Consider the following 102,630-nt stretch of genomic DNA (forward strand, 5'->3'; position numbering starts at 1 on the left):
TGAAAGACTGGGAACAAGAACTGGATAGCTAGTTTGGCTAGGAAAGACATTTCCAAGAATTTACATAATATTGTAACACGAGGCAATTTAAATCACAACAAATAAAATGCTAAATCTGAATACTTTTATGAGATTATGATAAAGATTCTTTTGGAAACTTAAAAAAGGTGCATCAAAGTTGAAATTTTTCAATAACAAAATTGTTTAATTTAGAAAAAAATACTAATTTCAGATGAGCTTTCTGAGCAATGCATATTATTCAATTGTTTGTAAACAACCCATCAACTGAATTGTAGCTATATTCTACATAGGTTCCATTAAGTCATATTCATAAACAAATCAGGAGTTTCAGAAGATTTAGTGATGGCAATAGTGCAATAGTAAATATGTAATTCTTCTACAAGCAACCTTTAAGGATGTTCACGTCACCCCCCAGAATTCCTCGGCCATCTTATAGTTACTGAGATTGCGAAAGACTGCTTTATAGGAACATATTTCCCATTATTTATCAAGGAATTTTATTTGTTTTTATTTATTTGCCCAAAGTCACCCAGCTGGTTTGCATGCTCAAACCAGAACTAGAGCACTTGGGCTTCTATTTTCTAGCGTGGTGCCTTAACCATTAGATCAAATTGGTCAAAAATCCTAAGCCTTTTGCTTAAGGCTAGTATTCTTGGGCTGACTATTCCATGGTTCATCGGAGACTACAAAGGAACCAAGTAGTTCTGTCACTTCCATGCAATTGCATCTTCCAAGCTGTTAGTACAGGTAGTATGAGTGAGGACTCCCTTCTTACTGTTCTACTGCAGCATTGTCTGTTTAATCACCTACAGCAGTGATGGTTAACCTTTTCGGCACTGAGTGCTGAAACGAGCGCGTCGGAGTCCCAGGACCCGAAAGAGAACAGCTGGCCGGTGCACATGTGTGCAGCGGCAAGGTGCTCTTCCTGGTTCCATCATGCGCACTGGCCAGTTCCTCTCTTCTAGGTTTGCATGAAGACCAGCTGGCTGATGCATATGTGCGTGCCATAACCTGGAAGGGAGCAATGGGCCAGCGCACATGCGCCTGACAGAACCTGAAGAGCAGCTGGCAACAGCGTGCATGCCTACAGATAGGGCTCTTGTGCCATCTCTGGCATGCATGCCATAGGTTCGCCATCACGGGCCCATCGTTCCTTCAGGCATAGCTATCCTAGGATATACCTATCTCTATACTACCTGCTTTTATAAACACCCAGGGACTAAAAGTGCTTTTGAATTTCAAAGCAAAGTTTAAAACACATCAATAATTTACCAGGTGAGACTCAAATTGTAAGAAAAGAGGAGTGATCTTCTATATTAAAGATAAAATTCCAGGGAAACTAATCTATGCAGATGAAGAGGGAAGAATCTTGATGGTGGAAATTATGGATAATATTTTAAAAAGACCCATTAGAGACAGCATTCAAATTGTTAGAAAGAATAGAGGAGTACAGAAAAGTAGCAGGCCTGAAAATAAACAAAGATAAAACAAAGATTTTGACAAAGAACATACCGTTAATTTATTTATTTATTTATTTATATTTGATGCTTCTAGACCGCCCCCTCTCCCAAAAGGGACTCGGGGCGGTGTACAGTCCATACAGAATATAACAAAATACAATAAAAAAGTTAAATATGTACAGTTGGCATGGAGGAGGTTAAAATGCAATTAAAAGAACTGTACAAAGCTAATATAAATATAAGTTTTAAACCCCTAAAATAGACACAATAAATTAAAAAAAAACCTAAAATAACCAGATGATAATACATTTGCCAGGAGGGACAGTTGTAATTATGCCAGGCCTGCTAATCGGAACAGGTGGGTCTTCAATTTTTGCCGGAAGGAGCGGAGGTCAGAAGTGGTTCTAATGTCGGGGGGGAGGTCATTCCAGAGGGTTGGGCCCATCACAGAGAAGGCCCTACTCCTTGGTGTCGCCCGTTGGCATTGCCTAGTGGACGGCACCAGGAGAAGTCCCTCCCTGTGTGAGCGAATTGGCCGCAGGGATGTATGTGGGAGGATGCGATCCCGCAAGTAACTAGGTCCCGTGCCATGGAGCGCTTTAAAGATGGTAATCAGCACCTTGAAACGCACCCGAAAAACCACAGGTAGCCAGTGCAGCTCGCGCAGGAGAGGTGTTACGTGGGAGTACCTCGTACTCCCCATCACAGCCCGCGCGGCTGCGTTCTGAACTAACTGCAGTCTCCGGGCGCGTCCCAAGGGCAGCCCCATGTAGAGAGCGTTGCAGTAATCCAGGCGGGATGTCACCAGCGCATGAGTGACCGTGCGTAGGGCATCCCGGTCCAGTAGGGGGCGCAATTGGCGCACCAGGCGAACCCGGTGGAACGCCCCCCTTGCCACGGCTGCCACATGGTCATCCATTGACAGCCGGGCATCAAGGAGGACGCCCAAATTGCGCGCCCGTTCCACAGGGGGCAATTGTTCGCCCCCTATGGCCAGCGATGGGATCAGCTGGCTGAACCGAGGTGCCGGTAGCCACAGCCACTCAGTCTTGGAGGGGTTGAGTTTAAGTCTGTTGTCCCCCATCCAGACCCCGACGGCATCCAAACACCGGGACATCACTTCGACAGCCTCGTTGGGGTGGTTTGGGGTTGAAATATACAGCTGAGTATCATCAGCGTAGAGGTGATACTCAACCCCAAAACCACGGATGATCTCACCCAGCGGCTTCACATATGTGTTGAACAGGAGAGGCAAGAGGACCGACCCCTGTGGCACTCTACAAGTGAGTGGCCTCGGGGTCGACCTCTGTCCCCCTGTCAACACACATTGCCTCCGGTCGGAGAGGTAGGAGCCGAAACACCGCAAAACGGTACCTCCGACTCCTATCCCCTCCAACCGGCGCAATAGGATACCATGGTCGATGGTATCAAAAGCCGCCGAGAGGTCTAATAGGACCAGGATAGAGGAACAACCTCTATCTCTGGCCCTCCAGAGATCATCAACCAACGCGACCAAGGCTGTTTCTGTGCTGTGCCCGGGTCGGAAGCCGGACTGGCGTGAGTCTAGATACTCGGATTCGTCAAGGTGTCGTGGAAACTGCTGCGCCACCACATTCTCAACAACCTTCGCTAGAAACGGAAGGTTGGAGACTGGACAATAATTAGCTAGCTCCATTGGGTCGAGTGAAGGCCTCTTAAGTAAGGGCCTCACCACCGCCTCCTTCAAGGCGGTTGGTAAGGATCCCTCACCCAATGAGGCATTCACCAGGCCCAGAAGCCAGCCTCGGGTCACCTCCCAAGATGCCAGTACCAACCAGGAGGGACACGGGTCCATTAAACATGTGGTGGGTTGCAGCCGTCCACGCAACCTATCCAAATCCTCGGGGGCAACAGAATCAAACTCCTCCCAGGATGGTCTCACAAGACTCGCTGTTGGCGGCCCGTCCGGTCCACTGAGGGGGGCCCATCCACTCCGGATCTGAGCGACTTTATCCTGCAGATATTCCCCAAACTCCTCTGCTCTGCCCTGCAAGGGTGCCCCCTGCGTCCTCTGTGACAAGAGGGAGTGGGTCACCCTAAACAGGGCGGCAGGGCGGTTATCCGCGGACGCAATAAGAGCAGCGCAATATCTACGTTTGGCCGCCCCTAATGCCACAAGGTAGGTCCGTAAGTAGGCTCTTACCTGTGTTCGATCAGATTCGGAGCGTGAGGACCTCCACCTGCTCTCTAGACGTCTCCTATGGCGTTTCATCACCCTCAGCTCCTCGGTATACCAAGGAGCCCGGGTGGGTCGCTGCCGCAGGAGAGGTCGCAAAGGCGCAACCCGGTCCAAGGCCCCAGCCGCCGCCCTATTCCAGGCGGCTGCTAGGTCCTCTGACCGAGCGCGGGTCAGGGCTACAGGTAATGGCCCAAGCTCCGTCTGGAACCTATCCGGCTCCATCAGGTGCTTGGGGCGGTACCAGCTTGGACCATCTGGTCCTGCCTCCTCGCGGTGGGGGGTAGCGCCAGGGAAGTCCAGCCGGAGACATGAGTGATCTGACCATGACAGGGGTGTAACAACTAAGTCCCCTATACCCAGATCACTCGTCCACTGCTCAGATACAAAAACAAGGTCCAGTGTGTGGCCACCTTCGTGTGTGGGGCCCTGAATTAACTGGGTCAGGCCCATGGCTGTCATGGAAGCCATGAACTCCCGAGCCACCTCAGACGCTGCTCCCGTCGACGGCAGGTTGAAATCCCCCATAACCACAAGCCTGGGGATCTCAACCGCCGTCTCTGAGATCAGCTCGAGGAGCTCGGGCAGGGCCGCTGATGTATAGCGAGGAGCCAAGTATACAATCAGCAAACCCAACTGCTTCCCTGGGCCCCATTTCACACCAAGGGACTCACACCCGGATATCTGAGGAACAGTGAACTCCCTCGGCTCTAGACCTTCCCGTATAACTACTGCCACCCCACCACCCTTACCCAGGGCCCGAGGCTGATGGAATGCACGGAAACCTGGTGGGCACATTTCCACGAGGGGTAAACCACCCTCGTGGCCCAACCAGGTCTCCGTTATCCCTGCAACGTCCAGCTCCCCCTCAGAGATCAGCTCATTAATGAGGGGGGCCTTGTTGGTTACGGACCTTGCATTGCAAAGCATCAGCCGTAGGCCCGGGCTCTGTAGTTCCTGGCCACCTAGGTTGCGGGGGTTGGTACAAACGACCGGGCGTAGCCAACAGCCACGGTCTCCCAACCGACCTTGTGATCTTCTCTTGTCCTCGCATCCCCCCCTCCCCGCGACCGTTGTAATCAAACAACCCTCTGTTGGAATAACTTGTTCCCTCTCCCCCCCCACTCCGCTCACTTCCTTCCCGGACTCACCTGTCCGTCTGGCACTGGCACTGGCTCCTCTCCCGGCCTGGTTATCACACACCCCCTCCCTGGAACCCCTTAATAGCAATAAAAAACATCTAGATAAAAAGCCCCTCAGCCTCCGTTTCTTCCACCTCTCGGGGTTCGCAAACCCGTCATCAAGGCAGGCCCTTGAGAGAGCCAAGGGCCATACCTGCGAGAGAGGGGCCTCCCGCAGGCAGAGCAGGTCTGACCTCGAATAAATAGTTCGTTAAAAGTCCAATGGGATCAGGATGCTAATAAAGGTTGATAGAAAGTTGATAAAAGTTGATAAAAGTTGATAAAAGTTGATGGCTGATGAGTCATGATCATCATCATTAAGACAAAAGGAAAAGTTGGTGGAAGTTTTGCAGATTCAAGTCACAAACAAGGTTAAATACTTGGGGATATACCTATCTCAGCTAGATGCAGCACTCTTAAGGAGGACAATTATATTAGACTGAAGCAGCAAATTGCGACTGATTTGATGAAATGGGAAAACCTACAACTATCAATGATAGGAAGAATCTCTACAATTAAAATGAACATTTTACCCAGAATCTTATACCTGTTCCAGACAATCCCAATCAGATTGGGCAAGGACTTTTTTGAAGATCTAAACAAAATAGTTTTGAAGTTTATCTGGCAAGGGATAAAAGCAAGAATAAGACTCAAATTGCTACAAGATGCTAGAACAAGAGGAGGATTGGCCTTACCTGACTGGGAGTTATATTACCAAGCAACAAATCTGATGTGGTTAAGGAGTGGATAACACTAAAAAACTCTAGATTATTGAATGTAGAGGGTCATGATTTACTGTTGGGATGGCATGCTTTTTTATGGTATAAGGGAAATAAAGCACATGGTTATTTTAGAAGACATTATATAAGGGAGGCTTTGTTATTAAATTGAGAAAAGATTAAAACATTACATTACTTAAAAACTCCAGTCTGGATATCAACCATTGAAGCATTTTCATATCCAATAATATATAAAAAGGAACAAACAGTTAGATATGTTGAAATATTGAATGCAGAGGGTGAACTCAAATCTATACAAGAGTTGAAACAAGACGGAATAGAAATGAATTGGTATTCATATGTGCAGATACACTCTAGATATAATGAAGATAGAAAATCAAAAGGTCTTTACAACAAAATGACTGAGCTAGACAAAATTTTAACAGGTATTGATGAAAAAGTAATTAAAAAGTATTTATTAGAGGTTAAACTACAAGAGGAACAAGTTAAAGAAACTATGATAGCTGGGGGGGGCGGAATTTGGACATGGGATTGAGTAAGAGAAATGGCAGAAATTGTGGTCTCAAAATTATAAAATGACAATGTCAACTGCATATAAAGAAAATTTGTATAAGATATTTTACAGGTGGAATCTACCCCCAATGAGAATTGCAAAAATGTCCAAAAATAAATCGGAAAAGTGTTGGAAATGTCATCAGACACCGGGCTCATATTACCACATGTGGTGGACTTGCACTGAAGCCAAAAGATACTGGACTAAAATTCACATGTGGATAGAGAAAATGATACACAAACACATAGACCTTAAACCAGAGATTTTTTTTATTGGGAATCATACCAGAAACTTACAATAAAGGCTTGAAATATCTGATTGTAAACGTTTTAACAGCAGCTAGAATTGTATTTGCAAAAAACTGGAAAAATGAAACAATACCAAAACAGGAGGAAGTTATTCGAAAAATAATGGAGTGTGCTGAAGTGAGTAAATTGACATTTGAAATTAGAGAACAAGATGAAAAATTCTATAAGATATGGGATTTGTTTAATCAGTGGCTTGATAAAAAAAAAACCTAGAAATGAAAAATGTTTTATTTATGTTTCAATTGAAGGAGATAAGTGATAATACAATCATGTTTAATAACGATACAATGAAAGACTGACATATATGAATTGAATAATTTAGAATATTTTGTTTTAAAATGAAGGATAAGGATAACAATGAATCTATGTATATTGATAGATGATTGTTGATATTATGCATAACTCTTAAGTAGTGAGGTATATAATAAAGATATCTTGTTGATAAATAGTTTAATAAGGAAGTAATGTAAGATTGGTACATGTATGAAGTGAGTATTTAGAATACTCTGTTTAAAAATGAAGGAATAACATTTGTGCTTGAATGTATGATGTACAAGAACAACAATGAACATAAGCATACTTGGTGGATGATTGGCGGGACTATGCATAATCAAAAGTAGTGATGTACAAACATAAACAGTTGGAAAATTCTTTTTTACTGTAAAAATAATCAGAATGAGATACGTGATTACATAAAGGTAGATTGTTATTAAATAAACAATCAAGGATGCAAGGGAATTAGGTTTGCTGAAAAGAAAGAAATTGTTAGATTGGGTAATAGATAGGCACACACAGGCTTAACGGTAACAACAGCTCTTTATTAAGTACAACAAGTGAGAACAATCCAGCGAAAGTTGAGTCTGACAGCAGCCCTTTTATAAGGAGCTGTCAGACCTTCGACCAATAGGAATAAACCTCTGTTCCCACCGGAACAAAGGACCTTGGTGGAAACCACTGTAGTTAGAACAAGTATCTAACAGAAATATTAACTGTAATTGAATATATGATGTACAATGAAAGTGAGGTACTTAGTCATATTTGATGGAAATTTTGTGATTGTATACATAATTGAAAATATGGATGCACAAACACTTGTAACCAAACGACATGCTGTATGTAATGGATGAGAGTTATAAGTTGTCTTTTATGTTTAAAAATAAATAAATAAATTTTTAAAAATAATTTACCAGGTGAATGAGAGGGAACCCAGATATTTGGTTCAGCTGGAAACATCTAACACCGTGATGGCGAACCTATGGCACGCGTGCCACAAGTGGCACGCGGAGCCATTTGTCAGGGCACGCGAGGCGCTGCCCTGTCAGCTGGCCAGCGCGCATGTGCGCGCTGGCCAGCTGAGTTCACCATTTTTAAAAGCTATTTTTTGCCTTCCCCAGGCTCCAGAGGCTTTATAGGAGCCTGGGGAGGGCGAAAAGAGCCTCCCCCGCCCCCCCCGGAGGCTTCAGGGACCGTCCCTGAAGCCTTCGGAATGCTTAAAACCACCCTCCGAGCAAACCGGAAGTCACTTCCGGGTTGCTCGGCGGGTCGTTTTAAGCGTTCCGAAGGCTTCAGGGACCGTCCGAGGCTTCCCTGACGCCTTCGGAGCGCTTAAAACCACGCTCCGAGCAACCCGGAAGTCACTTCCGGTTTGCTCGGAGCGTGGTTTTAAGCGCTCAGAGGGAGAGAGAGAGAGAGAGAGAAGAAAACAAGAAAGAAAAAGCGCCGCAAAGAAAGACAAAAAGATGAGGGGTGGAAATGCCGAGGCCGCTACGAAGGGCAAAAAAAACATGTAAAAAGGGGGGGGTCGCGCGTTGTGCGCGCATGCGCACTGGGGGGGTCACACATTGCATTATGGGTGCGGCACTCGACCCCCCTGCGCTCCCCCCACTTATGGCACGGGAGCAAAAAAAGGTTCGCCATCACTGATCTAACACCTCTGTGCATGTGAAGGACAGTTCTGGTCATATTTTGGTGCTTTTTAAAACACTTATCAGCTTAAGCCAATAAGCTGGACGCCTGCCTTCTCACCTAGCAGACAGTATTGCACTGAGCGTGTAGTCTTGCTGGGAAGAAGTGAAATCATTTCAAAGGAATAGCAGAAAGAATCTCTGCTACTGGAATACCAAGTCACAGAGATTTTTTAAAATGTTTCAAGAGCCTTAATTTCTGACTAGAGAATTTTTAATTCCTTAGAAGAAGCTGTATTTAGGGCAAAAATGCAAATTGTCTATAAATGGGAAACGGAGAAAACTTAATGAGTGGAGGCCATATGTTACATTTGGGAAAGGGAGACAACTGATTTTGTCATTGTTTCCAATTTACTATTTCATCATAAATTCCAAGCCTTTTCTGTCTCTATTGAAGGCCAGTCTATTTGAATGATTTTTTTTCCAGCATAGAACATTCTTGCACTGAGCTTGCCATTAAAACAGAACAAGGAGATTTCCTGCACTATCAGCCCATGCAAATCCAAACAACTTATTTTTGGTGAGGGGGATACAAAAATCTCTGATGTTTACAGCACAGCCTGGGGCGTTTAAAGTGTCTTTTGTATTTTTTTTTCTAACTTCTGATAAGTCAGCTTGAAACGGTTGTGGTGAAGTCCCAAAGGTGCTTTTTCAGGAGGCAACTGGACGTTCTTTTTTGTTTTGAAAACACTTCATTTATCATCCAAGAAACTTCTTCAGCTTTGACAGGATAGGGGGAATGGAAGGGTTTATCTTGCTTGCAGACACCTGGTCATTTGCATCCTTTTAGGATCGTTGAAGTCCTCCTTGGAGGCTTTTCTGTGTCCTCAGGGTCACCTGAGTGGTGCTTCAGGTTCCTGTAGCCAGCGATTTTTCCTCTTGAAATCCATTCCTACTCCCACGCCATTCAAAGGGTGTTCAGATATACCCAAATTGTACAGCTAAAAGTCTGTACAGTTTCTCAATCATCCAGTAGATGGCTTTCTCAAAGGTACTTTTTCAGGAGGCAATTGTGGGTTTTTTTCCTTTGAAGACGTTTCCCTTCTCATCCAGGATGCAAATGACCAGCTGTCTCCAAGGAATATAAATCCTTGCATGCCCCACTATCCTGTCAGAGCTGAAGAAGCTTCTTGGATGAGAAGCGAAACGTCTTCGAAACAAAAAAGAAAGTCCAGTTGCCTCCTGAAAAAAAAAGCACCCTTGGAACAACCATGACCTGGATGACTGAGAATCTCTATGGTTGTGGTGAAGCTCCCATATACGACTCCTCTCTTCTATTCGTAGTTCTACTCATTGGGTTGCGAGGCGTGTATATTCTTCCATCCGCCCCTTTGTTTCTTTCTACCAATAGGCGCTTCAGGAACGCTGTACGTCATCTCTTGTTGCCTTGAGGTCGGTGGAGCCACGTGCCTGCCCGCACAGGAGTTATTCAAATATATCCGGCGTCTGGGCGGCCTCCGGCGGCTGATTTTACGAGGTGCGGGCGAGGGTGGTGGAAGTTTTCCTTTGCGTAGCCGTCGGTGGGGTTTGTAGTCTGCCTTGTGAGGGGTTAACTTTCTCAGAGGCGTCATGAAACTGGAAGGGAAATTGGAAGAGGCACATAAAAAAGCATCCTAGCTGGCATGTTGGCCGGTGAAATGTATTAAAATAAAAATGACGTAAAATTCTTTCTTTCTTTCTTTCTTTCTTTCTTTCTTTCTTTCTTTCTTTCTTTCTTTCTTTCTTTCTTTCTTTCTTTCTTTCTTTCTTTCTTTCTTTCTTTCTTCTTTCTTTCTTCTTTCTTTCTTTCTTTCTCTCTTTCTCTCTTTCTCTCTTTCTCTCTCTCTCTCTCCCTCCCTCCCTCCCCTTCCTTTCCTTTCCTTTCCTTTTTTTTTAAAAAAGCCTGTTTGTCGGGTCCTTGGTGCTTTCGGGGTTTGCTTATTTTTTTGCCGACGATTCACTACCAACTAGATATCTGATTGAAACGTCGGCAAGAAAAAAAAACAAGCTCCGAGAGCACCAAGGACCCCAAAAGTTCTACTCTAATCTACAAATAAATCTCTTTTATTGGTAAAGCCTGTTTGACAGCCTGCAAAAGGCAGAGCTGAATTACTGAGGCAAACGGATGGAGCATCAGTGACAAGGTCGGTCAGATGTTGCATATCTCATAATGGTCTTTTTCCATGGTAATTTATTTTCTAATAAATTATTCCCAGGAAAATACACATACCATCAACACGCTTCCTGAGAACAAGAATAACACTTTCTTTTTATGTATGCAGGCATGATAATTGTGCTGTTAAACACATTTAATGTTTGGAAAGTGCAGAGAATCAGAATATTTGAACTAGTGTTATTAGATAAATGTAAACTGCCCAGCATGGCGTTACAGACATAAGAGAAGTATTTCATAGAATCCTAGAGTTGGAAGGAGCCATTTGAGAACAAATGTCATACTCAGTGATGAATCCAGAGTGAAGCTGTTTGGCTTCTGCTTGGGTCCTGTGTCAGTGGTTGTGCTCATTAGTTCCACTGTCATTTTTACTGCTTCAGCAATATGAAGTAAAATATGCAGAAAGAAAAGAGGCAACTTTTTACAGGCCATTACTGTATTTTGATCATCTAATATTTCTTCACTGCAGTACTATAGAGAATGGTACTGCTTCTAAACATAATCCACTGTTGGTCAGAACTTGTGCTCCAATGTCTTTTTCACTTCTCTGTACTATAGAAGCTGTGTTAGGTGACATGGCAACCTTTTGGAGAGTCTACCAGAGATTGATGGTCCAGCACCCCTGGAAGATGCAAATCATCACAGCTGGTAAGAGGAGCTAAGGCACATTAGCCCGGGGAAAGGAATAGGACGCTTCCCTACTTCTCTGGCTGCTTGTTGTCTTCCTTTGTTCCTCTGGTTGTTCATTATGCTGGTTGATTACAGCCACTTCCTTTTGTGGTAGTTCTCATAGCAAGAATCTAACATACATAAATGTGCCTCCAATGTATCAACTGAAAAGTTTGTATACTTCTGTCTTCTAGAGAGTGGCAGCAGCATAAACAACATTTTTGTTAGTTTCTACATTTATATTCCATTTCGGAATGTCTTCCTTACTAAATAAGTTACATAAGACACATAATGTCTGTGGAGATTTTCAGTCATTCAGGTCATGGTTGTCCCATGTCTATCCAAGAAGCGAAACGTCTTCAAGGAAAAAAACGAAGTCCAGTTGCCTTTTGAAAAAAGCACCTTTAGGATGAGTCACATAAATGATTTAACATTTGCTAAAATGAAAATCAGCCAATCATAATACAATAAAACAGCAACTGGTATGTATTTAACCATTACATCAATAAATGGATCACAAATATAATAGATACATAAAATCCTTATAATTGTAAAAAATAAAATGAACACTTTTCAAAATTCATCTAATAACACTACTGCAAAATATAGAAGAGACTCGCAAATTATGAAGAGCCAGGAAAAAGACATTGCTATTGCAAAAATCTAAATGGTTTTTCCTCAGCCTTTTCTAAGGATGGGATCTCACTTCAGTGCTTATTCAGAGTTTAAAGACTGACAGGGTATGAAACTTGGAAATTAGGATCTTGAATTTGAGGATTTTCTAATTATTACATTGATTTTCTGCCACTCCTCTGAGGGTTCATTCTGTTACTACTACTTCAGCCATTTGCTAAAGTAAAAGTATAATTTTTAAGTTTATTCTACAATTTTGAAACTAAGTTAATCCAAGAGGAATTGACTGTGGCTTCCGAAAGACTGATGTTAAGATTTTGCTGATTGTATCTGAGAACGTACTTAATCTGGTCATTTACTGTAAATGCTAGCAGCTTTTTGTAAACAGCATGGAAGGCTTGGTTAGTTTTAACACTCTTTTTTTTCTTCTTTCGTATGCTGTGCTTTATAGGCTCATCATTCCTTAGTTTATGGTTGCGTGTATTGTATGGACACAGAAAATGAAAATTGCTGAATCATTAGGATTTGTCTCCTGAAGGAGTTTCTGATGCCTTTTGTTCAGGCCACATTTTATAGTACATTGCATAAATTGCTTTGACCTATGTCAAGGATAATGTTCTTCATATTCCTCTTGCAAAATCCCTCACTACTAGCACAAAAATGGAACTGAGAGAAATATCTCCATTATGGATAATTTTTCAGAAACTTTCATAATTCAGCATCTAAAGACTAAGTTTAAAGTTCACAAGGGACACAGTGGCTAAGACGCTGAGCTTGTCAATCAGAAAGGTGGGCAGTTCGGCGGTTCGAATCCCTAATGCCGCATAACAGAGTGAGCTCCCATTATTTGTCCCAGCTTCTGCCAACCTAGCAGTTTGAAAGCATTTAAAAATGTAAGTAGAAGAATAGGAACCACCTTTGGTGGGAAGGTAACAGTATTCCATGCGCCTTCGGCATTTAGTCATGCTGGCCACATGACCATGGAGACAGCGCTGGCTCATTGGCTTTGAAACGGTGATGAGCACTGCCCCCTAGAGTCAGGAACGACTAACACTTACGTGCAAGGGGAACCTTTACCTTTAAGCTTCTTGGATGAGAAGTGAAATGTTTTCAAAGAAAAAAAAAGAAAGTCCAGTTGCCCTTTGAAGAAAAGCACCTTTGGGACAGATATGGAGTTCCTTACGAAGCAGGGTCAGTTCTCAATACTAGTTTATTGCACTTGTTGGGTCCTCAGTGGCTACATACATGCAAACCTGATTAATGAATTAATCCATTTTCTGAGTTGTATAATTCACTAAACTAACCAGTGAACTGATTTCACACAGTATGCTAAGCAAAAACAACCAAGATTAATATTAACTAAAAAATAGCATTTTATAAAGCTATGTACTTGGTCTTTTCCTGATCTGATTAGTTTTGAATTTGCACTTTTAATTTACTACATTTAATTTCATTAAATTAGGTCTTTTCCTGATCTGATTAGCTTTGAATTTGCACATTTAATTTATTACATTTAATTTCATTAAATGTGAACATAGGCAGCCGTTGTAGATTTGCTTTTACTAAACAAGTTCTGGAACCATTGTGCTAATGCTTGTGTACTTGTTCCTGCATCTTTCCCCTCCCTAATTTTTCTTGCTGACAACTCCGTCCCAGGGCCATCCATCAGGTGTAATGGAATCTGCCTGTTTGTTGTAGGGGTGACTAGCGAGCAAAGTTGGCAGCCCCCCAAAGTTCCATGTAGGTGAAGTCATCGCCCAGAGAGTCGTCAATCTCTGCGATGTAGCTGGCATTGAGAGGGACTCATCCCATTACACTCAGCAGGCTTGCCAACTGCATCATTCAGGTGCCACCCCCACCTTGTATAGAGGAATGAATGAATGGATCAGGCATTTGCTTCCAGTAGCTGTGTATTTATCAATGAGTGAGTTAGAAACTGAGCCAGCGCTATGACGTTTCTGATACTTCAGCCAAAGAAAGTGGTTCCTATCTTTTTGGGAGGAATATCTCAACCAAGGAAATTTGTGCATCTGACCAAGAGAACCTTAAATACCAAGAGTTAGTCCTTCATGTGATCAGTATTTGAAAGACTGATCGTTAGTTTCCTAGGTAAAGATAAAAGTAAAGGTAAAGATTCCCCTTGCACATATGTGCCAGTCGTTCCTGACTCTAGGGGGCAGTGCTCATCTCTGTTTCAAAGCTGAAGAGCCAGTGCTGTCCGAAGACGTTCTTCGTGGTCATGTGGCTGGCATGACTAAACGCCAAAGGCGCACGGAATGCTGTTACCTTCCCACCAAAATGGTCTCTATTTTTCTACTTGCATTTTTAATGCTTTCAAACTGCTAGGTTGGCAGAAGCTGGGACAAGTAATGGGAGCTCACTCCGTTACGCGGCGCTAGGGATTCGAACTGCTGAACTGCCCACCTTTCTGATCGACAAGTTCAGCATCTTAGTCACTGAGCTATTGTGGTGTTGCTGGTTTCCTAGCAACAATCAAATTACTTTGCCTTCATTTTTTTTTTCACTCAACAATATATGGCTTCTTCCTGAACTTAACTCCACTTCCTCGTATGTTTCTACTGTGCAGGAGGAAACTTGCCCTGATTGTCTCGAATGGTTTCATAGACATATGCATGGTGTTACTTCCCTATGTGGTATAAATTGTGTGTGGTGTTACATCCTCTGGACAAGGCTTTTCTGAAGTATTACCCCTGTCAGGGAAAAAAAAATGCCCTGGGGAAATCTGAGATCAATGGACCGTGGCTGATTCCCTTCCGCATATCTTTTGAGATATTGAGAAAAGTAAAAGTCTTTAAGAATTCTAATTAATAAACAAACTTTTAATAATAAAATAATAAAAGTAAATGAAACAGAAAATAACTAATGGTTACATTTTGATAATGAAAGCTCCGTCAGCCAAAGTTGGCTGCCGAACAAAGAAGAGAAGAATTTGGAATGTGTAACGCGTGCGCAATAAATCACTTTCAGATAAGAACCTTTTTTGTTTTATGACCTGCGCAATAAAGCTTTCTTAGTTTAACTCTTGAGTGTCAGTTTAGGCAGTTCAGGCCTAGCAAACTTTTTAACATCGTGACAACCCCAGCACCTAACAATTTTTAACTGGGTTTGTTTTTCTGCAATGTGATGGCTCTCATTTAATGGAGTAACTGAAACAGATACATTCATCTGGAAAGCCAAGAAATCACTTTGTATTTTTGGCAGATTCCTGAAAGTCTGGAAAGTCATAGAGGAAACTGAGACAGCTTCTGTACAAGCGGTACTTACTCTAGCTGGATCTCCTCCTTTGCCCTTGACTCTTAGCACTTGCTGCACCTTTTCAGTCAGTTCCGAGGGATGGAGAGACAGCTCTTCCAGGCATTGTGGCTTATTTCTCTGCCAGCTGGCTGAGTCTTACCTAAGGAGGGAGGCTTGACGTCAAGAGTTGTTGGCAGAGACTTTTGGAAGTCAGTGGACCAAATGCTCTGCCCCCTTCCCCAGACTAGACTTCAGTTAAAAAAAAAAAAGACGTGATTTGGACTCATGCTGTCTGTTGTCTCAATTTCTGCAGTGGGTAGCTTCCCATATTCAGTCCTGGGTGTTAGCACGAGCCTTTTAATGTCTCTTAGGAAAATCAAAAGGAGAGTTGCTTTAATCAGATACTCTGGCACATTTTTTTGTGATAGGATCTCAAAACTCCGCCTGTCTACCACTCTCCAACTGTACAAACTGACCGTCAAAGAGGAATTGCTTGAGCTACTCATTCCCATTTCCTATTTAGGCACAAGAACTCGTATGTGTGTAGAAGACCTCAGTGCCTGGGACTTAGAAACATGGAGAGTAAAACATAGTTAGGAACTCACAAGAGTACTCTTAGGAATCTTCTGTTAGGATTCAGGTTAGAAAGTTGAAAGGTACTGGCAAATTCTGGTTTCCCCAAACAAGAAGCAACTAACTGAATTAGAGAACATGAAATGAGAAGACAGCAGAGATAATATAGATAAAGGAAAGGTCAGAGCCAATTTGGTGCAATGACCCAGTTTGGTGTAGAGAAGGCTCCAGGGCCAGTTGGGTGACTCTGGTCCAGTCACTTCTCGGCCCTAGGAAGGAGGCAATGATAAAACTATGTCCAAAATCTTGCCAAGAAAAATGCAGGAACTTGGCCAGGCGATGGCCAGGAGTCAACACTGATTCAAAGCATACACGCATGCGCACGCGCACAAACAAACATTAAAAATGAAATCAGATATTGGCTTAAGCTTTAAGGTTCTCTGGCATTCAGAAAAATTGATTGGATCAATATTGAATTAATGCTGTATTATAGGGACTCTCATGGGTGCTGGAGATGTGATTTCACAGCAGATGATTGAAAGAAGAGGGCTGTCTGGGCACAATGGCTGGCGAACCCTAAAAATGATGAGCATTGGTGTTTGCTTTGTGGTAAGTGAAAATTATGAGTGCTGAGAGGGAGGGGCACTCATTAGAGCTCAGTTGGAAAGATCTGCTCCAGCTGTTTTGATATATGTGCGATGACCAGATCTATTCCTTGAACCAATAAAGTTGATTCTTTTGAGACATATGCGAAACAGAAATCTCAGGATGGGAGCAGAAGCTGCCTCAATATTGTCTCTGACGGCTATCCATCAAACCTTTGTAGGGCCCAGTCGTTGGGAAATGGTACCAGGTCCTGGATCGTCTGGTGCTAGGCAACACCAGAGTGGCTGCACTCCAGAAGATGCTGCTCGATCAGGTTAGGGAAACCTTCATGAATTCAAGTGGTGGGAGGGGCGCACACAAGCATCCCTCCCAAAAATGGCTGCCTAACTGCTTGTCAATTCTTTTTCTGTAGGTTTTGAGAATCAAAAGAGCAAACCATGACTGAATTGCAATCTCTGCATTTTTGCAACTTACCTTTTGCAGAATTTCCCATCTTGCTTGATACGTCCATACATAGCTCCATCCCCCTACATTAGATTGTTGTTTACTAAATGCTGCACATCAAATATTTAAGCTGCAGGTTCTCAGCTATCATCATCATTTTGGGTCTGGTTTTGTTGTATTTGGTGGGGAAGACCAAGATCTACTGGAGCCCCGTGGTATCTATATCTTCTACCTTGAGATATCTTTTCCCTATTTCTTTTCTGTTTCATAGGACAAGTATACTTCACTTATCTCCTGAATCTCTCTTGTATTCCTATCTATATTTCACACAGGTTGGATTCGCACCCTGCTTCCTGGCCTGTTTTCTGACTCTGGTGGGAACACTCAACGGTCTATCCTTGAAACAGAACTGGATCAAGCTCAAGGAGGTAAGTTCCAAATTTAGCATCAGGATAGATGTGGCTACAGAGATTTCAAAGAAGCAGAAGAAGCATTGCTTACTGGGTTTAAAACCTTTGCCATTTCTTCAGCCAATTTTCCTTAAAGAAACAGCGCAATAACATGCATGTTTATCCATCACACTGTTCCACTGCAAATAGACAGCATTATACAAAGTGCAGGAAAAGAGTAAGAAGAAGTATGCAAAAGAAACTAAAGGCTGAAGGTAAGAGGAAAGAAAAGAAAATATACTATAATTAAATCTAACCTTATACAAGCATTCCTTATGCATTTATCTGTATCTATAAATACATTCCAGCCAAAGGGTTATCACACATCTTTATCTTATGCTAAATGTATTTAGTGAATAGTTTTACTTATTTATTTATTCATACATACATATTTATTTATCAAAGTTATTTGCCGCCCATCTCAAGTTCAAGGCATACATGCATACTTTGGCAAGACCTGACTCCAGGCCAACTCTGGCAGACTCACAATATAAGACACAACAAATGCTAACACAACAAAATAACTAGCAAAACAATATGGTAAAGGAATAAACAGAATGGCATAGCCAGACAACTTATTTATTTTTGTGCATGGTTTACTCACATCATATACTAGTCTTATGTATTTAGCAACCAACCATCTATGTTTTTGTGCAAAACATTCTCTAATTCAAGCCTATTTATTTTCTCTAACTCAACAAACCTACAGTAGGCATCTTTGTCACATTCATACATTTTTCAGTGACTCTGAAAAGCAAAAATGTGTTTTTCATAGTGTCCCTGTTGCAGAGCTAGTTTGCAATTCCACAATGTTGTCTCATTGTCACTTTTGATCAGGCTTCTGCCAAACAGTTTCCCAAGAACATGCAACAAACTCATCCTCCCTGTAGTTGTGTATTCACTTGACTGAATGAATTAATTGGCCATCCATGCAAATGATTCTTTGAAAGTCACACAAAGTCAAAGTAAAGAAAGCTGCTGCTCCTAAACTTGCTACAAGAGCAGGTAATCATTCTTGATCTGGAATATAGAAGAAATTCTCTAGGACAGCGTTGTTTCAAACATTGCAACTTTAAGCTGTGTGGATTTCGACTTCCAGAATTTCTCAGCTAGAAGTTGTCAAGTGTTTTTTTTTAAACTGCTCTGGGTCAATCTCCTTTTCAAAGACAGCACCCCCCAATGTTTTGCAGAGTAGTCGCAAACAGAAATGTAGCAAGAAGAGGAAACCTGGGCCATCAGATAGGCTTTTTTGCTCTCTCTCTCATAATATATGTAGTATTTTATTATCCCATGTCATTGAAGGGGGGAGATTTCAAATAGACAAAAGAAGCTACTAATGAACATAGAACATGATTAAATTGTGGAATTCAATTCATAGAAGAGCAAGCAATTTAATTTTCCTCTACAGCCATCAAATTGCTTTCTCTTTTATAAATTTCCAAATCGTTATTCGTCAATAGTGACATATTCATCTCTTCATGATCTTTATCCTCTCATTCTTAAAAGTTGTTCCATTATTATGCAGAAGCAGAAAGTTAGACAAATACTTTGGTTTTTATCAATGCTATGTTGAAAAGCTGCCTCAGATACAAGATTCTGTCTTTTGAACTATGCCAACTTCTGTCATACTCTTGAATGGCTTTTTTAATGTCTATTTTTGTTCTTTGGTTAGTGGTCCGCCGTATTCTGCAATGTGAGATGCCTGCCTGCCCCTCTGAGTCACACAGTGCAGGTTTGGTTAAGGGGCCACGCATCTCCAGCATGTTATGACGATGCCTTAGCAAGATGCTCTCTGTTTGCTCTTCCTTGTTCAGCAAAGAATTCTCATGTCTTATGTTTGCATGTACTATAATACTTTGTTTGCTAAGCAATGATGAGTCATAAGAATACATTGCCAAGAAGTTTGATGGAACCCATTCTTAGAGGGAAAGGACTGATTGAGAAAGACCATCTATAGAAATATTGACTCAAGGCAGGATCTAAAAGGAGAAATTACATTACCTCTCTTCTACTTTCCTGAATTCGCTCCCAATCACACAGGAATCTGTCTGAGATATTTTGGATGATGGTGGAAAAGTGATAGATAGAAATTCCAGCCATTGAAGATTGTGGACATGTGGGTGGGGTTTTGTTGTTGTTCTTGTGAACACATTTGCATGGATTAGTGATTATTTCTTCTAGACATTTACAGACCATTTCATTTTGTAAAATAATAGTTTTATACATAATCTGACAATGAAAAAAAAACCAGGAAAAAAAACCAATGTAATTTAAGCCACCAAACATCCCATGAAGGGGCATTACCTATTCTGGCCCAAAGACTGCGGTAGAATCAAGTTTTAAAGGCTTGTTTAAGTAAGGTTAAGGATGGAAACCATGTGAATATCAGGGTAAATGTTTTTCTTTTCCAGAGAGCAGGGACCAGGACAAGAGAAGGCATTTCTGGGTGCCATCAGATGACACAGTTTAATTGATGGGACCCAAAGTATGCTTTGTCAATATGTTGTATGAGTAAGGCCAGTAAATCCTTAAATCACGGGTAAAACAAACCCCAACTTAACGCAGTGTGTGAATGCAGTGTGTGAATTCAGGCAGTGAGAAACTGTTCAGAGAGGGCGATTTAGAGTTGACTTTAGGAAGAGCTATCGTCTGGCCTTAGAGCAGGGGTGTCCAAACTTGGGAACTTTAAGACTTGTGGACTTCAACTTCCAGAATTCCCCAGCCAGCTCTGCTGGCTGGGGAATTCTGGGAGTTGAAGTCCACAAGTCTTAAAGTTGCCAAGTTTGGACACCCCTGCCTTAGAGCCTCCAAAAACTCCTCCCCGTGATTTTTTCCCCCTCTTTTAGGACTGTCAGTTTAAGTCCCTCAAAGTTGGACACATACAACAACCCTACCTACTTTTCTCACCTCTGCTTTCTTGCAGGACTACCCTGACACTCTGATCACCAACTACTATGTGAGTGGCCTTCAGATACTATTGCTGGGACCTGTCAGCCTTCCTTTGAATATCCTTGCAGAGAGATTGTCTAGGCCTAGGCGGATTGGTGGAAGAAAGAACTTCCTCCATGTTTTCCAGACACCCTGTAGACTTGCTTGGCCATTCAGTTGTTCCAGCCCTGTTATGGTTGCTTCAGACGTCAGCTTCTCTTTTCCTATTGGGTGGGTGGGATAAAGCAGATTTGGTGGCTGCTTTTCATCAGACGCTTTTCCAATGGTGCTGTCTCTGTCTTTCAGATATGGCCAGCAGTTCAGCTTGCCAACTTCTACTTCACCCCCTTGAACTACAGGTATAAACTGCCTTTCTTGCCTATATTCCTTCTGACACTGCCTACATGCATATGCACCAACAGTCAAATCCATAATTGGCAATGTTGTTGTCCTTGACTTTTTTCTTCTTTTTCCATCTCCAGACTTCCTGTGGTCCAATGTGTTGCCCTTATCTGGAACAGTTATCTTTCCTGGAAAGCCAATAAACTATAACCTGGCATGGGAAGACAAGAGAACTATGCTTAATCCTATTAGAACACCTGCAGATTTTCTTTACTCTCTATTCTTCATGCAATGCAAACAGATGAATAACCCAGGATGCATACCATATGCCAACCACAAAGATACCCAATCAACCAGCGTGTGCAACTGCACAAAGACATGTTTGTGAAAAAGCCCGAAGTATTCCCTAAAAAGGAGAATTGAGCAAAATAAACCTCTGCTCTGCAAACTCTGCTATTAGCAGTTAAAGAATCAGACCAGCTATCACAGCTGCCTGGCAGAACTGAAGATACACTGTGTAGTAGTGGAACTCAGGAAATGCTGCAATCATCTCGGACTAGGAACTTGACTGTAGAGTGTTTGGTAGGGCCTTGTAGGAAAACTACTAATTTCTCTTGAGCTGTGTTTACTATTCTTTAGGAACATAAGAAGCTCTTTTATACCTGCAGGCCAGGATACACTTCTCATTTAACGACTGTCTTATACAGTAACCATTAGCAGTTATAACCATGATGAAAAAGCAACTTTGCAATCAGTCCTTGCATTTATGAACTTTGCAGGTCTATAAAGCAAAGGAAAGCTGAAGTAAGATTGTAACTACAATTGCAGTTTCACGGCCAACTGCTTTGCTTAATGATCATATCGCCAGTCCCGAGTGTGGGACCAAATGAGAACTATCTGTATTGAGCTTTTGGGTAGGTTCTTGTGTCATGTAACCCAATCTTCAATTAGTTTAGAAGTTAATGCATTATTTTAAGTTGATGAGAATTCAGTAACCAGACCAACATCCTGTGTAACTAAGCCATGGAATAAGACATTTGTTCCACTTTGCCTATTACTATAAATAATTACTGTAATGGCTTTTTAGTGTTTTAAGGCTACTTTTATACTCTTGCTTTGGCACATCAAGAACTACCGTATTTTTCAGAGTATAAGATGCACCTTTCTCCCTCAAAAAAAGAGGCTGAAAATCTGGGTGTGTCTTACACACTGAATACAGCATTTTTTGCCTCCCGAAACCCTGCCCCTTCACCAAAATGGCCTTAGGATTGCATTGCCTTAGGAGAGTGCAGAAACATTTTTTTTATTTGCCTCTTCAAAATCTTGGTGGGTCTTATACTCTGAAAAATACTGTAGGTCTGAGGACACCTGAATGCAAAGCATGGAATCTATTGCTGAACTCACTTTTGAAATATTGGGATGCTGGGGGTCCAACTGATACACAGCTAAGTTAATTTTTGGAAATAATTTGGAAAATTAATGGAGAGATCTATCATTTGCCATGATAACTAGAGGGTATCTCCATATATTGAACCAATCTCTTAGGAAGCTTCCAGTGTTGATTTATTTGTAGTAGATGTGTATGGCATCTACAGAGATCATGCAATCATCAATATACAAAATTAAAGTGTCAGCATGTGGTTTTTTTGTAATTTAACAGTTCTTTTAAGAACTCACTGACAAAATATTTTGAACACCAGATCCATATTTTGCAACTAAACGTAGAAGGCTTAAGTAGAAATAAATGTGAGTACCTAAGCCAGGGGTGTCCAAACTTGGGAACTTTAAGACTTGTGGACTTCAACTCCCAGAATTCCCCAGCCAGCCATGAAGTCCACAGGTCTTAAAGTTCCCAAGTTTGGACACCCCTGACCTAAGCAGACTGGCCATAGATAATAGGATAAATGTTATAACACTACAAGAGACTCGTTTACCTGACAAGGAACAGATTAAAGCTCAAGGGAAAAAATCCAGGGCCCGCAGTTGTAGCCAATATAATGTCCATTCTTGATGAGTATCATGTAAGAATGATTGATTCTAAGGAATCAAAGTGACTACTATGAAAAATAGGATGCTTAGTCCAAGCCAACTAGAATTAGTTTTTACACAGTAGGAATTCATATAGAATACATATATAGTGCAGTAGTTAAGGTTTTGGACTAGGATCAAGGAGACCCAATTCTAGTCTGCCATCAGCCATGGAAGCTCATGAAGTGATGTATAAATCAGTTACAAGCCAATTTACTGATCAGGTTTGTGGTTATGAGAGAAAAATAGGAGGGAATACTATATGCTATCATGAGCTTCTGTACAAAAAGTGATATATAAATCATATGAATAAAGAAATGTTTTCACTTTTGAACTTCAGTGAAGTCACATCTAATAAGCCCTGGGTATTGTTCCTCAAGAAGCAAAGAATGTTTGCAAGTTCCGGAGAGCCGAGTTACAAGGTCAAATTGGTGGATCTGCACTGATAGCATAATGACAATTGCACCCCTAATTATCCAGTGCGACAGATTCAAAACTAGTTCAGAATAAATTAATTTAATGTACTAATTGGTGTGGAAGTCACTATGCTGCTGACAACAGGCTTTTAAAGAGAATGTGACAAATGCATGGAGAAAACTATCTGGCGAAAGGCCATTCACTTTTCATTCTGATAGATTGGTATTTCTCAACCTCAGCAATTTCAAGATGGGTAGACATGAAGGCAGGGGATTCTGGGAGTTGAAGCCCACAGATTTTGAAGTGGCTGCAAATGAGAAACACTGATGGCTGTACAGGTAGTCCTCAACGACCACAATTGAGCCCAAAGTTTGTTAAGTGAGAAATTTGTTCACGACTGTTTTGCCACATTTGTTACGTGAATCCCTGCAGTTGTTCAATTAATAACATGGTTGCTAAGTGAATCTGGTTTCCCCCTTGACATCGCTTGCCAGAAGGTCGTCAAAAGGGATCCCATGACTCCTGGACACTGCAAGTATCATGAATATGAATCAGTTTTCAAGCACCCGGATGTAAATCACGTGACTATGGGGTTGCAAGAGTGAAAAAGGGTCATAAGTCACTTGTCCGTGATATAACTTTGAACAGTCACTAAATGAACTATCGTAGGTCGGGGACCACCTGTATTTGGGGGTAATGCCCACCTTGCCCTTTTACAAACTACTACATGCTGCTTGAACAGGCCAAAATTCCAGAGGGCCTGGAAATTACCCAACCCAGCACTGAGGAGACTTTGAAGCTCTGCTTTGCCTGGCCATGTTCTTGAATTTTAGTGAATGGCTCCCCCTCTGCTCCCATTACAACTCCTGGATGGAATAACCGGGCTCTTCTGCTTTAGCGTCCAGAAGAAAATAGCGCGCTTCTCACTTTTTTTATTTATTTATTTTGCGGCGGGGGGGGGGGTGTAAGTGACTGCCAGGCTACGCCGCCTTTCCAGAGCCGCTTTTACCCTCCGAGGATGAAGAGAAAGGCTGCTCAGCAGAGCCCCGTCTCTCCTCACAGAGCTGGAGTTTTAAGTCACGAGCGCGCTCTTTCTCCTCATGCCCGCTATTTACGCAGGCCCAGGGCACCGGACGCTCTCGGGAAAAGGGCTCGCTCGCTCGCTCGCTCGCTCGCTCTCCCGCGGTCGAGCCTCTCTGCAGGGTCGCCCCCGCCAGCCAATCATCGCAGCTTCCTCGCTTCGCGGCGGCGGACCTGGCCGGTGTTTGCCCAGAGGCTGGCATTCGCTAGCGGATGTTTGCCTTCCTATTGGGGCCAAGTAGCACGAGGAGATGAATGGGAAGCGGGGAGGGGAAAGTTAGAGAGAAGCCAATTCAGCTCGGATCGTCGGGGACCAAATCAGCCGTGTGTGTGCCCCAGCCAGTGGAAGAGAGCCCGAAATAATAACGGGGGGGGGAGGGGGGGTTGAAAAGAAAATGTACAGGAACCTGCCAGTTTCTATAGCAGGGCGGAGGCAATGGGTGCCTACTGTTGCAAGGCGGTCACATCCGAGAATTGGGTCGCTTATCATATTTAATACGAAGTGCTAAAGCTCAAGCCTAACAAAATATAATTGTTGTACATGCATAACCAATATCCAAACAAATGAACCATATTGTGGCTCAATTGTCTTAAGGCATAATGAACAGATTCCCACAATATGTCCAACCACAATTTTGTGCCCTTAAGGTGGTGTCAGCTCTTAGTGAGGTCAATAGGTTTTCTCTATGATATTCTGTCTCTAAGCTGATCCTTCAGCATTTCCAAAGGTACCCCCATCACTGAGTTCACCCACCTTGCTGTTTTTCATCCTCTTCTCTTTCCTCCCACCCTAATCCTCCCGCATTAGAGCCTTCTCAGAGAAGAAAACTAGATCTTCACATAAAACTAGATCTTCACATAAAACTAGATCTTCACATAAAGTCTCCACAGAAGGATAATTTGAGCTTCTGGACCTGCATCTAGATGGGGTCCTTGGTGCTCTCTGAGCTTGGTTGTTTTCTTGAAGACATTTCATTACCAAACCAAGTAATGTCATCAGTAGTAATAGACAGTGGGATTTACTCACATTTTATATACTAGGAGGTTGCCCTGTCAATGCTGGTGGAAGTTTGGTGATTCCTTGATTGGACTGTTGTTTACTGTTAGCTTGTTTGGATAAATTGTCCAACTCACCGGACAATTGTTCTTGCAATTCCAAATCCTGATCAAGAAATGTATGGTAGTTATAACCAGGAGGGCTTTTGTCTTTGATCTTCAATTGATGTGTCAAATGATATGTCAATTGTATCTGCCCCTAGATCAGGTGTCTCTGCTACTGATCATTTAGATCTTAGCACCTTCTGGTTAAATTACTGCAATGCATTTAAATGGGGCTGCCTTAGAAGAATATCCAGAAACAAAGTGGTTCAGAATGCAGTGGGTCAGATGTATGCACCACAATATGGCCATTTAACATGACTATTTTGTGCACTGCGTTATCTCTTAATAAGCTTCAAGATGCAATTCAAGGTCATGGTCAGAGGTTAATTAAGCAAGTTCCAACCAGTTCTGGAGAACCTGTAGCAGAAATTTTGAGTAGTTCGGAGAACTGGTAAATACCACCACTGACTGGCCCCGCCCCTATTTATTCTCTGCCTCCTGAGTCCCAGCTGATTGGGAGGAAATGGGGATTTTGCAGTAACCTTCCCCTGGAGTGGGGAGGGAATGGAGATTTTACAGTATCCTTCCTCTGCCACACCCACCAAGCCACGGCCACAGAACTGGTAGTAAAAAAAAATGAATCCCACCATTGGTCATGGTTGTGCATTTTCCATAGTAGTTCTTTCCTTCTGAAATAATCTTCCCTCCACTCCTTATTACCTTCCATAAGGTATTAAAAACGTTTTTTTCCTCTATAAAATTTGGGGTGAGATGTCAGATGTGCCTGTTTTGAAGAAACATTGTTTGACAGCTGAATTGTATGTCTTTTTAAAAAAATTAGCTATCCAGAGTTACACTGGCAAGCAGATAGCCATATACATTTATTAAATAATACATGTATTAAATAATTAAAATTCCAGACATAGTTTGGTGTCTTTTTTGTGTTTGTCCTCTTTCGCCTCTTGTCCTCTCCTACTTTACTGCCCCTCAAGAGAGTTCAACTGGCTGGCCAAGTCTGCCCAATTCTTCAGATCTGCTTACTAGTCACAACACCTTCTCTCCTGTATGGGCTGTGGTTGGTCTATTAAGATGCTGTTATTCAAAGATGCTAGAGAGATTGCCAGCTAAAACTGACATGTTCACTTACATTCCTATCCATTGCTTCCTGATCCTTTCCTATGGAATTTTATCAGACTAATCAGATTTACTTGTCTGTCAATCAGTTTTAAAGTTCATCACAGCTTTGGCTTATATTAATTCATTTAAGTGAGAGACGGAGCATCTTCTAACTCATCCAACTCAAGGTTGAGATTTATGCAGGTTTGAAGATAGAGGCTTTGTATCAAGACTGATTATATGAAGAGAAAAAAACATGAAAATATCAAAAAGCTGGTCTATCCGATAGAGCTCACACATGGAAGGGGGTATGGAGTCACAAACACTTTCCGGGGGGCTCAGCTGGTCTCCCTGGCATTAGTGCTTTGAGAATGACTCCAGCATTCTTAGGACCAAAGTCTTAGAACCTGGGAAGCAGGTGAGAAAAACTAGGTCTGTAAAGAATGAATTTACTCTGAGACGACTTGCAGGAGAGCTGAAATAATCCGGAGTGGGGGTGGGAAGAGCAGGCACCCTTTAAGCACAAGGACACCTTCTCCCACCCAGACTCAGGTCCCAAGAGGGTCTACCGGGGGGACACCGCCCGCACCATCAGCAATCAGTCCATGTTCCTCACTGACGTCAATGGATCTCCCGGCTCGCTCTCTATATAAAGAACCCGCCAGCGACTCCGAGCACCCTTTTCCCGGCTCCGCAAGGACACATCGCGGTAAGTTGCTTCCCTTCCACCTGAGGCTGAGAGGGGGTGGGGGAGAAGCGTAGGCTAAGACGATCTTCCAGGCAACCCCGTCAGCCCTCGGGTACTGCGACTACTAGCTCAGTGTCACCCCCTACTGGCACTGGATGGCCAAGAGAGGGATGGAGATGTCCTCGGGATGTTGTCCTCCATCCAGTTGCTTGCTTACCAGAACACCTCTCCAGTAGACCTTAGCAGGTTCCCCAGATTCTCCTCAACTTTTAGGGAGAAGGTGGGTGGCTTTGCTCCCTGTCCTGGGTCACCCTGGCAGCGCCAGCTGTCCGGGTCTCGCTCTCTCCAAGACCTCCCTCTCTCCTTTACCAGGTCCGGACCGCCTCAGCATGAGGCGGGCGCAGCTGCCCAGCCTCCTGGCCTCGCTGCTCCTCCTGCTCTTGCAAGTGTCCCTCGGAGCCAGACCAGCGCTCGACCTCGAGGGCAGCGCGGAAAGCGACCTGACCCTGCTGCTGCAGTTCCCCGAGGAAAACCGCGCCGGATCCCGCCAGCCCCTGCGATCTGCTCCCGAGCCTGACGTGGCGAGCCTGTTGCTGCGATCCCTGCACCGGCTCTCTCCGGAGGGAGAGCTGCGCCGACGCCTCGCCGAGCTGAGCGACCGGCTCAAACGCCACGAGCCGCCGCTCTCCATCGACCTCACCTTCCACCTCCTCCGCCACATGATGGAGATCTCCCGGGCGCAGAGCCAGCAAGCCCAGGCGGAGTTGAACCGGCAACTCTTGGACTCGGTAGGCAAGTGAAGCAAACAAGCGAGGGCGCGCAAGGGACGCCTAAAGCCAGCAACGGAATCGCCCCGCACTTCCTTCGGCATCGCTTGATCCCAACTCCGGCGCCTTCACAGAAGACATTTGTTTTTATGAAATAAAACTTCTTGGGCGTCAAACGGTTTCCGAGTGCGGGCTGTTGATTTAGGTTGGAGGAGGGGTGAGGTTGCGTCCTGGGCTGCCCTGGTGGTCCTACCTGAGCTGTGAGGTGTCAGGGTTTGTTGTCTTGATATATAACTGTTGGATTCACTAGAGCAGGGGTGTCCAAACTTGGGAACTTTAAGACTTGTGGACTTCAACTCCCAGAATTTCCCAGCCATGCTGGCTGGGGAATTCTGGGAGTTGAAGTCCACAAGTCTTAAAGTTCCTAAGTTTGGACACCCTTGCACTAAGGGATCCCAAAAGTGCTTTTCTAAAAAGCAACTAGACTTTCTTGGTTCTTTTTCTTGAAAACGTTTCGCTTCTCATCCGAGAAGCTTCTTCAGTTCAGTAGAGAGGTTTGCATCATATTCCATCACACTGATTTACAGAATTAACAGTTTCTGCCGTCGCACATTACATAACCGGTGTTAACGAATTGTCTGGGTTTGAAATATGGCAAACCCAGCAATCAAACCAAAATTAAATGAACCATGCTATGCGTGTATTATCAAGTTGAATTGATCTCCCGGTACTATAGGTCAACTCTACTAAAAGTTAATCAACTTTGGAGAAGTAAAGGCATGCTGATGGAGGAAAGTAAAATGCTAGTCTTGGTAATGAAACTACAAATTCAGATGTGTCTCTATTTCAATCTGCTTTACAGGCATGCAGGCAGAACTTGGGTCTTGAGGCCAAAGGAAGCCTGAATCAGATTGTTGATTCTCCAGGTCAACTTTGGTCAGACCCTATGCAAAGCTAAACTCAAGTAAAATCCATATGCTTTCAGAACCAGAGTACTCTTTCCATCTAAGGGAAACTGTATCACACCCCAAAATATAGACTAGAATTGAGCATTGTCATGTCAACTACACTGGGAGATGGAAGAACCATATATACTATAGGGGGTGTCTCAATTCCCCATTGATCCTCTCTCTCCACAAATTTCCTTGACTCCTTTGCCGTGGAGCACTCGCTGTAGAGTACTCGAACTTCAAGAGCAGCACCATGGACAGCGGCACTGCCTAGACCCGCTAAAAAGCGTAAGTGCCTTCCAAATCAATCTTTTCACTGGTGCTGACACTAACTATGAGCAACGTTTTGCCTTTTCCCTAGATGGAGGACACTCTGATCAGTTGAAAACAGCAGGTCAGGAAGGCAGATTAGTCTCCCTTCCTAGTTTGTTTTAATGTAAATAATGTAAACGGCCACTCATCTCACTAAATTGTATCTACAAAAGACTGAGTTCCACTTTTGATGTTCTCTTGCTCTAACATACCTCCCATCCATGGAAGAACTGGACTTTTCCACCAATTCCTTCTGTCTAAAGCCAGGTAGAAGATATTTCAGGGACAGCAGGATTTCTCTAGCAAAATGAGGTCTTTTTTCCCTTTGGCAGATTGCCAGATCCTTCTTCCTATGTTTTTTTTAATACTGCATCAGTGTTTTGTTAGTCAGTTCCAACCCAGTTAGACAAGGAATTCTGTTCCTCTACTGGTGTCCGAATTCTCTGTTTCTAGTTCTGTCCTCCCACTTCCAGTACACGCAGCCTAGTCAGTGCTCAAAATGTAGAGATGCCACTTTTCCTCACTCAGTGTAAATTTGCAGCTGGTCAAAGTAATGGTTACATTCATCCAAGTCCAAAAGATAGGACAAGTTCCCTCTTCCTTAATCCCGGAGTAGGATGGGGGGGGGGGGTGAGAGTGAAGTGTTTCTAAACCAGGCTAAAACCATGCCTATGGCTGACCCTCTTTTTCCCAACACAAGAAAACATTTTAGCCAGCCCTTGATGAGTTGGGGAAAAGCTGCTCTTTGTGGTTTAACACCCCATCCCACTTCACAGGGAGTGAAGAACTAGCGCAGGTAGCCTCTGTGAATGATAAATGCAGACATTTATGAACGAGCACCCTATGGAAAATTTCACCAACCATGCCTATTAATTTCATTTTTTCCGCCAAAGAAAAGGGTCCAACAGAATCTCTCTTATCCAATGAACCTTGCCAGAATTGCTGTTAGCAAATAACTCACAACTTTATTATCTCCATAAAATGAAACGCCAAATGCAATAGGGAGAAGAGGAGCATAGAAGGAAGCAAGGAAAAGATGCATGGAGAAAGAAAATTTAGTGGAAGCAAAAAAAAGGCTGCTGGAGAGGAGGAAGAAGCATAGGATGGGGCTGACCGGAACATTCTTCAGCTACTTCTGTCTTCAAGTGAGTTTTCAGTGTTGGCCTGATGGAAAAAATGAGAAACACATCCATTGGGAAATAAAATGTACCAGAGTGCTCCCCAGCTGATCCAGGTCTTGTGAATGTCCCAGTCAAAGAAAGAAAGCTCACTAATGGGTACACTATTCTTTCCTGGTAACAAATCCTCTTCTTTTAATTCCTTTATACACTCAGAAAGCTAAGAATTGGGGGAAGGAAAATGAGGGTAAACGCTGGGAGAAACTGTCAGAGAAAACCCAAAGGCTGAGGAGCAGGAAAGAAGATCCAAAATAGCCAAAGATCAATAGTCATAAAAATAAAGGTAACAGTTCCTCTTGTACATATGTGCTAGTTGTTCCCGACTCTAGGGGGCGGTGCTCAACTCCGTTTCAAAGCCAAAGAGCCAGTGCTGTCCGAAGTCGTCTCCGTGGTCATGTGGCCAACATGACCAAATGCCGAAGGTGCATGGAACGCTGTTACTTTCCCACCAAAGGTGGTTCCTATTTTTCTACTTGGATTTTTATGTGCTTTTGAAATGCTAGGTTGGCAGAAGCTGGGACAAGTAACAGGAGCTCATTCCATTACACGGCACTAGGGATTCGAACCGCCAAACTGTCAACCTTTCTGATCAACAAGCTCAGCATCAGCCATTGAGCCACCGCGTCCCCTTAAACAGTCATAAGTTACTAGAATTCTGCCCACTTTTTCTGGATTAGGAAGCAAAATTATTTCCTGCTCCTTTGGAAAAAGTAGAACCTGCTCTATTCCCTTCCTCCAATTCTGGCTGACGGATGTATTTCTTTTCACTGTGTTTCCACCTCACCCTTTTTCATGTCATTGAAAAAGACTATGATTAAAAGAAGCTAGGCTATTGTCTTCTCTATAGCACAGTGCCAGGTAAAGTACACAAAGGAATCAACCACATAGTGGAAAATTCCATTCAGATCATCCCTAGAAACTTTCTATGTAAGCATCCCATCAAGAGAACATCTGGTTGTTGAGGCTCATTCCTGAAGATTCCTTTTCATATTCCTCCTGGCACTCTCATTCTCTGCCAATTAAAGAAACTGTCCAGGGGAAGGGGGACTTACCCCGAGGTTGTATATTAGGTGGCTTTGGTCTGAATCGAGACAGGTTCTCTCCATCTAGATAGAGAGAGAAAAAAATGCATGACATTAGGATTCTATATTTCACAGCCAAGGCTGAGGTTAGCTCAAGAGGAAAGGACAGAAGGACTCAGAACCGGGATTATAAAATCACAGGCAAAAACAGCCCCACTTCCATTATATGTGACTCCATCCCTCAGGCATTATTTTAATCTATTAGCTCACCTGTGCTTAAGTAAGCTAAATATATTAAAATAATTTCTGAGGATGTTTTCTTCTGCAGGTTCTTAATATTGGGTACATTATAATGAGGACATTTCTAAGAAATCTGGGGCTCAAACAGGACAGGTGGGAAGAAAAAATCATTTGGACTTTCTGATCAAAGTCTTGTAGTAGCAAAATCTCAGTGCATCCCTAGGCAGGTCAGAGATACTCATTACAACTCTACCCAACTCTCATTTCAGCTTTTCAACTCACCTTCTGCTCCTTCAGGGCCCTCTGATCCTTCTGGATGGTCTTCCTCTCCAGCTTCACCACTTCCTTCTGGGATAATTCCTTCAGACTCAGTTTCCTCTCCAGGAATATCTGAAAGGCAAGCAGGGTAGGGGTGGGAAGCAGGCATATGTGAAAATGACAACTTTGTGTTATTCATCTATCTTGAATATCTAAAGACAGATTTTCCAATAGGCTTTCTGAACGCTACCATTATGTAGACAGACCTTTCAAAATATGCTTCAGTTCCCCACACATCAGAAGTGGGTTCCTCCTGGTCCGGTCCGGATCAGGCAAACCATTAGTAGCGGTGATGGGAGGCTCCGCCCACCCACCCAGATGCTTCTGTGCATGTGCAGAAGTGTCGTGTGCGCGCAAAAGCAAACCGGTAGTGCTGGAATTTGCAACCCGCCTCTTCCATACATGATGATTGACTACTGTATAGGTTTTGTATGATTTTCTTCCTAAGTCATATGTGTTCCAAATACATTTTTCAGAAGACAACTCTAAGCTACAAGCAAAAGGGAAAGCAAATCCTTTAATCTTTCTGAATAAAGAAAGTCCTTTAGTCTTAATGTTAATTTGTTGTCCAAATTAATATCCTATCTAGCTCAATTATATCCTTTCACGACATGCAGGAATTCACTTTTAAGAGAGACTGTGATACAAATTTACAAAAAAAAAAGTTTAAAGTAAAATAACTTTGTTTTATTTTTCCCAAATACATCAGTACTAAGGACTGCATGTATTACCTGGTTACTGGTCCGTTTTCTGGATTTGCATAATATGCTAGTTTTATATCTTGTGCAAATATAGACATTAGGGTTTTAGCTTTCTTGGGTATGTTGTCTGAATAAGTCACAAAATTCTTCATTGGGTTGATGTTGATGTTGATTTTTGCACCATGAGCCAAATATGAATTTCCTTCAAACCCCAAACTATATAAATGTTGTGGGTCTGCAGAATTACCTGATTACACATCAGTCTTGCTTTCAAATGCCTGATGTTTAACCACTGAATGGTCCAGAAAAGTACTTGTCATTTTATGCTATTTCTACTTAGGAGGCTGAGGGATTTTGTTGAGTCAAGTTCAAAATGGTTTGGGTCATTCTCTTTGAGATAATCTAAATAATTCCATCTATCCCCATCCACCAATAATACTATGGGTCCTTCTTCTCCACTCTTCAAATATCCTTTATTGCAATGCCCTCTTCTTTAGATACAGACTTTTCCACCCTACATAGTTAAGAGTTAGAGTTTCAGTTCCTTAGTGTCAAATACCTTCTTAGACAGGGAATGTGTAAGTTAGTGAAAAACTCAAAGAGAATGGCACCCAAATGGAGGAACAGCAGGGGATGCATCCTCTCCCCTCACTCCTGCAAGATGTTTCAATCCAGCCACTCTCACCTGTTTGAAATTCAATAGTTCTCAGCATTTCAGCAACGTGATCTACATTGAGAGAGAAATGGTCCATGTTTTCATAGCCAGACTCAGGCCGGCTACTCATGGATACCTTGGACATGTCTGTGATCCTGCAGAAAATAAGAGTCATGGTGAAATCTATCTGATGCATGTCTCTTTTCACCAAAAAATAAATAGAGATGGGAACCAGCAGTGGGCAAGAAAAGTTTCCTTTCTCTCCAAAATGGACAACAGTGTGAATGTGTTTAGCTATTTTTGTCCATTTGGCTTCCAGAAAATAATGAATTGAAGACATCAGCTGAAATGGCTTCCAAAACTGTCTCCATCAAGATCCTGTAAAGTATGCATCCCAGCTGTGCATAGCATTTTGGGGGAATTGAGGAAAAGGCCAGGTATCATTGCTTATTGCTGCCAATTGTGACTTCTATCAAAATGTTCTATAAATGCAAGTAAAGTTAAACTGAGGTAGGGAAGAAGCATAAGCAAGAGCTCCCTATTATTTCAAAACATATAAAGTATTTGTTGATGTGTTTGTGTAGGATGCAAATATTTGAAAGCAATAAGAAAATATGTTCTCTGCTGTTGTTTTTATTGCTCTGTCCTATAGAGAGATTGTGTGGTTTAATCTAAATACTAACTTACAGCAGCATCTTACTGAAAGCAAACAGAAGCTGTTTCTTCAGTCTTGGGCTTAATATTTAGCTGACAAAAATCTATGGTAAGAAAGACTCCAGTGTGACTCAGAAACTGGCTTCCACAATTCTAAGCATGGATATGATTCAGAATAACATTAACATATCAACCTGAAAAATCTACAGCACTGACTGTAATCCTGAATCCAGAAGGAATCCCACTGCTGTGGTTGTTTAAGGAGAGGAAGATTCAGTGAGCCTAAAATAACAAATCACAAATTTGTGCGTTTTGGAGAGAGAGACACCAGCCTAACTGGATCAAAGAATCAAGTAGGGATAAATCAGAAGTGAATCTTTGTTTAACTTTGCTGTTGATTAACCTGTTAACTATTTTTTCTCTATGTATATAATGTGTGACACATCAGATTGGGTTGCAAATAGATGCGGAAGGGTATAAATCCTGGACCTGTTTCGCAAGAGGGAAAACTATTTCTGTCGCAATATACTTGTCAGTGTACAACTAGGTGGGTTTTTTTTCTGTCCATTTAACTACATTTTTTTAAATGCTTTTGTCTAGTTTTGTTTTGCCTTTGTTAATTTTTCTTTGCATTTTGTATTTTAATCTTCTGAATAACATAAAAAATATGCAAGAAAAAGTGGATCTCTGATATCTCGTGTAGTGCTGTTGAGTGTCAGTTGGACCACTGAAAGCTGATATTAAGGCTCAAGGCCTGGACTTTTGCTCCTGTTGCTTCTACTCACTTTTTGATCAGCTCCTTTGACTGCTGCAGGAAAGAAAGAGAGAATCTTCAACATCAATGAAGCAGAAAACAATGATATCCCCCAAGTTTTAAAACACTGAATCTTCCAAATTGCAAGCAGGGTCCTGCTTCTCTCCTCCCTTACCTGTCCATCCTTAAGAAAGCTGACAGCATATCCCACTTCTTGCTGATTGATTTAAACTGGCTCCAGGCTTACCCTGCTCCCCCACCCTGTCCTGTCACACCTGTATGCACCTGCAGATAGAGGGCCATCTGGGGTTCCTCCATGGATTGGATGGCTGATTCAACCAGCTTAGAGGAGACCTCAAGGTGGTCTCCATATTGCCGGATGAGCCCGCGCACCCTTTGGACTTTTTCCTCCTGCTCTCGTCCGATTTCTTGCAACAGCTCTTTTTTGCGTTCCTCCAGGGTGCTATACAAAGAGTCAAAGCGCAGACAAAGATATTGCTTCTGTCGCCGAGCATTATCCTGCCAGGGAGGGAACAGGTGAGCTATTATTTTAAAAGTACTATTTCCACCACAGGTTAAAGTTAACTAAATGGCATCATGAGGTCAATAAGTACTGCAAGTGTATGTTTCTCTACTTTGCCTCTTAATTGCTCCCAGAAGGCTCCAACTTTTATCCAACTTTCATATGGGAGAAAGAAGGAAGCTTACAGGTAGCCCTCAACATATGACCACAGTTGAGTCCAACATTTTCATTGCTAAGCAAGGTAGTTGCTAAATAAGTTGCATTCCTTTTTTCAACCTTTTTGGCCAAGTTGTTAAGCAAATCACTGCAGCTGTTAAGTGAATAAATAATATCAGGTTGCCAAGCACCTGAATTTTGATCATGTGGCCATGGAGATGCTGCAAGAGTAGTAAGTGTGACAATCAGTCATAAGTCAGATTTTCAGTGCCATGGTAACTTTGAACAGTCACTAAGTGAATAATTGTAAATCGAGGATTACCTGTATTGGCAAACCCTGAAGAAATTAACATCGCTTGAGAGCATCCCCAAAAATAATGCTCACCTCAATAGTTTTACAGATCTCTTCCATCTGGGTGATGATGGCTTGGATACGGTCATTCCCTGCCACTAACATGGCAATGCCATCACTTAGCTCCCCCTGCAGAAATTGGAAGTGACACTTAATGGCTGAGCTCAAACTACTTACCGGTAAGTCAATGCAATGATTGAAATCTGACATAAAGCCTGTCATGCCTTAGCAAATATACAAGCTTACTGTAATAGACATATTGTAATGCTTAGATCAATACAATAATACAATACAATACAATACAATAGTAGAGTTGGAAGGGACCTTGGAGGTCTTCTAGTCCAACCCCCTGCCTAGGCAGGAAACCCTATACCGTTTCAGACAAATAGCTATCCAACATCTTCTTAAAGACTTCCAGTGTTAGGGCATTCACAACTTCTGGAGGCAAGCTGTTCCACTGATTAATTGTTCTAACTGTCAGGAAATTTCTCCTCAGTTCTAAGTTGCTTCTCTAATATGCAATCACATTGCATACTAAGGCAATACTCTAAACCACAAACTATTCAAATTCATTTGAGACTTGAAATGTCTCACTGGAAGATACAGAGGCTAGACTCTGAGGCTAAGACTTGATGAGCTATAGACTCATAGGCTGCATGAACTTATCTTGGGGCTCATCAGGGCTTAGTCTCAAAATCCATTTCCTCCAAAGTCTAGCCTCTATGTAGGTCTTCAAGAAGAGAGGAAGGCGACAGTGCAGGGCCCGTGGACATGTTTCTCCTTCTATTGCATGATTGTGCAGCCAACATAATGACTAACCGGTCAGATGGAGTAATTTTAGGGAATCTTTTCCCTCTTGAGATCAAGGAAGAGGATAATGCAAGCCGTAAGGCGACTGAAAGCCCCACCCTGGATGGGCTCTTCTCCAAGAAAACAAGGAAGTAGTAGAGAAGGGAAGCAGCAGAGAAGTAGAAAAGCCCCAATCAACACTACCTGGTGCTCATGATCCAGGCGTTTTCCTCCACACCCATAAACACACCTGATGCATGAATAGGTCATTTGTGGTGCTGGCAATTCCTCTGTGGGCCAGCTAACTTGGAAACCAACATTCTAAGCCATAACATCAGGCCAGGATCACAATAATGTTAATTGCTAAATTGGGCACCAGCATCTAACGTGTGTAACATGTTTTTCCCCCATAAAACTCAAACTGCCCAACTCAGGGTTTTGCTCTAGTTGTCCAAAACAGAAACTAAGAGTAGAAAGAAGTCAGGACCTTCTCCTTTCATTTCCCCTCTTTCTCTCCCCACCATCACTCCTTGTACCTTTTGGCGCTTATAAACGTTGGTTAGAGGAGCCACTTCACAGTCTTTGTGGGCGCCAAAGACTTTGCACATAGAGCAGGTTGGAACCTCACAGGTCAAGCAGTATATGTTGATCTTTTCCTCTTCATGTTCTTCACACATCAGCTGCTGCTCTGCCTTGGCATGGAGAGGCCTGGCCACAGCATAAACAGAGATTGAGAGAGATGTTGAATCCCCGGAAAATGACCACTCCTGGCTCAAAACCTTTCTAGTTTTCTTAAGGTCATCATGTCAAATGAGAACAGATGTGCTCCTTTTTGAAATATGGTGCAGCATGCCAAGAGGTCCAATTTTTATTTCCAAAGGAAAATACTTTAGTTCTTAGGGTTCCAAACAGAAGTTTGGGTAAAAGTGGGCAGCAAGGAAGTCTTAGGATGTGAGATGGAGATGGATTTCAGCTTGGTCCCACAAAGGACATACAGTGATCAAGAGACAACCAAGCCATTGGTTCTACCATCAACACCTAGCTACCATGATTCTTCCTTTGGCTAGTGGTAGCAATACAGTTAATAGCTTTTAAGTGATTCAAATTATTGATGAGATTAGCTGTTTTCTTGGTACTGTGTCAGCGGTGGGATTCATTTACCTTCCCTACTGGTTCGCAAATGTGAGCGTGTGCATGCGTGCACTTCACTCACATGTGCCACATCTGCGCATGCACACTGCCTTCTGTGCATACGCAGTGCTCGCTCATTACATCAGGGTGGGTGGGCGGAGCCTCCCGCAGCTGCCCCTACTGGTTCGCCCGGAGAGAACTGGCTGAATACACCTCTGCGCTGTGTTTAGATTAGGTTAGGCATTTAGAGAATTATATTCTTTGTAAGTGCATAAAAAAGAACCAAATCCAAAGGCAATTTTGAAAATCACAATGTCAGGGGAACAGAGTCTTTTGAAGGAGCACCCAGATGGGCTCTTCTCTCACCTCCTTGCCCAGCACTTTGTGTAAGTCTTGTGGCAGGCGATGAGTTCCACTGAGGACATAGTAAGCTAGATATATATATGAAGGATCAGAGATAATATTACAGATCAGCTGCCAGAGGTTGAATCCTGGCCAGCAAAATCTCTCTGGAAACAAAGAGATTGCCACATCAACCAATGTGGACAGCTGCTCCTCATGAGTAAACTGCAGCAACTAAGATTTCTTCAGTTAGCTCACAAGTCGGGTGGCTGGGAATTGAGGGATTTCCACAAAGCTCACAGCCACAATATAGTCTATATTTGTGATGGCGAACCTATGGCACATGTGCCACAGGTGGCACGCGGAGCCTTCTCTGCGGGCACGTGAGCTATCGCCCAACTCAGCTCCATGCGTGCCTCCCGCCAGGCAGCTGATTTTTGGGTCTCTGCCATGCATGTGGGTTGGACACCGCCCCGAGTCCCTTTTGGGAGAGGGGGCGGTCTAGAAGCATCAAATATAAATAAATAAATAAATAAATCCCTGGGGGTAGAGGGGTCACATGCACATGCATGGGGGGGAGGACCGCAGGGGGGACATTCGCCCATACCCGGATTTTGGTCCAAGGAGGCTTCAGGAAGTCCTGGTAGGCTCAAAACGGGCCGTGGGGGGAGGGTGCGGTACCCCGCCCACGACCCGTTTTTGGTCCCAGGAGGCTTCAGGGAGGCCTGCTAGGCCCAAAATTAGACACAGGGGGAGGGTGTTGTGTGTGTATGTGCGGGGGTAGTAGGGGGGTGTCGCACGTTGATGCGTAGTGGTGCGGGATGCATAGGGTGTATGTCATACATGCATTGCATTGTGGGTGTGCGCATTCAGCACACAAGGACAAAAAGGTTAGCCATCACCGGTCTATATTATGGACACAATGTTCTGCCAAGGCTCATTTCTTAAACACTTATGGAAATTGCCTTTTTTACTGCTTTTCAACTATTAAGAACCTTCTGATCGACAGTTCTTATAACATGCACTGGGGGAGTTCCCTTTAATCCTCAACAAAATAAGTTTCAAAGATAAGCTTAAGAACAAAAGAATTGTGGGGGGAGGGAGGGAGGGATAATCAGCAGAACAGCAATTAGAACGTTATACAGTGAATGGACTAAAGGTCAAGATGGATTTGAAATCAGATTTTGAAATTTGTTATAAGAATCCTTCCCATGAGAAAATTCTGTGTTTTTAAATTCTTAAAAGAAAATACGATAAGATGGGAGCTTGAGGGGACTCTAGAGGAAACCAAAGGCAACTAAAGATTACAATTAAAGGAGAAGAATACTTCACTTTGACTTACTCACACAGAATAGCAATAGCACTTAGACTTATATACTGCTTTACAGTGTTTTACAGCTCTCCTTAAGCGGTTTACAGAGTCAGCACATTGCCCCCAACAAAGTGGGTCCTCATTTTACCAACCTTGGAAGGATGGAAGGCTGAGTCAACCTTGAGCCTGGTGAGATTTGAACTGTTAAATTGAAGGCAGCCGGCAGGCAGCAGAAGTAGCTTGCAGTACTGCCCTCTAACCACTGTGCCACTGCGATTCAGAATGGTGTAAAATACAAAATAACATTAAACATATCAAAGGATATTTTTGAACAATGGATGCAGAAGTTAATTTTAGGAGTGTCTGCCGCTATAGATAGACTGTGTTCAGATATTATGGAAGAGGAACAAGAGGAACTGGACAAGATTGATATCGATCTGAAAGTGGATTTTAAAATAATTTTAAAATAATTCAAGAAAGATATAAAAAATATTACATTAGATATACAAATTAATTCAGTTTTTCAATAATTAAAAGGGATGTATAAATGGCAAATAAAAAACAACTTGGATAAATTTCTTATATTGGAATTACAAAACAGACCTGAAGGATTTTATGAGAAGCAACAAAGAAAAAAAAACAAGCCATAGGACATTGATGGGATCAGTGGCGTAGCGTGGGTTGTCAGCACCCGGGGCAAGGCAAGTAATTTGCGCCCCCTAAAGCGAGGGCGGCCCGACTGCAGCTGCCCCTGGGTTGGCATCAGTCAAGTGAGGCTCTCCATGCTGGCCTCCTGCCTTCCTCCCGAGGAGGAGCTCGAAGGGCAGCGGGAAAAGGCTCGACTGAATGGAAGCAGGTGCCGCGGGGGTGGGAGACGCACCGGGGGCTTCGGGAAGGCGCCGGCTTCCCGGGGTGCTCCAGGCGGAGCGGGAGGACACGGTGGCGTTGCAGCGGCGGGCAGACGGAGCGCAGCGCAGCGCCGCTCTCCTTCGGCTCCGCCTGGAGCGCCCCGGGAAGCCGGCGCCTTCCCGAAGCCCCCGGTGCGCCTCCCACCCCCGCGGCACCTGCTTCCCTTCAGTCGAGCCTTTTCCCGCTGCCCTTCGAGCTCCTCCTCGGGAGGAAAGAGACGGCCACAGTCTGGCAAAGGGCAGCGCAGGGCGAGTCAGGGCGCCCCCCCAGATGTTGCGCCCGGTGCGGCCGGCCCCCCCTGCACCCCCCACGCTACGCCACTGGATGGGATTATAGATAGTTAAAAGTAAAAGGAATGGAATAGAGCATTTCTTTGATCAAAGTTAAAATAGATTTGTTTTTTGTAATCTTTAATGGACTTCTGCTGACTAGGACTGACTGCCAAGGTTTAAGGATATATTTATAGATAAAATGGATTTCTCTGATCAAGGTTAAAAGAGATAAATTGTCATTTCTGGTAATCCTTAGTGGACTTTTGCTAACCAAGACTGAATGATGAGGCCAAAGGATTTGTTATAAATTGTTTGTTTTGTTTTAAGAGGTGATAAATTATTAAAATTGTTTATACTGATTATGACAAGACGGGAAGGGACTTTTTTATATTTTTCTTTTTTCTTTGCTATATTCTTATTTTTTTTCTTTTTCTGCATTTTCTATTTTTTCACTCTTTTAAGTTCTGGTAGTCAGTTTTTATAAAAATTGTAATGCTTAATGAAATTATTTAAAAAAGAAAATCTTGTAATACGTCATTAACATAACAAAGGGGGGGCAGAAGTGTGCTTTCATTTTTTTCAAAAATATCACATATTATGCTGTATCATTATTATTACTGCTTTCTCCATTTTTGGGAATAATAATAATAATAATTTATTAAATTTCTAGACCGCCCCCTCTCCCCGGAGGAACTCGGGGTGGTGTACAGGAATAAATTTAAAACATACAAACAATCATATACATAGGTAAAAATCAAATTAAACAACCCCTGTACAATTTATAAAAATTAAAAAACAGACCTTAAAACCAATCTTAAAAATTTAGAAATAGAACTGAGGTGGGATAGGTGGAATTAGGCCAAGCCGGCTAGCTAGAATAGTATATGAAAGAGAAAATATGTTTGTAAAAGTGAGAGGAACATTTTGCTTGCCAGGAATGTGAAAGAAGCCTAACCTTTAAACTGGTCTTGCCACTAGAGATTATGAATACAGTAATCCAGTAATATTGAAATACTATGCAAATAAAGAACTGAGAAATGATATCAGTATTAGCATACCTTTCAGAAAAACAAGTTCTAGCTTTGGAGAGATGGCTCTATCTAACTTTCGCAGACTTTGAACTCTGCTCTAGAAAGAGCAGGGGTGGACTGCTACGGGTTTGCTCGGGTTCGCGGGAACCTGTAGCTAATGTTATGGCCGGTTCGGAGAACCTCCAAACCCCACCACTGGTCGGCCCTGCCCACCATGCTCTGCCCCCGTCACCCTCCACACACACCCCAAGAGTCTCCACGCGGCCCATTTTGGATGCGAGGTCAGTGCAGAGCCCGCCTGGAGACTCGGGGACGGGGGAAATGGGCCTCCCGCTGTGGTGCAGGAGGTTCAACATGGTCATGCCCACCCAGCAACTAAGCAGAGAATCCATTGCTGACATATTTGAAGCCCACCCCTGAGAAAGAGCTAACAGTGTGTTAGATGTACTGGTTGATACACATCCGGATGTATTAAGTAGAAAAATGCTTATGAAAGCAAGAAAAGCATTTAAGAAGAAAGATGAGGAGGAATTAGGAAGGATAAAACCTGAGAGCTCCAGCCAAGGATTCAATCTCTGACAGGCCTTGAGGGAGGAAAGAGAGTTGAAGTAATCAGAAGGAAAATTCTGGTTCTGCTTCTTCATTTGGAACACAAAGATTTTGGAGCAACAGAAATGTTTGAGCACACACACACGTCTTAGGTGCAGACCAGGGGTGGGTTCCTGCCAGTTCTAACCTCTTCTATAGAAGAGGTTCCACAAATCTACAGTGCCGTTTAGAACCGGTCCCAGCTCCCTCCCCCCACCCATCCGCACATCATCAAGATGAAGAGTGACAGGAGGAATTCTGGGAGTTGAAGTCCACAAGTCTTAAAGCTGTCAAGTTTGAACACCCCTGGGGTTTTTTTCTAAAGTGTTAGGGGTGCAAGGGTCTTGTAACTTGACAGTTTTAAGACTTGCGTGCTTCAAATGCCAGAGTTCCTGAGCTAACATGACTGGAGGAGGAATTCTGGGAGTTGAAGTCCACAAGTCTTAAAGCTGTCAAGTTTGAACACCCCTGGGATTTTTTCTCTAAAGGGTTAGGGGTACAAGGGTCTTGTAACTTGACAGCTTTAAGACTTGCATGCTTCAAATGCCAGAGTTTCTGAGCCAACATTTTGGTTGTTAAGCAAGAGCGTTGTTAAGTGAGTTTCACCACATTTTACAAGTTGGCCATGCCCACCCAGTCACATGACTACCAAGCCACCCCCACCCGGTCACATGGCCGGCAAGCCACTCCCACCCAGTCACATGGCCGGCAAGCCACTCCCACCAAGCAGGCCACACCTACAGAACAGGTTCTAAAAAAATTTGAAACCCACCACTGGTGCAGGATGACTACCCCCAAGTGTTGAAACAGAAATTATGAGATTCTACATGTAACTCACCGAGAGGATTCTTGCTTGTAGATATCAATTATGTTTTCCACCAAAAGGTTGCGTTGCAGCCCATAAACTCCATGCCGGTCCAGCACCACTTCATGCCTACAGGATGGGCACCGGAATCTGCCTCCTGAGGACACTGAAGTAGATCCACGCGATTGCCACAGGGGGTTGGAGGCCTGGCAAGGAGGCGATGGGAAAGTTGAGATTTTTTTCTGAGGTTCAGTACTACTTACCCATTTGTTAGAAATGTGGCTCTTCTAGGAAGCAGTCATAGAAACCCAGGAAGGCATTTGAACACCAATGACATTCCTCTGTCCCAGGACAGGTCATGCAAACAGGTCCTCTACCAGCTACTATTACAAGAGTTGGCAATTGCACTGCTATAGGCAAAGGATTATTCCCAGCCATCCCATGTCCAACTTGCCGGAGTAACTCACCATAGGAGCATAGTAACTCCTTCTCCAACTCACATGTGAGTTCTAGGTTATATTCAGACAGCTGAATGATGATCTAGTGACTAAGAAGTGCAACGGTTAAATGGGACAACCTCACTTCTTCAATAGGGGTCTTAAAAGTTTGGATAAAATGAGGGCGTTTGAAGAGAGAGGTTCTCTAAATAATAAATAAACGTCTAAATTAGATAACATCCCATCTCCCCCCTGAGGGAAAATTACTCCCTTCTTTGGTCTCCATCTTGGTCACTTTAATTTTAGCTGAATTTGAATTTTAAGATATCTATCTATTTATTTATTTCAATGTTTTATATGGCATTTTTATTCAATGTTGGTAAGCTGCCTAAAATCATTTTTGTTGAGATGGGCAGCACATAAGATAGATAGGATAGGATAGGATAGGATAGGATAGGATAGGATAGGATAGGATAGGATAGGATAGATAGATAGATAGATAGATAGATAGATAGATAGATAGATAGATAGATAGATAGATAGATAGATGATAGATGATAGATAGATAGATAGATAGATAGATAGATAGATAGATAGATAGATAGATAGATAGATAGATAGATAGATAAACTATAAAAACAAGTAAACAAATAGGAACATCCTTAGAAACATTTTAATGCAAATTTTATTTTTGTTTTTTTCTATTTTAGCTTTTGAAGTAATTTAATAAAATGCATTTTAAAATAAAATAAAATCCTAGTCTGAAAATCACAACTGTTGTTGTTTACACTGAAAACTCTTGGATGTCACACGGGGCCTTCGGGGGTCAGTTGGCTTCTATAGACTCTCCTGCTCCAATATTAGAGCAAAGGGCATTGAAGTGAAACTTGAGCCAGGAAACAGATTTCTTCGGAACAAAAGCATTGATTTGTCAATTTGAGTTCTGTAAGTAATTTTTTTAGGTAAAATACATAGGACTCCATTTAATTCAAAGGAACAAATGAATACATTTTTCTTCTGAGGGAAAGACATTGAAAGGGTGCTGTGGGGCTTTCTCCAGTGCAAGACGCCGTTCAATCTTTCTTTTATAAATTAATATGTTGAGGGCCTATTTAAATGCATGAAAACTTTGTGTAGAGTTTCCTTATTTGTGAATGCTATACCAGGGACTGCCCTTTGGGGGTGGGGGGGAAGCAGCTAGTCAATTCATTGTATTTTAACACAATGTAGTTAAAAGTATTTCCTGCCTAAGCAGGGGGTTGGACTAGAAGACCTCCAAGGCCCTTTCCAACTCTGCTATTCTATTCTATTTTATTCTATGTGAATTAAATGCAATGAGTATAAGAATGTCCCATATATTCAATTTGCCCTAGTTGCATTAAAAAAAGCAACATTCAGAAGGTCTTTAACCTAGAGATTGAGCAAGAAACTGTCATCAAAGTGGACCTTCACACAGATGAGAAGAACAGATGATACTAGAGAAGACAGAATTATGATTCAAGGAGTTATTGCATAGACAAGGAATTAAGGTCCCAACCAACAGAGTAAAATTCACCAGATCTTTAAAGTACTGCGTAAAGGAATAAAGTCATAAGCAAACGGGGATTTGGTTTGGTAAAAGCGCCAAGGATGAGTAGTAAAGTCACACATCTGCTTTAAAAGATTATTGTGTGTCCAGTTCACAGACCAGTTCTATTTTGTTGCTTGGGGTGCATTTCAAGCAGAAGGCAGCATATTTGAAGAGGCTAAAAAACAGAGACTAGAATACAAAAGTCAACTTTGAAAGAATTGGGCATATTTATATAAGGAAGCAGATAAAAAAAAGCTAGCACTGCTTCCTGCAACACACTGAATTTGGTTTATTAGTAGAGGGAACCAAACAAAAGTTCAAAATCTTACACAATATATTTTATTTATGGCCTCTGGGTGGCACTGGTTATGCACAGATTATTCTTCCTCTGCAAAGAAGTAATCTTACTCTCCTTCTAATTAACATTACTTTTTTCCTTATTTTTGTAAAAGTGCAAAACATGCACTTTTGTTAGTTTTGTTAGAACTGTTTTGCTTAGTGAATTTAAAGACTATATCTTGGTGCCTGGCCTTTAGAGGTATCCTAGATCAGGGGTCTCCAATGTTGGCCACATTAAGACGTGTGGACTTCAACTCCCAGAACTCTGGCAGTTAAAGTCCACAAGTCTTAAAGCGGCCATGGTTGGAGACCCCTGCCCTAGATTGCTTAGTTTTCTCAGAAAAAGATTTACCTTTTTGGCCTTAAAGGGATCCCACAACTCAGATGGTGTTGATGGGCATGTACACAACAGGTTTTAAAGAATCAAGATGTAGATTTTCTAGAATTTGTCCAGAGAGATACAGAATCCTAGCAAGGATGTTAAGCATGGCTTTTCCTTACTAGAATCCATCAATAAACAATGCCAGCTAACCACTTTTTCTTTTGTGTCCCCGTAATATGGCTTTCATCTCACACACCACCCATACTCAAGGCAGATTTAAATTGTTGTTTGCTGTAGAGCGTTCCCTTTTAAGTCAGGAAGAAAAGCCCTGGCTGTTTTATTGTGTGTACAATTGACTTGCAACCACAATTGGGACCTTGATTGTTAAGTGAGTACACCCAACATTATGACCTTGTTTACCATGGTTAGTAAGCAAATCACTGAATTGCATGGCCATTAAGCAAATTCTGCATCCCTCATTGACTTTGCTTGTTGGAAGTCAACTGGGAAGGTGAGAAATGGCAATCACATGACCCTGGGATGCTGCAACCATCACAAATAAAATGTCCAGTTTGATCACGTGACCATAGAGATTTTGTGGTGGCATAAGTGCAAGGACTGGTCGTATGTCACTTTTTTCAGTGATTTGTAACTCTGAACAGTTTCTAAACAAGTGTTTGCAAGCGGAGGGATATCTGTATTGCACAAAATGTCCTAAATCTGATTTATCTTTAGAGGTAAGATGCCTTTAATCTTTTGTGTCAGGCATCCCCAAACTTGGCAACTTTAAGACTTGTGGACTTCAACTCCCAGAATTCTCCAGCCACTATGCTGGCTAGAAAATTCTGGAAGTTGAAGTCCATAAATCTTAAAATTGCCAAGTTTGGGGAGCTCAGCTATAAGTAGCATCTGAACCTGTTTAGATGGCCCTCGGTCTCTCCCAGTGAGCTACAGAAAGCTGTATTAATTTTAAAAATGGTACAGAACTCTCTTGGGATAGCAAATGCAAAGCACTAACCTACTAAGCCACCACTCCATCAATACAGTATTACTTCCTAAAGGCAGACACACCAGGAACCATCCTCCACCAACAATAGTAATTTTTTGCAGGAAAGCAGTGGGCAAGCTTGTGCCATTTGCCAGGCTTGGCTCAAATAAAAGAATCATCACCCAAGCATATTTCTTCTTGATGAAAGTGATCACTTCCAGGAGCTATACAACTAAGTACATACTGGATTCAGGATTGACATCAATTGTCAGTGTCAAGGCTCAGTTCTAAAACAAAATAAAGACTCTCTGAGTTAGTGGAAAATACCTTTCAGCATTAAGTACCATATTTTTTGGATTATAAGACGCACCAAGATTTTGAATAGGCAAATTTATAAAAAATGTAGGTAGGTAGATAGAGGGATAGAGAGGGAGAGAAAGAGCGAGAAATACAGTAGATAGGTAGGGAGAGAGAGAGAGAGTAGGTAGGTTGGTAGGTAGAGGGATAGAGAGAGAGAGAGAGAGAGAGAGAGAGAGAGAGAGAGAGAGAGAGAGATACAGTAGATAGGTAGGGAGAGAGAGAGGGTAGGTAGGTAGGTAGATGGAGGGAGGGAGGGAGGGAGGGGGGGGAGAGAGAGAAATACAGTAGGTAGGTAGGGAGAGACAGAGAGAAGGTAGATAGGTAGATGTTTCCAGGTGTATTTATCCATGTGCTGGAGAAGGAAATCACTAACAATGTGCAGCACCTAAAACTTTGTTTCTGCTGGCATAGCACTTGATCAATGTTAAAATACAATACAATATAGTAGCAGAGTTGGAAGGGACCTTGGAGGTCTTCTAGTCCAACCCCCTGCCTAGGAAGGAAACCCTATACCGTTCCAGACAAATGGCTATCCAACATCTTCTTAAAGACTTCCAGTGTTGGGGCATTCACAACTTCTGGAGGCAAGCTGTTCCACTGATCAATTGTTCTAACTGTCAGGAAATTTCTCCTCAGTTCTAAGTTGTTTCTCTCCTTGATTAGTTTCCACCCATTGCTTCTTGTTCTACACTCAGGTGCCTTGGAGAATAGTTTGACTCCCTCTTCTTTGTGGCAACCCCTGAGATATTGGAAGACTGCTATCATGTCTCCCCTAGTCCTTCTTTTCATTAAACTAGACATACCCAGTTCCTGCAACCGTTCTTCATATGTTTTAGTCTCCAGTCCCCTAATCATCTTTGTTGCTCTTCTCTGAACTCTTTCTTAGAGTCTCCACATCTTTTCTACATCGTGGTGATCAAAACTGAATGCAGTATTCCAAGTGTGGCCTTACCAAGGCATTATAAAGTGGTATTAACACTTCACGTGATCTTGATTCTATCCCCCTGTTTATGCAGCCTAGAACTGTGTTGGCTTTTTTGGCAGCTGCTGCACACTGCTGGCTCATATTTAAATGGTTGTCCACTAGGACTCAAAGATCCCTCTCACAGTTACTACTATTGAGCAAGGTGCCACATATACTGTACCTATGCATTTCGTTTTTGTTGCCTAAATGTAGAACCTCACTCTTTTCACCATTGAATTTCATTTTATTAGATAGTGCCCACTGTTCAAGTTTGTCAAGATCCTTCTGTATCTTTAGCCTATCTTCTGGAGTGTTGGCTATTCCTGCCAGCTTGGTGTCATCTGCAAATTTGATGAGTTCCCCATTTATTCCCTCATCCAAACCATTGATGAAGATGTTGAAAAGTACTGGGCCCAAAACAGAGCCTTGGGGTACTCCACTGCATACTTCCCTCCATGAAGATGCAATTCCATTGAAGACTACACGTTGAGTGCGGTTGGTCAGCCAATTACGAATCCATCTGGTGGTGATGCTGTCTAACCCACATTCTTCTACTTTATCTAGTAGTAGATTATGGTCTACCTTATCAAATGCCTTACTGAAGTCCAAGTAAACTATATCGATGGCATTCCTCTGGTCCACTAATTTTGTCACATTATCAAAGAATGCAATAAGATTAGTCTGGCATGATCTGTTTCTGACAAACCCATGTTGGCTTTTGGCTATTACTTTGCTTCTAGGTGTTCACTAATTCGTTGCTTATCTTTTCCAGAATCTTTCCTGGTATTGAGGTCAGGCTGATAGGTCTGTAGTTTACTGGATCTGTTTTTTTCCCTTTTTTGAAGATGGGAACCACATCAGCTCTTTTCCAGTCCTCTGGTAGTTCCCGGTACTCCAGGATCTCTGAAAGATATAGTTCAGTGGTTCTGAGATCTCATCTGCCAGTTCCTTCAGAACCCTGGGGTGTAATCCATCTGGTCCTGGTGATTTGAACTCGTCTAGGGTAGACAGGTGCTCACTTACCATTTTCTTCCCTATTTCAACTTGTGTTCCTAATCTGATTTTTGTAGTGCTGCTTTTGATAAGTTGGACTGTTTCATCCCTTTGTGTAAAGACAGATGCAAAACATGAGTTAAATAGTTCTGCTTTCTCCCTGTTGCTTGTCACCTTCTTGCCATTTTCTCCCAGCAATGGACCAATTGTTTCCTTAACTTTTTTTTAGCATGTTGGAAGAACCTTTTTTTGTTATTTTTTACTTTGGTGGCAAGCCTTTCTTCATTGTGAGTCTTAGCTTTCCTCACTTCATCTTTACATGCTTGGGCTATTTGCTGATATTCTGCCTTAGTTATGTTCCCCCCCCACTTTTCCACTTGTTATGCTTATCTTTTTTGCCTTTCAATTTGTCAGAGAGTTCTTTATGCAGCCATGCTGGTTTCTTTTGGGAGCTGTTATTTTTCTTCTTCATTGGTATTGTGCTAGACTGGGCTTTTGTAATCTCATTTTTCAAAATTTCCTAAGCTTCTTGAGTTGTTTTCCCCTTGAGGATTCTCATCCATGGAATTTTTCCTCTTTTATTTGGTCTATTTCTTTTAAATAATTTAAATCCTTCTAGCTGTATGTTTCATCCCACCAAGTTTCCGTAATGGCAACAATATCATATCTGCCCTCATTTACTTGAATTTCTAATTCACCCTGTTTATTCCTCATACTCTGTGCATTGGTGTATAGACATTTGAATCCATTTTGATTGACCCTGTGTTTACTGTCTACATAACCTGTGTTATGCCTGACTGCCCCTATTTTCTTGCCACTTGTATGATTCATGCACATGGTATGACACTCGCTATTAAATGCTTGGTTTTGCTTGACAGCAGGAGTGATAATCTTACCTGCACAAACATCTATGTTACGTGCACTGATAACCCTATGAGTTTTAGATTGCTGGGGACAGAAATGTTCTGTATCAATTAATTCTCTGTCCCCGCTGTTCAGTTTAAATATTTATCCAGAAAACCTCTGAATTTAATGCCAAGTAACTCGGTCCCTTTCTTGGATGGGTGCAAACCATCTCTTTTGTACAGTTTTTCATTGGACCAGCTGCAGTCATCATGACAAAGCCTTCCCTTTTACACCACTCCTTTGGCCACACATTAAACTCTGCTACACGCTGGCCCTTCCCTTTTTGTTCCTTATATACTGGTAAAACCTCTGAAAAGATAAGCCTACAACCTACACTACTAAGTTCATACCCCAAGCTCTGGAAATCATTCTTCACAGAAAGTACATCTTTTTGGGACAGATCATTTGTGCCAAGATGTATAATAACATCAACATCACAGTCCTTACTTGCATTCTTGATTATCTTAAGAATACACCTCTTGTCTCTGCTGGCAGTAGCACCTGGCAGACCCCGGACCTCTTTTAAAAACTCCATATCCTTTCCTAAATTTACATCCTTTATGATTGAATCACCAACCAGAAGGTGACTTCTCTTTTTGCATACCTTGCTCTTCTTGTGTGACTGATGTGTGATACCTGGTTCCCCATTTTGCCTTTCCGAAGTAAGTTCTTCATTTTGGATCACAATACAGTACAATAGCAGAGTTGGAAGGGACCTTGGAGGTCTTCTAGTCCAACCCCCTGCCACGATCCCCTGCTTATTTGAGTAATCATTATCACAACTACCTTGACCTGTCTCCTTAGTGTCCCCATTGGGGTCAGCAAGGGCGCTATATCTGTTATGCTGGGTCACAGCAAAAGCTTTGTGTTTATGGTTCACAGCTCTCACCATGCCAGATCCCACTGCTCTTCTCCTGCAGGATCTTTGCGGTAGGGGGGGCTGATAGAGTGGCATCTCCATAGAGTGGAATGGCCGAATTGGACACCTAATTTCTGCTTGGAGAGTACAGATTAGAGATTCTAGATAGATAATCTGTCTATGTAGACTAGCAATTTGTTTACAAAGGGGACAGTATCCAAATTTGAAGAGTACTGTGAAAGACAGGTGCAAGACAGCTATTACATTGAACTAAATTGATCATTTTGAAATAAAATAAAATCACAATTTCAAGCGCATTAATCCAGAATGTATTATTACTATTTTGGTTTATGGATATATGATTCGTGCTCCGGGGCAACTACCTACTCCTCTTTGTCTCTCTGCTTCCCCCCTTCCAGTCAGCAGCTCCAATCACCAGCCATAGGAAAGTTCAAATGAAATGGAGTTGAAAGGATGTAATTCTCATCAATCAGTTAAAGAACTTTCCAAAAGGAAAAAAAAAGTATTTGCACTCTGCAAACCTCCCCAAAACGGTCCGTTTTTCATGAAAATGGGCCCGTTTTTTGTCAAAAAAAATTGCATGCATAGTCTTATAGAGACCTATAGAGTGCTGCTGGGGACTGGGGGAGTGAAAAATAGCCCATTTTTTCTCTCATTTCTGCCCTTCCCAGCCCCCAGGAGCTCTCTGAAAGCTTCTATAAGGGTATGCACGATCATTTTGGTGAAGGGGCGGGGCTTCGGGAGGCTGTATTCAGTGTATAAGATGCACCCAGATTTTCAGCCTCTTTTTTGAGGAAAAAAGGTGCATCTTATACTCCGAAAAATACGGGTAACTAGTGTCTTTCCCTCTCAGAGATTTAGAACTGTTGTCTTAGAAATCACTAAGTCTTGGATAGCTTTCCATTAGGAAGCTGTCTGGTTTAGATCAATTATGGCATCCCTAACAAAGAAAGCCTACCGCAGGGGTGTCAAACTCGCGGTCCATGGGCTGGATGCATCACGCGGTGGCCACGCCTACCCCAGTTTAGCGAAGGGGGAAAAAGTTGTCCCGTGATGACAACATGACGCCATGAGTTTGACACCCCTGGCCTATCGCAATGAAATAACTCTCACTAGAACATTTCTCCTCAGGTTGAGTTAAAAGATCTATGACACCATAACAACCAGCTTCAAAAGTTCTGCTCCATTTTGTATGATAAATCATTACATACTATATTTGCGGACATTATAAATCTCCCCATAGCCTTTTTTTCCCTCCAAGCTACTTAGCTCTTTCCATCATTTTTGTAGAACACAGTTTCCCCATTTGTTAAACCACCCTTTCTTTTCATCTGGAAGGGCTACAGTTGGTCATGGTGTTATTTTCCGTTCTGTTGCCCCCTGGTAAAAATGACTGCATTTGCATAATATCAGTGGTGTATTAACTATGAAGCACTTGCTTAGGGCACCAGGCAAAAGGGGGCACCACCAAGTTGATAAAGAAAAAAAAGCAATAAAGATTTGTACAGTATGTACGAAGGGGGTGGGGTGGGGGCACCAAGATTTGTCAGTGCTTAGGGCACCAATGAACCTTAATCTGCCACTGCATAATATAGGCTAATTTTAAAGGTTAGTTTCTTGTGGGTTAGCAGGATACACAGACTTTATCCATCTGAGTGCAGTATTGTGTGAATTCAGAAAAGGAATTATAAATTTTTATCCTATATTATTTTTACTAATAACTCAAGACAGCAAACATATCCAACACACTTTCCTTCTTCTATTTTCCCCACAACAACTCTGGGAGGTGGGTTGGGTTGAGAAATAATGACTGGCCCAAAGTCACCTAACTGGGTTTCATGGCTAAGGCGTGATTTGAACTCAAGATGTCCTGCTTTTGAGCCTGGTGCCTTAACCACTAGACCAAACTATCTCTAAGTTCAGCATAGTTGTATAAATGTAGTCAATGTGTAACTAAATGAGACTGAAGACACTTCCTTTGGTTAAAACTTTCATTGCTCACCTCCTGTTACACTTTCTTTAGATCCTAGCCAAACTGTGTAATAAAACAAGTGATAACGGCAGCGGTCTCCTACTTAGACAACTCACAAAAATGATCACACACAAATCCTACTTAAATCAGTAGGATATCCCCCCCCCTCCCATATATGTTCCATTTCATCATCCAGCTCTCGTTCCATTTCTGGTTCTTTTTCGTATTAGCCATGTGGGTATAGGGTAAATGGGGATATCTCATTGTTAATGGCTCCAGAAGGTTGGAATGTATAGAAAATGTACTGTAGGAAGAGGCATTTCATTGCATCAATTTTATTCCCTGCACTGATGATACATTTAAAGGCAACAGACCCTCTCCTCCTTCAGGCCTGCTTGTAATGGCCTCTCCAGGCCGATACAAGATGTCGCCATTCTATCCTGAATTTCACAACCAGTCTTGTACTCCTCCCATTTTAGGGCGCCTGATCAACACAACACATGTCCTTCCTATCCCCTGCTTTCCAAACCCTCCCTTAAACAACAAAAACGCTGGCCTTAATACTCCAGTCCTTTTCCACAAAACAAGATTGCAATTATTCATACTTCCAAATTCTCTATTGCTCCTCCATCCCCCCCCCTCCCCATTGGCATTTTTAAGTTTTGGGAGGCAGATATTTCCCTTTATTTATGTTACTCAAGAAGCACCATGAATATCAATGGGTATGTATAAGGAGATAATACACCATAACATGTATTACATAGCTATCATAAAACTCCTTCACTCAGAGATGGCTCAGATTTTAGAAAGGAATCACCCAGATCCACCTGAATCCCTTTCATCTTATGCTTATCCAGAGCACTGATTCCTGCTCACCTGAAAGATGTCGTTGGCACACTTACGACAGAGGTTGTGTTGGCAGGGCAGGATGACCACTGGTTTGGTGAACATCTCCAAACAGATGGGGCAGATAAGCTGCTTCTCCAGGTTATCCATGCTCTGTGAAGTCCCCAGCATCGGCTTGAAGCCCACGGCAAAGTTCATCCCCGCAACACCGATTCTTGCCCACAGCACACTCCAATGGGCTGGATGGATGACCCCCTCAGCTTTCCCTGAGTCTCTATGCCTGTCTTGCCAATCTTTTCTCCCTCTGCCTTGCTCTGCCTGCCTATTCCAGCTCTCCTCCTTTGGTAGTGCTGGCCTCTCTCTTTCCTGGCTTTTACACGTTGGCCTCTTCCTATTTTATTTCCACTTGGGGAATTTCTCTCCGTCCACCAAGCTTGCTTCTCTTTTTCTAGTTTGCCTGTCCAGATCTTGACTTCTTTCTGACATCACTCCCTCTCCTGAGCCTACAAGGTTATTTTTAGTAGGTCACATGACCCTAATGGAATCCCAGCTGCCATTTTTGTCTCAGTAAAGGGTGCTGGGGGGGCAAAGCAACAGCTGTCAACGGGATCAGGTGACACTTAGTCACTACTCCACAACAAGCGATGACACCTTCAGAAGATGGCTGGCAGACTGGGGGGAAGCAGCCAGTGGCATACTCCTGTGCTATATCCAAAACTGTAAGATTCAAGTATTGTTGGGGAAAAGAATTAAATCTTTTCGCATATTGGATAAGAATAAAGACCTTCCACTAAAGTATAACCGGATGTTAGGTAACTGACTGGAACCAGATAACAATTCAACATGCAAGTGTCTACTAAGGAATAAAATGAAGTCTCTGAAGTGAGGCGTGGTAAGAGTCACACGGGTATTATCACAGCCCTTTTGCCCTGGAGGCTGAGGTAAATCTTGAGGCCTTTGCCCTGGAGGCTGAGGTAAATCTTGAGGCCTTCGGCCCAGAAAGAGTCTTTTTCCTGACTCTCCCTCACTTCGAAGACAAAGGTTTTTTTTCTACAGGAATTTCTTTCTACAGGAATTATTTTCTACAGGAATTTTTCCACATGAATTTTTACAGTTTTTACCTGCTTTGACGCTTCACCCCTCCTCGCTGTGCTCAGTGACGCTAGCCAAGCTGCGCTGCTGGCTAGCGTGAACCCAGGCAACCGGACATTCACGTAATTGGGTAGGAAGCCCCGCACCGCGTGGGTGCACTTCAGAGGGCTCTATGCACCCAGGAAGCCATCAGAGGACTGGGAACTCAGCAGATTCGTCCCCCAGTGCTCCCGAGCTCCAGTCGCAAATCGGCGGCCACCATCTTGGTCCTCCACCATCTTAGGAGCACGTGAGTGAGCGCATGACCGGTGTGCCTTCTATGGACGCCGAAAGTGCTCAGAAGAGTCACTGCTGAAGCCGGAAGAGGCTTTGAAGGCCCCAACTCCGCCGGTCATCTGGGGAGGGCCCTGTTCAGGCGGTGCGCCGCCAGTTGGGCTGCAGATGGGTGTCAGGGATCGCAGGAGTGCGGAGCCTACGCAAGGAACGTGCAAGGCAAGCGAGGCCGGCAAGAAGAGAGGAGGCGGTGAACAGCGTAACCATGAGTATGCTGGCGGAGGCGGCAAGGAATGGAGGTGCCAGGCCCAGACCACCTAGGGATTCGGATCTGGACGAGGGGACCTCTAGGGGGGTTCCCTCAGCCACCAGAGGGAGGTCCCCTGCCAAAAACGGCACCCCCAGGCCCCATAGGAAGGGAACCTCTGGCCAGGAGGTTCGGATTACCAGGGCCTCCTCAAGAAGGTTCAGGGCCACCATCAGTCCCTCTCCTTCCAGATCTTGCTCCCCCCGCAGGCTTCCTGCTCTGGAGGAGGCCAGGGTGGCTTCCCCTGGTTCCCCAAGGGGCTCAGGCAGAGGGCACAGCTCCCTATCGCCCCCCCCATTGCCTGCCCATCCATTGGAGGCTAGGGCAGACCCCTTTGGGTGCAGGGTCCCCAGCCCTCCCAGACACCAGCTGGCACCACAATCCCCCGAGCCAAGGGAGTCTCTGCAACCCCCAGATCTGCATCCCTCCCTCCCAGAGCTTCCTGATAGCTTCCAGGAGGTGTTAGCCAGGGCCATTGCCCAAGGGATTGCTTTGGGCATGAAGCACCAGTCCCAGGGTTCTAGGAGTAGAGCTTCCCGGGACCAGTCTAGGCGTCACCAGGATCTCCCCAGGTCATCTGCCACCAGAGGACCCAGGTCATCCTCCCCATCCACTGCCAATGAGGCTTCGGATCTAGAGGAAGGGGAGCTGAAGGAGGTTGATTTTTCTGAGGATGAGGACGCCCAGGCTCCTGAGGCCCCCAACATCACCGGGCTTTTTCCCTCCTCCTTGTTTAGTTCCTTACTGCGTAAGGCCAGGGCCACAGCAGACCTGGATACACCCTCAGAGCCCAACGCTACATCTGCCACCCCCAGCACTAGCGGGGGGAACAAGAAGGGGCCCTTCCACAAGCCCCAAGTGGAGAAGGAGTAGATCCCCACTCCAGAGATGTTCCTAGAGGTGCTTAAGTCCCAGTGGATTAAGCCAGGGTCTTTTCCCAATCCGGGGGCAATGAACGCAGATTTTATAATCTCAACTCTACCTTTGCCCAAGCTCTGCAGGTACCTTCAGTGGACACTCCGGTTGCTTGGCTTCAGCGTCTGCGGTGGTGACAGGAGACATAGCCTACTGCCTCAAAGCAAAAGACAAGAAGGTGGAGATGGTTATGCGTAAGTCCTTTCAGGCCATTACTTGGGCTATCAGGGCGGCCACAACCGCTTCCGTTTTTAACAGGTCAACAGTGCTATGACTGGAACAGCTAAGAGACAGGACCCCGGCCACCGAAGTACATCTACTACAGGACATCTCCAAGGTGCTGGCAGCCACCCAGTTTTCGGCAGATGCCACGCTGGATGCAGCTAAGTATGCCTCGCGAGCCTTGTCGTCCTCTGTAGCGTCCAGGCGCCTGTTATGGCTGCGTCACTGGCAGGCGGAGTCTCGAGCTAAGTGGCACCTGGCAGGAGCTGACTACACTGGGGACAAGCTATTCGGTTCTTCGGTGGATCCAATCCTGGTGGAGGCCAAGAATAAGCGGAAGGTCTTTCCGGCACACGACCAAAAGGTCAGATCACCGACCGGCCCCGTACCCCAGGAGAGCATCTTACCACCCACCAGACATGGACCCCCAGAATCAAAGGTACCCGGTTCCCAGGTTTCACAGGCAGGGGGACAGGCAGTTCCCAAGGGACAGATTCAGAGGCCAACAGCAGAGCAAGCGGCCCTTTCGAGGATGGAGCTGCCGTCCTTTCCCCAGTTTCAAGTGATCCGACCGTAGATCACCCCATAGGCGGTCGCCTCTCCTTATTTGCGGATGCCTGGGATCGCGTCACATTGGACGAGTGGGTCCTCCAGACGGTTAAGCTCGGGCTCCAGCTGGAGTTCCGCTCGCAGCCCCCGAATAGATTCTGCACCTTCACCTCCTCCAGAGATCCGGCCAAATGGGCCTGTAAGCCAAGGCCATCAAGCACCTGTTAGACATCAGGGCTATAGAGAGGGTACCAGAGGGGGAGAAAGGTTCTGGATTCTATTTGAACCTGTTCCTTGTCCCCAAGAGTTCAGGGGGGTGGAGGTGGAGGACCATTTTGGACCTTAAACTCCTCAATTCCAGAGTGGTCTACCATAGGTTCAAGATGGCCTTGCTGAAATCCATCCTAGAAGGCATCAGACAGGGCGATTACCTGGCTTCCATCGACCTCACGGAAGCCTATCTGCATATCAGAATCGCTCCAGAACATCGTAGATTCCTCAGATTCTCCCACAATGGCAGCCACTTCCAGTATAGAGGCCTCCCCTTTGGGCTGGCCACAGCTCCCAGGACCTTCACTAAGGTGCTGGCCACGGCTGCAGGCCACCTTCGTTCCTTTCTGGTCAGACTCCATTGCTACCTGGATGACATCCTAGTCCTAGCCAGGTACCCAGACACTGCTAAGCAGGACCTGGGTCTCACCATCGACATGCTAAGGTCCCTGGGGTTCTTGATCAATCTTGAGAAGAGCCATCTAGCCCCTTCTACCAGGCTCCAACACCTAGGGTCCATCATAGATTCGGTGTCTGGAGAGGTTTTCCTTTCCCGGGAACGTAGGGACAGCATCGTTCAGCTGGTTCAGGAGATACGCAAGTCACGCTCTGTCCCTGTAGTTCTTCTTTCCAGGCTCCTGGGGAAATTTATTTCTTGCATAGGGATCGTGCCTTGGGCTCGTCTCCATGCCAGGGAGCTCCAGTGGTTTCTGCTCCCACACCAGAGAGCCGGGCCGAGCGACGCCAGCTTCAAGCTCCGAGCGTCACCCCAGGTCCTCCTATCGCTTTGTTGGTGGTTGACCCCAGCCCTAGACAAGGGGTGACTCTTCAAAGAACCAGCAAGGAAGGTGCTCATGACAGACGTGAGCCTGTTCGGCTGGGGAGCACACCTGGAGGCCCAGATAGCCCAGGGCCGCTGGACTCCAACAGACCTGCACAACAACATCAACTGGTTGGAGTTTATTTATTTATTTATTTTATTTATTTATTCAACTTATAAGCCGCTCCCTCTCCTCGAAGGGACTCGGGGCGGCGTACAATTAAATACACAACATATTGCACGGAGGAGGTATATAAATAAACAATTATTACAATTTATAAATAACAATAACAATAAAGTTAAAAAGACAATAACAATAAAGTTAAAAAGACATTAAAATACCCTAAAATTTAAAATTGCCAGGGGGATTAGAAGATAGAGTTCTAGTTAAGCCAGGCCGGCTAGTTGGAACAGGGCCATCCATCTGGCTCTACGCCACTTCAAGACTATGGTGACCGACCATCATGTCCTGGCCCTGACGGACAACATGGCAGCCAAGGCCCATGTGAACAGGCAGGGAGGCACCCACTCCAAGGCCCTGCGCGACAAGGCCCTCCGGTTGGGGAACTGGGCAAAGAGGAACCTCCGGTCCATCAGAGCGGAACACATCTCCGGGATAGAGAACCAGCAGGTGGACTGGCTCAGCAGGGAGACGGTTGACAACGGAGAGTGGCAACTCCATCCCACCGTCTTCCAACAGATCTGCAGGAGGTTCGGCCGTCCAACAGTGGACCTCTTCGCAACTCCAGCAAACGCCCAGCTACCAAGCTTCATATCGAGATTCCCATTCAGAGGCGCCATGGACATGGACGTGCTTCGCTGCAGTTGGCGCCTGGTCTCTACGCTTCCCCCCCTTCCCCTCATTCCCGGGGTCATGAGGAAGTTAGTGACAGAGAGAGCAGAGATGGTCCTAGTGGCCCCCTTCTGGCCACGCTGCCCCTGGCTAGCAGACCTGGTGAATCTGTCCTCAGTCCCCCATTGGAGGATTACGCAAGGGGAGGTGACCCTGCTCCAGGGGTCTCTGGAGCATCCAGACCCGGAGTGGCTCCATCTGACCGTCTGGCGATTGAGCGGGAGCAATTAAGAGGGGCCCAATTCTCCATGAAGGTCATTAAGACCATCGAGGCGTACAGGAGACAGTTTACTACTCGCTGTCAGGCCTGTAATTATATTCTTTTTTAGGATCTTTGGCCTGCCACACTTTCTTATAATTTTCTATGCTGTTTCAATAGTGTAGTAGTTGGGAGGGGGGAATAGAAAGGAGTAGGATTGTAGAATGGATTGTTGACATTCTTTTGTAGAAGCCAAGGTCATCTTTTGTCTTCGCATCTCGACACCTGGCCGGAAGAAGATGGGTGTACATGCCAGCGTGGAAGATGATGATTGGAACATGTGATGGATTTGTGGGTGTGGGGAGAGATCATGAACTTTAACTGGGTGAACCCAGAGGATGTAATTTAGAGTTGAAAATTCCATAGCTGTACTAACATGCCTGTGGAATAAATTGCACCATTAAGGATGTTTTGCCTTGGACAATGATTTATTTCTGCATGGTATTTAGAACCCTAACACTCGCATCTACAATGCCTCCTGGGTCGCCTTCGCGGATTGGTGCCGCGAGGGACATCGCCCCAGGTGCGGCATCCGTGCCGCTGGTGCTGGACTTTCTGCAGGAAGGTCTAGAGAAAGGTCTGGCCCTTAGCACTCTGAGGAGGCAGGTCTCTGCCCTTTCCACAATCCTGGAGGGGTGGACGCCCCGCCTTTATCCCAGCACCCTGTCCTAAAGCGCTTCCTCAAAGGGGCGGCGAATCTGAAGCCCCCTCTGGTCCATCAATTCCCGACCTGGGACCTACCCACGGTCCTCCAGGCTCTGACCGAGGCGCCCTTCGAATCCTTGAAGGAGGTTTCCCTCCACTTCCTGACCTTCAAGGTAGTCTTCCTAGTCGCCATCACGTCAGCCAGGAGGGTATCAGAGCTTAATGCTCTCTCCAGCAGAAGGGACCTCTGCTCATTCCTAGACAACCGGGTCGTCCTCAGACTGGACCCCGCGTTCATGCCCAAAGTCAACTCTCCCTTCCACAGAGGCCTAGAGATAGTTCTGCCGGACTTCTGTCCACAGCCTTCCAGGGATGGAGAGAGATCTTGGCATCACCTAGATGTCAGAAGAGCCTTGCGCATCTACCTGAAGCGCACGGCACCCTTCAGGCGCTCTGAGGTCCTCTTCGTCTCCTTTCAGACGTCCACCCGGGGAGCCAAGGTCTCCCCAGTCTCCATCAGCAGGTGGATCAGATCGGCCATCTCCAAGGCCTACGAGGCACGAGGACTCCAGGTTCCTGAGGGCATCACCGCGCACTCCACCACAAGTGCTGCCATCTCAGCGGCCTAGGCCACCCAGGCTCCTATCGAAGAGATCTGCCGGGCTGCCACCTGATCTTCCCCCTCGCCATTCATCAGGCACTACCAGCTAGACGCTTACGCCTCCGCGGAGGCAGCCTTCGGGAGGAGGATCCTTCAGGGAGTCCTAGACTCTCATGGGGCTCAGGCCCAGTGATCCATCCCATGGACATCTATCTTTGGTATGTCCCATGTGTGACTCCTCCCACGCCTCACTTCGGAGACTGTCAGTTGGTCTTACCTGAACTGCGTGTCTCGAAGATGGCGTGGGAGTAGTCACTTCCCCCCCCACACACACGTTAGGGCACCCCACGCCAGGGGCCTGAGTTAGTTCAGCGGTCAGTCAGGGACCAGGCAGGAAGGATGTTTTTTTTTATCTGTCCCTTTCTTTCCAGGTTCTTTGCTACGACCATTGGTTAATCTGGGAGGTCAGAGGAGGTACGGGGGTGTGGCCTCAAGATTTACCTCAGCCTCCAGGGCAAAAGCGCTGTGATAATACCCATGTGTGACTACTCCCACGCCATCTTCGAGACATGCAGTTCAGGTAAGACCAACTGACATTCTCTTATTTGCATTTCTTCAGACACGTTCCATGAAATATTGCAAACAGAGTTTGCAATTATGAAGTCAAGGAATGCTGTGAATATGTAAGTGGCTGCTCAGTCTCTTTTTTTGCAAGTGCAGTTAAGCTGTTGGCTCTTGGTTTGATTGTACTTGACACATTAAGCAGCATACTCTTCTCAACATTCAAAACGAATCATCAAAATATTAAGGGGAAACATGTAAGATTATAATAGACTTAAAGGTAACTCTCGTAAATACTTTGCAAAATAAACAAGTCTTACAACTTTGACATTCAAAGCAATTTATAGCCATTAGCCAAGGATACTTAAAAAGCCATTGCTTTGAATCACACCAACCAGTCTTAACAACATAAATATCTAAACCAGCCTTGCAGATCCTAGAGCCTTCCAAACAGGATTTCCGGCAGTCGCAATCCAAATCTGGATGGTTTCCAACTGGGGTTGGAGCAAGGCGGCTGCTTAAAAATAATTGGGATCGTTAGGATAAAGAAACAGAAATCGATAGTGTGTACTCTTACTCATTAAAATCAACACTGTGTAGTTTGGGAGGAGAGTATTATTTTTCTAATTACACAATCATTTTAAGCCTCTTTATCTGAATAAACGTTTTATTGGAAAACTATGTAGAAATTCAGGCTATATATTACTAATTATATTTCCCAAAGTTTTTATTACTAACTGGCTTAAATGTAAGCTGACTTCAATTGTAAAGCTTGATGGATGGATGGAATAAACATTTGAGTAATTAGGTTCAGTATATAGGACAATTTTATTTTTGTATAGGTTCTTTCTTCTTTCCGCATATAATTTAAAAAAAAACATTAATACCTATACAAACATTTGTTAATTGCCTCAGGCTGAAACACATCATTTCCATCCGTTCTTGCCTCTTCAGATGGATCATACTTCTCCAGGATTTCGGTTTTCCAGCCCTGCTACTTATTATCCTTTTAAATGAAATGCCAAAAGTTGAATTTGGTAGCTTCTGCAGGAAAAGCACTCACCCATTGACTGAATCCATCCCACTGAAATGCTATATATGGGATTAGAATACTTGGAAAGGCTTCTTAGAAAAGATGTGGGTGGACTTTCAGCTTACAACAAAAACAGAAGATTTTATCACTGATGTCCAAAATAGCAGAAAACAAATCACCAATAATCACTATTAAACACCGCAGGATATTGGTGCATTGGACAGAGCCTGGGGTACGCTTGGGATATGCAAGAAAAAGCTAGAAATGTTTGCATTAAAATACATACACCGATTAAGATAATCTTAAAAAGATTAATGTACGGTTGAAACCAGAGGTTTTTTTTTCTTTTGGGACTGATGGAGAAAGGGTTGGAAAAGAAATTGATTTTTTTATATGCAGCAAGATTATTGTATGCATAAAGATGGAAGGATTCGGCGTTATCCCCAAAGGAAGAATGGTTGGTAAAAATGATATAACTGACTAAAGTTCACTTATTTAGTTAGGGAAAAGAAATATCTACAATTATTGCTAATGGGAAATCCCTTACAGACCTTTTTGCATGAAATAGAAAAAATGGACATTATTTATGGTTTTGATGATTAAACAGAATAGATATAGAAAGAAGAGAGGTATGTTGTAACCATAGAGGTAAAGATATAGCAATAGCCATAGCACTTATATACTGCTACACAGTGCTTTAGAGCCCTCTCTAAGCATTTGCTTTATATTTTTTCTACATGTTTCTTTCTTGCACTTCTCTTGGATTCCTTTTTCTTTCTTTCTATTAGCTTATGTTAGTTTTTTATTCTTTAAAAGATCTTTAATAAAACAATATATTAAATGAAACATTTTTGGACCTAGATCTGATTCTCAAAGCAAAAATATGTATGATTATGTCTTCCTGACCCATTTATTATTTTCCCAACTGTAGAGAATAGTCACTTCCTAATACTTATTTTTCTGCTAAAGCAGGGAGGAGATGTAGTCAAATTGGTACCAAAGTTACCATTCTTAAGCCATATAATACCATTAAGACTGAAGAGACTATGCAGTTTTTAGGCAAGGCTGGGTCAAGCATGTTAAGTTGTAGAATAGGGCACATTTGTAATTAAATTATAAAAACACAATTTCAAAATTTCAAGTTCCTGTTGATATTATACAGATACCTATTTATTATACTCCTCTTGACAATTATTCAGCCCCTGCTTCTATTCTATTGTCTAAAAATCCATATGATTAAAATACATTCTTTGGAGCAGGATTTCTCAACTTGGCTATTTTTAAAAGTGTGGAATTCTAGGAGTTGAAGTTCATACATCTTAAAAGTAGTTGCCAAAGTTGAGAAACACTGCTCTGAGGCAATGGAACAAATTAGCTTTATTTCCTATGTGACAGTCTTTTAAAAAGATCTTGAAGCATTTAAAGAATAAAAGATGACTGCAGCAAAACAGGTCAGACATGGAAGTGTAGAAGTCAAACCTCTCCTCAGACGCCTGGATCTTTACATATGGTGGTTGCCGCTGACATTATTTATCTGTTGTCGGCACCTTATTCCACCCCAATGTGTGCGAGAGAGAAAGGGCTCTCACAACCTGTGCTGTCTAATGACAAAAGATTTTAAAAAGCAGATTTCTATAGTATCACTTGCTTATCTTATAGCTTATGACTATTCCCATTCAGCTATATACATTTTGATCTATATCTGTATATCTTGTAAATTTGATTTAGCGCTCTTGATCATTTAAATATCAATATTTAAATTGGGTTTAAATATTGATTCTGATTTCCAAGGTAATGTTTCTTCCTCTCTAGGACCTATTTCTTTATAAAAACGTTGAATAGGATAGATGTAACTCAGAACTCAACATACTTCACACATTCCCACCCAGGTTAATGTGCAAATTAAATACTAATTGTTGGTACAGTTGCAAGGCCAGCTATTGATCCTTAAATAGCATAATCCAGCCCACAAATATATTAAAAGTAGTAATTTGTTACTTGCCTTGTTCTACTAAAAATTTCAGCATATGGAGAAAACTAGGATGTCCTTAAAAGGCCAAGCAGAGATTGCACGCAAAGTACGTAAGACCTACCCCAATATTCCCAGGAATGTATGAATGAATACATCCTAAGGAAACATGAACAAAATAAAACAGCTCTTTCCTTCAGAAATATTTAATTGTGCTGATAAAATCCTAACAATTTCTTTTTTAATCACAGTGTGAAAAATGCCCTTGCCCAGTACTGCCCCACAGAAAAGGATTCGGGGCAGCTTAAGAGGCAGGATGCTACACAGCAACTAACGCTCCCTGGAGTAGCAGTTCATCGTGGGAGATGATGGGCAACACCAACTTACCAGGCAGGCACTCCAAATCCCACCATACTTCACACTACACCCTGAAATGCAGCTTGGCACCAATGCATAGGTCAGAAAGGGCAGTCCCAGTTGCCAAGGGACAGCCCTGGCAGGGCAGTTTGCCTCCCTGGCACTGGGAGGCAGGGAGCCCAATATCCCCTCCTCCATCATGAGTTAGGCTTTGACAAGGGCACAATATGGCTGGCTTAAAAAACACAAAATACCAAGATTGGAAGGAGAAAGAATGACTGGGGATAAACACTGCTGGGCTGGCAACATTCATCCATTTTCTTTTCCTTCACTGCTGGGGGAATAATACAGACTAAACAAAGAACCGTTCTGCTGCTGGAGAAGGGGAAGCTGTTCCTTGGGCCCAAAGAGGCGGAGCTAAAGTGTCTCTCTTTCTTTCAAGCCAGCCCCTTTGCAAGGTCTGAGTATGCCTGTGGCCATGTTCCCTGAGAAGATTTATGACTCTGAAGCAGGCATTCAGGCACCCTCACCAAAGTCACTGCACAGCATCACAACTGGAGAGGGAGCTCTTCGTCCAGAGTCCAAATGATTGGTAATTCAGGATTGGGCAGAATGTCTCTGGAATGGTTGCTGGAATAGGAACTGTGCTGTGACTGGAAACCGAGCTCTGATGGAGGGAAGAGAAAGTGAGGTTAGAAAAGGAGGAGCAAGATAGAAAGCTCGAAAGCGAGTTTGCCTACTAGAATGGACAGATGTTTGACCTGGGCTTAAGAAATGTCTGCTGTTGGTCTGTGCACAGCATTCATGATCTGGAGAAAAGGATGACTCTTCTTCTTCTGAATAATCTCTCCCAGCGCTAACCAGTGGATCAGTCACCAAAATAGAAGAGACTGAGAGAGTCAAAGCAACTATCGACACATAAAATAAAACAATTGTTCAGGGTAGCCTTAGCCTTAGATGTCAGGCCTGGAAGCCATCTTTTACATTGGGCCTTCAGGCCTGCCACATTTTCTGCTGGGAAATTGGGATGGGGGAATTATATGGAGTATGGGAGATATATAGTCTAAATAACATTCCTTTGCCCTGCACCTGGAGTGGCATGACTGGGAGGCATCTCCAATTGGGACGATGCCTGATTGGACCATGTGATGGACATGTGGGTGCTGGGCAGGGACTTGAACTTTCTTTTGGGTGGGAAAAACCTGGAAGCTTTTAGATTCAGGTTTTCCTAAATGTGCCAATATGACATCTCTAATAAAATGGAACTTTGAGGAAACTCAAGCCTCGGAGTCTTCTTTCGTTAGGGGTGTTAGTTGGAACTCTGACATAGACACTTTTCCATCTAAGCGAATATCAATATTGCTACTAACGTGGAATGACTGCATCGGCTGCAGTTATTCTTGGCCATGGCTCCCTCATCTTCTACTTTGCCCATCTCTACGTGAAGTCAGCTGCATCAATCATCCAGATAAATTTCAGGCATGTAACTATTCCTTTGTGAGCTAGGCAACAACTAGCCAACTCGAGACATGGTGAGACATCCAAGTCAGCTCAGGAGTTCATGGCTTCCATGACGGCTATGGACCTAACTCAGTTAATTCAAGACCCCACTCATAACAGGGGACACACACTCGACCTGATTTTCGTCTCTGGATAGAGGATGAATGATCTAGATTTAGGGGATATTTCTATCCAATCCTTGTCATGCTCGGATCATTTCCTCCTTAGGCTTGACTTCTATACTGCCACCCCTCGCTGCAGGGAGGCGGAACCGATTTGATGGTTCCGCCCCAGGCAATTGATGGATCCTGAAAGGTTCCTGATGGAGCTTGGGACTTTTCCTGAATCCCTTGCTCACAGTTCGACCGAAGCCCTAGTGGAAGCCTGGGATAGGGCGGCCACTGGGGCCTTGGACTGCGTTGTGCCTTTGTGGCTCTGACACAGTGCTGATGCCGGGTAGCTCCCTGGTTTACCGAGGAGCTCCGGAAGATGAAACACTTGAAAAGACACCTAGAGAGTGATTGGAGGGCCAGCCGGTCCGAATCCGACCGAACACTAGTAAGAATTCATATTAAATCCTACTTAGTGGTGATAAAAACGGCAAAACGGCAACATTTTTCCGCTCTTATCGCGTCCGCAGATAACTGCCCAGATACCCTATTTAGGGTGACCCGCACCTTACTTAATCAAGGAACTGGGGAAGACCCCTTGCAGAATAGGGCTGAGGAATTTGTTCAGTATCTGCAGGATAAAATCGCTCAAATTCGGGCAGGCTTGGACTCTGACTGGGTAGATTCAGGCGAGTCGACGGGGATGAATCTTGTGGAAACTACCTGGGATGAGTTTGACCCTGTGACTCCCGAGTGCATGGACAAGATTATGGGGAGACTCAGTGCTGCCACTTGTGTGCTGGATCCGTGTCCCTCTTGGCTAATTTCAGCTTCCTGGGAGGTGACACGAGGCTGGCCCCAGGCAATTACCAACGCTTCATTGAGAGAAGGGTTGTTTCCCACCGCCTTGAAGGAGGCGGTGCTGAGGCCCTTCCTTAAGAAGCCTTCCCTGGACCCAGCCTCTTTAGCCAACTATCATCTGGTCTCCAACCTTCGCTTTGTAGCTAAGGTTTTTGAGAGCGTGGTAGAACGTCAGCTTCCCCAGTATCTGGATAAAGCTGCCTATCTGGATCCGTTTCAGTTGGGTTTCAGGTCCGGGTACAGCACGGAGACAGCATTGGTCGCGTTGGTTGATGATCTCTGCCGGGCCCAGGACAGGGGTTGTTTCTCTGTCCTGGTACTATTAGACCTCTCAGCGACTTTCGATACCATCGATCATGGTATCCTACTGTGACGACTCAGGGGGTTGGGAGTGGGGGGCACCGTTTTGCGGTGGTTTTCCTCCTACCTGTCGGATCGATCGCAGTTTGTGTTGACTGGAGGGCAGAGATCGACCCCGAGGCGCCTCACTTGTGGGGTGCCCCAGAGGTCGGTTCTCTCACCCCTCCTGTTCAACATGTACATGAAACCGCTGGGCAAGATCATCCGTGGTTTTGGGGTACGGTATCATCAATACGCTGATGATACCCAACTTTTCATCTCTACCCCAAACCACCCAAACAATGCCCTCGACGTGATGTTCCGATGCCTGGAGGCTACGCACTTAGTTTAGAAGAACACCTGACGGCCGTGACCAGGGGGGGCTTTTACCAGGTTTGCCTGGTATGCCAGTTGCACCCCTTCCTGGATCGGGATGCCCTGTGCAGAGTCACTCACACCCTCATTCTTTCTCGCCTGGACTACTGTAATGCTCTCTACATGGGGCTGCCCTTGAAGAGCACCCGGAGGCTTCAGCTGGTCCAGAATGCGCGGGTTGTCATGGGGGTACCTAGGTGCTCCCATGTTGCACCCCTTTTAGGCGGCTTGCACTGATTGCCGGTTGTTTTCCGGGTGCGATTCAAGGTGTTAATTATGATCTTTAACGTGCTCCATGGCTTAGGCCCAGGGTACCTGCGAGACCACCTACTGCCACCAGTATCCTCCCACCGTCCAGTATGATCCCACAGACTTGGTCTCCTCAGGGTGCCGTCGGCCAGGCAGTGTCGGGTGGTGACCCCCAGGGGGAGAGCCTTCTCTGTGGGAGCGCCTTCCCTTTGGAATGAGCTGCCCCCAGAGCTTCAAATAATTCCCGACCTCCGGTCCTTCCGGCGCACCCTAAAAAGTTGGCTTTTCCAAGAAGCCAGCCTGGTCTGAATAAAATAAATTATTAATTTTAATTGTCAATTTTAATTTAATTTCTAAATCTCATTGTAAATGTCTATTGTTTTTTTTGGATATTCTATTTAATCTTTCTTTTAACTTTTGTAATATGTGTTTTTAAGTTGTACGCCGTCCTGAGTCCTTCGGGAGAAGGGCGGCATATAAGTCCCATAAACCTAAACATAAACTCAATCTATCCACATGGCCTTTAATTGGCAAGGGATTTGTTCTCTGAAAGTTCAACAAGCCCAGTCATTACAATAGTAAGTTTCTGAGTGTGTATCCTCATTTATAGTACAGGGAGTCCTTGACATACAATAGTTCATTTAGCAACCATTCAAAGTTCAAACAGCACTGAAAAAAGTGACTTACGATCACTTTTCATACTTACAACTATTGCAGCATCCCCATGGTTAACATGATCAAAATTCAGATTCTTGGAACCTGACTCACATTTATGACCCTTGCAGTGTCCTGGGGTCATGTGATTTTGCAACCTTCTGACAAGCGAAGTCAGTGCGGAAACCAGCTTCACTTAACAACTGTGTTACTAACTTAACTGCAATGATTCACCTAACAACTGGGGCAAGAAAGGTCATAAAATCGGGCAAATCTCACTTAGCAAATGTCTCATTGAGCAACAGAAATATTGGGTTCAGTTGTGGCCCTAAGTTGAGAACTACCTCTATTACAGGTGAAACTCGAAAAATTAGAATATCGTGCAAAAGTTCATTTCAGGAATGCAACTTAAAAGGTGAAACTAATATATGAGATAAGACTCATGACATGCAAAGCAAGATAGTTCAAGCTGTGATTTGTCATAATTGTGATGATTATGGCTTACAGCTCATGAAAACCCCAAATCCACAATCTCAGAAAATTAGAATATTACATGCAATCAATAAAACAAGGATTGTACATAGAACAATATCGGACCTCTGAAAAGTATAAGCATGCATATGTACTTAGTACTTGGTTTGGGCTCCTTTTGCAGCAATTACTACCTTAATGTGGCGTGGCAAGGAAGCTATCAGCCTGTGGCACTGCTGAGGTGCTATGGAAGACTAGGATGCTTCAATAGCGGCCTTCAGCTCTTCTGCATTGTTCTGTCTCGTGTCATCATAGAATCATAGATTCTCTATGGGGTTCAGGTCAGGCGAGTTTGCTGGCCAATCAAGGACAGTAATCCCACGGTCATTGAACCAGGTTTTGGTGCTTTTGGCAGTGTGGGCAGGTGCCAAGTCCTGCTGGAAATTGAAGTCAGCATCCCCATAAAGCTCATCTGAGGAAGGAAGCATGAAGTGCTCCAAAATCTCCTGGTAGACAGCTGCATTGACCCTGGACTTAATGAAGCACAGTGGACCAACACCAGCAGATGACATGGCTCCCCAAATCAATACACACTGTGGAAACTTCACACTGGACTTCAAGCATCTTGCAGTATATGCCTCTCCATTCTTCTTCCACACTCTGGGTCCTTGGTTTCCAAATGAGATGCAAAAGTTGCTCTCATCAGAAAAGAGAACTTTGGACCACTGAGCAACAGACCAGGTCTTTTTCTTTATCCCAGGTAAAACGCTTCTGACGTTGTTTGCTGTTCAGAAGTGGCTTGACAAGAGGAATACGACATTTGAAGCCCATGTCCAGGATCAGTCTGTGTGTGGTGGCTCTTGATGCACTGACTCCAGCCTCAGTCCACTCCTTGTAAAAGTCCCCAACACTTTTGAATGGCCTTTTCCTGACAATCCTCTCCAGGCTGCGGTCATCCCTGCTGCTTGTGCACCTTTTTCTTCCACACTTTTCCCTTCCACATAACTTTCTATTAATGTGCTTTGATACAGCAGTTTGGGAACATCCAACTTCTTTTGCAATTACCTTTTGAGGCTTTCCCTCCTTATGGAGGGTGTCAATGATGGTTTTCTGCACAACTGTCAGGTCAGCAGTCTTTCCCATGATTGTGATTCCTACTGAACCAGACTGAGAGCTCATTTTAAAGGCTCAGGAACCCTTTGCAGGTGTTACGGTTTAATTAGCTGATTAGAGTAGGACACTTTGAGCCTAGAATATTGCACCTTTTCACAATATTCTAATTTTCTGAGGTTGCGGATTTGGGGTTTTCATGAGCTGTAAGCCATAATCATCACAATTATGACAAATCACAGCTTGAACTATCTTGCTTTGCATGTAATGAGTCTATCTCATATATTAGTTTTACCTTTTAAGTTGCATTACTGAAATAAATGAACTTTTGCACGATATTCTAATTTTTCGAGTTTCACCTGTAGTACAGAAAGCAGAAGAATTCCATTCCACAGCAGATTTTAACCCACAAGCTCTTCCACAAAATAGACCAGCCATATTCTGGAAAAAGCTCATCCCTGATGCAGAAAGATCCTAGATGTAGCCAAGGGTGTAATACATTTCAGAAAACAAAGGGGGGTCCATTGAAGGGGCTGCTATGCCGTAACATATGGTGGTGAAGAAAAGGCCCATAAACTCCAGTAGCATAAAGCTTCTTTTAGACCAGGGCTGTCAAACTACCAGCACGTGGGCTGGATGCATCACACCCTGGCCACACCCACGCCCAGTTTAGGGAATGGGGGAAAAGTCCCAATACGTCACATGATGCCTCCATGATGATGTGAGTTTGACACCCCTGTTTTAAACCCTTCTGAATCTAAACACCACCAGCTGCCAAAAGTCTCCCAATGACCTTCCCACCATACACCAATGATCGTGCCCTGCTTACAAGGTCATGGCTTGCGGGGCTGATTCTCATCTGTAGTGTGCAATGTTGTATTTGCTGTTGGCTGCATTCGGATAGCATCGCCACCTAGGGAAGATACACAGTATGTCATGCCCATTAGCAGCAGCTTCATGAGTTTGAAGCAGAGGAACAGGAGGAAAAGACAACTTTCAACATTCCATTAACAGTAATTATTATGTCCTAGACCTGAGACTGGCTACCTTACAGGGGGAGGGGAGAGAGTCTAAACTTAATAGGATGGGGGGGGGGGCTTTCAGGTTATTATTTATTGTATGGAACATCCACATTACATTTTGATACAAAAAACCCACGAGATAAGAATATGAAACATAAAATCAGATAGAATTTTTTGCTTCATTTGTTGGCAGCCAGAAAGTCAGCAAAGTCTCCATTATAGGGTTTATTTTGGCACTCTGTCACTATGTTGGATAGACTGTTTTTCGGTGTAGCAATCATAATTTGGTGATGGTATTTTGCCCCACTTATAGAGGGCATCAGCACATCTAGTATACCCAGAGAGAATTTGGTTCAGTGTTGTCCATATTGCACCATTTCAAGTTGATTAAAGCAATGGATACAATAAAATCACACATAAGAAACCCTGGGATTTTATTATAGTTTTTGTGATGATCCTCAGGCTTTTGCTTTTTTAAAAAAACAGTTTTAGGCTTGTCTTTAAGGTTAGTGTGTACAACTTCCATTGGCTCAAGGACTATGCTGAAACTTTGCATAGCATGGTATTACCAGCTACAGGTAAAGCCATAACCCTAAATTCTTTGCATTTCTTAAAGGGTGAAATGCTACACATTTCTCCTTTTTAGCTCTCTTACATTCTTCAAATTTCAAAAATCATTGAATCACATTGTTGAGGATTTGAAAGAGACACATAGGTCATCTAGTCCAACCCTGTGCCATGTGTAGGAAAACCAATTAAACTATATTTGAGAGATGACTATCCAGCTTCTTAAAAATCTTCAGGGATGGCAAACCCACAATGTCAATAGCCAGATTTTTGTACTGGTGAACAGATTTTAAACCCACCCCCGTGCTCCAGGAAACCCCCAGATTTCTTTTAAGTAAAAAAAAATTATCAACACATTCTGAGATGTGAAAAGTATGAGCAAACCACAAGAGGGTTTACACTGCATTTGTTATACCTGTGTCTTAATGCAGATACTTTTTGTGTGTTTCCTGTTCAAATAACTGAAAAATAGTACTGACCAAGTTTGGGTCAGCATTGTATGCCATTTTCAGTCATTCAAAGCATAGTCTGTATGGAATATTTCCCATTTTCCTATTAAATCAGGAAACCAGCAGAAAAACAACAGAAAAAGATTATTGATTTCTTCCTGTCATTAATTGCAGAAGTTAAATATTTTCTGCCTAGCTAATTACTTGATCTCCTGGAGATCGGAAGCTAGCAAGAAGTCAGGGCTTGCAGGAGGTCCCTGGAAAACAGGAAATGAGGGGACAAAGGAGCAGAGTTCATGTGAACATGTGAAGAGACATACCGGCTGCATCTGACATACCCTAGAACAGTGGTTCTCAACCTGTGGGTCGGGACCCCTTTGGGGGTTGAACGACCCTTTCGACACATATTTTCGATGGTCTTAGGAACCAAGACACCAATTTTATGGTTGGGGGTCACCACCACATGAGGAACTGTATTAAAGGGTTGCGGCATTGGAAAGGTTGAGAACCACTGCCCTAGAAAGAGATGCATATGCCAAAAACTCCACTAACATTTCCTGTGGATCTGGGAATCAGCTAGTGCATGAAACTGAACTCCAGCCTCATCTCAGTGTTTGCCCTAACAATCTCACCATTGTCTTCTGCACGGATCTGGGCCTCCAGGTCTTCAGGATTGACATACTTGTAGGACTCATCATCTTCAGGTGGGCGACATTTCCCACAACAGAAACAGCAGCAACAGCAGCAGCAGCAACATGTAATGAGGCCACAGCACCCTACTATTGTCTGGAGAAGGGATGCAAATGACAAAATTAGAGTAGTCAGTTACAGTGCTCTCATTGTCAGAGCAATAGCTGGCAGAAAGAAAAATAGCTGGAGAAAGGGGGGGGGGTTGTCTGTTCCTCTTCTATGAGCCACCTACCTTGAACCAACACTTGGACATGAGGAAGTAATACTTTACACTTTCTTCCCCAAACTGCTCAGACACGTAGAGTCCCATGGAGCCATATTCATCATAGAGACTCCGTTTGTTCTCATCACTGAGAATTACGTTGGCATTATTGATCTCCTTGAACTTATCTGCTGCTTCTGGATTATCAGGATTCTTATCTGGGTGATATTTCAAAGCCAGTTTCCTGGGGAGAAAGGTGTGGGAATATATATTTAAGCTACATCAGCAAACGTCCTCCACAGTGTTAATAGATTATGAGCCATCAAAGCTCAGGAAAGTCAACAACTCCTTCTATAATAAGAGCTATTGACTGGGCTCATAGTCTCTCCTTCTGTTCTCCTAGTAAGATCAGTGACAAGTCACAGAAAGAGGCTCTAGAACCAAATGGCTTAGAAAAAAGTGTTGTGGACAACAGCAAGAGTCCTTCAATATCATAAGTAGACAGGGTGATTTAGCTTTAGCAACTTGATCTTCTTTCTGGATCACTGCAATGTTCTCAACATGGGGCTGCTCTTGAAGAACATTTGGAAGCTTCAAATGGTGCAGAATACAGCACTACAAGTTATTTGGTGCATTCAACAACTATTTTCTGAGAGCTGCACTGGTTGCCAGCAGTGTGGCTTTTGATGCAATTCCAGGCGCTGGTTGTCACTCTTTGGAATTAGGTTACTTGAGGGACCATTGCCCCCCCCAATGGTTTCTAGCGAACCAATCCTGTTAGGCAGGATGGGCATATTTAAGGTCCTTTTGGTTTCTTGCAGAATTTAATGATGATGTTATGTGATTTATTTTTGGTTGCTATGTATTTTAATTTTTGTAATATATGCAATTTCTTTTTGATGCCTAGGGTCAGTTGGTAAGATGGGCAGCTATCCAAATTGAATAAATACAATGAAGTAAAAAGATACATTTAAATGGACTTCCAGATGTATAGTCTTCAATCCTAGAATTCTCAACAATGGCTGTGTTGGCTAGGGAATTCTGAGAGTTGAACATAGATGCCCTAGTTGAGAAAGATTGATCTACCAGTTTAGTAGATCAATATGATTACTAAGAGGACTCGGAGGCCTTTTATGGCTATGATGTGTATGACTTAGAGGATGATTTTTAATTTTTTAAAAAATTTACAAATAATCCTCAGCTTATGACAGCAATTGGGACCAGAATCTCAGCTGCAAAGCAAAACGGTTTTAAGATAGACAACACTGTCCACATGACTGCTTTGGTCAATGACCAAAATTCCTACATTCCTGTTTTTTTCATTTAAAAACTGCATGGTTCATTAAGGGGACTCCCAGGTAAGGAGTGCAGGGTGTTCAGGGGAGCGAGAAGGCCCTGGAAAGATCCACTTGGGAGCTGAATAACTTTTCTTCCAAAAGCCAAGTAAGATTTTCAGTCCTTGAACAAAGAGACACTTACGTACAGCCCGCACAGGTCTCTGCCACCCAGCTGAGGCACTTTGCACTCCTTACCTTCCCACACTCCTCCATTCTCTGCATGGGTTTCGGCTGCTTGTGTCTCTGGGGGGCCTGCCAAACGAGTTGAGCTCGCCTCCATGCATGGAAGGAAACTGAAAGAATGGGGCTGAAAACTAGTTGTTTCTGCACACAGCTTGCAGGGTAAAGGTGCCATTCTATGGGCTAGTGCTGCTGCATTTTGCATCATCACACAGCTGATACCCCAGGACTACTAGATGAAAGTCTACCCTGCAGAAGTCCTGCCTGTAGAATAATGTGACGTGTCCTAAAGTGTAAACCTTAATGAGTAATGCACTCCAGAAACATAATTTCTATGTAACCCGTTAACTAAGAGTATGCGAGTCAATTCTGTAAATATACCCACAGAATTTAGCAGTGCTAGCCTGCTAAGGGTTTATCAGAGACTTCTGGTGTTGGATGATGAAAGTTCCCCTGCTTGGCTTCTTTCTTGGGCACAGAAGAATGCAAAGCACTCTGTATCTCTGTTTGTGACAATCTGTTCATTGTTTTATAGGCAGTTTTTGGTTGCCTCCAACTATCAAAAGGATCAAAGCAAGGGGACTACTGTGAAGTCAAACATCTTGGACTAAGGAAGTCTAACTTAAAAGGGAAGCGGTGGTTCAGTGGCTAAAACACTGAGCTTGTCGATCAGAAAAGTCAGCAATTCGGTGATTCGAATTCCTAGCACCGCGTAACGGAGTGAGCTCCCGTTACTTGTCCCAGCTTCTGCCAACCTAGCAGTTTGAAAGCATGTGAAAAATGCAAGTAGAAAAATAGGGACCACCTTTGGTGGGAAGGTAGCAGTGTTCTGTGCGCCTTCGGCATTTAGTCATAACCACGAGACGTCTTTGGACAGCGCTGGCTCTTCGGCTTTGAATCGGAGATGAGCACCGCCCCCTAGAGTCAGGAACGACTAGCACATATGTGCGAGGGGAACCTTTACTTTTAATTTAAAACCCAATCCGAGAAAGACAGAATAGGTACCCGACCTGTATGCTTTCTTGATGTCTTCTGGGGAAGCACCCTTTTCCAAGCCCAGGATGTGATATAAGCTCTCTCCAGCCCGTGACATCTTCCTCTGTGGCCGTCCTCCTTCCGCCATCTTGTTCTAAATTAAACAGCAGCACAAAAAGGGTGTCATTGTAAAAGACAGTAAATGCCTATGGATCAGAATGTCTGTTGCCACACAGAGGTGCAGATAACCCCTGCTCTAGACCCCACTGTCAAGGAAGCAAGAATCTGGGAATATTCAGGGAAGGCATCTTGTGCTGTGGAGAACTCTTGCTCATGTCCTTTGCTTGAGGATTATATCTTAGTCTGCTAAAAGGATGAGAAAAGAAAGCTTATTGCAATAGAACCTAATTCTGTGGCCCTTAGTAAGCTGCCTTGGTATGAAGAGAAAAAATGGGGAAGTTGCCAAGTAAACAGATACCTTATACACCAGAAAGTGAAGAAAAATATGAAGCAATAACCATGCCAGGTTTTGCCCTGCTGTTTGTACAAAGCAATGCAGGCCAACGGGAGGGAAGATATGTTTTGCCCTCCCACTTTGGTGAATAAAGACTTAGCCTTAAGTCACTGAACCTGTGCATTTTGAATCCCATTTCATTCAGCTATAGGAACAGAAACCTTCAATCCATTGTCTAATACTCAAATAAGGCTTCAGCTCTTCTTGGTGCTTTGAGGCTGCTTATTCATGGAACCAGATGACAAAACTGGGCAAGATTCAATTTTGATTCTAGCCTTGGTCTTTCTTCCTCAGTTGAACTGGCTCAAGGGAGAAAATAATGACATGGTCCTCTGGGTCAACAGAAGCAGCTGATCTGTTTTATGGCCATTGTTATTATTTGGGGCCAAAATGGATACTGTTTATTAACCCTGCAGGGCAGTGGCTCAGCTTTTTTCCAAGTACTGTGTTGCAGCTTCACCTAGTTTAAATCAGGATTTTCCTCTAAGCCCAGCCTTCCTTGTAGTACACAGCAAGGCCCTCCTGTTGTGCTACCAGGCCAGCAAAGTTAAGACAGCCTGAGCAGGCTCTGCAAGACTGAATGTCTTAGTCAGATTAAACCCCCAAAGGCTGAGTCATTTCATTTGAAATGCCAATGGAATGAGGCTGTCCTGCACCAGGTATAGGTTGGGTGAGTTTTCTGCAATAGCCATTAGCCAGCACTGAATTCTGCTAACAGTTCCTAGCCTACAGAACAGTAAACAATGAGTGTTTGCTGAGCAGAAGTTAAGGAAAGTAAGATTATATTATTTAACTTCCTAAGCAAGAATTGCGGTATATATGTCTAACGACTTTCAAGACATTTTGCTGGTTGCCTTGTTTAATCAGTATGTGTAAAGCAGCTTTTTCCTTTAACTCATGGGCCACAAAAAATTTTTTTCACAGGCACAAATCTATTTAATTAACTGAACAGAAAGGCCCTGGGAAAAAGGTATCTTTTCTTCTTCAAACCAAAGTTGGTGCCAACGTTATAAAATGTTGGTGCTTGGTTTCAAAAGCTTGTGGAGAGATAAAATCAAGACCTGCAGGTTACAAGCTTTCCAATTGGCTTCATTTTCCAGAGCAGCTCCAGTTTCAAAACTCAAAGAAGGAAATAATACACCTTTAGGTCCATCCCGTGTGTGTTTTCAACCTCAAGAGCTTATTTTATTTTAACAACCCTATAAGAAAAGACACAGCATAACTCAAATTGCTCCCTGCCACCACAAACAAAAACACAAATAACAACGTGACAAAGCATTCCCTGTTTGGAGGCTTTAGTGTGTCCCAAACAGATACAATCAATCCTATCACTTGAGTGACCTTACTTGAGGGACAACTTCATCATCATCATACTGCATGAGATCTTCACATAAGGAAAGCTATGGGGCTTTCTTCCTTTCTCCTCCTCTTTTATTCCAGATCAGTCAATATAAAATAAATCTTACTTCCATCTACTAAAAATCCCAGAGTTTTATTTAATAAAACTATACATTACAGAAGAACACATTGGTGAGAACTTGTACAAATCCCCAAAGGAGACTTATGTAAAAAGTTGCACTCAGTATTCGAAATGTTATTTCTCTAAAGCTGCCTAAATAAATAGAGGTGTCCTCAATAACAATTCAAAAGTCTTACTTTTGCATTCCACATACCAAAAACATTTCCTGCCTCCTGTTAAACAATTCACATTTACTCCCGGAGAAGGCCGTCTATTCAGGAAATAAAATAATCTACTTTCTGTATCTAGATTAAATTGCAAACTTAAGTTTCAATCACTTAAACAAATTTGCTAGGTTGCACCTGAACAATAGCAAGTTCCCACTAAGTGGGGATTCTGCATATCACACTTTCCAAAACAGTCACATTCTCAATATTCATAGATTTTTTTAAACCCAAAACTGTCAAACAACCTCTCCAAAAGATATTTTCTTCCATTATTCCTTGTATAAGATTACAAAGAATAGAAATAAGCACATCATAAACCAATCATCAATTATCCAAACAGCGCCAAATTTACCTAATAAATATGCTGAAAGAGATTATGTTTGATAACTGAATTTCTTTTTAAAGGGACAAATTAACACAAAATAAAACACCCATCATTCAGTTATCACCCTGAGTTTGGTAAGAAAAGGGGATGCACTAAAGTAGCTGAAATCTTTATTTACTTTCTTGCTGGCACTACCCAAAGGAATCAGACATTCCCATTGTTCAGGATATCCCAAATTGATTAGTTATTATTACACAGCCTTTATAATTAAACTGTGATTAGCTTCTAAATTGTAATTATAGACTGAAAAGGTTTATACATTATACTGATAAAAATATGCATTTTTATAGTTCCCCATTCCCCTACACCAACTCCATAGAGAGGTCCCCTATTTTGGTAGCAAAATAGACAGTGGCTTGACTCATAATAGGCTGAAAATAGATGAACTATAAAACTGTTGTTCTTAAAGTAAATTATACAGCAATGGAAAGTCTCGGTGCCTGTTCCTCCTGGACAACCTGCTTCCCGGATCATTCTCCACGCCAAGAACTATTTAAATTATGCTCCAAGGCATAATTTATGGTACAGTTTTTCAAACTTACGTTCCATGGCATTCCCACTGGAGAATAAAGTAAAAAAAAAAAAAGGTTTACCGAAACAGGCAATTTTCTATCCAAGGAGCTTTGCTTCTTGATCAGGAGTTCTGGGGATTTTGTTTTTCAAAAACAGGTTCCACAGTCTTTAAAGAGAGTTGGAAACCCCCTGCTTTTACCGGCCTCTATTCTTCTGCCACCCAGGTTATGTTAAGCTTCTGTTGTTTGCAGCTTCAATAACTTTTCGCATCCGATTCCTGTTTTTAATGCTCTGGCAGGTCGCCTTCCTCCTTGCATGGCACCCTTTCATTTTCACAACATCTGACCTGTTCAATCCCTTCTTTTAGCGCCAAATGATTGCGATGGAAATCAAGTCAAAAACTTGTAAGGTCCCAGATGGTGTTCCAGGATATTATATTCTTATTACACTTTCCCTTCAAACTAAAACAGTATAAGCAGCATTTTCCACATTCGCTAGCCGTAGGGTGGGAAAACCATAATCCCCCGTCCTACTACAAACCTGGTTTTCGCCCTGGATCCGCCTCTCCTCAGTTTAAAAGTCTTAGGGTTACCTTTTACCTACAGTCCAGAAGCCGCTTCCTTCGCAGGGCGCTCGCTTAATCTCTTGGGCCTAAACACTTCCAGAAAATCCTATTATTTCCGCCCGTCAACCGCACTGATTTATATCAAGGTTTGCAACTCCCTAAACTGCACGGCGGGCGTCCCGCGGGGAACAAGGAAAAGAATAATAATAACAATAATAATAATAATAATAATAAAACAGGTCCTCCCTCCGGGAGATTCAGAGAAGGCCCGGAGCGCTGAAGCCACGTCTCCCTCCGCCACTCGCTGCTTGACCACCCCAACCCACCCCACCCCCGCCAGACAGACCGGCCCTCTCGAGCCCACCTACCGCTGGCTCGTTAGTTCCGCTCACGGAAAGCGACCGCCGGCCGACCGGCCTCCAGGGTGCTCACTGCGCAGACGCGGAAGTGTTTGGATGAAAGACGTGCCAATGGTGAGTTTGCGCGGCGGGGGGAAATTCCGCTGGAGCTCCTGCCTGGAAGACGTCCGGTAAGAAGCTCGCAGGATGCTCGTGTGTCTGATTACAGATTGATTATTTGTTTGTTTGTTTGTTTTATTATTCATTTGTTAACATATACAAGGTAACAGGTATTAGAATAGACATGGGCATTATCTCAAGAGATTGGTACAAATAGATGGATATAAATAAGTATAACATGGGCATGAACACATAAAATGAGTACATATCAATGGGGACAGTTGGACAGGGACGGTAGACACACTGGGGCGCTCATCCACTCCCCCTTAGGGACTTCTTAGGAAACGTGTGAGGTCCACGGTGGACAATTTAAGGGTTAAGTTTAAGATTAAAGATTAATAGAGTTGGAAAGAAACTCATAGTTCATCTAGTCCAACACCACCACCACCACCTCTCAGTCAGGAGACCCTAAACCATTTCTGACAAATGGCAGTCCAATCTCTTCTTGAAAGTCTCAGAGCCCCCACAACTTCCGAAGGCAACTTCTTCTGTTCCATGGGTTGATTGTTCTGTCAGAAAGTTCCTCTTTATTTCTAGGTGGAATCTCTCCTTGATCAGTTTCCATCCATTATTCCTTGTCTGGCCTTCAGGTGCTTTGGAAAATAGCTTGATCCCTTCGTCTCTGTGGCAGCCCCTCAAATATTGGAACACTGCTATCACATCTCCCTTGGTCCTTCTCTTCACTAGACTAGCCATGCCCAGTTCCTGTAACCATTCTTCATATGTTTTAGTCTCCAGTCCTCTAATCCTGGTTGCTCTCCTCTGCACTTTTTCTAGAGTCTCAACATTTTTATAGTGTGATGATCAAAACTGGATGCAGAACCCTAGGTGTGGTCTTACTAGGGCTTTATAGAGTGGTTATAGTGAGGTCTTTTTGAGATTTTTGCTGCTTCCTGAAATGGAGAGAGAGGCAGATGTGAGACTGCTTTTTGTAGCTTGGCACTTTGTTATAGGGATTTGATTTTGGCTGACCGTCGCAGTGTATTAATTCAACCAATTGTGGTTTATTCAGTCATGATTAAAACCCTGATTTAGCATATGTTGCTTTTTCAAGAGGCGATTGGATTTTCTGGATTTTCTTTTAAGACGTTTAGCTTCCATGACCTGGATGACTCCATAGACACTTAAGAGCTTTCAGATTTGACAAATTGGGATGAACTTTCAGTTTACTCCAGAGAGCAGCTTCCCTAGATTATAATTTTGTAAGCCTGTAAAACAAGGACAAATAGGCTGAAAAACTGCTTCTATCCCAGTGCAGTAACTATATTGAATTCTACAGTATACTGCAATATTGGTTTTCAATCTTAATTATATAGAAAGTGTATTTGTATTTTTATAGTTATAATGTACACTGAAAATGGCATTTAATTTTGTTGTATGATGTGCAATGACAATAAAGTAAAGTACAGTAAACTAACACTGCAGAATAGAGAAAGTCTTTGACTTACAACAGGTCATTTAGTAACAGTTCAAAGTTAGGGTGACACAGAAAGAAAGACTTATGACCGTTTTTCACACTTACAACCATTGCAGCATCGCCATGGCCACCCAGCTCCTCCCACTTATGATTGCATGACTGTAACTTCGTTGCTTGTATCCTTACAATTTATATTGATATTGTTTCCTGATTGCTTATTTGTACCCTATGACTATCATTAAGTGTTGTACTTTATGATTCTTGATGAATGTATCTTATCTTTTTATGTACACTGAGAGCATCTGCACCAAAGACAAATCACACTTGGCCAATTAAGAATTCTACTCTATTCTATTCTATTTTATTTTCCATTCCATTCTGCCACCTTTTGCAACCTTCTGACAAGCAAAGTCAATGGGAAGCCAGATTCACCTAACAACCTGGTGACTATCTTAACATTTGCAGTGATTCATTTAACAACTGTGGCAAAAGAGGTTGTAAATTGGGACAAAACTCACTTAACAATTTTTTCACTTAGCAACAGAAATGTTGGGCTCAATTATGGTGGTAAATCAAGGACTACCTGCACCAACATTTTTACTGTATGTTAGAGATCTATAAGCAAAATAAATCAGTCACAACCCAAAAGAAACAAGGAACTATAATTGTAGCTATATTGCCTGGTATCAAAGCATGTGGTTAAACCATGTTCTCTATGTTGTGGATTCAGTCTGTTAAAAGAGCACAACATTGAGAACTGCTATATGTTTATTGCAAGGATCATGGGGAAGCAGCTTTACAAGAGGAAGATTCTGAACAAAGGAATGCTTCTTGAGATTTGCTTGGCTGCCCAGTTTGGATAACTAGGTAGATCCTTATCCTGTCCCTAGGGTTAGGTCTTCTATTAGACAAAGTGGGCCTTTCAGGAGGGGAACACAGTGGGGGAAGTCCATAGGGAAGGAGATGAAATGCTGAGGTCATTAGCAGCTAAGATGGTAAGTTGGAATTTTTCTGCCTTGCAATTCCTTTGTTAAGGGTTACTCCTGGGCTGTACTGTGAGTTGGTTCTATTCTTTGGTTAGATGGGATTGCAGGGGGCCTTTATCTGGAACAAGGCGGGTCAATTGGGGTCTGATGGAATTGGGCAAAGAGAGGAATTGGGTTTGACTTTTATCATATCCATCTTATTAGTATCACGGACTTCACAAGGGCAGAAGGTGAATAATTTGTTCTAGTCACTTTATGGATCTTTTTTTTTTAAAAAAATATGCACCTTAGAATTATCCCATAAAATTTGGATAGTTCCATCACAAAGACTAGAATCTGATTATGAGGACATCAGATGCAGCTGCCCCCAAGTGGCCTCCGCTGACCCTGGAAGGTTCCATGTTTTACTGAACAGCACAGAAGTGATGCATTGAACATTGCTGGCAGAAGCTGGAATTTGATGAAACATACATATAGGTATAGGCCTATACCATAGAGGTAAGAGCAGTTGAATGCCAGTACTTCTCCATTTACTGTGCTGGTAGAATGCCATCTGATCACATTAAGATCCCCCATACCTTACTAGAAAAGAATGTGTGGTGACTGATCTCTCTTCAAGATGCTGCCACTTGCTGACAAAACCATTTGTTTTACCAGGAACAAGTGGCATAACTGGGACATCTTGTAGGGTTACTTTGGCTCCTTTAGATCTTATGGACAAGATTCTTAGTAGTAGCAGTTCTGCTACTGTGGGATGAACCTGTGCTGCTCTTGGCTTTTCAGGTAGCTGTGTGTGTTGAATTTGAGACGTGGTTAAGTACCTGTTTGAAAGCAAGCAAATTAAGGCTTCCGGTTCCGGCTCCCGAGAGCGACGGGCGTGTTCCGCTCGCCCTGTGCGCTCCTGGTGGACTCCTCCTTGATCGGTGGGGGCACTGGATGCCTTGTAGGGGCGCCCAGCCAAGGGGGCGGCTAGCTGGGGGTCCCCGGTGTCGGCGGCGGCCGCGTGGGGGCTCCTGGCATTGCCCTAGGCGCCAGGAGGCGAAAGGGGGTGCGCGGGAGCTCTCTGCTTCCGCACGCTTTTGCAACGGGGCTGCCGGACGAATCCAGCATCATGAAGGCTGCAGCTGCGAGGTGGTGAGATGGAAACCCTCCCCGACTCCCTTCTTTGATAGTTTGGTGAAGGACTGACAGCACTTTAAAAAAAAAAACTTTTTTCAATCGGCTTTTGGGAAGTGTGGCTGGAGGGGGGGGGATTTTCCCCCCCCTTGGATGGGCGGCTTTGGACTGTTCTCTGCCCCTGGAGGAGAGGGAGGAGAGTTTTAAAATGGAACCACACTCTTAGCAAGCAAGCAGGTGAATACCCTGCTGCAATTGTGAAAGAGAAGTGATGATCTGTTTCTTTTGAAAACTTCTGAAAACTTTCGGCTTGCTGCCTTTTGATCCCGTGCTGGCAAGGCAAGATGGCACACTTCCGTTGTCTTTATGTTCTTTGAGATTTGACTCCACCCACAGAAATTGCCGGCATTTTGTCTTTGTCTCCGTGATACTCAGAAATATCTCTTGAAATACTGTACCTTGGACTTGGACTGGACTGATGGATTTTATTGTCTGGATTTGAACTATAGAAAAGGTCTTTATTATTGTCTGGACTCCCTGCCTCACGTTCCCTCTCGGCTACCCTCTGCTCATTACTATCATCTTATTTTGTGGACACAAACACTGCTGAGTTTTTCTTCACTAAGATGGCACCGAAAAGACCCCCACCTGGGAGACCAGGTTTTGCTGGCTCTGCCCTAACATCTTCAACGTCCAGCCCCAGTGGACAATAGACATTAACATCTGTACTACAAAAAACCCCTGAGGAGGACCTAACCCAGCAGCTGCTTCAAAATTTTTTAAAGGGGCAGCAGGAATTGAAAAATCAACTGAAAGAAATGAATGAACAACTTAGAGAGAACCAAAACAGAACGGCTCAAAATTCACAGAGATTGGATCTTGTGGAGGAGGGGACGGCTGAGATGAGAAGGGAGGTGACGGGGGTCCAGAAAGGAAACCAAGAACTTGAGAACCACCAGATAAAAATAGAATTTGAAAGGATGTCTTTTTTCCTTAGACTTCAAAATGTAATTGAGGCTGATAATGAAGATTTGAGGGAGATTATGACAAACTTACTCGCTGAATACATCAAAAAAGACAGACAGCAGTTGGGGTGGGACATAGACCTGATCTATAGAGTCAATTCAGCTTATGCTAGAACACACAATGTTCCAAGAGAGGTTCATATTAAATTTCTTAGAAAGACTACAAGAGATGAGATTCTGAGTGCACAAAGGGGGCAAATGTTAAAATACAAGGAGAGAGAGATAGTCATCTTGAAACGAATCCCAAAGAAAGTCAGAGATAAAAGAAAAAAATATTCGCTTTTAGCGAAAAAACTATTTGAAAACGGGGTTTGGTTTCATTGGCTTTTACCAGAAGGGATGTTGATATTCTGGGAGGGTAGTAGAGTTAGAATTGACACAATCATGAAGGCGGAGGCCTTCATGGAAAAGAACAATGCTCTCCTAGATAAAGTTGTTGATACTACACAGGACACGCAGGACACGGGAGGTGCCGGAGCTTTGCTGGTGGGAGGGGGAAGAGGCAGCATCGAGAAAACTTAGATCACAAAAGTGAGCCAGAAAAACACTGCAATTGCTGATATAGGGAATTCTTTTCTGTTGGATATAAAATAGATTGAAAATATTGAAGATATAAGGTATAATATGCTGTCAAAAAAAATTGTTCAATAATATTTTACTTAATGTATCAATGTATTAACAAGTGAATATTATGAGAGTCGGGGGGGGGGGGTGCCATTCTCTGCACAATGTAGCTGCCATAATTTGTACCCTTATCCATTATCCCTTATCCTAAAAATTTTGTAAAACCAATACAATTTTTGTTCAAAAAAAAAAAAAAAGAAAGCAAATTACAAGTAGACAAATAAGTACCATTTTGGTGGGAAAGTAGCAACATTCTGGGTACCTTGTCATATAGTCATGCCAGCAGTCACATTACCTTTTTTTAAATCTTAAATATCTGAGAAGAGAATTTACTTCTATCTTGAGAACAGTGATGAATCCCTCACCCCCTTTTGAAGATACCCCCTTTTGCTTTGAAAATCTCTTTTTTTGAGGTCATAAAGATTGCATCTGTAAATAATCCTGAAGTGGATTGTTTTGGTCCTTTCCCCATTTGGATATGGAATTGAAAATATTTGTTGCTCCAATGTATTACCCATCTGTACTTGAATAGAGGGTGTTGCTTTCCTGGCACTTCATACAATGACTTCCTTCTGGACCAAGAAGGTAGGGGTTGGGGACATTGTTTTGCAATGGTTTTGTCCCTACTGAACAGATCCTGCCAATGGCAATTTAGTAACCAAGTATTTGTGTCCTTCTCAGTTTACCAAACCTTGAATATTGCCAGCAATGTTAAGATGCCATAAAGCTGAGCTCAACTCCTGGTCACTGATAACAGTACATCTCACCTAGGCACTAATTGTAATTTGTAGCTCTTCCAAGATACTCTATAATTCAGTGGTATGGCATGATTTAATTTTTATTCTGATACTATGATTCTTTTTTCTGAAATTAAATGCACTGAGCAAATAGGATGTAAATGGCATCCCCGTATTTCCCTCTCTTCACCTGGAAGACATCCAACGAAGAGATCCCAAGTACAAAGAGATAAAAACCAAATAGCACTGTAAATCTTTTTATTATGGCATTAAAAAAAAATAAGTCAGCTGTGTACAGTACTGAAAAACAGATCAGGATAAGGGAATGCAGGTTGGGGGCCTAACGTGAGGCCAATAGCCACTTTTAGTTTGGAAGGCAAATGTAGCTCTGGCTTTCACCAATAGTAGTATTGACTTTGGGTGTAGAGCACTTGCCTCTAGCATGAGGTCCCTTATAGTAACACTATGGTCCCAAATGCTTGTGCAGTCATACATTAGGGAGGACAAGTGCAATTTACACACAGCTGACGAGATCACAGGATCCTGAGTAAGTCAGCATCAAATTATTTGAGAGAGGAACCCCAGATCAACGTGCAGAAGCCTGCTTGCATTGCACATCAGCCAGTGAGGAAACACATATAAAAGGGCACAGTGTCAAATCCAATGGAGTTGCAGGGATACACTTCTTACGGCATCCTTGATAGGGGAACAAGATGCTGATGAAGCTACACGTTGAAGCTGGATGAAGGCAACCAAGTGACCCAAAGAGATCCTTTCATGGAGCCTCGTGAAGTCAAAACCAAGAGGAAGGTCCCTGAAGGAAGAATGGAGCTGGGCGCCTTGGAAGCCTCCTGCTCGCGCCCATGATGCTGCTGCCCACAATGAAGTTCACGTTTCATACGAATTCTTATATTCTTTATACTATTTTATAACAAAAGTATTGCGTTGAAAAGAAAAGATGGGAAGCAGTACTACAGTGGAGTAAATGCCCTAATAAATACCAATAAATATGAAGGTGACTGTGAATGGGAAGGTAGCAGCAGCAGCAGCCATGTTTCCATTCCAGTTGGTGTATAATAGCAGGAAGTGCTAACAAAATTGCACCACTGCTGAGCACTCTAGTAGAGCTTGTAATTATGAAAAGAAAGGACCAGGGCAATAGTATCATGCCTGTAGTCAAGCCAAGAAATAAAGTTTTGTCCAGCAGAATCAGGTCAGCAATCCATGTCGTCATTCTCATACCAGGGCATGGTGCCATCCGTGCCAAAATAACGGTCTCCAAAGTTCCCTAAAAAAAAAAAAAAAGGAATTACATGCTTGTAATAGATGCAGCTCAGGAACTTCTTTCTGGACCATGGAAATACCCACCACACTGCATCAAACAAAAACGTTAATCTTGCAGACTACAGTGTCCTCACCTAAGACAAAAATGATTGCTAAATCAGCCGAACAAAATCACTTATCAGAACACGAATGCTACAGCTAGATCAGTGATGGCAAACCCTTTTCTTATGGCGTGCACACAAGTTCCCACATCAATTTAATCCTCCCCACCCACCTGCGTATGCATGCGTGACACCCCACCCCACATGCATGCGCGCACAACCCCTCTCCAGGTCCGGAGGCTTTCTTGAAGCCCGGGGAAGGCGAAAATGGGCTCCCCTGGCCCACCAGAAGCCGTAAAAGGATCGTTTCCGAACTTCCCACTGGGGCCATTTTTCCCACTCCCCAGGCTTCAGGAAAGCCTCCAGAGGCTGGGGAGGGAGAAAAACGGCCCCAGCGAACCAACCAGAAGTTCGGGAATGCACGCCGGAGCTGACGGTTGGTGTGCCAGCAAATATGGCTCCACATGCCACTTGTGGCATGCGTGCCACAGGTAGACCATCACTGAGCTAGATAGTGCCTGATCTGTGCCACTCCGGCTCACCAAGCCAGCCAGAGCAAAACAAAGTGTCAGAAAACCGCAACTGCTTACCAATGCCAGGGATGATATGGAATTCCTCATTGACTCTCTTATCCACAGCAGTGGTGATGATATGCACACGGGGAAAAGCATAAGCCACAGAATGGACTCCCATCTCTGCCATCAGCAGGGACAGTAAGAAGATCCGATCCTCTTGTACATCATGGTCCTGTGGGATACAGTGTATGTGAGCAGTCGCTATATGATCCAGAGGCTCCATCCAGACTGCAGGTCAAATTATTCTGAATTCTCCAAACCATTTTCAATGACAACTTTAACCATCCATCCCTGTCATGCATGCAATCCCAATCCATGCTAGTTGTATTCATCAGTCTGTCTTGGCTTACAACATCAAGAACAGAAGAATTCCAACCAACCAGCCAACCACTTATCCTCATTTAACTGGGCCTCAACCTACCAGCAGCACCCGAATAGCCATCATGGCAGCAGCTCCTGTAGACACAGTGCTATCCATCAGGATGACGTAGTCTTCACTGATCTCTTTGGGCAGCCTGAGATAATGCAGCTGGCAAGAGCAGAAAAGAATTCAGGAGAATAATCTTATCCACAACTCAGCCCCATCTCAAAACTATCTAACTCTCTCCCCCAAAAGACCCCATTCCATCTTCTTCACCTCAGGTTCCCCTGTGTCATGGTTGGTTTGGATGAGAATCTTTCCCAGGCGAATATCTTTGCAGACAGCTGTAAGGGCCTGCTCCATGGTCTCACCTGCTCTCAGGATAGAGATTCCAGTGATCTATGAAAGAGGAAAACAGCTTTCTTCTAAGATCCTTGTCAATAAGCAACCACTTAAATCTAGCGCTGCAAAAACATGGCTATGTGTTTGTAACACAGAGAGAGAGGCCTTAATTGCATGAAGAAAATCCCATCTCCAGCAGTTACTAGCCAAAGTAGACTTTTATAAGCAAGATTCGCTGAAAGGCTTAATCTGTAGAAAACAGACTGATCTTCACCAGTTCAATGAAAAGAAGGACTGAGGTGACCTGATAGCGGTGTTCCAATATTTAAGGGGCTGCCACAAAGAAGAGGGGGTCAACCTGCTCGCCAAAGCACCAGAAGGCAGCAAAACAAGCAATTCTTTGAAACGAATCAAGGAGAGAACCAACCTAGAACTAAGGAGAAATTTCCTAACAAAACAATTAATGAGTGGAACAACTTGCCTCCAGAAGTTGTAGGTGCTCCAGCCCTGGAAGTTTTTAAGAAGAGATTGGACAACCATTTGTCTGAAATGGTATAGTGTATTTTTCGGAGTATAAGACGCACTAAGGTTTTGAAGAGGCAATTTTTTTTTAAAAAGGTTTTGCACTCTGCAAATCTCCCCAAAACACAGGGTTTTTTTTTTTTTCAAAAACTTGCTGGATAGCCTTTAAGAGGCTTATAATGTGGTCCTGGGGGGGGGGACACATCCCCCAAAATGAGCAACAAAACAGCCCATTTTCTGTCAGAAAAAGGGCATGGATAGCCTTTAGGAGGCTTATAGAGTGCTCCTGGGGGCTGGGGAGACAAAATTGAGCAAAAAAAAAACACCACTCCTTTTTTGCTCATTTCTGCCCTCCCCAGCCCCCAGGAGCTCTCTGAAACCCTTCTACAGGCTCTGCACGGCCATTTTGATGAAGGGGGCGGAGTTTTGGGAGGCAAAAAATGCTGTATTCAGTGTATAAGACGCACCCAGATTTTAGCCTCTTTTTTTTTGAGGGAAAAAGGTGTGTCATACTCCGAAAAATAAGGTATGTGCTTGAGCACATACTCTAGGTATGTGCTTGAGCACAACTCTATTATTATTATTATTATTATTATTATTATTATTATTATTATTATTATTATTATTATTATTATTATTATTATTATTATTATTATTATTATAGTCTATTGACCACCTTTCTCCAATTCTGTCCTACAAAGATACTAACCCACAGACCTTTTGAGGCAATTTAAAAAAAAAATCACTCACCCGCTGCCTGTGAAATCTCTTTCCATCATAAATTGTCCCTTGTGGTGTCTCTACAGTAACTGGCTGAAAAAGTCAAGAATGATTGCCAGTTGGAACAGAAGTAGGTGACAAGGCCAAATCAGTAATCACATAGGACAGCGATGACGAACCTTTTTTGGCTCGCGTGCCATAAGTGGGGGGAGCGCAGGGGGGTCGTGTGCAGGCGTGCCACACCCATAATGCAATGCACGACCCCCTGTGCGCATGCACGCACTACAGGTGCTCCCCCTCTCATTTTTACATGCTTTTTTCGCCCTCCCTAGGCTCCAGAGGCTTTATAGGAGCCTGGGGAGGGCGAAAAGAGCCCCCCCACCTCACTGGACGCCCTCCAGAGGCATCAGTGATGCCTCCGGACAGTCCCTAAAGCCTTCGGAGCGCTCAAAACGATCCTCCGAGCAAACCGGAAGTGACTTCCAGTTTGCTCAGAGAGTCGTTTTGAGCGCTCCGAAGGCTTCAGGGACCGTCCGGCTTCCCTGACGCTTTCGGAGCACTCAAAACGACCCTCCGAGCAAAGCGGAAGTGCTCGGAGGGTCGTTTTGAGCACTCCGAAGGTTCAGGGTCTGTCCGGAGGCTTCCCTGACGCCTCCGGAGGGCTTCCGGGGGGGCGGGGGAGGCTGTTTTCGCCCTCCCCAGGCTACCAGAAAGCCTCTGGAGCCTGGGGAGGGCGAAAATGGCTTTAAAAAAGGGTGAACTCAGGGCAGTGCCTCACGTGCCCTGACAAATGGGTCGCGTGCCACCTGTGGCACGCGTGCCATAGGTTCGCCATCACTGATATAGGGCTACTTGCTGAGGCATGCTTGAACCAAAAACCACAAGAATCACCCTATATGCCGGTTAGATGGTCTGTGGCATCTCTGTTGGCACTTCTAAATTAAGTGGAGTGTGTCTGTCTGTGATCTTAAATGAGTGGGAGAAGCCCATACCTTGAGGGGTAGAAAAGAAAGGGCGTATTCAATCAGTAGCCGCATGAGACGCTTGGAATAGAATATGAATTCATCCCTGCTGGTGTCCTTGTTCCTGCAAAGCAAACAGAAGTAAGAGCAATATTATTCCATGCTAGGATTCCATCCAGAAAATGTCTTTAAGCCTGTCGCCATCGACTTTTGACAGCTCTGAATTTGCCTATGAAACCCAAGCCCTTCATTTTTCCCTTAAGCAGCTGATGCTTCTCTGTAGCTGCTACAGACTGTTGGACCTTTCCTTCTCCAAAGGCTTATATAGCCTGTCTCAGAGGCAAGCATACCCCCAACTGACATATCTTGCCTAGTACCTGATAATAGTGTGCATCCCCCGAACCTGCGGTGTGCTCTCCAAGACACTTAAGGTTGTTGGCAATGGTTGTCCCTGATGAGCAGAGGCCAAGGCTGCTCTGTGCAAAAATAAGAATGATGAGTCACATGGAAGAAAGAACCAATGTATCTGCTGGGCCTACAATAACAGCTCTGCATGCAAAACATCATTTCTGCTCATATGGTCCCTCCCCCCCAACATTTGTGCACAAAGAAAGAAAACTGGATCCAAAATAAATTATGAAAATTCAGGTTCCCCTCCCTGCTTCTAATAAGACAAATAGTGTAACCTAGGACATGAAACCGCTTATGAGCAATTATAAATTGCTCTAACTTCACTCAGCAATTACAGTACACCAAAGTCTCCAATGCCCACTCTTGAAAGTCGGGCACAGCTAAGTTATCTTTCTACTACTGGATTAAAAAACAGGAGCACAGGAGCAGAAAGACACCCGTCCCCCCCTAGCCTTGCTCCATTCCCACCACCCTCTCAAAATGGAACACAGTACACAAGGAGAGGAAGGTGCAGCAGGAAATAGCCAAAGGAGACCAAGTGTCCTCACATATGCCAGCGTAGCTTCCTCTGATGCAGGTGCCCAGGCCCAGCAGGACAGAAGAGAGACAGATAGACAGAGTGCGTTAGGAGGGGCAACAAGGCAGCAGCTTCCTGCCTGAGACATGGGGCAGAGGAATAGCAGAACGCTCCCACAGTACCAAAACAGGGAGAGCAGCTGGGATCCCAGTAGCTCACTGCAAGTAATAAGTCTTAAACGACTGAATGAGCTTCCTCTTCTCCAGTCCAACCTCGCTGAAAGGTATACCATTTCGGTGTGCAAATTACACTTGTGGAAATGTGGCTGGAATGTAAAAATGTATTGAAACTCCATTCAATACAGCCCCATATAGTATTGTGTATATTATTATACACAAAAGAATAGTGTTGGCAATAAATATTTCCTTGACGTGGAGGAGAAAGTGAGACTTTCACAAGCAGCACCCTTCCTGAGAGCTCTGCGTAGACGTCTGATTCTAAAGAAAGACTGCAAAGATGAACTCTCCGTGAAAAGAGCAGAAATCTAACATGCTCTAGTGAGGCTCCAAAGCAGCCAGAGGTTTTGCACATGCCCATTAGCGAATCTTCAGCCTAAGTAATTGCCTGCATTGACCTCCTTGCATATTCCCACCAGAAACTGCCAGGAATTCTTCCCCAACACCCAGCTGCTCTCCCACTGAGTAGGTGTCAAGAGAACAATAACTAAGATGAAGAAGGTGGGGGAGAGGAGAAGAGGAGAGGAGGAAGGATCTAGCTCTATTTCTTTAAGGGTGCCACCATACCTGACTGTGATTTCACGCTGGGCGGTAGGAGGAGGAGCCCACACCGGGAGGCAGTATTACAAGGCAGGGAGTAGTGGGAAGTGAAACAAAACAGAACAGCCGGTCACTGCACACAGCAACATTTGCCCCAAGGACAAGCCTAACATAATAAAATGGTGGCGCCATTCTTCCCCATCTCCCTATTGCTTACTAATTGGGGGACAAAAACCATGTGGTAGGTGGAGCCATCGGGAGTGGAAGAATTCTAAGGACACCCATGAACCATAGCCAGGAATTGGATGCCTTTCCAGGATATAGCTCTTGGCCGGGAGTGAATACTCCATTGGGCTTATAATAACAAAAAGCAGATATTGGGCAACAAGGAGGAGTAACCATGTGGGAATGGGGCTTTCTGCAGCAGTGATGTTTTCTCCCTCCCCAAGACTATTTCTCCTCACCTTTTCCAATTGGCTATGAACATGCTGAACAATCAAGTCCAGAGCCACAAAGTTCTCTCCACCTGGAAAAAAAAAGGTTTGAAAAGCCAAAGAGGTTCTGAAGTAAAGATTCCTGCACTTTATGTAATATTTCACCATTCCCATTCATAGCTGAATGGCAGGTCTCATCTTTTTAAAAAAAATTTCCTATATTTGATAAATCAATCAGTCTGGTTTTTTTTAACGCTCCTTAAAGGTCTGTAAGGGCTCAGTGGCTAAGACGCTGAGCTTGTTGATCAGAAAGGTTGGCAGTTCAGCGGTTTGAATCCCTAGCGCCGCATAATGGAGTGAGCTCCCGTTACTTGTCCCAGCTTCTGCCAACCTAGCAGTTTGAAAGCAGATAAAAATTGAAAGCATGTAGAAAAATAGGAACCACCCTTGGTGGGAAGGTAACGGTGTTCAGGGCGCCTTTGGCATTTAGTCATGCTTGGCCACATGACCATGGAGAGGTCTTCAGACAGTGCTGGCATTTCAGCTTTGAAACGGATGAACAATGCCCCCTAGAGTTGGGAACAACTAGCAGATATGTGCGAGGGGAACCTTTACCATTTACCTTTAAAGATCTTTAAGGTGCAAATGGTTCCCTTGTTCATAGAAATTAATATTTGTTTGTAATCTCTAGTTACTTTTCAGACCTTTTATGAGAACCATTTTTGGTGTGGTGGCTAAGGTGCTGGGCTGGAAAGCAGGAGACTAAATTGTAGTCATATTTAGACTATGAAACAGGCACTCTGCCTGTGCTCAAACTCAAAATTCCTGAGTATCCTACAGTGAGTATTGGCACCTAACACAGCCCAATGTTGCACCTTGAATAAATCAAGAGCCATTCTTCTTCCTCCTCTCACCTCGAGGCACCACAATGTCTGCCGCCTGCATTGTAGGCTCAATGTACTGCTCAAAGGCTGGCTTCACAAACTTGCTGTACTGCTTGATGACACCTCCCACGTCCCGCCCACGTTCCATGATGTCCCGCTTCAACCGCCGCACAAGCCGTATATCTGAGTCTGTGTCCACAAAAACTTTCATGTCCAAGAGCTGCAGAAGTCACAAGGAAGGGGAAAAGCTAGAGACACAGCATCTGGCCAAAGTGTTATCTTAGAATTTATTCAAATGCCTGCATCTATGAGAGACTTGTTTACAAGTTACGTCCCACAAAACAGATGCATTTATGACACATATTAAATAGGGAGCCCATTTACCCAAGTTAGTCCATGTCCTACCCATGTGTGTTATCTTTGCCCTGTTCAGTACCTGTAGAAGCTCCTTATTGGCAAATGACAGGATACCTTCAAATATAATTACATTGGCCCCATAGATAGTTTTCTGCAAAGAAAGGAGAAATAATGTGTCAATTAAAGCCAGGGAGAGCAATCAGAATCCAGAAGAAAGCCAGATCTAAGACCCTCTTCTTGGGTACAGGGAAACCTCTTACTTACAAGGAACCAAGCTCAATTCCAATATGATGCCCTCCCTTTCGCACTAAGTTCTTTCTTGTACCATAAGACTCCACAATGTAACAAAGCTTTCAAATTTAATAGTTGCTAATAGAGTAGAGATACAGCCCTCAAATCACTTATGGCAGGAGCGTCAAACTTGTGGCCCGTGGGCCGGATGCATCATGTGCTGGCCCCGCCCAGTTTAGCGAAGGGGGAAAAAAGTCCCGATATGTCACGTGACGACACGGGTTTTACGCCTTCTACTCCATTAGCAACTATGGAGACAAAAAAGTCTCTAGCAGCACCATTTTCATTCTGCAACCATCAGCTTTCAGGAAAGGGTGATTAGTCATTTCTCCTAAACCAAAATGGAAGGATCCACTCTATTCTAGAAATATTATTTATTGAATTTATTTGCCACCCTTCTTGTAATGAATGAAATATATTCCTCCTCAGTCTGCTAACTTCCTCCACCTAAAAATAGAGTTATAGCAAGCAAGTGAAATAAGACACCTAATGAGCAGAACTATAATTCTATTATCTTTCTTCTGTCCCCAAAATGAAACAGATCAGGCATTCAATGAATACTATATTATCATAGCAAAAACAGCATAGCCTACTCCAGATGGATCTCTGACATTAGAAAATCAACTAAGGACGTAAGAAAAAAAATTGGTGAGCTCTCTTTTCAGATCTTATTAAATTCTATTCTATTTAGATTTTACTTAGAAACTGCTTTAGAAAAACTTGCATTTCAAAAAGCGAGATGGAATTCATTACATGAACTAGGACAGAAAATACAAAGTGAGACATTCTGTGAAGGCCATTTGTACACTTAGTCAAATGCAGTTTTGCTTCCAAAGATCCTGCAACATTTGAACCTCATCAGGTTCCAAAAGAAGAAACGTCTCCCAATTCAGGCAAATGTAGGAGCTAACATAAAGAAAAATCTTTTTTAATTTAAACAATGCAGCATTATTTTCACCGATCTAAAGACGTTTTAATGAAATAAATGGGATGCGCACAAATAGCCCTTTTTACAAAAACAGGGCTAGAATCAGGTTGCGTTATTTTTCCTGACTGTGAAAAACTCGTTTTTCCTGTAGCTGGAGAAACTAAACAGATAAAGGTACAGCAAATTTGAAAATGTGTGAAATGGATGAGGAACTCTAGGAGCCAAAGTCCACACAGTTGAGAAACATTGTGAGGCAGATCAATTTAATGTTTTTATGTAGAAAATAAAGAGTCATTTTAGGGAGATATTTCAGTTCCACATTGGAACAGAAAACCTACCTCAGGAATGAGGAATCTTAAGGCTTCCACATGGGAACCATTCATAGAAATTTTCATTATCCTTGGAGCTATGATTCTGCAGTCTCTAGAGGAGCTTGGGTGACTTGCATCTGGCCTATAACAACCCCTCCAACTGCAAGATTCTATGTATTTGTGCCGTTGTAGCCAAGTGCAGAATACCAGGTCATGAATACCTTATGGAGCTAATACAGCCTCACAGAAATGAGCAGAGGGGAAGTCTTTTAATTTCTAAAAATTGCTAGGAATAGCAGGGCATCCTCCTGTACCTACATACCACTTGTGAAACTCATTTTTTTTTACTACCGATTCGGTGGGCGTGGCTTGGTGGGCGTGGCAGGGGAAGGATACTGCAAAATCTCCATTCCCACCTCACTCCAGGGGAAGGAGACTGCAAAATCCCCATGCCCATCCCACTCTGGGGCCAGCCAGAGATGGTATTTGCCGGTTCTCCGAACTATTCAAACTTTCCACTACCAGAACCTGTCAGAACCTGCTGAATTTCACCCCTGCTACATACCCACTCCTTGCTTCGGCTATGTGTGGTAAAATCGTAAACAGGAACTTTAACGCTCTTGCCCTCTTTCAGCTTTCGTACGACACTGATGAGCAGATCAAAATCGAAGGCATCAGGATGGTCAAAGTTGTATTCATTACAAGCAGCTTGCTCTTGCTGTTCTTTGTTCAGCACCTGGAAGAGCACCAGAGACATCAGAAAACAGGGAAAAGAACAGACTGGATCAGTACTGTAGAGGTGGTTTCCTAGACTTCAATTGTCTCACTTCTTCCCATCTCTGCCTTTGAGAGGGGTGGAGTTGAGGGAATTGGGCCAAGATATTTTAACCAGCCTACCTTGTAGAAGCTATCCATGGAGAGAAGCACCACCCAAGGCACATCTAGTGCTTCAATTATTTTGTTGGCCACTGTAGTCTTGCCAGATGCACTGCCACCACACAAGCCTGGGAAAGACGAAAATACCACTAATACAAGCTAACAAGAAGAGGACAATCTGGAGGAACAGCCCTAAGATATGTTCCCTCTCCTCTTATTCTTTACTGCCTACCGTGCCTGGATTTCCAATGACCTCCCCTTCAATCTCCCTAGCGGGAAAGAAGCCAGCATGCAGATCTCACCCAACAGCCATATTCAAGCGTGGCAAGCATAGATGTGGCCCACATAGCACATTACAACTAAACCCGGCAGGCGTGGTACTACCAATATGGCCAAAAACAGCACAATACCTGTTTTTTTTTAAAAAAAACTTCTTTCAGCCTATAACTCTCATTCTATGCAAGAAATTGCAACTTTTCAAGGAGGGAGGGGAAATATGGTACAGAAAATTAGAAACTGGTAGGTATCCAAAGGCAGGGAAACTTGGCACTTCCAGTTGTTGGGATAAATTTCAGTTGGAAGCTCCCAGTTGCTGGATAAATTTTAGTTGGAAGCTTCTAATTGCTGGATAAATTTCATAAGGAAATTTATAAAAATGTATACAATTCAAACAGACCCTCTCCCCACCACCACCACCACCACCTATAGGACATAAGGAGCAGCCACCGATTCCCCTACCAATGACAAAGGCTTCTTTGAAAGGAGTGCCTGTCTCGTTGTACCAGGGCGGCCGCCCAGCCGTGTAGATGGTGCGCTTGCTGGTCCGAAGCAGCGGCGGCTCCGTTTTCGACTGGCTGGTGGTCCTTTTCCGTGGGGAAAGCGACGGCGTGAGCGGCAAGCGGCCGACAAGGCTGTTCAGGGCGGCTCCTCTGCTCCCGCTGAGCCGGAGGGAAACCGACACATTAGGGAAGGCTATTCTCGCCCCGCCCGACAAAGCAAACCATGCACGGTGCAGCTTCTTCTGCACTTCATCCCGGCCACCTGCAATCCGCGCCAACCCCGTCATGCCCCGTCTCCGGAAGCATCCGGGGCTCGGCTGCTCCCAACGTGTCACCGGGCTTAGCTAAGCAACGCAATGGGAGGCGGAAGACTGTGGAGAGGAAATTTTAAACCGGGTGGCGGGTGGGGAACCTTTCCAAGGGGAGCCGGACAAGGGACGGTCGCGAACTGGCTTGGGATCCGCCTGCGATGCCCCCCCCCCACGGGTCGCTCTCCCCGCACGGGTTCCTCACCTGCTGCGCCGCGCAGCCGGAACAGCTTCTTCGACCACGCCGTCGGCAGACGCCATCTCCAGCACGCTCCCGCCAGTCCTCTGCCTGCAGCCGCACAGCTCGCCGGGAGAAGGCCGAGGCGTGGCCCCGTCTTGGCGCTGCCGACGCCGCCCCTGCACTGCGAAACGTCAAGTTCCAGGAAGACCATAGAGAAGAAAAGACATGAGGGGGCGGGGCGGGGTGGAGGCGGATCTTATTGTCGAGACTCGGAGCTTTTCCCTTCGGGGAGGCCATTTTCCAGATCTGTGCAGAATTGTAGGTCGTTCCTTATAGTAGGAATTGAAGCCGACCCTCTTTCATCTGCGGTCAGCTTCAATTCCTACTATAAGGAACGACCTACAATCTGAGTGACAGCCAAAATGCCTGCTAGCAAATGAACGCACATGGTGTAAAAAGAAGTGTCATGTCACAGCTAGGTGTTAAAAGGGAGGGGGAAGACATGTCACACAACTAGGTATGAAAGGGAAGGGAAGATTGTCTGTAGGGACAGCCATAAGGGATGCAGTTAGCAGTAAAATAAGAAATCTTTAATTTTCTTTCCATTTTAACTGCTTTCCCGAAAGGGGTGATTGTGCCATCCATTGGAAAAATGTTCCATATGGTAGCTGCTGTTAAGGGAAAGTATAAATGTCCGCTCTCCCCTGGTCTATTTGAGGCAGATAGTCCTGCAGGGGTCTGGGTGCTAAGCTAGATAGAGATATACCGATACAATCAGTATTTTGAATTGTATGCAGCTGTGTATTGGTTACTAGAGCCAGCAGCATTGGTGTAGTAATAGTCTTAATAGCAGTGGTTTGCACCCACCAACAACCAGGCTACTGCATTTTGAACTAAAGCGGTAGCTTCTAATCATCAGCTTCATGCCATAATTACATAAATTTCTAACAATGTAACTAAGGCTATTTCCCTGCTAGCAACTTAGGGTGTCTTCATAGCACCATCCAGTCATATAAAGTGTTATAAAGTCTGCTCTCATTTTGGCACAACAACAAAGCATTCTTTCAAACATTGAATCAAATGTTAGGACACTGTTTCTCCACCTCAGCAAATTTAAGATGTGTCATCTCCCAGAATCCTTCAGCCAGCACTGCATTATGGCATAGCACAGGGTATGATCCTATCCAATATCATGTTTGTTAATATTTCAATTGATTACAATGAAGGATACTTTTGAAAAAATCATGTTCATTCTTCTTGAGCAAGACTTGAGCTTCCATATCATTACATGCTAACCATGATGGGGCAGGGCAAGACCTATCTAAGTCCAGTGGTTTGATTCTCACATTGGCCAACCAAATGACCTCTGGAGTACCTGCATGCAACAGACTTAGACATATCCCTATATTGTTCACTTGCCATTAATAGTTTAAGGCAGGGGTGTCAAACTCACATCATCATGACATCGTCACATGATTTATGGGGACTTTTTTCCCCTTTGCTAAACCAGGAGTGGGCATGGCCAGCATGTGATGTATCCGGGCCGCAGACAATGAGTTTGACACCCCTGGTTTAAGGCATGCTGGTCTCAAACTAGAGGCAAATTGAATTTTCAGTACCAATAATTATTCCATCTATATTCCTGGGAACAGTTTCAAAACATTCTAAAGATCGGTGAGACAAGATTTTTTTCTTCCTGGATACAATTCCAATTTTCTTTCAGCAAAGCTTATTTCTCTGGATGTCTAATTACCATTTTACATCATTCTCATGCACTGTCTTGAGGAGCTGGACATTGAAGGCACAGTTTTTACTCCTATCTCAAAGGTTGTTTTCTGAACATTGTCTTGAATATTACGACTGTGTTCCATCTATTGAGCTGTTAAGTGTCACAAGGTTTATTTCTATCCTCCATATTTTTAATAGTGAAATGAAGTTGTTACGATTGAGTGGGATACTAATGGTGCTGTTCAAAAGACAACTGGATTTTTTTTTGATTTTTTCTTTGAAAATGTTCTCAACTTCTTAGATGAGAAGCAAAATATTTTCAAGGAAAAACAACAACAACAAAAAAGCCCAGTTGCCTTCTGAAAAACACCTTTGGGACAACCATGATCTGTTGGATGCTTCTCAACATTTTCATTTATTTTGGCAAAACTATATTGCTTACACGTATTTTTCCAAATTAAATTCAAGGTGCTTGTTTGGCATACAAACCTCTAAGAGATTGGGGTTGGTTTTTTTTTTACTAGAAGAAGTGGCTTTTCCTAGAGGTGATGAACAATAATCTTCCAAAGATTATTATTACCAATCGAGAAAGAGGCTTAGCTAGAATTCACTAAGGCAGGGGTGTCCAAACTTGGGAACTTTAAGACTTGTGGACTTCAACTCCCAGAATTCTGGGAGTTGAAGTCCACAAGTCTTAAAGTTCCCAAGTTTGGACACCCCTGCCTTAGTGAATTCTAGCTAAGCCTCTTTCTGCACTAAGGTAATGAACTTCTTGGTAAATGCTTGCAAACCGTTTGGACTTGCAACTTCCTGCTGTAGCCTCCTCACTGATTTTGGTTCTTGGAAAATGGCAAGAAGTTGTGAGGTAGTTGTTACTTAATGAACCACGATCCTCACTTAATTTGCTTAATGGTAGCACAGAAACTGCAGGGATTGTCATTTGTAAGCAATGCGATCGCACAACACCACACTTTAGGACTGCAATAGAAATATCTGTCTGAACTGCTGTTGTCCTGTAGTCCTGCCTTAGGCACAAAGCCAACTGTGTAATCCTGGGCCTGTTACTCTCTCACAGGCCTAGAAAGGAGGCAGTGACAAACCACTTCTGAAATCTTGCAACAAAACTGCAGTGACTACCATAATACAAGCAGTCACCAGGAGTCAGCACTGACTTGAAGGCACAGGCAGCATCTGATATCTAACCACTTTTTCTGCCTTGTTTTATGCTTTGAATATATTGAAAGAAGTTATTATTCCTCTAATGTTGACGCTGATTAGGTAGAAATCTCTAATTTTCACACCAGTGACAACCATTTTGTAAACAAGGGACAGATGGCACTGGAACAAATCTTCAAGGTTGGTAAACTAGTAGCCACATCTTTACTGACTCAAAAAAATAGGAGTGGGAGTGAGATCCAGAGAAGAAGACATAATTCAAAGATAAAAGAGGTTCTTGCAGAAGGAATTGGGCTTTGAGGGATGAATCTATTTGCATTTATACTGTTACAAACTCAGAATGGAGTGAAGAATGTTAGATATTAGCATATATCGAGGCAAGTCTCCTCTCTGGTCCGCTGCCACAGCGGGAAACAGGTATCGTTCTGATTGGTCGAGGGGCGTACCCGATCCCTATAAAAGGGGAACCCTCCGACCACAGAGCAAGCTGGATCACTACTACTATTAATAAAGAGCTGATAAGTCACTTCGTGTCCGCAGTCTGTCTCTCGTTGCCCAGATCCAACATTGGCGACGAGGGTGGGATCGAGAGGCAGATAGGACGAAGAACGCTACTCCAGAATCTCCGGATTCGATCCAGCCCAGGAATTCGGCAGAAATTCCGGCAGCCATCTCGGGTCACCGCAGCGCGGCAAATTCAAACAAGAGAAGATGGCGATGCACACTCCCCCCGCTCCATTCGACCCAGCGAACGACTAGTGGGAAGCCTTCATGATTCGATTCGAGTGTTTTCTCGAAGCGAACGAATACACGGGGATCACCGACGCCCGGAAGAAAAACATCTTCCTCGGCTACTGCGGAAAAGAAGTCTTCAACACGGCCAGAGACCTCACCGCGCCTACTCCAATACAGGCAGTATCGTGGACGGCGTTGCAACAGGCTCTACAAACTCATTACGCGCCAAAACCTTCCCGCCATGTTTGCCGCAAGGAATTCAACACGCGGAACCAGATGGCGGGAGAATCCATCAATCAATATGTTGCAGCCCTGCGTAAAGCAGCAACTCACTGCGAGTTCAGGGATCTGGACGAGCACATCTTAGCGTAGCTCATCTGTGGGTTAAGAGACATTTCACTACAAAAGAAGCTGTTGGCAAACCCGAATTTAACCCTACAGATAGCGCTAAACGAAGCAAGAGCGTCAGAGTCAGCAGAGAAATCATCGGTAACCATACAACGAGGTTTCAGCGTAAACCAGCCAGCACCAAGGCAGACCAGAGTGCACTACGAGGACACAAGCCCCGACTACGAGGATCCCGAGTTCGAGGACAGTCACCTGATGCGGAGCAGTCACGTGAGGCCTGGGGGGAGACCCGGATCCCGCTTGCCGCCCTGCGCAAGTTGCGGAGGGAATCACCCCAGGTCTACCTGTAGGTTCAGGAACGTTGTTTGTTCACACTGCAACAAAATTGGGCACATCGCACGAGTGTGCCGGAGCGAAGTCCCTGCCTCACGGCAGCCACCCATGTACCGCCAACAGAAGCCCAACCCAGGGGCTTGGCGAAATCAAAAAGGGCGCCCAGAGAGAAATCCACAAGTGTTTACCCAGAGAGAAAATGCACAAAGAGCTGAGCGAGCGTATTCCCAGAGAGATTACACACAAGGAGCTGAGCGAGCGTATCCCCAGAGAGACTACACGCAAAGAGCTGAGAGAGCGTTCTATCAAGACGCTCAACAAGAGTATTTTCAGGATATAGATGGTGAGATAGAGTTGACCCAGAGAGAGGAGTTGCGAACGTATCTCACCACGATAAATCAGGTCCGCCCCAAGCGGCCCAAAAGGCTGAGAGTCACAGTCCGCTTGGAGGGCTCACCTTGCGAGCTAGAAGTTGACACAGGATCAACCCTGACGATCATTTCATGGGCATCCATGAAACAGGCTATCCCTAGCCTCAGAAAGAGCCAACTACGCGCTCCAGACGTCCTGCTACGAGACTACCAGGGGAACCAAGTCCCCATCGTGGGCCAAGGCACATTCCAGATCCGTTTCAAGGACATCGTAGCCCAGCTGCCCGTGACCATCGCCAGCGCGCCATTACAGAACCTTCTGGGGCTTGATTGGTTTGAAGCCCTGGGGTTAGAAGTCACCGGAATCAACGCCGTGGAAAACAGCAGCGCTGAACAGATTTTTAAGGAGTTCGAGGATGTGTTCAGCCCCGGTCTTGGTAAGTATGTGGGTAAACCAATATCATTCAATTTAGACCCCAAAGTGGCGCCAATCCGACTTAAACCGAGACGAGTGCCTTTTGCACTCCGCCCAAAAATAGATAAGGAAATAGATAAGTTAGTGGAGCAAGGCATCCTTGAGCCGGTGGATCACGCACGCTGGGAAACACCCATCGTGACCCCAGTCAAACCAGACGGGTCAGTCCGCATCTGCGCAGACTATAAATGCACAATTAATGTTGCGCTACAACAGAGCGCATATCCTGTGCCTGTAGTACAGCACTTATTGCACTCATTGGGGCCAGGAAAGGTATTTGCTAAATTAGACATGGCACAAGCTTACCAGCAACTGCCAGTTGATAGCGCCACAGCGGAGGCCCAAACTATAGTGACGCATAGAGGAGCATTCAAATGCAA

At 43.8% G+C, this 102,630-nt stretch overlaps 5 protein-coding genes across 8 annotated transcripts; 2 read left to right on the top strand and 3 right to left on the bottom strand.

Moving 5' to 3' along the window:
• The first annotated feature begins 9,735 nt into the window (after positions 1-9,735).
• Positions 9,736-20,943, top strand: MPV17 (mitochondrial inner membrane protein MPV17). 3 transcript variants are annotated; one of them, XM_081940053.1, is made up of 8 exons: positions 9,737-9,919; positions 11,153-11,242; positions 16,218-16,333; positions 16,551-16,643; positions 17,107-17,202; positions 20,147-20,179; positions 20,458-20,510; positions 20,634-20,943. In XM_081940053.1, the coding sequence occupies exons 2-8, from the start codon at positions 11,170-11,172 to the stop codon at positions 20,701-20,703; spliced, it is 534 nt and encodes a 177-aa protein (XP_081796179.1). In that variant the 5' UTR covers positions 9,737-9,919; positions 11,153-11,169; the 3' UTR covers positions 20,704-20,943. The 3 variants fall into 3 exon arrangements, with proteins under 3 accessions (XP_081796181.1, XP_081796179.1, XP_081796180.1); XM_081940054.1 differs by lacking the exon at positions 9,737-9,919 and adding an exon at positions 10,444-10,565; XM_081940055.1 differs by lacking the exon at positions 11,153-11,242 and having other exon boundaries at positions 9,736-9,919.
• Positions 20,944-27,300: 6,357 nt separating this feature from the next.
• Positions 27,301-27,866, top strand: UCN (urocortin). Its single transcript, XM_081945566.1, has one exon. The coding sequence runs from the start codon at positions 27,313-27,315 to the stop codon at positions 27,721-27,723; it is 411 nt and encodes a 136-aa protein (XP_081801692.1). The 5' UTR covers positions 27,301-27,312; the 3' UTR covers positions 27,724-27,866.
• Positions 27,867-29,895: 2,029 nt separating this feature from the next.
• Positions 29,896-53,754, bottom strand: TRIM54 (tripartite motif containing 54). Its single transcript, XM_081943999.1, has 10 exons — positions 53,292-53,754; positions 42,718-42,890; positions 36,831-37,002; positions 35,539-35,634; positions 34,760-34,993; positions 34,506-34,528; positions 33,097-33,221; positions 31,675-31,782; positions 31,183-31,236; positions 29,896-30,116 (listed from the first exon to the last, which is right to left on the bottom strand). The coding sequence occupies exons 1-10, from the start codon at positions 53,457-53,459 to the stop codon at positions 30,106-30,108; spliced, it is 1,164 nt and encodes a 387-aa protein (XP_081800125.1). The 5' UTR covers positions 53,460-53,754; the 3' UTR covers positions 29,896-30,105.
• Positions 53,755-61,437: 7,683 nt separating this feature from the next.
• DNAJC5G (DnaJ heat shock protein family (Hsp40) member C5 gamma) lies at positions 61,438-79,219 on the bottom strand. 2 transcript variants are annotated; one of them, XM_081945310.1, is made up of 6 exons: positions 79,110-79,219; positions 75,114-75,232; positions 72,617-72,830; positions 72,327-72,480; positions 70,486-70,569; positions 61,438-64,654 (listed from the first exon to the last, which is right to left on the bottom strand). In XM_081945310.1, the coding sequence occupies exons 2-5, from the start codon at positions 75,224-75,226 to the stop codon at positions 70,490-70,492; spliced, it is 561 nt and encodes a 186-aa protein (XP_081801436.1). In that variant the 5' UTR covers positions 75,227-75,232; positions 79,110-79,219; the 3' UTR covers positions 61,438-64,654; positions 70,486-70,489. The 2 variants fall into 2 exon arrangements, with proteins under 2 accessions (XP_081801436.1, XP_081801437.1); XM_081945311.1 differs by lacking the exon at positions 79,110-79,219 and adding an exon at positions 78,776-79,034.
• A 6,186-nt stretch (positions 79,220-85,405) lies between these two features.
• LOC309386896 (uridine-cytidine kinase-like 1) lies at positions 85,406-97,269 on the bottom strand. Its single transcript, XM_081942806.1, has 15 exons — positions 97,109-97,269; positions 96,555-96,754; positions 95,838-95,944; positions 95,506-95,676; positions 93,490-93,561; positions 93,084-93,273; positions 92,200-92,261; positions 91,763-91,779; positions 90,409-90,507; positions 90,062-90,155; positions 89,100-89,162; positions 87,762-87,884; positions 87,546-87,653; positions 87,140-87,296; positions 85,406-86,452 (listed from the first exon to the last, which is right to left on the bottom strand). The coding sequence occupies exons 1-15, from the start codon at positions 97,162-97,164 to the stop codon at positions 86,379-86,381; spliced, it is 1,593 nt and encodes a 530-aa protein (XP_081798932.1). The 5' UTR covers positions 97,165-97,269; the 3' UTR covers positions 85,406-86,378.
• Between the last annotated feature and the right edge of the window lie 5,361 nt (positions 97,270-102,630).

This window comes from Natrix helvetica, assembly GCF_964273705.1.
Source record: "Natrix helvetica genome assembly, chromosome: 2".
In the NCBI taxonomy this organism is placed as follows: domain Eukaryota; kingdom Metazoa; phylum Chordata; class Lepidosauria; order Squamata; family Natricidae; genus Natrix; species Natrix helvetica.

What these genes read in the sequence shown, in the direction of transcription:
- MPV17 (XM_081940053.1), top strand. Translation starts at nt 11,170, where the DNA reads ATGGCAACCTTTTGGAGAGTCTACCAGAGATTGATGGTCCAGCACCCC. An exon ending in GCATTGGTGTTTGCTTTGTG is followed by an intron (nt 16,334 to 16,550) that starts GTAAGTGAAAAT and finishes AAACCTTTGTAG; the next exon opens with GGCCCAGTCGTTGGGAAATG. An exon ending in CTCTGATCACCAACTACTAT is followed by an intron (nt 20,180 to 20,457) that starts GTGAGTGGCCTT and finishes TCTGTCTTTCAG; the next exon opens with ATATGGCCAGCAGTTCAGCT.
- TRIM54 (XM_081943999.1), bottom strand. Translation starts at nt 53,459, where the DNA reads ATGAACTTTGCCGTGGGCTTCAAGCCGATGCTGGGGACTTCACAGAGC. An exon ending in AGATGGCCCTCTATCTGCAG is followed by an intron (nt 34,529 to 34,759) that starts GTGCATACAGGT and finishes TCTTTCCTGCAG; the next exon opens with CAGTCAAAGGAGCTGATCAA. An exon ending in AACTATTGAATTTCAAACAG is followed by an intron (nt 31,783 to 33,096) that starts GTGAGAGTGGCT and finishes CTTGCCTTTCAG; the next exon opens with ATATTCCTGGAGAGGAAACT.
- UCN (XM_081945566.1), top strand. Translation starts at nt 27,313, where the DNA reads ATGAGGCGGGCGCAGCTGCCCAGCCTCCTGGCCTCGCTGCTCCTCCTG.
- DNAJC5G (XM_081945310.1), bottom strand. Translation starts at nt 75,226, where the DNA reads ATGGCGGAAGGAGGACGGCCACAGAGGAAGATGTCACGGGCTGGAGAG. An exon ending in TGTCCAAGTGTTGGTTCAAG is followed by an intron (nt 72,481 to 72,616) that starts GTAGGTGGCTCA and finishes TCCCTTCTCCAG; the next exon opens with ACAATAGTAGGGTGCTGTGG. An exon ending in GATCCGTGCAGAAGACAATG is followed by an intron (nt 70,570 to 72,326) that starts GTGAGATTGTTA and finishes TATCTTCCCTAG; the next exon opens with GTGGCGATGCTATCCGAATG.
- LOC309386896 (XM_081942806.1), bottom strand. Translation starts at nt 97,164, where the DNA reads ATGGCGTCTGCCGACGGCGTGGTCGAAGAAGCTGTTCCGGCTGCGCGG. An exon ending in ATAGCCGAAGCAAGGAGTGG is followed by an intron (nt 93,562 to 95,505) that starts GTATGTAGCAGG and finishes CTTTCTTTGCAG; the next exon opens with AAAACTATCTATGGGGCCAA. An exon ending in TGGCTATTCGGGTGCTGCTG is followed by an intron (nt 87,297 to 87,545) that starts GTAGGTTGAGGC and finishes TGTATCCCACAG; the next exon opens with GACCATGATGTACAAGAGGA.